Source organism: Microchirus variegatus (assembly GCF_963457635.1).
Source record: "Microchirus variegatus genome assembly, chromosome: 20".
Lineage (NCBI taxonomy): Eukaryota > Metazoa > Chordata > Actinopteri > Pleuronectiformes > Soleidae > Microchirus > Microchirus variegatus.
Genome location: NC_139821.1, coordinates 19,593,303 through 19,737,481, shown reverse-complemented (window position 1 = coordinate 19,737,481; position 144,179 = coordinate 19,593,303). Strand labels below are relative to the sequence as shown.

Below are 144,179 nucleotides of genomic sequence, written 5' to 3'. Positions count from 1 at the left end.
TAACCAGTCAACCATTATATATAATTAGTGTTTCAGTTCTATAATTTCTGATTTATTGTGTATCCATAGGACCACACGTTTTGTGTAGTGGTTAGCACTCTTGCCTTTGCAGCAAGAAGACCCTAGTTAGAGTCCCATTTGGAACAAGGGCCTTTCTGCATGGAGTTCCCATGTTCTCTGCAGTATCCTCATAGGCTATAAGAAACGGGCCGTATTTATTCTCGGTAACTGTCTTTATTATTAGCACCAGCAACAGGTCAATTGGCAGGCATTCAACAATAACTTCTACCCACAACATAGAGAACACTCTGAGTCGCCCCCATATAACCTATCGCCCCCACGCCCCCTTCTGGTGTGAAGTGTGGCGACACCTCCTCTGTCACTTCACAACATTCCTCCCCTCTTAAACTGAAAACTATTCATAGTTTACATTCACAACAATCTGGTGCACACAAAACCCCAACAAACAGTTGTCCAACCTTCAGTTTACAATGGCAACACCCTTAAGCTTTATAACATATAACATTTATATCCTTTGAACAAAATACATCACCGTCACTCTTTTCCCCCTTTTTTTTTTTTTAATATATACGTATGCTATCATAACACATCATGTTAACACTCAAACCCCAATAAATCTAAAACAGTCTCCCTTTTTTTCATGTATACTGGTGGTTTTCTGTTTCTTTGAGAACGGAACAAGTTCTTTGCTGGAGAATCAACAGGGTTGTCTTGCTTTAGCATCGGCAAGACACCGTCCTTGCATAGATTGTATCCTGTCCTATTGCTTTTGAGATAGGTGCTTCCTATTATATAGTGCTTTTCCAGTCTTGATGACCACTCAAAGCTGCTTTACACTACAGTTTCCATTCACCCATTCACACAAACTTTCATACATTTTTCTATCACTCATCTTTCATGGTCACTCACTGTAGGAGCAACATGGGGTTAAGTTAAGGTTAAGTAGGCTTGTAGACTAGCGGAGCCAGGAATCGAACCCACAACCTTTGCGTTGAAAGACGACTCGCTCTCCCACCCTCAGTCGGGTGATACAATAGCTAAACAGTGCCCTGCTTAACTTTGTCTCTACTGTATCACCACTACACCTTTTCATGAGGTCTTTGAAAGTTTGCACCGCTCGTTCAGCTAAGCTTAGAAGATGGGTGATACAGTGCTGAAGTCACATGTGTTATTCCATTACTTGTCATGAACTCTCTGGTTTGTTCACTGACAAAACACTCTGCATTGTCTGAGACAATCATCTCTGGGTTCCCATGTGTGCTAAAACAATTTCTAAGACAGTTTATTGTGGATGCTGAAGTGGGTGAAGTCACTGGGTAGTATTCTAACCATTTTGAATGATCATCCACAATCACTAAGAACAGTTTTCCCATGAAAGGACCCGCATAGTCTATGTGCAGTCTTCTCCATGGCTTTTCCGGCCACTACCACGGATGGAGTGGTGCAGAGGCTGGTGCCTTTCTGTGTTCCTGACATGTAGTGCATGCCTTTACCTTTTTCTCTATGTACATGTCCATGTTTGGCCACCACATGTAGCCTCTGGCCAGACCTTTCATGCGGCTCATGCCTGGGTGTGACTGATGCAATTGTTCCATCAAAAGAGCTTGTCCCTTCCCCGGGATCATGATGTGAGCTCCCCACAGCACACAGCAGTCCTGCACACCTAGCTCCTGTTGTCTCTGTTTGTAAGGAATAAAGGTACTGTCCAGATTTTCAGGCCATCCTCTGCGGACATACTCACGGACTCTCGAAAGTACAGGATCCTTAGATGTCCATTGCCGCAGCTGTTCGGATGTCGTCAGAGGCCTCTGTACTTGGTCCAGCATCAACACCTGTTCCTCTGGTCCTGTATCCTTGGGTTCCTCAGGTAGAGGGAGTCGACTGAAAGCATCAGCATTACTATGGTCTTTACCTGCCCTGTAAAATATGACAGACTCATAAGCTCTCAACAGCACAGCCCATCTCATTATTCTTTGAGATGCCATCTGTGGAACAGCCTTCATCTCATTTAACAAACTTATCAATGGTTTATGATCTGTACAAATTACAAATTTCTGCCATACAGATAGTTGTGAAAATACTGTGCTCCAAAAATAACAGCTAGTCCCTCTTATCCAGTTGTGAATAGTTCTTTTCAGCAGTAGTGAGTGTGTGTGAAGCAAAACCTATAGGCTTTGCATCAGCATCATCATCAACGAATGTCCGAAATGACTGTCCTGTGCAAGCTTACTTAGCTCTGCCACATAATCACAAACACTTTCATTGGATTTCCTGTTCCTGGAATTAAATTTCCACCTCTGCATTATCTCACTAGTCTTGGGTTGAAATTGGTCTTTCAACAACTTTACCAGGTCTTCGTAGGTGTGGTCTCCCGGTTTATTCGGGCTCAGCAGGTTCCTCATCAGGGCATAGGTCTGTGCTCCCACGCCGCTCAGTAACACAGCTCTCTTTCTTTCTGCCTCCTTTATGTAATTCCCTACGAAGAAATGGTCCAAAACCTCACAGTATTCCTCCATAGTAGTCTGTGAGTTGCTGTAAATGGCGCCACCACGGCCACCATAGCCGCCGCCATCGTCTTCACCAGTGTCTTTTTAGTTAGCTTTAGTAACAACTTTATTTAAAGCGGACTTACACCGGAAGTTCCAATTAACGCTGTTTTTTTGGTGTGTATCTGCCACATTACCTCATACAAACAGTTCAGCCACTGCTGAGAACGCTTTGATGTATTGTAATCTTGGGCTCAGCGAGATATCTGAAAAAAAAACCTTCTGGTTACGTAACCAGCATTTCTCCTGGACAGCGGATCCTCCTGCTCCGGGCACTAGTCCGGGCACATCCGGTTGCGTACATTGTACCGCAGAAGAAGAATAATGTCCGTTGTGGAGGTGTTTCACGAGCGACAGTGTCTTCTGACTCCAGGTCAAAGTCATAAAGGGGACTGTGTATGTGTTGGGCCATATCAATCCTGACACAGAATGTTATGTTACCTCCATTGGGACTGAGCAAACAAAAACCCTGTTGCCTTTTAAATTATTAAATCCAAAAATACACTAAAATGTCACATTATGACCATTTTTGTAGGGTGGAGAACCTTCAATGGTTATTCATAATGTTGTCCTATGTTTTAAAATGGAGGGGTTCTTTATTGACATGCCATAATGTCACTCCACACACCCATAAGAATGCTCCGACAGACATATACTATGATAACAGTGATAGCGGCTTGTATCAGGTTTGTATGTGATCACCAACAGTAATGGCAGAAATTGATTTGTACCTGTTTTAAGACACTTTTTATGCTGCACTTACAGTCAAGCACACCACAAACAACTTTACCGCGAGTATAATGCAATATGTTTTTAGCCTTGTAGCGAAACCAACTTCAGGAGACCAAAGACAACTAATGTGATTAACTGAGAATGGTTCACTGCAGTAAGTCTTTGGGCCTATGTTCGTAAGTGGACAAGGTTCCACTGGACCTGATTAAAGAAAGGTACAAGCTATTTTAATTTGTGGGCACTCCTTTTATAGGTATCATGGATCTCATTGCGAGGGCATGGCTAAATAAAGATGAAAAATAATTTAAAAATGTACCTACTTGTTACTCAAGTAGGTAGTCAGTTAAAATTACATTAATTACCAACATTGGAAGAATAAACAGTGAGAGAAAAATAAAATAGAATATTCCTACTATGTTTTTAATCAGAATATTTGTTGTTTGTAAATTACAAAATACAGAGGATATGTAAAGAAACAGCAGTGCTAACAGTTTTATTTTGTGGTGCCTCGACCCATGATGGCTTTCTTTGTGTTTTTTTCTGGTCTCAACAGCATCATGTAACATTTAGGACCAAACAGCGCCAACAAGAGGCCAAAGCTGGAGGCCAGAATGGCAAATACCTCCACTGCATCTGCATATTTACCTGGTGAGTTAATGTAAGCAGGGACAAAGGCCACCCACACTGCACAGAAGATCAACATGCTGAAAGTGATGAGTTTGGCCTCATTGAAACTGTCTGGAAGATTTCTTGCTAGAAAAGCTAACAAGAAACTTAGGACAGCCAGTAAACCAATATAACCAAGTAAAACTGCAAAACCAACTGTGGACCCGACTGCACACTCATAAACTATTTTGTCACTGTGATACTGGGTGTTTTTATGAGGCGCTGGTGAAGCAGAGACAAGCCAGGCAGTGCAGATTGCTGCTTGAACAGAAGTCAGAACCAGAACTGTCCCTCTCTGCTGCACAGCACCAAACCACTTCAGACTGGACTCACCCCCTGGTTTGGAGGCCCTGAAAACAGCCAGAACCACCATGGTTTTCACCAGGATACATGAGACACAAAGCACAAAGCTGATGCCAAATGCTGCATGTCTTAGTTGGCAAGTCCATAATCTTGGTCGTCCAATGAACAGCAATGAACACAAGAAACACAGTTTGAGTGACAACAGGAGAAGAAAACTGAGTTCTGAATTGTTGGCACGAACTATAGGTGTGCTGTGATGATGGATGAAGATGCCCAGAACAACAACACAGATAAATGTGCCCAACAGTGAGGTGGTTGTCAAGCAGATACCCAGAGGCTCATGGTAGGAGAGGAACTCTGTTTTCTTAGGAACACAGTGGTCAAGCTGGGGGCTGGACCAGAAATCTTCTGGACAAATGGTGCACTCCATGGAGTCTGAGAAAAGAAAGTGATGAGAAACATTTGTATACAACATCTCTGAACTGTTTTTAAAGGTTTACACTCACCAGTAATATTGCTAATCTTTCCCTCAGAACAAGGGACACAGTCAAAACAACACACAGGTTCCCCCTTCTTTCTGGCCATGCGGGTACCTGGAGGACAGCTCTCACTGCACACTGACCGAGGAGGCTGTGTGGAGAAAAATCAGTCAGTTATTGCATCTTATGATGGCCCCTCTATACTTTTCCTTGTTCCGTGTCCGCACTGTGCAACGACCAGCAGTGCTCCCAGCAGACCCAGTCAACATTGTAATACTCTAATATTCAATTACTTCATCCACTATCACAATTATATGCTCCACTGTGCACTTGTTGTTGTTGTTCCTTGTTTGCTGTTATATAGCAATATATATATATATATACTGTATGTAGAATTTGTTGACTTTCTTTTGTGCGACTATCCCTTTGCTGCTGTGATACTGGGAATTTCCCCATTGTGGGACAATAAAGATGTATCGTATTGTATGGTATCATGACAAGAACACAAAATATGAGTCCAACCTGACATTCCATGCAATAGCATGGGCAAAGAGATAATAATGGAAACAAACAAAGACGTTACCTGTTTGGATTCAAAGTTCCAGAATATTTTCTCTTCATCCAGTGTCAGTTCTTCTCCTTTGAAAGCTGACCTCTTAACGTCACCCACTCTCTGAATTTTAGTTCTTCCATCAGGGAGCCACACCCAGTTCATGATGTCGTATATTGGTATGGTATCACCATTTTCATCAAATGTTACTTGATCACCAAATGTTGTTGTGAAGTTTACTTTTTCCAAGTAATACACAAGCTTTGGATAATAGAACCACACATAAAAACCAAACAAAAACGGCAATTACAGCTCATCAGTTGTTTTCCAGCTGACCAACAGATTCACACTTTTCTCATATAACATGTGCATGTTGACTTAAAAAAGATGTCAAATCCTGGATGAACAGGAACTTTCTAAATCTAAATGATGACAACACGGAAATCATTACTTTTGGACACACTGTCCTACTGGTCTTGTTTGCCCCCTTTTTGTAAATTTGACAAACAAGTGAAGTCTGTAATCAGGAAAAGCTTTTACCAACTGAGAGTTTTAGCCAAGGTCAAAGGCAACCTCCCCCATAGAGATCTGGAGAGGGAAATACACATTTTTACCACCTCGTAGCTGGATTAATGCAACTCCCTTTACTTTGGCATCAATAAATCAATGATATCTCATCTGCAACTCGTACAGAATGCTGCAGCACACCAATATTGGCCTCAGTCCACTGGCTACCAGTTCGTTGTAGGGTTGATTTTACAATTCTCTTAATTGTTTTAAAATCATTAAATGACCTGGCACTTCACTATCTGGCTGAACTGCGACACCTAAAACACCAAAATCAAAGCCGAAGTCCACAGGTGACAGAGACTTTGCAGTGGCAGATTAGAGGTGCCAAGACTATTGAGCATTTTAAATCATCTTAAATAACCTACTTTTACTCCAAAACTTTGTTTTTTTTTGTTATTGTTTGTTTTTGCTTTTATGTGTTTACTATTCTTTATAGTGTTTGAAATGTTTGTTTTTAGACCTTTTATATTAACCGTTTTTTATTTTGGTATTTTACGTTATTCTGTACAGCACTTTGGTCAATCTAGGTTGTTTTTAAATGTGTTTGTAGCAGTTCTATAAATAAACTTTGAGTTGAGTTGAGTTAAAAGGATTTTAATTATGAGTCAAGGTGAAAATGACTTGTATTGTGTATGTTATTCAACTTGAACAAAATACATTTACACTTCATTCAACTCTTAAATAAATACAAAAGGTGAAAGTGAAATTAAGAGTTTGTGAACTGATATCTCACCTGCCATGGCTCCAGTTTTTGGAAATGGGCACAGGTGTTGTTGCCGAAAGGTCCTCTCCCTGGCTCACACTGCAGCATGTCATCAAGAGCATATGCCAGAGCGTACACAGCCATATGCACATTATACTCTGGTCTGAGGTTTGAAACAGCAAATAACTCAGTCACCACATTCTTTATAACTTCCTGTCCAGTGCATAATTCTCCTCCAGCTTCCACCCAACCTGCTGGAGGTGGTGCAAATCTACAGTGAAATGTGTGTTCCCAAAACTGATTCACCTGGAAGATAATTATTTTGTATATTAAAGCCAGTATATTATATTCACGAATAACTAGTCGGTGGTAAATTCTCACCATGCTTTTTCCATCTGTGTTGTTTTGATTTAGGTCAGGACGTATTTGTAACAGGAAGTCTTTGAGTCCTGGTATTTCTCCTTGACGGATGGAGATGCCCAGTGTTCCACCCAGGTATGGCATGAAGTGGGGAGTCTGGAGCACATCAGCTAATGTCCAGGCTTCACTGGCAATCCACTGCAGGCCTGTTACATTCTGCCTCATCACCTGTACATTGCATTATAACAAGTTTATAAATGCACACGTTCCACAGTTGATGTCAAATCTCTGATGTATTCCATGCAATTTGAATTTGTCCTAGTAAAAACACCTTCAACTATTTATAGCTGAAACATTAGTTATGATATTTGATTTTTAAATGTTTTCAGTACATATCTCTTTCAGGACTGACCTCTTTCATGAGATTAATTGTGCGACTCTTATTTGCAAACACAATCACCACTCGAGCTGTAGATTTCCTCATCACATCCACTATTCTCCTTAGTTCAGCAGGGTCATCACTCCAGGGCAAAATCTCTGTGTAAGCCAGACAACCTCCACCAGCTGGACCCAGATCAGAGTGAAAGGATCGGGCAGCGTGGACTCCATAATCATCATCACTGATGATCAGACCTGCCCAAGTCCAACCAAAGCCTTTTAGAATCTGAATCATAGCATTCACCTATGTGGACACAGAGCCGAGGGATTAGTGCACAGGCTGGAATTATCTTTCACTAGAAATCCTGCTCAACAGGTTAACCAAAGACTCATGTTTAATCACTGTCTTTAAGTGTTGAATGTCTGACACCACATTTTTTTTTTCACCTGAAAAGCATCACTCGGGACCGTCCTAAAGAAAGACGGAAACTTTTGTCGATCACTCAGGCAGGAACATGTGGCAAAATAACTCACCTGCAAAAATTATATTGCATTTACTAAAAATATAATTGTCTCAAAAAGCTTTCCAATGTTGAATATTTGATCAAATTATATTTGTTTGACATTAAATTCAAATATGTTTGAACAATGATTGATTTGAGAGGCAGATAAACTTACCAGAGGCACTCTGTACAAACCTAACAATGATGATATGGCAATAGAACGGGTGGAGGAAGAATCACCCACAATCCCTAGGACTGAAGGTGTTCCTACACAGTTCTCCTCTAATGTAACTTGCTCTTCTTGACCACTGACTAAGGACAGTGATGCAGGGAATGCAATTCCTAGTTGGATGCAGTTATCATACAGACTGTATCCCAGAGTCACATTAGGCAGCAGGTTGGCATTTCTGTTGATCTCATCAATAGCAAAGGCCATGGTCTGAGCCTGTATGAATCCTAGAAGATTAAAACTAACACAAACTGCTATTAAAAATACTTTACACAGTAACTCTGCAAAGTTATACGTTTGACAATTACAGACGCTGTCAGACTCACCCATAGCAGGTGGGCAGCTCTGGCTCTGAGGTAAAAGTCCGGTCAGTATCAGTAGAAAATAGGTTGATTGCAAAAAGTCCACCGAGAATCACATCTCCTGTTTTGTGCATTCCATTAAGAATAAACTGTCCCTGTAACTGACAAGGGGATGAATAAAGAGTGGAGGACATAGCAGAGAAAAGGCAGCAGTACAACATTAGCGAGAGCAAGTTGTTATCTAAAAATCCCCTCATGACTTTCCTCTCCTTCAACCTGTTACTGAGTTCAGTCACATCACTACATCATCAATTTTATTGACTGATAACAATTTAATTTATTCTTACACATCACCGATCAGGGCAGAATAACAAGCTGTAGGGGCGGGCGTTCGGTAACGTCATGCATCATTTACATATAGTTACAGTATGTTGTCATTATCTTCATAGTGCAAGTGTTTGTATTTCAGTTTTTAAATGTTTTACATCAGTGTGTTTGTTGTTGTCCAGTATTTTTAGTCACATTTTGTAAATGAATAAATGACGCAAAATTTTATTGAGCTTCTATGTTTCTGTTTGCAATAAACTAATATATTAGCTCTTATCTTCAACTATACAAATAAACTCCCAAAGTATTTAATAAAGCTCCAGTAGGGAGCCTGGACCAAGTGGGACCACATAGGCGGAGCCAGACTCACCTGTGTGCCGGAGGAATGGGTGGAACGCCCACTGCGAGCCTATTGAGGTGTGCTGCAGGGGTTTTGCAGGCAAGTCCTTACACCAGGTCCTGGGTATCCTTGGGATTTGTGGACTGCACAGGCAAAGAGGCATCAAAAACATCCTGGAAGCATCTGAGAAGTCTTCATGTTGGCTCTGGTTAAAGAGGGGTTAGGGTGTCTGATGAAGATCCGAAACACCCTATGACCCCGGGAGCATCACTGATGTGTCCAGGTTGCACCATGAGGTGTATTATAGTACTAATCCAGTATGCCAAGGCCATTGACTTCGGGGAAGCTGGATGACAAACGAAAAATGTGGTGACAACTGGAGAGACGGTCGACAGCCCGGAAAGACAGCAACTGGGGCAGGGAGGGGTAGCATCCCGAGCTGCAGCTCTCACAAGGGAGCACCCAAACAGCACTACGAAGAACCCTAATGAGACATACCCCCAGGGATGCCCGAGAGGGGAGGAGAATGAGTGCCCCGAACTGACGGATTTCCTGGAAATGACCCCTGCAAATGGACAATTGACTATGAGTGCAGTCTGCAAAAACCTGACGGGTGTAAAGATACATCAGACCAAGATCGGCTGCCTAAGGAAACCTGTGGCGCAACGCACAGTGCCAGCACCCTGTACGGCACCTGATGAGACGGAGGATGATCCAGGCCGGGACTCTCCCCACAGTGCCCAGAACCTCCAAGCACCACAGGCGCAACCTCGTTAGGGCATCGTCGGATATTGTGGCCCGTTGCCAACAAGGAGTTAATGAAGATGTTGATACAGCCCTGGACGTAACAGCCAAGGGTTATGTGGACCCAATTACATGTAATTCTTCCATGTCGTGATGGACCAGGCTAGTTTTAAGATGGACTTATCCTCTTTAATGAGGATCAGTGGTAGTGGGTCATCTTTCAAATTAAAAAATCCCTGGCTCCAATATTGTATTTGCTTTTCTGGCAAACAACTTAGGATAGGATTTCCACTTTAATACATATTTTCTTACATATTTTGCTGTTGTTCTTTGAGCAGTAACATAGACCTGACGCATGCAAAGCACTCACATGTGTAGTTACTGTAGTCCTGCAATGATATATGCCTGTCCGATCATCCCTATAGGAGTGTGGAGTGACTGTTTGGCAGGTTGATACTTACAATGAACCATAAAACACTGGACAAGATGATAAATACCCCTTAAATGTTCTCCACCGCACATAAAGACAATGTTACCAACCACCAGAGGGGTGGTAAGGTTTTTCACCTTAATAATGTTGGACCTATGTTGAACAATTAAGTCATTCTGCAGTCGACCTTTCAAGGTTCAAGGAATCTAAATTGTTCCAGAGGGGCACTATGTTGTATAACAAAAGTAACCATATACATTTAAAACATATCAGTACCATAAATACAATCCCAAATAAAAAATATATTTGGAAGTGACAAATTCACTGTGAAAGGCTTGGAGTAACCATATAAACAGGGCTTGCTTTAGTTATTTTCGTTTATGTAAATTCTAATTATCTTTCTCTCTCTACATGAGGGTGGTGGGGGAGCTGGTGCCAATCTCAGCTGACAGAGGGCAAAAGGCTGAGTACACCCTGGACAGGTCGCCAGTCCATCACAGGCCAAAATTTCTCAAACAAACAAAGAAATGTTCCTATGGACGAGTTTGAAACATATAATGCAGATTTAATTTAATTGAATGGTCTCGCATACTTCAGGAAAGGATCCAGCCTGCAGCCTGATGTGGAGGCTGTAGTGTATTAGCAGTGTATGTTGGGTTTGATGTAAATTCAGTGATGGACAAACTGAAATGCAAGTTTGATTTGAATAATTTTGTAAGGATACACAATAATTCTGAAATGACACACCTGAAGTACAAATTATATATATTTATTTAAAAAAAAGTTAATCACTAATATTCACTTACTTGAGCGAAAATTAGAAAGGTCCTACTATATTTGTGAAGGGATGAAAACAATTTGCTTTACTTTTGTTTCTTGTAGCAAATTTTTAATAGATGGAAATACTAGGTCAGTTGTGCTGTACATGTGAGTCACATAATGTTAATGGAATACAATTACATTTCATAATTTGTCAGATGCTTTGATTTGAATTGTCTGCCTGGTTATATTGGAAGAACTCAGAGTGCGCCAATTCAATATAATTTGTGCAGCACCAATTCACAACATACATTATTTCAAGGCACTTTACATGGTAGGGCCAAGACCTTACAATTATTACAGAGCGACCCAACAGGAACACAATTAGCCTGCACTTGGCAGTGTAAAGAAAAAACTCCCTTTTTGTCAAGGCTGCAATGCACTGAAACACAGTGGACCCAACAGCACAAGGCAGAGGCAGAGATCTCAGTTCGAACAAGAGTGTTTTATTTGAACGAATCAAAGTCCTACACTTGGTCAGGCAATAAGTCCAAAACAGGGTCAGATAAGAGTGAGCCAGGCTCCGGAGAACAATATGGAGCAGACGTAACAAGCCAAAGGGAAACTTTGGAGGAGGGCATATTTAAAGGAACAAGAACCAGGTGCAGACAAACAGGTAATCAACATGACCAGACAAGACAGATGAAGTGGAGAAAGAAAAACCCTTTACCAAAATAAAACCAGGAGTACACATGAACTAATCTAACTGACCCAGACGAAACACTTAACTCGGGACATGACTTGGCAAGAAAGCCAAGTGGAACAAAGACAATGCTCACATTGGAAAACATGCTACTTTAGATAGGAAGGAGATGAAGTCCACACATGACTGCAGCCTATTGGCTCTTCGCTCAAGTGTCCTATGAAAAGAAGACTAGCGCTACTGTTGTGCTCTTCTCGCAGCTCATAAGCTTTGTTTCGCCGCTAATATGGTAACTTAAGAACAACGCTTTTCATGTTGGACACTGTTTCTAGTTCCCCTATGTACTTCATTATTTCCATTGCATTGAAACTGCTCCTCCACAACATGGCATAATCCTGCAGTAACTATGAGTTGTCAGATTTTATGGGGGATAGTAGATAACTTTTTCAAGGTAAGCACAGGAGATTTTGTATTTAATTTCAAAAATGTTCTTTTCGCAAGTCCTTTTGATAGCTTGTCATTGAGGACATTGTCATTATTATTGTATGGATTGGTTCATTGTTGATTGTTGTTGGCTCCTTTTTTTTTGTAATTTAGAGATCAATTAGGGGCCAATGTGTAGGATCCACATTTACCTTTAAAGTCATGCATTTATTTGTCATAATGTGTACAGCCTCCATTGGAGAGAGCTGCTAACCTATAAATGGGGCATTGGCACAACCTGTGATAATTAATCAAATGGTTGGAAATTATTGTGTATCCCTACAGAAATTTGAATGATGCGTTTGTTTGGTGATGCCCAAAGCCGAATTAAAATCGAATTCAGCATTCACTGCGAATACACTACAGCCTGTGCATCAGGCTGCAGGTGATCCACTGGATAATTTCAGGGAATGTATATGAGACCATGTAGGCAGCATCGACAGAGTCTGTTGACTGATCTGTCCTGTCTGATTCACTGAGGAAAGAGTTAGTCAGCAGAGCGCCATATCAATTAAAATCACACTCCAGAAAGAGCATGGGAAACGTATATTTGTTGTCCTGAGAAATCTGACCAGATTAACAACTGAGTTACATCTGCAGGATGAGTTTTCAACTAGTACATAAAGCATGCAAATTGCATTGTATTTTTGAGAAATAAATGAAATTTACATGGAAAAATAAAAATCTAATTATAATGTCTTTGGAAACCACTTCGCTGATGCTTTTGCGGTGTGGTGGGTGGAGCACTAAATCTAAATCTTACCTAGGGCACGAAAATAACTGGAGCCAGCACTGTATATAGTTATACCAATGAAGGGAAAAAAAAGCCACCACTGGCTTTAAAATGACTCACTATAAATGTACTTGTATTTCAGTTTTCATTTATTGTTGTTCTTGGTTTTTAAATGTATGTGGTTACTGCTGTTGTACAATATAAGATAAGATAAACTTTATTTATCCCACAAAGGGGAAATTCACTTGTTACAGAAAGCAAAAAACAGTTAAAACTGACGTGGGCAGACAGTAAAAAAGACAAAACCACAAAAACAAGCAAGTGATTAAAAAAGGTAAAACAGAACAAATCGGGGTAACTTAACTTCCCCTAACCTTGAAATGTTTCTGGGGAAAGTGGAAATGCAGCTAGTGGACAAGTAGACAAATAGGCAGAGAGACAGCAGTGTTCACAGTTTTACTTTGTGGTGCTTCGACCCATGATGGCTTTCTTTGTGTTTCTCTCTGGTCTCAACAGGATTATATAACATTTTGGTCCAAACAGTGCCACCAATAGGCCAAAACTGGAGGCCAGAATGGCAAATACCTCCACTGCATCTGCATATTTGCCTGGTGAGCTGATGTAAGCAGGGACAAAGGCCACCCACACTGCACAGAAGATCAACATGCTGAAAGTGATATGTTTGGCCTCATTGAAACTGTCTGGAAGATTTTTTGCAAGAAAAGCTAATAAACAACTGAGGACAGCCAGTAAACCAATATAACCAAGTAAAACTGCAAAACCAACTGTGGACCCAACTGCACATTCATAAACTATCTTGTCACTGTGATACTGTGTGTTTTTATGAGGCACTGGTGAAGCAGAGACAAGCCAGGCAGTGCAGATTACTGCTTGAACAGAAGTCAGAACCAGAACTGTCCCTCTCTGCTGCACAGCACCAAACCACTTCAGACTGGACTCACCTCCTGGTTTGGAGGCCCTGAACACAGCCAGAACCACCATAGTTTTCACCAGGATACATGAGACACAAAGCACAAAGCTGATGCCAAATGCTGCATGTCTTAGTTGGCAAGTCCATAATCTGGGTCGTCCAATGAACAGCAATGAACACAAGAAACACAATTTGATTGACACCAAGAGAAGAAAACTGAGTTCTGAATTGTTGGCACGAACTATAGGTGTGCTGTGATGATGGATGAAGATGCCCAGAACAACAACACAGATAAATGTGCCCAACAGTGACGTGGTTGTCAAGCAGATACCCAGAGGCTCATGGTATGAGAGGAACTCTGTTTTCTTAGGAACACAATGGTCACGCTGGGGGCTGGACCAGAAATCTTCTGGACAACTGGTGCACTCCATGGAGTCTGAGAAAAGAGGGAAAGTGATGAGATACATGTTTATACAACATCTCTGAACTGTGGTGTTTAAAACTTTACACTCACCAGTTGTGTTGCTGATCTTTCCCTCAGAACAAGGGACACAGTCAAAACAACACTCAGGTTCTCCTGTCTTTGTGGCCATGCGGGTACCTGGAGGACAGCTCTCACTGCACACTGACCGAGGAGGCTGCGCAGAGAAAAATCAGTATATTTTTTATATCTTTTAAGGGACACTTCATACTGTTCTGTGTCCACAGAGAGTTGCTATGGATTTTTCATCTGTGCATCCATGGCAAAGGTTCCATTTATAAAATAAAATGAGTATCTGTGCCATCTCATGTTGAAACTGATGTGGAGTTGATCTGACATCACCTCACAAAAGCAGTGGTTTCTCACCAGGAGGTCAGCCCCATTCATATTGTAATCTTAAATATTCCCCAGGCAATCGACTAGACTAGTCCCAACTAAACTAGTCCCATCAACTAGACTTGAAAGACTGTTCAATGGACCTTGAAAATGCTAGTATTGATGACCACTAAAAGCTGCTTTACACTAAAGTTTTGCCATTCACACCAATTCACTCACACATTCATACAGGGCTTCTATGTGCATTTTCTATCACTCATCTTTCATACCCATTCACATGCTGCAAGCATAGCCGTCAGGAACGATGTGGGGTTAAGTGACTTGTCCAAGAACACATCAGCATGTAGACGAGCCTAGCTGGGAATCAAACCCCCTTGATTTGAAAGACAACTTTCTCTACCACTAAGTGTAAATGTAAGTGCATGTAGGGTTTGTCAGTACCATCACACACGGGTGGATGACATCATTCATGTCAGATGAACCATAGCAAACCTCTATGGTCTCAGAGGAAAAGTAAGACTCTTGACCAATGATTGGGGGGAAAAGACAGTAGAAAATTAGAAATAACCTGTTTGGATTCAAAGTTCCAGAAGATTTTGTCTTCCTCCAGTGTGAGTTCTTCACCTTTGAAGGCTGACCTCTTAACGTCACCCACGTAGTGAACTTTAGTTCTTCCATCAGCGAGCCACACCCAATTTATGATGTCATATATTGGTAAGGCATCACCATTCTCATCAAATGACACCTGATCACCAAATGTTGTGGTGAAGTTGACTTTTTCCAAGTAATGTACAAGCTTTGGATAATAGAATCAGACACAAGAGGGAAAACATTTATAAAAAAGTGAATGTTTGTAAATTATAAAGCATTATTGGTAATAAGTGTGTGAATACAGCAAATCTACAGTGGAAATATGAGGTATTCATCTGGTAATTTATATTGCATTGTTTATATTAATCTCCTTTGAAGTCACATGACTATTATATACTTACACGTTGACTTATAATACCCTGTCTGCTTGCTGTATAGGGAAAGTGAGATGCTTCAATATGTTAATGTATTAAGTAATGTATTAAGTTCTTCCACTTACACTTTACACAAGGGTTATTAAGAGTTGAGTGTAAACTATATATCTCACCTGCCATGGCTCCAGTCGTTGCAAATGAGCACAGGTGTTGTTGCTGAAAGGTCCTCTCCCTGGCTCACACTGCAGCATGTCATCAAGAGCATACGCCAGAGCGTACACAGCCTTATACACATTATATTCTGGCCTGAGGTTTGAAACATCAAATAAATCAGACTCCACATTCTCTATAACTTCCTGTCCAGTGCATAATTCTCCTCCAGCTTCCACCCAACTTGCTGGAGGTGGTGCAAATCTACACTGAAATGTGTGTTCCCAAAACTGATTCACCTGCAATTAAGTAAATTTTCGAATTAATGCCAATATATCATTCTTACAAATAGCAAGTCAGATGGAAACTCTCACCACACTTTTTCCATCAGTGCTGCGTTGATGCAGGCCAGGACGTATTTGTAACAGGAAGTCCCTGAGTCCTGGTATTTCTCCTCGACGGATGGCGATGCCCAGTGTTCCACCCAGGTACGGCATGAGGTGGGGAGTCTGGAGCACATCAACTGATGACCAGGCTTCACTGGCCATCCACTGCAGGCCCATCACATTTTGCCTCACCACCTGTACATTGCATTATCACAAGTATATTAAGTGATGTTTTCATACTGTGAATTAAAAAGTAAAATGTAGTTCTCACAGTTGACGTCATTCACAAACGTGTGTTGTATTACAGGGAAAATTTAATTTGTCCTGGTAAACATTCTTAGTAGAAAACCTTCTTAGAAACAGCTCTAACTATTTAAAAGTAATATATTACTAATACAATCTGTTTTTCAATGGCTAAAAGGTTTTTGCAACAGATCTTTCTCAGGACTGACCTCTTTGATGAGGTTAATCATTTGAGGCTTATGTGCAAACACTATCACCACTCGAGCTGTAGATTTCCTCATCACATCCACTATTCTCCTTAGTTCAGCAGGGTCGTCACCCCAGGGCAAAATCTCTGTGTAAGCCAGACAACCTCCACCAGCTGGACCCAGATCAGAGTGAAAGGATCGGGCAGCGTGGACTCCATAATCATCATCACTGATGAGCAGACCTGCCCAAGTCCAACCAAAGTGTTTTAGAATCTGAACCATAGCGTTCACCTTTGGACACAGAGCAGATGGATTAGTGCACAGACTTGAAATGACTAGTGAAACACTTTTTTGGAGATAGATTTTCACCTGAAACGCATCATTTGGGATCGTCCTGAAGAAAGATGGGAACTTTTGTCGGTCACTCAGGCAGGAACATGTGGCAAAATAACTCACCTGCAAAATGAAAAAAAAGAGTATGTCTTTAAAATAAATATATAAAATATGAAATAAAACATAAAATAAAATAAAGTATAATAATAAATATAGTGTGATTTGTATCAAAATTTCAAGGTTGATTACTCAATTGTCAGAACTTTGTTCAATGCAGTTTGAAATAATTATTTAATTTCAATTTCAATTAAAATCTCAAAAATTAACCACAATAATGACTGAGTTGAAAAACTTGGTAACCAAAACTTACCAGAGGCACTTTGTACAAACCTAAGACTGTAGAAATGGCTATTGAATTTGAAGAGGTCGAACCACCCACAATCCCTAGGACTGGAGGAGTTCCTATACAGTTCTCCTCTAATTTAACTTGCTCTTCTTGACCACTCACTAAGGTCAGTGCTGCACAAAATCCAATTCCTAGTTGGATACAGTTATCATACAGACTGTATCCCAGAGTGACATTAGAAAGCAGGTTGGAGTTTCTGTTGATCTCATCTATTGCAAAGGCCATGGTCTGAGCCTGTCTGAATCCTATAATGTCAACACTAACACAATATATATGAGTAAGTAACTCTGAAAAGCTACATATGTTTCACAACTACAGATACTGTCAAACTCACCCATAGCAGGTCGGCAGCTGTGGCTGTGAGGTAAAAGTTAGGTCAGGATCAGCAGAAAAGAAGTTGATCGGAAAAATCCCACCAAGAATCACATCTCCAGTTTTGTGCATCCCATTTAGATTAAACTTGTCCAGTAACTGACAAGAGGAGGAATAAAGAGAGGAGGACACAGCCGAGGAAAAGCAGGAAAACATGAGCAACACATTGTTTTCAAAACCCCTCATGACTTTAATCTTGTTTGTCCATTTACTGAGTTCTTTTCCATCACATCAGCCATTTTATTGACTTATCACCTATCAGGGCCAAATACATGGCAGAAGGGGCAGGTCCTCAGCAACGTCATGTGTTATTTACATATAATTCCAAATCTATAACAAAATACATTCTATTTTTGGTCATGAATAGCATACATTATGCAATAAACATTTAAACAGTACTGGGATCTTGGAAAAACATTTATTATTGAAAAATATCTACAATATAAAATCAAATTCAGCATCTTTCAGGTCACTGGAACATGAACAACAATCAAATAAGTCAACAATAAACATATGGTGGCCTCAAGAACAGCTTTCAAATTAGAAAAGGTAGTTAGCTCTACTTCCACGCAAATACTCTTGTCTGAAGGAACTTCACCTGTTTCCTGACTCCCCGCCTGGCATTTTATAGACTGCGCTCTGTAGGAATTCCCACACATGCTTACACTGATTTGGATATTCAATGTCAAAGATACCTTGAAGCAGACATCAATGGCCTTAAACCTGTAAGACCCACTGTTGTAAAATTACAACGTTACTTTAAGCCATCCCAAAGAACAATCTTTAATCTTGTTTTAATCTGTTATATTTTATCTGTTTTTTTTACCACATTGACATTGGGTCTTATTGTTCAGTCTCACAATGCTAGTGGATGTTACATTTGTTTATAAGTCCCGATTTATGGCGGTTTCCTCCGAACAAAATCTCTTTGTTTCATTGGACTGGATTAATCAGATTCACGTAACTAAAATGTCTTTTACATTTTTTTGGTTATCACAATGTCTAGAGCACATGCATCTATTCCACAATAACTGAATATGTATCACATTTCATTTATAGCTTGTTATGTATTTGTTGCAATTTTACAACACTGTGTCTTGGTGGTAGTCAAAATAGCAGGCTTGTTGCAGGGGGCACAAACAGGTTGTATTCCCTCCACAACACCACTGCCTGAAACAGTATTTTCTTTATACATGAACAGTACACATTATATACATTATAACCTTGTGTTGTGTTCTGGTCAAATTTGACTGATTTAAAAGTTTTATCTCTAAATCAAATGTAGTAAATTTGATCAGGCTGACCTAAAATCCATGTCTTTGTCCACAAAGAGGATATGAACAGACAATTCAGTTCTGGGAAAGGTGAAAATGTTCCTGAATGTGGGGTGTTGATGTAAGTGGGGGTATTCATGTTATTCTTTTAGTATGATAAGTAGCGAGCATAGAATGCATAGATGCTCAGAATAGACCATCCAAGAGATGTGCACACCTGTCATTGGATGTAAGCAAGGACCAAGTTGCACATGACCCAGCCCCAAGTCTCTGACCACAACAACCTTCGCTACAGGCTGTGACAAACCCAGTGATCCAGATGGATCCTGGCACTTATAGACTTTTTACTTCCTATTCTTTGTAATTGTGTACTCCCTGCACGTCTGTCCGTCCAGGGAGTGGATCCCTCACCCGTGGTTCTCCCTAAGGTTTCTACCCTTTTTTCCCTGTTACAAGGGTTTTTTCCCTGGTATTTTTTCCTTACACTGGTTGAAGGTCTAAGGACAGAGGATGTTACCAACCCTGTGAAGTCCCGTGAGACAAACTATGTTTTGTAAACTGTGGGCTATACAAATAAAGACTGATTGAGATTGATTGAAGTAGTCAGTTAAAATTACATTAATTACCAACATTGGAAAAATAAACAGTGAGAGAGAAATAAAATAAAATAATGCTAGTATGTTTTTAATCGTAATATATATTGTTTGTAAATTACAAAATACAGAGGATATATAAAGAAACAGCAGTGCTGACAGTTTTACTTTGTGGTGCCTCGACCCATGATGGCTTTCTTTGTGTTTTTTTCTGGTCTCAACAGCATCATGTAACATTTAGGTCCAAACAGCGCCAACAAGAGGCCAAAGCTGGAGGCCAGAATGGCAAATACCTCCACTGCATCTGCATATTTCCCTGGAGAGTTGATATAAGCAGGGACAAAGGCCACCCACACTGCACAGAAGATCAACATGCTGAAAGTGATGAGTTTGGCCTCATTGAAACTGTCTGGAAGATTCCTTGCTAGAAAAGCTAACAAGAAACTGAGGACAGCCAGTAAACCAATATAACCAAGTAAAACTGCAAAACCAACTGTGGACCCAACTGCACACTCATAAACTATCTTGTCACTGTGATACTGGGTGTTTTTATGAGGTGCTGGTGAAGCAGAGACAAGCCAGACAGTGCAGATTGCTGCTTGAACAGAAGTCAGAACCAGAACTGTCCCTCTCTGCTGCACAGCACCAAACCACTTCAGACTGGACTCCCCTCCTGGTTTGGAGGCCCTGAACACAGCCAGAACCACCATAGTTTTCACCAGGATACATGAGACACAAAGCACAAAGCTGATGCCAAATGCTGCATGTCTTAGTTGGCAAGTCCATAATCTGGGTCGTCCAATGAAGAGCAACGAACACAAGAAACACAGTTTGAGTGACACCAGGAGAAGAAAACTGAGTTCTGAATTGTTGGCACGAACTATAGGTGTTCTGTGATGATGGATGAAGATGCCCAGAACAACAACACAGATAAATGTGCCCAACAGTGAGGTGGTTGTCAAGCAGATACCCAGAGGCTCATGGTAGGAGAGGAACTCTGTTTTCTTAGGAACACAGTGGTCAAGCTGGGGGCTGGACCAGAAATCTTCTGGACAAATGGTGCACTCCATGGAGTCTGAGAAAAGAAAGTGATGAGAAACATTTGTATACAACATCTCTGAACTGTTTTTAAAGGTTTACACTCACCAGTAATATTGCTAATCTTTCCCTCAGAACAAGGGACACAGTCAAAACAACACACAGGTTCCCCCTTCTTTCTGGCCATGCGGGTACCTGGAGGACAGCTCTCACTGCACACTGACCGAGGAGGCTGTGTGGAGAAAAATCAGTCAGTTATTGCATCTTATGATGGCCCCTCCATACTTTTCCTTGTTCCGTGTCCGCACTGTGCAACGACCAGCAGTGCTCCCAGCAGACCCAGTCAACATTGTAATACTCTAATATTCAATTACTTCATCCACTATCACAATTATATGCTCCACTGTGCACTTGTTGTTGTTGTTCCTTGTTTGCTGTTATATAGCAATATATATATATATATACTGTATGTAGAATTTGTTGACTTTCTTTTGTGCGACTATCCCTTTGCTGCTGTGATACTGGGAATTTCCCCATTGTGGGACAATAAAGATGTATCGTATTGTATGGTATCATGACAAGAACACAAAATATGAGTCCAACCTGACATTCCATGCAATAGCATGGGCAAAGAGATAATAATGGAAACAAACAAAGACGTTACCTGTTTGGATTCAAAGTTCCAGAATATTTTCTCTTCATCCAGTGTCAGTTCTTCTCCTTTGAAAGCTGACCTCTTAACGTCACCCACTCTCTGAATTTTAGTTCTTCCATCAGGGAGCCACACCCAGTTCATGATGTCGTATATTGGTATGGTATCACCATTTTCATCAAATGATACTTGATCACCAAATGATGTTGTGAAGTTGACTTTTTCCAAGTAATACACAAGCTTTGGATAATAGAACCACACATAAAAACCAAACAAAAACGGCAATTACAGCTCATCAGTTGTTTGCCAACTGACCAACAGATTCACACTTTTCTCATATAACATGTGCATGTTGACTTAAAAAAGATGTCAAATCCTGGATGAACAGGAACTTTCTAAATCTAAATGATGACAACACGGAAATCATTACTTTTGGACACACTCTAATTCTGGTCTTCTTTGCGTCTCTTTTTGTAAATTTGACAAACAAGTGAAGTCTGTAATCAGGAAAAGCTTTTACCAACTGAGAGTTTTAGCCAAGGTCAAAGGCAACCTCCCCCATAGAGATCTGGAGAGGGAAATACACATTTTTACCACCTCGTAGCTGGATTAATGCAACTCCCTTTACTTTGGCATCAATAAATCAATGATATCTCATCTGCAACTCGTACAGAATGCTGCAGCACACCAATATTGGCCTCAGTCCACTGGCTACCAGTTCATTGTAGGGTTGATTTTACAATTCTCTTAATTGTTTTAAAATCATTAAATGACGTGGCACTTCACCATCTGGCTGAACTGCGACACCTAAAACACCAAAATCAAAGCCGAAGTCCACAGGTGACAGAGACTTTGCAGTGGCAGATTAGAGGTGCCCAGACTGTTGAGCATTTTAAATCATCTTTAATAACCTACTTTTACTCCATAACTTTGTTTTTTTTGTTATTGTTTGTTTTTGCTTTTATGTGTTTACTATTCTTTATAGTGTTTTAAGACCTTTTTTAGACCTTTTATATTAACCGTTTTTTATTTTGGTATTTTACGTTATTCTGTACAGCACTTTGGTCAATCTAGGTTGTTTTTAAATGTGTTTGTAGCAGTTCTATAAATAAACTTTGAGTTGAGTTGAGTTAAAAGGATTTTAATTATGAGTCAAGGTGAAAATGACTTGTATTGTGTATGTTATTCAACTTGAACAAAATACATTTACACTTCATTCAACTCTTAAATAAATACAAAAGGTGAAAGTGAAATTAAGAGTTTGTGAACTGATATCTCACCTGCCATGGCTCCAGTTTTTGGAAATGGGCACAGGTGTTGTTGCCGAAAGGTCCTCTCCCTGGCTCACACTGCAGCATGTCATCAAGAGCATATGCCAGAGCGTACACAGCCATATGCACATTATACTCTGGTCTGAGGTTTGAAACAGCAAATAACTCAGTCACCACATTCTTTATAACTTCCTGTCCAGTGCATAATTCTCCTCCAGCTTCCACCCAACCTGCTGGAGGTGGTGCAAATCTACAGTGAAATGTGTGTTCCCAAAACTGATTCACCTGGAAGATAATTATTTTGTATATTAAAGCCAGTATATTATATTCACGAATAACTAGTCGGTGGTAAATTCTCACCATGCTTTTTCCATCTGTGTTGTTTTGATTTAGGTCAGGACGTATTTGTAACAGGAAGTCTTTGAGTCCTGGTATTTCTCCTTGACGGATGGAGATGCCCAGTGTTCCACCCAGGTATGGCATGAAGTGGGGAGTCTGGAGCACATCAGCTAATGTCCAGGCTTCACTGGCAATCCACTGCAGGCCTGTTACATTCTGCCTCATCACCTGTACATTGCATTATAACAAGTTTATAAATGCACACGTTCCACAGTTGATGTCAAATCTCTGATGTATTCCATGCAATTTGAATTTGTCCTAGTAAAAACACCTTCAACTATTTATAGCTGAAACATTAGTTATGATATTTGATTTTTACATGTTTTCAGTACATATCTCTTTCAGGACTGACCTCTTTCATGAGATTAATTGTGCGACTCTTATTTGCAAACACAATCACCACTCGAGCTGTAGATTTCCTCATCACATCCACTATTCTCCTTAGTTCAGCAGGGTCATCACTCCAGGGCAAAATCTCTGTGTAAGCTAGACAACCTCCACCAGCTGGACCCAGATCAGAGTGAAAGGATCGGGCAGCATGGACTCCATAATCATCATCACTGATGATCAGACCTGCCCAAGTCCAACCAAAGCCTTTTAGAATCTGAATCATAGCATTCACCTATGTAGACACAGAGCAGAGGGATTAGTGCACAGGCTGGAATTATCTTTCACTAGAAATCCTGCTCAACAGGTTAACCAAAGACTCATGTTTCATCACTGTCTTTAAGTGTTGAATGTCTGACACCACATTTTTTTTTTTTCACCTGAAAAGCATCACTCGGGACCGTCCTAAAGAAAGACGGAAACTTTTGTCGATCACTCAGGCAGGAACATGTGGCAAAATAACTCACCTGCAAAAATGATATTGCATTTACTAAAAATATAATTGTCTCAAAAAGCTTTCCAATGTTGAATATTTGATTAAATTATTTTTGTTTGACATTAAATTCAAATATGTTTGAACAATGATTGATTTGAGAGGCAGATAAACTTACCAGAGGCACTCTGTACAAACCTAACAATGATGATATGGCAATAGAACGGGTGGAGGAAGAATCACCCACAATCCCTAGGACTGAAGGAGTTCCTACACAGTTCTTCTCTAATGTAACTTGCTCTTCTTGACCACTGACTAAGGACAGTGATGCAGGGAATGCAATTCCTAGTTGGATGCAGTTATCATACAGACTGTATCCCAGAGTCACATTAGGCAGCAGGTTGGCATTTCTGTTGATCTCATCAATAGCAAAGGCCATGGTCTGAGCATCTATGAATCCTAGAAGATTAAAACTAACACAAACTGCTATTAAAAATACTTTACACAGTAACTCTGCAAAGTTATACGTTTCACAATTACAGACGCTGTCAGACTCACCCATAGCAGGTAGGCAGCTCTGGCTCTGAGGTAAAAGTCCGGTCAGTATCAGTAGAAAATAGGTTGATTGCAAAAAGTCCACCGAGAATCACATCTCCTGTTTTGTGCATTCCATTAGGAATAAACTGTCCCTGTAACTGACAAGAGGATGAATAAAGAGTGGAGGACATAGCAGAGAAAAGGCAGCAGTACAACATTAGCGAGAGCAAGTTGTTATCTAAAAATCCCCTCATGACTTTCCTCTCCTTCAACCTGTTACTGAGTTCAGTCACATCACTACATCATCAATTTTATTGACTGATAACAATTTGTTTTATTCTTACACATCACCGATCAGGGCAGAATAACAAGCTGTAGGGGCGGGCGTTCGGTAACGTCATGCATAATTTACATATAGTTACAGTATGTTGTCATTATCTTCATGGTGCAAGTGTTTGTATTTCAGTTTTTAAATGTTTTACATCAGTGTGTTTGTTGTTGTCCAGTATTTTTAGTCACATTTTGTAAATGAATAAATTACGCAAAATTTTATTGAGCTTCTATGTTTCTGTTTGCAATAAACTAATATATTAGCTCTTATCTTCAACTATACAAATAAACTCCCAAAGTATTTAATAAAGCTCCAGTCGGGAGCCTGGACCAAGTGGAATGGGTGGAAGGCCCACTGCGAGCCTATTGAGGTGTGCTGCAGGAGTTTTGCAGGCAAGTCCTTACACCAGGTCCTGGGTATCACATGTGTAGTTACTGTAGTCCTGCAATGATATATGCCTGTCCGATCATCCCTATAGGAGTGTGGAGTGACTGTTTGGCAGGTTGATACTTACAATGAACCATAAAACACTGGACAAGATGATAAATACCCCTTAAATGTTCTCCACCGCACATAAAGACAATGTTACCAACCACCAGAGGGGTGGTAAGGTTTTTCACCTTAATAATGTTGGACCTATGTTGAACAATTAAGTCATTCTGCAGTCGACCTTTCAAGGTTCAAGGAATCTAAATTGTTCCAGAGGGGCACTATGTTGTATAACAAAAGTAACCATATACATTTAAAACATATCAGTACCATAAATACAATCCCAAATAAAAAATATATTTGGAAGTGACAAATTCACTGTGAAAGGCTTGGAGTAACCATATAAACAGGGCTTGCTTTAGTTATTTTCGTTTATGTAAATTCTAATTATCTTTCTCTCTCTACATGAGGGTGGTGGGGGAGCTGGTGCCAATCTCAGCTGACAGAGGGCAAAAGGCTGAGTACACCCTGGACAGGTCGCCAGTCCATCACAGGCCAAAATTTCTCAAACAAACAAAGAAATGTTCCTATGGACGAGTTTGAAACATATAATGCAGATTTAATTTAATTGAATGGTCTCGCATACTTCAGGAAAGGATCCAGCCTGCAGCCTGATGTGGAGGCTGTAGTGTATTAGCAGTGTATGTTGGGTTTGATGTAAATTCAGTGATGGACAAACTGAAATGCAAGTTTGATTTGAATAATTTTGTAAGGATACACAATAATTCTGAAATGACACACCTGAAGTACAAATTATATATATTTATTTAAAAAAAAGTTAATCACTAATATTCACTTACTTGAGCGAAAATTAGAAAGGTCCTACTATATTTGTGAAGGGATGAAAACAATTTGCTTTACTTTTGTTTCTTGTAGCAAATTTTTAATAGATGGAAATACTAGGTCAGTTGTGCTGTACATGTGAGTCACATAATGTTAATGGAATACAATTACATTTCATAATTTGTCAGATGCTTTGATTTGAATTGTCTGCCTGGTTATATTGGAAGAACTCAGAGTGCGCCAATTCAATATAATTTGTGCAGCACCAATTCACAACATACATTATTTCAAGGCACTTTACATGGTAGGGCCAAGACCTTACAATTATTACAGAGCGACCCAACAGGAACACAATTAGCCTGCACTTGGCAGTGTAAAGAAAAAACTCCCTTTTTGTCAAGGCTGCAATGCACTGAAACACAGTGGACCCAACAGCACAAGGCAGAGGCAGAGATCTCAGTTCGAACAAGAGTGTTTTATTTGAACGAATCAAAGTCCTACACTTGGTCAGGCAATAAGTCCAAAACAGGGTCAGATAAGAGTGAGCCAGGCTCCGGAGAACAATATGGAGCAGACGTAACAAGCCAAAGGGAAACTTTGGAGGAGGGCATATTTAAAGGAACAAGAACCAGGTGCAGACAAACAGGTAATCAACATGACCAGACAAGACAGATGAAGTGGAGAAAGAAAAACCCTTTACCAAAATAAAACCAGGAGTACACATGAACTAATCTAACTGACCCAGACGAAACACTTAACTCGGGACATGACTTGGCAAGAAAGCCAAGTGGAACAAAGACAATGCTCACATTGGAAAACATGCTACTTTAGATAGGAAGGAGATGAAGTCCACACATGACTGCAGCCTATTGGCTCTTCGCTCAAGTGTCCTATGAAAAGGAGACTAGCGCTACTGTTGTGCTCTTCTCGCAGCTCATAAGCTTTGTTTCGCCGCTAATATGGTAACTTAAGAACAACGCTTTTCATGTTGGACACTGTTTCTAGTTCCCCTATGTACTTCATTATTTCCATTGCATTGAAACTGCTCCTCCACAACATGGCATAATCCTGCAGTAACTATGAGTTGTCAGATTTTATGGGGGATAGTAGATAACTTTTTCAAGGTAAGCACAGGAGATTTTGTATTTAATTTCAAAAATGTTCTTTTCGCAAGTCCTTTTGATAGCTTGTCATTGAGGACATTGTCATTATTATTGTATGGATTGGTTCATTGTTGATTGTTGTTGGCTCCTTTTTTTTTGTAATTTAGAGATCAATTAGGGGCCAATGTGTAGGATCCACATTTACCTTTAAAGTCATGCATTTATTTGTCATAATGTGTACAGCCTCCATTGGAGAGAGCTGCTAACCTATAAATGGGGCATTGGCACAACCTGTGATAATTAATCAAATGGTTGGAAATTATTGTGTATCCCTACAGAAATTTGAATGATGCGTTTGTTTGGTGATGCCTAAAGCCGAATTAAAATCGAATTCAGCATTCACTGCGAATACACTACAGCCTGTGCATCAGGCTGCAGGTGATCCACTGGATAATTTCAGGGAATGTATATGAGACCATGTAGGCAGCATCGACAGAGTCTGTTGACTGATCTGTCCTGTCTGATTCACTGAGGAAAGAGTTAGTCAGCAGAGCGCCATATCAATTAAAATCACACTCCAGAAAGAGCATGGGAAACGTATATTTGTTGTCCTGAGAAATCTGACCAGATTAACAACTGAGTTACATCTGCAGGATGAGTTTTCAACTAGTACATAAAGCATGCAAATTGCATTGTATTTTTGAGAAATAAATGAAATTTACATGGAAAAATAAAAATCTAATTATAATGTCTTTGGAAACCACTTCGCTGATGCTTTTGCGGTGTGGTGGGTGGAGCACCAAATCTAAATCTTACCTAGGGCACGAAAATAACTGGAGCCAGCACTGTATATAGTTATACCAATGAAGGGAAAAAAAAGCCACCACTGGCTTTAAAATGACTCACTATAAATGTACTTGTATTTCAGTTTTCATTTATTGTTGTTCTTGGTTTTTAAATGTATGTGGTTACTGCTGTTGTACAATATAAGATAAGATAAACTTTATTTATCCCACAAAGGGGAAATTCACTTGTTACAGAAAGCAAAAAACAGTTAAAACTGACGTGGGCAGACAGTAAAAAAGACAAAACCACAAAAACAAGCAAGTGATTAAAAAAGGTAAAACAGAACAAATCGGGGTAACTTAACTTCCCCTAACCTTGAAATGTTTCTGGGGAAAGTGGAAATGCAGCTAGTGGACAAGTAGACAAATAGGCAGAGAGACAGCAGTGTTCACAGTTTTACTTTGTGGTGCTTCGACCCATGATGGCTTTCTTTGTGTTTCTCTCTGGTCTCAACAGGATTATATAACATTTTGGTCCAAACAGTGCCACCAATAGGCCAAAACTGGAGGCCAGAATGGCAAATACCTCCACTGCATCTGCATATTTGCCTGGTGAGCTGATGTAAGCAGGGACAAAGGCCACCCACACTGCACAGAAGATCAACATGCTGAAAGTGATATGTTTGGCCTCATTGAAACTGTCTGGAAGATTTTTTGCAAGAAAAGCTAATAAACAACTGAGGACAGCCAGTAAACCAATATAACCAAGTAAAACTGCAAAACCAACTGTGGACCCAACTGCACATTCATAAACTATCTTGTCACTGTGATACTGTGTGTTTTTATGAGGCACTGGTGAAGCAGAGACAAGCCAGGCAGTGCAGATTACTGCTTGAACAGAAGTCAGAACCAGAACTGTCCCTCTCTGCTGCACAGCACCAAACCACTTCAGACTGGACTCACCTCCTGGTTTGGAGGCCCTGAACACAGCCAGAACCACCATAGTTTTCACCAGGATACATGAGACACAAAGCACAAAGCTGATGCCAAATGCTGCATGTCTTAGTTGGCAAGTCCATAATCTGGGTCGTCCAATGAACAGCAATGAACACAAGAAACACAATTTGATTGACACCAAGAGAAGAAAACTGAGTTCTGAATTGTTGGCACGAACTATAGGTGTGCTGTGATGATGGATGAAGATGCCCAGAACAACAACACAGATAAATGTGCCCAACAGTGACGTGGTTGTCAAGCAGATTCCCAGAGGCTCATGGTATGAGAGGAACTCTGTTTTCTTAGGAACACAATGGTCACGCTGGGGGCTGGACCAGAAATCTTCTGGACAACTGGTGCACTCCATGGAGTCTGAGAAAAGAGGGAAAGTGATGAGATACATGTTTATACAACATCTCTGAACTGTGGTGTTTATAACTTTACACTCACCAGTTGTGTTGCTGATCTTTCCCTCAGAACAAGGGACACAGTCAAAACAACACTCAGGTTCTCCTGTCTTTGTGGCCATGCGGGTACCTGGAGGACAGCTCTCACTGCACACTGACCGAGGAGGCTGCGCAGAGAAAAATCAGTATATTTTTTATATCTTTTAAGGGACACTTCATACTGTTCTGTGTCCACAGAGAGTTGCTATGGATTTTTCATCTGTGCATCCATGGCAAAGGTTCCATTTATAAAATAAAATGAGTATCTGTGCCATCTCATGTTGAAACTCATGTGGAGTTGATCTGACATCGCCTCACAAAAGCAGTGGTTTCTCACCAGGAGGTCAGCCCCATTCATATTGTAATCTTAAATATTCCCCAGGCAATCGACAAGACTAGTCCCAACTAAACTAGTCCCATCAACTAGACTTGAGAGACTGTTCAATGGACCTTGAAAATGCTAGTATTGATGACCACTAAAAGCTGCTTTACACTAAAGTTTTGCCATTCACACCAATTCACTCACACATTCATACAGGGCTTCTATGTGCATTTTCTATCACTCATCTTTCATACCCATTCACATGCTGCAAGCATAGCCGTCAGGAACGATGTGGGGTTAAGTGACTTGTCCAAGGACACATCAGCATGTAGACGAGCCTAGCTGGGAATCAAACCCCCTTGATTTGAAAGACAACTTTCTCTACCACTAAGTGTAAATGTAAGTGCATGTAGGGTTTGTCAGTACCATCACACACGGGTGGATGACATCATTCATGTCAGATGAACCATAGCAAACCTCTATGGTCTCAGAGGAAAAGTAAGACTCTTGACCAATGATTGGGGGAAAAGACAGTAGAAAATTAGAAATAACCTGTTTGGATTCAAAGTTCCAGAAGATTTTGTCTTCCTCCAGTGTGAGTTCTTCACCTTTGAAGGCTGACCTCTTAACGTCACCCACGTAGTGAACTTTAGTTCTTCCATCAGCGAGCCACACCCAATTTATGATGTCATATATTGGTAAGGCATCACCATTCTCATCAAATGACACCTGATCACCAAATGTTGTGGTGAAGTTGACTTTTTCCAAGTAATGTACAAGCTTTGGATAATAGAATCAGACACAAGAGGGAAAACATTTATAAAAAAGTGAATGTTTGTAAATTATAAAGCATTATTGGTAATAACTACTGGTAATAAGTGTGTGAATACAGCAAATCTACAGTGGAAATATGAGGTATTCATCTGGTAATTTATATTGCATTGTTTATATTAATCTCCTTTGAAGTCACATGACTATTATATACTTACACGTTGACTTATAATACCCTGTCTGCTTGCTGTATAGGGAAAGTGAGATGCTTCAATATGTTAATGTATTAAGTAATGTATTAAGTTCTTCCACTTACACTTTACACAAGGGTTATTAAGAGTTGAGTGTAAACTATATATCTCACCTGCCATGGCTCCAGTCGTTGCAAATGAGCACAGGTGTTGTTGCTGAAAGGTCCTCTCCCTGGCTCACACTGCAGCATGTCATCAAGAGCATACGCCAGAGCGTACACAGCCTTATACACATTATATTCTGGCCTGAGGTTTGAAACATCAAATAAATCAGACTCCACATTCTCTATAACTTCTTGTCCAGTGCATAATTCTCCTCCAGCTTCCACCCAACTTGCTGGAGGTGGTGCAAATCTACACTGAAATGTGTGTTCCCAAAACTGATTCACCTGCAATTAAGTAAATTTTCGAATTAATGCCAATATATCATTCTTACAAATAGCAAGTCAGATGGAAACTCTCACCACACGTTTTCCATCAGTGCTGCGTTGATGCAGGCCAGGACGTATTTGTAACAGGAAGTCCCTGAGTCCTGGTATTTCTCCTCGACGGATGGCGATGCCCAGTGTTCCACCCAGGTACGGCATGAGGTGGGGAGTCTGGAGCACATCAACTGATGACCAGGCTTCACTGGCCATCCACTGCAGGCCCATCACATTTTGCCTCACCACCTGTACATTGCATTATCACAAGTATATTAAGTGATGTTTTCATACTGTGAATTAAAAAGTAAAATGTAGTTCTCACAGTTGACGTCATTCACAAACGTGTGTTGTATTACAGGGAAAATTTAATTTGTCCTGGTAAACATTCTTAGTAGAAAACCTTCTTAGAAACAGCTCTAACTATTTAAAAGTAATATATTACTAATACAATCTGTTTTTCAATGGCTAAAAGGTTTTTGCAACAGATCTTTCTCAGGACTGACCTCTTTGATGAGGTTAATCATTTGAGGCTTATGTGCAAACACTATCACCACTCGAGATGTAGATGTCCTCATCACATCCACTATTCTCCTTAGTTCAGCAGGGTCGTCACCCCAGGGCAAAATCTCTGTGTAAGCCAGACAACCTCCACCAGCTGCACCCAGATCAGAGTGAAAGGATCGGGCAGCGTGGACTCCATAATCATCATCACTGATGAGCAGACCTGCCCAAGTCCAACCAAAGTGTTTTAGAATCTGAACCATAGCGTTCACCTTTGGACACAGAGCAGATGGATTAGTGCACAGACTTGAAATGACTAGTGAAACACTTTTTTGGAGATAGATTTTCACCTGAAACGCATCATTTGGGATCGTCCTGAAGAAAGATGGGAACTTTTGTCGGTCACTCAGGCAGGAACATGTGGCAAAATAACTCACCTGCAAAATGAAAAAAAAGAGCATGTCTTTAAAATAAATATATAAAATATGAAATAAAACATAAAATAAAATAAAGTATAATAATATATATAGTGTGATTTGTATCAAAATGTCAAGGTTGATTACTCAATTGTCAGAACTTTGTTCAATGCAGTTTGAAATAATTATTTAATTTCAATTTCAATTAAAATCTCAAAAATTAACCACAATAATGACTGAGTTGAAAAACTTGGTAACCAAAACTTACCAGAGGCACTTTGTACAAACCTAAGACTGTAGAAATGGCTATTGAATTTGAAGAGGTCGAACCACCCACAATCCCTAGGACTGGAGGAGTTCCTATACAGTTCTCCTCTAATTTAACTTGCTCTTCTTGACCACTCACTAAGGTCAGTGCTGCACAAAATCCAATTCCTAGTTGGATACAGTTATCATACAGACTGTATCCCAGAGTGACATTAGAAAGCAGGTTGGAGTTTCTGTTGATCTCATCTATTGCAAAGGCCATGGTCTGAGCCTGTCTGAATCCTATAATGTCAACACTAACACAATATATATGAGTAAGTAACTCTGAAAAGCTACATATGTTTCACAACTACAGATACTGTCAAACTCACCCATAGCAGGTCGGCAGCTGTGGCTGTGAGGTAAAAGTTAGGTCAGGATCAGCAGAAAAGAAGTTGATCGGAAAAATCCCACCAAGAATCACATCTCCAGTTTTGTGCATCCCATTTAGATTAAACTTGTCCAGTAACTGACAAGAGGAGGAATAAAGAGAGGAGGACACAGCCGAGGAAAAGCAGGAAAACATGAGCAACACATTGTTTTCAAAACCCCTCATGACTTTAATCTTGTTTGTCCATTTACTGAGTTCTTTTCCATCACATCAGCCATTTTATTGACTTATGACAATGTTCATTCTCGCACATCACCTATCAGGGCCAAATACATGGCAGAAGGGGCAGGTCCTCAGCAACGTCATGTGTTATTTACATATAATTCCAAATCTATAACAAAATACATTCTATTTTTGGTCATGAATAGCATACATTATGCAATAAACATTTAAACAGTACTGGAATCTTGGAAAAACATTTATTATTGAAAAATATCTACAATATAAAATCAAATTCAGCATCTTTCAGGTCACTGGAACACGAACAACATTCAAATAAGTCAACAATAAACATATGGTGGCCTCAAGAACAGCTTTTAAATTAGAAAAGGTAGTTAGCTCTACTTGCACGCAAATACTCTTGTCTGAAGGAACTTCACCTGTTTCCTGACTCCCCGTCTGGCATTTTATTGACTGCGCTCTGTAGGAATTCCCACACATGCTTACACTGATTTGGATATTCAATGTCAAAGATACCTTGAAGCAGACATCAATGGCCTTAAACCTGTAAGACCCACTGTTGTAAAATTACAACGTTACTTTAAGCCATCCCAAAGAACAATCTTTAATCTTGTTTTAATCTGTTATATTTTATCAGTTTTTTTACCACATTGACATTGGGTCTTATTGTTCAGTCTCACAATGCTAGTGGATGTTACATTTGTTTATAAGTCCCGCTTTATGGCGGTTTCCTCCGAACAAAATCTCTTTGTTTCATTGGACTGGATTAATCAGATTCACATAACTAAAATGTCTTTTACATTTTTTTGGTTATCACAATGTCTAGAGCACATGCATCTATTCCACAATAACTAAATATGTATCACATTTCATTTATAGCTTGTTATGTATTTGTTGCAATTTTACAACACTGTGTCTTGGTGGTAGTCAAAATAGCAGGCTTGTTGCAGGGGGCACAAACAGGTTGTATTCCCTCCACAACACCACTGCCTGAAACAGTATTTTCTTTATACATGAACAGTACACATTATATACATTATAACCTTGTGTTGTGTTCTGGTCAAATTTGACTGATTTAAAAGTTTTATCTCTAAATCAAATGTAGTAAATTTGATCAGGCTGACCTAAAATCCATGTCTTTGTCCACAAAGAGGATATGAACAGACAATTCAGTTCTGGGAAAGGTGAAAATGTTCCTGAATGTGGGGTGTTGATGTAAGTGGGGGTATTCATGTTATTCTTTTAGTATGATAAGTAGCGAGCATAGAATGCATAAATGCTCAGAATAGACCATCCAAGAGATGTGCACACCTGTCATTGGATGTAAGCAAGGACCAAGTTGCACATGACCCAGCCCCAAGTCTCTGACCACAACAACCTTCGCTACAGGCTGTGACAAACCCAGTGATCCAGATGGATCCTGGCACTTAAAGACTTTTTACTTCCTATTCTTTGTAATTGTGTACTCCCTGCACGTCTGTCCGTCCAGGGAGTGGATCCCTCACCCGTGGTTCTCCCTAAGGTTTCTACCCTTTTTTCCCTGTTACAAGGGTTTTTTCCCTGGTATTTTTTCCTTACCCTGGTTGAAGGTCTAAGGACAGAGGATGTTACCAACCCTGTGAAGTCCCGTGAGACAAACTATGTTTTGTAAACTGTGGGCTATACAAATAAAGATTGATTGAGATTGATTGAAGTCGTCAGTTAAAATTACATTAATTACCAACATTGGAAAAATAAACAGTGAGAGAGAAATAAAATAAAATAATGCTAGTATGTTTTTAATCGTAATATATATTGTTTGTAAATTACAAAATACAGAGGATATATAAAGAAACAGCAGTGCTGACAGTTTTACTTTGTGGTGCCTCGACCCATGATGGCTTTCTTTGTGTTTTTTTCTGGTCTCAACAGCATCATGTAACATTTAGGTCCAAACAGCGCCAACAAGAGGCCAAAGCTGGAGGCCAGAATGGCAAATACCTCCACTGCATCTGCATATTTCCCTGGAGAGTTGATATAAGCAGGGACAAAGGCCACCCACACCGCACAGAAGATCAGCATGCTGAAAGTGATGAGTTTGGCCTCATTGAAACTGTCTGGAAGATTCCTTGCTAGAAAAGCTAACAAGAAACTGAGGACAGCCAGTAAACCAATATAACCAAGTAAAACTGCAAAACCAACTGTGGACCCGACTGCACACTCATAAACTATCTTGTCACTGTGATACTGGGTGTTTTTATGAGGTGCTGGTGAAGCAGAGACAAGCCAGACAGTGCAGATTGCTGCTTGAACAGAAGTCAGAACCAGAACTGTCCCTCTCTGCTGCACAGCACCAAACCACTTCAGACTGGACTCCCCTCCTGGTTTGGAGGCCCTGAACACAGCCAGAACCACCATAGTTTTCACCAGGATACATGAGACACAAAGCACAAAGCTGATGCCAAATGCTGCATGTCTTAGTTGGCAAGTCCATAATCTGGGTCGTCCAATGAAGAGCAACGAACACAAGAAACACAGTTTGAGTGACACCAGGAGAAGAAAACTGAGTTCTGAATTGTTGGCACGAACTATAGGTGTTCTGTGATGATGGATGAAGACGCCCAGAACAACAACACAGATAAATGTGCCCAACAGTGAGGTGGTTGTCAAGCAGATACCCAGAGGCTCATGATAGGAGAGGAACTCGGTTTTTTTAGGAACACAGTGGTCATGCTGTGGGCTGGACCAGAAATCTTCTGGACAACTGGTGCACTCCATGGAGTCTGAGAAAAGAAAGTGATGAGAATCATGTTTATACAACATCTCTGTACTGTGTTTAAGCTTTACACTCACCAGTCATGTTGCTGATCTTTCCCTCAGAACAAGGGACACAATCAAAACAACACTCAGGCTCCCCCTTCTTTCTGGCCATGCGGGTACCTGGAGGACAGCTTTCACTGCACACTGACCGAGGAGGCTGTGTGGAGATAAGTCAGTCAGTTATTGTTTCTTATGATGGCCCCTTCATACTTGTCCATGTTCTGCGTCCGCAGACAAAGTTCCTATGGATTTTCTGTTACATGTCTCTTCAGCTCTGTAGATGGTGATACTTGCACATAACTACATGAAGCGACTGGACCTTGTTTGGATCATAGTGGGAGAAGCCTGTCTGGAAACAGCTTGTGAACCAATGAGTGCGAATGTGGTGGTGACCATGCAGAGCTTGACCCTCCACTGGAGAAAGATAAAACACACTGGTACTGACCGTCATTTGGTCAGTATATATACTGTATAATCCCTGTATACCTGATCAGTTGAGAGTGGTGCTGAAGTCAAGTGCTGAATATGATGGAATGTCTTTGCTACTCAGTGAACTCTAAATTAAGACTCTTTTAGGGGTCACTCCCCGTTACAGAAAGGACTCTTTAGCATTTGCAGCTGGCATGCAGAAAACATTCTGTTACCTACCTCAGATTTATATGGTATGAAGATAATAACCTCAGCAAGGATGTTAGAGACTATACAATGAATGTTCATATCTTTTGCAACAGCACAACTTATGTGGCAATTTATAGCCTGCGGTGAGACACTGCTGATAGGAAAAGAGCTTGGGTCTGATGGTTAGCATTTTGTGCTTTGACATTTTAAGTCAATAATGGACTTGCATTCATGAGATGCCATTTGTAAAGTGGCTCAGGCTGAAAATAACATATAAACATTAAATTTAAATCTAAATATCAATATAAATATAATTGTTCACGCTAAATCCACTGGGTGAAAGTAAATGTTAAAGTTCACATAGAGTGATCCTGTTGCACATATATGTTAGTTATGGAGGTTTACTTACATACATTAACTTGTTTTTATGGTCAAAAACCTCCTAGTTGCTGTAAACGAGCCGATAGAAATCCTCTTTTCTGGCGCTATTCCTCAGCCGCGATATTTCAGACATAAATCTCACACCCAGTGCCAGTCTCTCGTCAGGATATCACCCCCGGTCCAACGACCAGACCGAACACTCTAATCAGAGTATGGAGGTCGCTCTGCGCTACGTCGCTACCAACCACCCATCTGACTGGAGCTCTTTTCTTCCGTGGATCGAGTATGCACATATCTCCCTCGATCTGCTTCCATCAGTGTCTCCCCATTTATGGCCTACCTGGGTTACCAACCCCCCTATTCGACTTCCAGGAAAAGGAGGTGGCGGTTCCATCTGTCGAAGCCAACCTTCAGCGTTACCAGGCGGTTTGGCAGCAGGTTCGGGCTTCACTGCTAAAGGCCTCCCAGCAGTCTCAGAAACAGGCAAATCGACACCGCATCCCTCCTCCCGAATACCAGCCTGGCCAAAAAGTTTGGCTATCCACGTAGGATCTCCCTTTACAAGTTGAATCCTGCAAGTTGGCACCCAGGTACATCGGCCCATTCCCCATTGACAGGATCATCAATCCCACCTCCGTCTGCTTGAAACTGCCACGATCCCTCAACGTCCACCCAACTTTCCATGTCTCCCTCCTGAAACCTGTGGTGGAGCCGATCTTCCTTTACAGAAGATTGTCACACACCCACCAGGACTGTGCAGTGCTTCTCCAACAACAAACCCTGGATCCAGGACTTTGTGGACTGGTGCCAGTGGAACCACCTCCAACTCAGCGCGGGGAAAACCAAGGAGCTGGTGGTGGATTTCCGCAGGTGCAGTCACCCCCAACCGACACCAGTAAACCTCCAGGGGCTGGACACTGAGACTCTTATAATTACCTGGGTGTTCACCTGAACAACAAATTGGACTGGTCTCACAACACGACCACACTATACAAGAAAGGCCAGAGCAGACTTCATCTGCTAAGGAGACTCAGCAGTGCAAGGAGCACTCCTTTTTTTGACTCTGTGGTGGCATCAGCCATCTTCTCTGGAGTGGTCTGCTGGAGCAGCAGCATCTCCACTGCTGACAGAAACAGACTGGACAAGCTGATTAGGAAGGCCAGCTCTGAGGGCTGCCCCCTGGACTGTGCGGGTGGTGGGAGAGAGGAGGATGACAGCAAAGCTAACATCGCTGTTGGAGAATGACTCCCACCCCCTGCAGATCACTGGCACAGCACTGAGCAGCTCCTTCAGTGACAGGCTCCTTCACCCAAAGTGTGTGAAGGTCCTTCCTTCCTGCTGCTGTAAGACTTTATAACAACCAGCAGTGCTCCCAGCAGACCCAGTCACCACTGTACTGTATACTATAATATTCAATTATCTCATCCACTGTCACAATTCTATGCTCCACCGTGCACCTGTTCTTGCTGTTCCTTGTTTGCTGTGCAAACATATACATATCATTAGCCTAATAGCATAGTTGCTATATATATTTGAACGTTTTCGGAAAACAAGAAAAAACAAGCATATTGGTAAAGTTAGGCAGATATCACAATTACCAAAGAAATGACTTAGGCAATTATGCTATTAGGCTCACGATATGTATAATTTGTTGACTTTCTTTTGTGTGACTATCCCTTTGCTGCTGTGATACTGGGAATTTCCCCACTGTGGGACAATAAATGTTTATCCTATCGTATCGTATCATGACAAGAACACAAAATATGTTGAGTCCAGCCTATCATTCCATGCAATAGCATGAGTGGGGGAAAGAGATAATAATGGAAACAAAAGAAGAAGTTACCTGTTTGGATTCAAAGTTCCAAAATATTTTGTCTTCATCTAGTGTCATTTCTTCTCCTTTGAAGGCTGACCTCTTAACGTCACCCACTCTCTGAACTTTAGTTCTTCCATCAGGGAGCCACACCCAGTTCATGATGTCGTATATTGGTAAGGTATCACCATTTTCATCAAATGATACTTGATCACCAAATGTTGTTGTGAAGTTGACTTTTTCCAAGTAATACACAAGCTTTGGATAATAGAACCAGACATAGAACAAAAACAAGAACAAAAACTGCAATTGATTTTACAATTCTCTTAATTGTTTTTAAATCATTAAATGGCCTGGCACTTCTATATCTGGCTGAACTGCGACACCTAAAACACCAAACACAAAGCCAAAGACCACAGATGATAGAGACTTTGCAGTGGCAGCTCCTCGGCTCTGGAATTCCCTGCCCTGGCAAATTAGAGGTGCACGGACTGTTGAGCATTTTAAATCATCTTTATAAATCTACATTTACTCCATCGCATTTAACACAGGCTGAGTTGCACTCCCATTGTTTTTGGTTCGTTCGTTTTTGTTTCTTATGTGTTTTTACTACGTCCTATAGCATTTAAAATGTTTTATGTTTTTAGACTTTCCATTTTTACTGTTTTTATTTTGGTATTTGACGTTATTCTGTGTCTACCTTGGTTGTTTTTAACTGTGTCCTATAAATAAACTTCGAATTAAGTTGAGTGAAAAGGAATTTAATTCTGAGTCGAGGTCAAAATGTGTCTGTTATTTAACCTGAACAAAAGAAATGAACACTTCATTCAACTCCTAAATAAATACAAAGGTGAAAGTGAAATTAAGAGGTTCTGAACTGATATCACCTGCCATGGCTCCAGTCTTTGTAAATGAGCACAGGTGTTGTTGCTGAAAGGTCCTCTCCCTGGCTCACACTGCAGCATGTCATCAAGAGCATATGCCAGAGCGTACACAGCCATATACACATTATATTCTGGTCTGAGGTTTGAAACATCCAATAACTCAGTCTCCACATTCTCTATGACTTCCTGTCCAGTGCATAATTCTCCTCCAGCTTCCATCCAACCTGCTGGAGGTGGTGAAAATCTACACTGAAATGTGTGTTCCCAAAACTGATTCACCTGGAAGATAATTATTTTGCATATTAAAGCCAGTATATAATACTCACAAATAACCAGTCAGTGGGAAATTCTCACCATGCTGTTTCCATCTGTGTTGTTTTGATTTAGGTCAGGACGTATTTGTAACAGGAAGTCTCTGAGTCCTGGTATTTCTCCTCGACGGATGGAGATGCCCAGTGTTCCACCCAGGTACGGCATGAAGTGGGGAGTCTGGAGCACATCAGCTAATGTCCAGGCTTCACTGGCAATCCACTGCAGGCCTGTTACATTCTGCCTGATCACCTGTGCATTGCATTATAACAAGTTTATAAATTCACACTTTCCACAGTTGATGAATCTTTGTTGTATTGCGGGCAAATTTGAAACATGTCTTGGTAAAAAACAAAACTCAACTATTTATAGCTGAAACATTAGTTAAGGTTTTCACAACATATCTCTTTCAGGACTGACCTCTTTCATGAAATTAATCGTGCGACTCTTATTTGCAAACACAATCACCACTCGAGCTGTAGATTTCCTCATCACATCCACTATTCTCCTTAGTTCAGCAGGGTCATCACCCCAGGGCAAAATCTCTGTGTAAGCCAGACAACCTCCACCAGCTGGACCCAGATCAGAGTGAAAGGATCGGGCAGCATGGACTCCATAATCATCATCACTTATGATCAGACCTGCCCAAGTCCAACCAAAGCCTTTTAGAATCTGGATCATAGCATTCACCTATGTGGACACAGAGCAGAGGGATTAGTGCACAGGCTGGAATCATCTTTCACTAGAAATCCTGCTAAACAGGTTCATCAAAGACTCATGTTTAATCACTGTCTTTCAGTGTTAAATATCTGACACCACACAGCTCTGTAAATGAGACACGAGTGAGACATATTCACCTGAAAAGCATCACTCGGGATCGTCCTAAAGAAAGATGGAAACTTTTGTCGATCACTCAGGCAGGAACATGTGGAAAAATAACTCACCTGCAAAAATAATATTGGATTTTCTAAAAACAGTCATCGTCTCAAAAAGCTTTCCCACGTTGAATATAAAATGTTTACATCTCATTTTATATTTGTTTTGACATTCGACTTGAGAGGCAGATAAACTTACCAGAGGCATTCTGTACAAACCTAACAATGATGATATGGCAATAGAACGTGTGGAGGAAGAATCACCCACAATCCCTAGGACTGGAGGAGTTCCGACACAGTTCTCCTCTAATGTAACTTGCTCTTCTTGACCACTGACTAAGGACAGTGATGCAGGGAATGCAACTCCTAGTTGGATGCAGTTATCATACAGACTGTATCCCAGAGTCACATTAGGCAGCAGGTTGGAGTTTCTGTTGATTTCATCAATAGCAAAGGCCATGGTCTGAGCCTGTCTAAATCCTGTGATATCAAAACTAACAGAAACATAAGTGTTTATTTTTTGAAAAAAGAAAAATACTTTTATAAATGTTTTATAAAAAAAAAAGATTACATAAATATGTCATACTGATTTGCTAAATAACAACAGCTTCTAATGTTCTGTTTCCCTGTCAGAGTTACCTATAGCAGGTAGGCAGCTGTGGCTTTGAAGTAAAAGTCAGGTCAGGATCAGTAGAAAATAAGTTGATTGCAAAAAGTCCACCGAGAATGACATCTCCAGTTTTGTGCATTCCATTTAGAATAAACTGTCCCTGTAACTGACAAGAGGATGAATGAAGAGAGGAGGACACAGCAGAGAAAAGGCAGCTGTACAACATTAGTGAGCGCAACTTGTTATCTAAAAATCCCCTCATGACTTTCTTCTGCTTCAACCTGTTACTGAGTTCAATCACATCACTACATCATCAAGTTTATTGACGACAATTTAGTTTATTCTTGCACATCACCAATCAGGGCAGAATAACAAGCTATAGGGGCGGATGTTCGGTAACGTCATGCATCATTTACATATAGTTATGTCATTATCTTCATGGTGCGAGTGTTTGTATTTCAGCTTTTAAATGACAATGTTTTACATCAGTGTGTTTGTTGTTGTCCAGTATTTTCAGTCACATTTTGTAAATGAATAAATGACGCCAAATAATGCATGTTATTGAGCTTCTATGTTTCTGTTTGCAATAAATTAATGTTAGATCTTCAACTCCAAAAATTATTTAATAAAGCTCCAACATCTATGTTGTAATGATATTTATAAATATTTTTTTATTGTTTTTACACACAGTTACTAAATACATGTAGGTCTTCTGTCACAAAGTGGCATCTATGGTCTTTTGTTTTTTTTTTGTTTTTTATGTCACTTCCTGTTTTATTTTGGTGATGGGTTTCCTCTGTCTCACTGTTTCTGTATTCACTGCGTCTCTATTGATTCGTTATGTGAAAGAAATTTCTAGAGTGATCGGTGTTGAGTAAATCATGTCATTACTGCATGCTTTGAGGAGAGACTCTGTCCTGTTCTCTGCCTTTCCTCCAGATAGCAGAAGTTTCAACTAGGAAACACACTTTGTTTATGAACCCCAGATTATATCATGCGTACCCTCATGTTGACCCCTGGTTTACAATCCCCCCACCATTTATTTACAGCTTGACTGTTAATGACGGTTAATTGTTATATTAAACAATATTCAGAAACCAAGGCATTTCACACGTTACACTTAAATTACAGATCCCACAGTTTTCCCTTGCACCTGGTGTTCATCACCACTGGCCCTTTTGTCAGTGCTCATGTTTACTGAGAGAAGTCATATCCACACTCCGAGTTCATTAATCTCATTTTTCTCTCGCTTATGAGATTCACGCAGCAAGGCTGTCGTTTTGTTTTCTGTTTTTCGCAGCCAGACTGTCGTTTTGTTTTCTATTTTTAGCGGAGTCTTTGAGCCCAGCTCCCTCCCTCCCAGAGTTATTGTTATCGATTTTTGGTTGCTATTTTGAATTTGCCGATCGAAGCAAATTAACTTTTGAAACCTGCTCAGCTCTCGTGCATTTCAGTCTTAGACCGAGAATCAAGTCCCAACAGAACGCACTGACCAAAAATGGACTCAGCCAAGACTAGATCGGTAGAGGCGGCCATCAGGAATACAGCAGGAACGCCAACTGAGTGGCTGAGTGGGCGACGAGCGATTGGGACCGGGGATCGAGTCTTTCTTTGCCGCTCTCCATCAAGTGTTTGACCTCATGGCTCATCCCGGGAAGCGGTCCGCAGGCTCGAGAACCTACACCAAGTGAACGACTCAGTGTGGGCGAGTATTCCATCTGCTTCTGGTCAGCACGCTTTCTGTCGGGGCTGTCGGGGTTCTTCAAGGACCAGCTTATGTAGCTTGCGTTTTTTAGGAACCCGCAAAGAAAAACGGCTTCCTCCAGCCATGTATTGACTACAGTCCCCTTAATGACATCACGGTGAAGAATCATTATGCCTATCATCATAAATGCCTATCACTTGCGAGGGGGATGAATGAAAAACCAGTTTCAACACTCCATCGGTTCACTTTGATTACCTGGTAATGCCGTTTGGCTCAGCTAATGCTCCTGCTGTCTTTCAAGGCATGGTATGTTACGGGATATCCTGAACAGTTTTGTGTTTGTGTATCTAGACGACATTTTGATTTTTTCAAAAGATCTAGAATCTCACATCCACCATGTCATGTTATGAACGTTTTTTTTCAGACATCTCGCTGAGCCTGAGATTACAATAAAACTCAGCGTTCTCAGCAATGGCTGAACTGTTTGTTTCGATACTTCAGGGCTTCGTAAACAAGGTAATGACGCAGATACACACTAAAAAACAGCGTTAATTGGAACTTCCAACTAGGTCCGCTTTAATACTTCCAGTCTAGGTCCGCTTTAACACGGGACATGACAATTTTAACAAGCAACAAGCAGCAATTATATGGCTGGAAGAATGACAGGAGCAAGAAAGCTAAGTGGAACAAAGACAGAGCTCACAACGAGAATACATGCTTCTTGAGATATGTGGCCTCTGAATGAGATGCTCATAAGCTTTGTTTCGCCATTTCTTGCTGAGCTAATATGGTAACTTAAAAACAATGCTTTTCATGTTGGACACTTTCCATTGCATTGAAACAGCTCCACAACATGGCATAATCCTGCAGTGACTATGAGTTGTCAAATTTTATTTGGGGCCAAGAGAGAACTTTTTCAAGGTAAGCGCAGGAGATTTTGAATTTTGTTTCACAAATGTTCTTTTAGTAAGTCCTTTGGATAGCTTGTCATTGGGGACATTGTCCTGGTAGTTGGCCAAACTCCTCCTCAGGCCATTACGGAGAGTGTTGCAAATGAAGGATGAAGAGATGAAGGTGGATAGAAGAGGTCTGGTCTGGTCAGGTCAGTGAGGCTCCAGACCAAGAGGTCAGTCATCGTAATTACCTAACTAAGTTATGCTGCATCCTGGAGATGAAAGAGTGACCGACCCTTCTCCAATAAAATACATCAATAAGGGATATAAAAGTATACTTTGTTTATATATTGAATTATTATTGTATGTGTTTGTTCATTATTGATTGTTTTTGGCTCCTTTTGTAATTTATTTATGTTGTTTAGTTTTTATTTATTGTTTTTGTTGGGTTTTGAATGGATGGTGACTGCTGTTGGACAAGATAAGATGAGATTGGATAAGATAAGATAAACTTTATTTATCTCATAATGGGAAAACTTGTTACAGCAGCAAACAACAGTTAAGAGAGACGTGCAGATAGCAAAATTAGACAACACAAAAACAAGCAAGGGATTAAAGAAAGGTAAAACAGAAAAAAAAGGACTTAAGTCTATGTGCATTACGTAAAGTGGTCCTCCAGGAACCATTAAGTTACCCCGAAACTTAACATGTTCCTCGTTTTTGAGGAAAGTGCAATATGCAGCTAGTGGTACACTGTCTTAAGTTGGAAGAACTCAGCTATTGCATTGGCTGCCGATTGAGTTAATCGTCTAACATTGGTCCAACTTTACCAAGGTGAAAAACAAAATACTAAAGAATACAAGTCTATTTCAAACTGTGGACCCTCATTTTTCAGGTAGATATATACTGACTTCAATGAGAAGGCATGGCTTATTAAAAATGAAATAATGAAGTAAATAAATATGCAGAAACAGCAGTGTTCACAGTTTTACTTTGTGGTGCTTCGACCCATGATGGCTTTCTTTGTGTTTCTCTCTGGTCTCAACAGGATTATATAACATTTGGGTCCAAACAGTGCCACCAAGAGGCCAAAACTGGAGGCAAGAATGGCAAATACCTCCACTGCATCTGCATATTTGCCTGGTGAGCTGATGTAAGCAGGGACAAAAGCCACCCACACTGCACAGAAGATCAGCATACTGAAAGTGATATGTTTGGCCTCATTGAAACTGTCCGGAAGATTTTTTGCTAGAAAAGCTAACAAACAACTGAGGACAGCCAGTAAACCAATATAACCAAGTAAAACTGCAAAACCTACTGTGGACCCGACTGCACACTCATAAACTATCTTGTCACTGTGATACTGGGTGTTTTTATGAGGCATTGGTGAAGCAGAGACAAGCCAGGCAGTGCAGATTGCTGCTTGAACAGAAGTCAGAACCAGAACTGTCCCTCTCTGCTGCACAGCACCAAACCACTTCAGACTGGACTCTCCTCCTGGTTTGGAGGCCCTGAACACAGCCAGAACCACCATGGTTTTCACCAGGATACATGAGACACAAAGCACAAAGCTGATGCCAAATGCTGCATGTCTTAGTTGGCAAGTCCATAATCTGGGTCGTCCAATGAAGAGCAATGAACACAAGAAACACAGTTTGAGTGACACCAGGAGAAGAAAACTGAGCTCTGAATTGTTGGCACGAACTATAGGTGTGCTGTGATGATGGATGAAGATGCCCAGAACAACAACACAGATCAATGTGCCCAACAGTGAGGTAGTTGTCAGGCAGATACCCAGAGGCTCATGGTAGGAGAGGAACTCTGTTTTCTTAGGAACACAGTGGTCACGCTGGGGGCTGGACCAGAAATCTTCTGGACAACTGGTGCACTCCATGGAGTCTGAGAAAAGAAGAAGTGATGAGATATATGTTCATACAACATCTCTGAACTGTGGTGTTAAAACATTACACTCACCAGTCATATTGCTGATCTTTCCCTCAGAACAAGGGACACAGTCAAAACAACACTCAGGTTCTCCTTTCTTTGTGGCCCTGCGGGTACCTGGAGGACAGCTCTCACTGCACACTGACCGAGGAGGCTGTGTGGAGAAAAATCTGTATATTTTTTTAAATCCATCCATTGCTGATGTGGAGGCTGCTGACCTTAACTTTATGCATTCTTGATATTCCAAGACAAGCCTGCGAGGGCTTTCAAAATTGCTCAAAAATTATATTCCCTCTAAAAAAACACAGAATTTCGAATACATTCGCATAGCGTTTGCCTCCACTGCATCTGGGGGCTTTCAATCAGCCAGACTGATGACAGTTCAGGTGATGACAGCATTACGTCAATAATAGGTTAAACTAATACTACAAGACCTAACTACCTGTATATGCAGTTTATTTAAAGTTAAACATATTTCACAACATTTAACCTACACAAAAATAAGTAAATGATGACCAAGACCGCAGACCTCCCTCGCTCGCACTCACTCATTCACTCTCTCTTTCTCCCGGCCCGTGCCAACAAGGCTTCACACTGGTTAAAATGAACAAATAAATGCTGAGTGCTGATCAAAGGTTTTGTGCAAGCAATTTAAGGTCCTGTCTCTTGTCCCAAATAAGACAGGCTTCATTCAGTGATTGAAACAAATATATTAACATTAATAAAACGTTTACGGATGTGTTTTTCCATATTCCCCATACTCCCAGAGCACTCCCCACAGGAGTCCCAGGGGACACGATCAAACACCTTCTCCAGATCCACAAAGCACATGAAGACTGGTTGGGCGACCTTCCATGCACCCTCCAGGACCCAGCCGAGAGTATAGAGCTGATCCATCATTCCACGACCAGGACGAGAACCACACTGTTCCTCCTGGATCTGAGGTTCAACTATCCAACGGACTCTCCTGTCCAGGACCCCCTAAAAGAGGCCAGGAGGCTGAGGAGTGTTATACCCCTGTAGTTGGCACACACCCTCCGGTCCCCCTTCTTAAAAAGACAGACCACCACCCCGGTCTGTCAATCCAGAAGCACTGTCCCCAACTTACATGCGATGTTGCAGAGATGCATCAACCAAGACAGTCCTACAACATCCAGAGCCTCAAAGTGGTGGAAATCGTTCTCCATGGCCTCACCAAACTCCTCCCATGCCTGAGTTTTTTCCTTAGCGTCCGCCGAAGCCACGTTGCGCTTGGCTTGCCGGTACCCATCAGCTGCATCTGCAATCCCACAAGCCAATCTTCAGCTTGACAGCATCCCTTACCGCCGGTGTCCACCAACGGGTTCACCGCCTCAACAATGGAGGCGCGAAACATGGCCCATTCGGACTCAATGTCTCCTGCCTCCCTCGGGACGTGGTCGAAGTTCTGCCGGAGGTGGGAGTTGAAACCCTCTCTGACAGGGGACTCTGCCAGACATTCCCAACAGACCATCACAACATGTTTGGGTCTGCCATGTCTGACAGGCATCCTCCCCTGCCATTGGAGCCAACTCACCACCAGGTGATGATCAGTTGACTGGGTATTGTAGTGCCAAGTGCATATAGACACCCTTATGCTTGAGCATGGTGTTCGTTATGGACAATCCGTGATGAGCACAGAAGTCCAACAACAAAGCACCACTCGAGTTGGGCCGTTCCTCCCAATCACACCCCTACAGGTCTCATATTTTATATATATATATATATATATATATATATATATATATATATATATATATATATATATATAATGGCCACTTTATACTGTTCTCTGTCCGTAGAGAGTTGCTGTGGATTTCCCATCATTTCAAACACGTTCACATTAGTGTTGTGTCAGTCATGAGTGATTCGTTCAAAAGAACGAATTTGAGTGAACGAACTGACTGGGATCACTTCATGAACTGATTCGTTCCTTTCTTAGTTCAGTTGAGCTCAGCAGCGATCGTGGCGGCCGGGAGTGGAACTGCCGCGTTCTGTGAATTACTCGTGAAGTCGTTCGCCGACGCCGTCACTCACTCGTGAATCTTCGACAAACGACGCCAGCCAACGTGCGCCGAGTAGGGAGGGAGTGACTAGTAAGAAGAACTGTCTGCCTTGCTGCTGTGATTCGTTCGCTTGTACACTGACTCAGTCATGATTCGAACAAACTGAGACAGAGAGAACTGTCACGGAGGAGGACGTGAATCACGTTCAGCTCGTGCTGTCACTGACATGATTCGCGAACACAGAACTGTCATGGATTCAGTTCGTGAATCGTGATGCTGTGTGTCTATTATAGAAGACTTTTACAGAAACGGAAAACAGACAATTTAGCGTCCTTTTCTCCAAGCGATCTCCAAGCGATCCCATCACTAATTCACATGCTGCAAGCACAGCCGTCAGGAACAACATGGGGTTAAGTGACTTGCCCAAGGACACATCGGCAAGTAGACGAGAGGATTCAAACCCCTTCGACAACTTGCTCTACCACTGACCTACCTTCACTCCAAAGTGAGTAGTGAGTGTGGTGTAGCCAAAAAGTGTAGGAGTGTACATGTATGTCCATGAAGGTTTTGTCAGTGCCATCACACACATGGGTGGAGGACATCATTCATGTCAGATGGACCATAGCAAACCTCTGTGGTCTCAGAGGAAAGGTAAGACTCTTGACCAATGAGTGGGGAAAAAAGATAGTAGTCTTAAAAAGAAGAAGAAATAACCTGTTTTGATTCAAAGTTCCAGAAGAGTTTGTCTTCATCCAGTGTGAGTTCTTCACCTTTAAAGGCCAACCTCTTAACTTCACCCACATACTGAACATTAGTTCTTCCATCAGGCAGCCACACCCAATTTATGATGTCATATATTGGTAAGGCATCACCATTCTCATCAAATGACACCTGATCACCAAATGTTGTGGTGAAATTGACTTTTTCCAAGTAATACACAAGCTTTGGATAATAGAATCAGACACAGAGGGAAAACATGAACAAAGTACACAGAGTGTTTGTGCTATAAAAAAAATATTAACTAAAGATAAATGACTGACAACTTGAAAAATGCATCTGGCCTCAGGTGTTACTCGTGCTGAGAAATTAAAGTAATGTACTTCTATTTAAACCCACATTTAACTTCAATAGACAAAATGTTTGTGTGACAGTATATTTGTGAACACAGCAGTACAGAGAAATCATGATGAATTAAATTATTGCAGGATAAACCTTTTTTTATAATTTCCATCAAATAATCTCCTTTAAAGTCACATCACATGACAATTATATATGTTTGGGGAAAGTGAGATGATTCAACATGTTAATGTATTAAGTTCTTACACTTAATTCAAATCCTAAAAAAATACAAAAGATAAGTGACATTAAGAGTTTAGTGTAAACTGATATATCACCTGCCATGGCGCAAGCCTTTGAAAATGAGCACAGGTGTTGTTGCTGAAAGGTCCTCTCCCTGGCTCACACTGCAGCATGTCATCAAGAGCATACGCCAGAGCGTACACAGCCTTATACACATTATACTCTGGCCTGAGGTATGAAACATCAAATAGCTCAGACTCCACATTCTCTATAACTTCCTGTCCAGTGCATAATTCTCCTCCAGCTTCCACCCAACCTGCTGGAGGTGGTGCAAATCTACACTGAAATGTGTGTTCCCAAAACTGATTCACCTGCAATTAAGTTCATTTTCAAATTAATGCCAATATATCATTCTTACAAATAGCAAGTCAGATGGAAACTCTTACCACGCTGTTTCCATAGGTGCTGCTGTGATGTAGGTCAGGACGTATTTGTAACAGGAAGTCCCTGAGTCCTGGTATTTCTCCTCGACGGATGGCAATGCCCAGTGTTCCACCCAGGTACGGCATGAGGTGGGGAGTCTGGAGCACATCGACTGATGACCAGGCTTCACTGGCCATCCACTGCAGGCCTGTCACATTCTGCCTCACCACCTGCACATTGCGTTATCACAAGTATATAAAGTGACCTTTTCATTCCGTAAAGTAAAATGTAAAATGTAGTTTCTCCCCAGTTCATGTCATTCACAAACCTATGTTGTGTTACAGTGAAAATGTAACTTCTTAGAAGCAGCTTTAACTATTTAAATGTAATATATTACAGACGAAATCACTTTTTTCAATGGCTAAAATGTATTAGCAATATGTCTTTTTCAGGACTGACCTCATTCATGAGGTTAATCATGTGAGTCTTATGTGCAAACACTATCACCACTCGAGCTGTAGATTTCCTCATCACATCCACTATTCTCCTTAGTTCAGCAGGGTCGTCACCCCAGGGCAAAATCTCTGTGTAAGCCAGACAACCTCCACCAGCTGGACCCAGATCAGAGTGAAAGGATCGGGCAGCATGGACTCCATAATCATCATCACTGATGAGCAGACCTGCCCAAGTCCAACCAAAGTGTTTTAGAATCTGAATCATAGCATTAACCTATGTGGACACAGAACAGAGCGATTAGTGCACAGGCTGGAATCATCTTTACAAGAAATCCTGCCAAAAAGGTTAATCAAAGACTCATGTTTAATTATGGTCTTTAATTGTTGAATATCTGACACCACACAACTCTGTAAATGAGACACTTTATCTCCACTACTTTTGGAGATACATTTTCACCTGAAAAGCATCACTCGGTATTGTCCTGAAGAAAGATGGGAACTTTTGTCTGTCACTCAGGCAGGAACATGTAGCAAAATAACTGACCTACAAAATGAAAAACGAAAAAATAGAGCACATGTCCTTAAAGAAGTTTAACTTTTTGCATTTTTTTTTCTCAAAAAATTCAAAATTCATAACTCAACTGTCAAACCTTTGTTAAATGCAGTTTGACAATCTAAATTTTATCACAATAATAATTGAGTTAAACATTTGGTTACAAAAACTTACCAGAGGCACTCTGTACAAACCTAAGACTGTAGAAATGGCTATAGAATTTGAAGAAGTAGTATCACCCACAATACCTAGGACTGGAGGAGTTCCTAAACAGTTCTCCTCTAATGTAACTTGCTCTTCTTGACCACTGACTAAGGACAGTGCTGCACGAAATCCAATTCGTAGTTGGATGCAGTTATCATACAGACTGTATCCCAGAGTCACATTAGGCAGCAGATTGGAGTTTCTGTTGATCTCATCAATAGCAAAGGCCATGGACTGAGCCTGTCTCAATCCTATAATATCAAAACTAACACAATACATATGAGTGTTTATTATTGAAAATACATAAGTAACTCTGAATAGCTACATGTTTCACAACTACAAACATTGTCAGACTCACCCATTGCAGGTAGGCTGTTGTGGCTCTGAGGTAAAAGTCAGGTCAGGATCAGCAGAAAAGAAATTCATTTGAAAAATACCACCAAGAATCACATCTCCAGTTTTGTGCATCCCATTGAGATTAAACTGTTCCTGTAACTGACAAGAGGAGGAATAAAGAGAGGAGGACACAGCAGAGAAAAGGTAAGAGAACATGAGCAACAGCAAGTTATTGTCTACAAAACCCCTCATGACTTTAATCATGTTTGGCCCTTTACTGAGTTCTTTTCCATCATCAGCGATTTTATTGACTCGTGACAATGTTTACTTTCACAACGTCATGTATCAATTTACATACAGTTTAATTGTCATTTGTCTTCATGGAACAATGGTGCTTGTAATTCAAGTTTTGAATGACTCAATTATATTCATTATTGCACATCAGTGTGTGTGTTGTATTTCATAAATCAAAACGTGATCATTTCTGTTATAACTACACTATCTAAATTGGGACTAACTGTAATGACAGACAGTTATGTTATTGAGCTGCTGTGTTTTTACTTCCAAGTGACTAACATTTTTGCTCCTCTCTTCAACTATCCAAATAGACTCAAGAAAAATTAGTTGTTAATAGCTTTGGAAAAAAAGCATCTGCCAAATGATTTAATGTAAATGTAATCCATCAACACATGCAAGAGGTAAGTCTGTAAAGTAGATTATACTTGAAAGATATATCTGATCAATTCATAACAGCAGGGTATCCATTTTTTTTTTTAGTTTGTGGCAGTGGGGCATGGTGAGAGCGGTATGGAGAGAATTGTGTTCCTTTATTATTCAATCAAATAGAATAGATTTGAAACCAAAAAAGAGATTTGAGAGTAAAAAAACAGGAAGTGGCAATCCAAAACAAATATTTGAGATCGATACAGAACAGGTTGCAATTGAAAAAAAAATAATATGAGAACATATTTCTTCAAATTCAATCAAAAACAATGTTTGTAAGTAAGATTTCCTTATAAATCAGTCCTCTGATTAGCAGCAACATGGTTGTCTCCGCTAGTCACAGCCTAAGCAGAGTAGCCGCTGAACGCCGTGCCAGTTTCCACTGTGTCGTGGCCTGCCGCCGTGAGCCGTGAGCGGGGGTCTGGAGCTGGGAGCGGGAGCCAGTAGGAGTAGCGGCAATCTACTCCTCCCTGCTCCAGCTCCCGGCGGCATACCACAACACAGTGGAAACTGGCACCGCGTTCAGCGGTAGTTTAGTAATCCATGGTAGTACTACCGTGGATCTAAGGCTGCGTGTGGATCTAAGGCTATATAAGGCGATATTTTTGCGATGGTTCTGATGTGGAGAAAACGGGACTGAACAACTCTGTTGATGTGAGGGGTGAAGGTGAAGTCTGAGTCAAAAATGATACCTAAGTTTCTGGCAGTGGACTTAATGTTGCCAGATAAAGGACTTCTTCTCAGATCGTTGGGTCATGCCGGTCATCATTATGCCGCTGGATGATTTGGCCAAGTGGGAGCATATACAGTTAGGCCCATAAATGTTTGGACATCGCCACAGTTCTCTTTATTTTGGCTCAATACACCACTACAATTGATTTGAAATGAAACGAACAAGATGTGCTTTAACTGCACACTTTCAGCTTTAATTTGAGGGCATTTACATCCAGTTGAACGGTGTAGCGGTGTAGCGGTGTAACGGTGTAGGAATTACAACACTTTCTTTATGTGCCTCCCACTTTTTAGGGGACCAAAAGTAATTGGACAAACTAAACAATCATAAATCAAACTTTCATTGTTTAATACTTTGTTACAAATCCTTTGCAGTCAATTCCAGCCTGAAGTCTGGAAGGCATAGACATCAACAGACACTGGGTTTCATCCCTGGTGATGCTCTGTGAGGCCTCTACTGACACAGTCTTCAGTTCCTGCTTGTTCTTGGGGCATTTTCCCTTCAGTTTGGTCTTCAACAAGTGAAATGCATGCTCAATCAGATTCAGGTCAGGTGATTGACTGATAACATTCCATATTTGCCTTAAAAAACTCTTTGGTGGCTTTTGCAGTTTGCTTTGGGTCATTGTCCATCTGCACTGTGAAACTCCGTCCAATGAGTTCTGAAGCATTTGGCTGAATATGAGCAGATAATATTGCTGGAAACATTTCAGAATTCATCCTGCTGCTTTTGTCAGCAGTTACATCATCAATAAACACAAGGGAACCAGTTCCATTGGCAGTCATACATATCCACACCATGACACTACCATCACCATGCTTCACTGATGAGGTGGTATGTTGTGTATCATGAGCAGTTCCTTTCCTTCTCCACACTCTTCTCTTCCCATCACTGTGGTACAAGTTGACCTTGGTCTCATCTGTCCAGAGGATGTTCTTCCAGAATTATAACAGCTTTTTTAGGTGTTGTTTGGCAAATTCTAATCTCGTCTTCCTGTTTTTGAGGCTCACTAATGGTTTGCATATTGTGGTGAACCCTCTGTATTCACTCTGGTGAAGCCTTCTTTGATTGTTGACTTTGAAACACATACACCTACCTCCTGGAGAGTGTTTTTGATCTGGCCAACTGTTGTGAAGGGCGTTTTCTTCACCTCTCATTCACCCCTGGGGTGCTGCAACAGAGGAGCTTTTTAACCACCTTGGCAACCTCAGCCGCGGAGATAGGATAGCCCACCCATGAGTCCTCAGACTCTGCTTCCTCGTTGGAAGGTGTGTCAGTGGGATTGAGGAGGTCTTAGAAGTAATCCCGGGGGTCAAAAAACCCCATCCCCACTGTACACAGTGTTGATGGTGCATTGCTTCCCCCTCCTGAGTCGACGGATCGCTGACCAGAACCTCCTCGAACCTTCTCCATAGCCTCACCAATTCCTCCCATGCCTGAGTTTTTTGCCTTAGCAACCACTGAAGCTTGGCCCGTCGGTACCCATCAGCTGTCTCTGGAGTCCCACAAGCCAAAAAGGCCCAATAGGACTTCTTCTTCAGCTTGACGGCCTTACCACTGGAGTCCACCAACGGGTTCTGGGGTTGCTGCCATGACAGGCACCAACCACTTTACGGCCACAGCTCCGGTCAGCTGTCTCAATAATGGAAGCGCGAAAGATGGCCCATTCTGACTCAATGTCTCCCGCCTCCCTCAGGATGTAGTCGAAGTTCTGCCGGAGGTGGGAGTTGAAATTCTTTCTGAAAGGGGACTCCGCCAGACGTTCCCAACAGACCCTCACAACACGTTTAGGTCTTCCAGGCCTGACCGGCATCCTCCCCTGCAATTTGGACCAACTCATCACCAGGTGGTGATCAGCTCCTCCCCCCTCTTCAGCCGAGTGTCCAAGACATATGGCCGCAGGTCTGATGATACGTTTGCGCTCAGTGTCGATCATTGACTCACTGCCAAGGGTATCCTGGTGTCAAGTTCTCATATGGACACCCTTATGTTTGAACATGGTGTTCGTTATGGACAACCCGTGACTAGCACAGAAGTCATTACATTAATTACCAACATTGAAAAAAATAAGCAGCTAGAGAAAAATAAAGTAGAATAACCTTTTTTTTTTTTTTTTTTTTAAATCAACATATTTATTGTTTGTAAATTCCAAAATACAGAGGATATGTAAAGAAACAACAGTGCTGATAAGTTTACTTTGTAGTGCCTCGACCCATGATGGCTTTCTTTGTGTTTCTTTCTGGTCTCAACAGCATCATGTAACATTTGGGTCCAAACAGCGCCCCCAAGAGGCCAAAGCTGGAGGCCAAGATGGCAAATACCTCCACTGCATCTGCATATTTGCCTGGAGAGTTAATGTAAGCAGGGACAAAGGCCACCCACACTGCACAGAAGATCAACATGCTGAAAGTGATGAGTTTGGCTTCATTAAAACTGCCTGGAAGATTCCTTGCTAGAAAAGCTAACAAGAAACTGAGGACAGCCAGTAAACCAATATAACCAAGTAAAACTGCAAAACCTACTGTGGACCCGACCGCACACTCATAAACTATCTTGTCACTGTGATACTGTGTGTTTTTATGAGGCGCTGGTGAAGCAGAGACAAGCCAGGCAGTGCAGATTACTGCTTGAACAGAAGTCAAAACCAGAACTGTCCCTCTCTGCTGCACAGCACCAAACCACTTCAGACTGGACTCACCTCCTGGTTTGGTGGCTCTGAACACAGCCAGAACCACCATGGTTTTTACCAGAATACATGAGACACAAAGCACAAAGCTGATACCAAATGCTGCATGTCTTAGTTGACAAGTCCATAATCTTGGTCTTCCAATGAATAGCAATGAACACAAGAAACACAATTTGAGTGACACCAGGAGAAGAAAACTGAGTTCTGAATTGTTTGCACGAACTATAGGTGTGCTGTGATGATGGATGAAGATGCCCAGAACAACAACACAGATAAATGTGCCCAACAGTGAGGTGGTTGTCAAGCAGATACCCAGAGGCTCATGGTAGGAGAGGAACTCTGTTTTCTTAGGAACACAGTGGTCACGCTGGGGGCTGGACCAGAAATCTTCTGGACAACTGGTGCATTCCATGGAGTCTGAGAAAAGAGGAAAAGTGATGAGGTTCACTTTTATATAACATCTCTGAACTGTTTTTAAACCTTTACACTCACCAGTCATATTGCTGATCTTACCCTCAGAACAAGGGACACAATCAAAACAACACTCCGGTTCCCCCTTCTTTCTGGCCATGCGGGTACCTGGAGGACAGCTCTCACTGCACACTGATCGAGGAGGCTGTGTGGAGAGAAATCAGTCAGTTATTGTCCTATGAGGGCCCCTCCATATGTTCCCATGTTCGGTGTCCATAGACAGTTGCTATGCATGCGTTGCATGTCTGTAAAGCCCTGTGGATGGTGATACTTTAAAGGGATATTTCGGAACGTTGGACATAAGACCTATTTTCCAACTCAGCCGCTGTGATGGAGACCTTTTCAAGACATTTCATTCAGTTTTTCTAGTTGCCAAGTTCGCTGGTGATATTGCTAGTGCAAGTAAATGGTACACGCTAGCATGGCATTAGAAACACTCAAACCGACTCCAAAGTGCACTATCGATGTACATATTTGTGTTGATAGAATGTTTGAAATAAAACCAACCTTGCAATCTGAAGGATTTATGTCTCAGCAGCAGCAGCAGCACGTCATACTTCCGGCTGAGAAAGTAGTCCCTCAAAAATTCATGCGATGCGAGGTTAGTTTTGTGTCAAATATTATTCCATCAACACAGATATGTATTTGTGATTTGTGGGAGTGAATCAAACATTTAATCCTCCATCAGCCCGTTCTGGCAATTTTGAGCTTCACACAACATATTTGAAGCAGACTCACTGTCTAGCAATCATTGTGGAAGAGGTGGAAGGGAGAATACTGCCATTCTTCGGACAAAAATGGACAGAGGAGATGCTGCACACAAAAGCTAGAAATGTTGTTTCTCTCAAGGATGACTGTACAAAAGGCTCAGTGTACTGTATTTAACTTGTTGCTTGTTAGGCCACACCCTTTTTCAAAGTTTCACTTTCAGTTTTGAATGTCACCAAACACACTTTTGAAAGCAGTGTGTTTGGTGTGCGTCTGTGACGAGAACTCATTATTAAACCAGTTCCCTGCCTCCCGTGTCCTGACTAGACACCCCATATCGGTGACGAAAACGCCTAATCAGCTAGAGCTCCGCAACAATAACCAAGGTCATAGAAATGACGGGCCTGGGGGACTTGTTCATGCAGTCAAAAAAGTCACATGCATATGTCCATGAAGGCTTTGTAAGTACCATGGGTAACGTACATGGGTGGATGGCAGCAGTCAAGTTAGATGGACCATAGCAAAGCGGTGCAAACTTGGGGAAAATCTAGACCAGTGCATGGGGCAAATATATAATAATGGGAAAAACTAAGAAGTTACCTGTTTGGATTCAAAGTTCCAGTAGATTTTGTCTTCATTCACCAGTGTGAGTTCTTCACCTTTGAAGGCTGACCTCTTAACCTCACCCACTCTCTGAACTTTAGTTCTTCCATCAGGGAGCCACACCCAATTAATGATGTCATATATTGGTAAGGTATCACCATTTTCATCAAATGACACTTGATCACCAAATGTTGTGGTGAAGTTGACCTTTCCCAAGTAATACACAAGCTTTGAATAATAGAATCAGAAAAAAGGACAACAAAAAAGACAATTACAGTTTTTGTCATTGTTTTGCAATTGTTGTTTGCCTCAGCTGACCAACAGATTCACATTTTTCTCATATAACATGTATGTTGACTTAAAAATACATAAATAACTCAATACCAAATGGGAGCGAGACAAAAAAAATTGAGTAAAACTGGTAGATGGTAAAACAACCATAACACTGAAAATACGCTGTTCATCAGCTGATGAAAAGTTTAAGACCACAGCCTTTAAAAGCCTAAATCTTCACAAAAATGTGGATTCAGTGCCATTTTCGGTCAGGTATCCACACTGTCATGACCTCCTGGTGGCAAAAGCAAAAAAGCGTTCTCTCTTTGAACACGGTCGGATTGTTGCGCCGCTTCAGCAAGGCCTCTCGCAGTGTGCCATTGCTGCTTATATTTTAGTTTTTTTTTTTAGATGTGGTCTTTAACTTTTGATCAGCTGATGAACAGCCTATTTCAGTTTTATGGTTGTTTGCAATAAATTGATTCCTCAAAAAATATTTTGTCTCACTCCTATTTCTTCTTTTGGCATTTTGACACACTACTTAGAACCTTCTTAAGATCCAACCGTGCAAAATGTAAATTCTTACAATTTTTCAACTGGTCTTAAAAATGTATAAGGACAGAACACTGACATTAATAGTTGGCACTGAAAACAGAATTTGGCATTGTAATAACGATTTTTGGCAGTGAAAATAAAATGTGACATTGTAATAAAAGTTTTATTGACACTGAAAAAAAAGTATTGGCATTGAATAATGTAGTTTTCAATGTCACTCTTCAGATTTCTTCTTCACGTCCATGTCACACTGTTTTTACACTGGTTTTCAGTTTCAATGTTGTTTTTTTTTCAATGCTAACTTACTGTCAGGGTTTTGGCGTGGAGGGGGGAGTGTCTGAGAGGAGGGGCTAGGGATGTGTGAACGCGCCTCAAGGTTATAAAAGGGGGGTGAGTGGGAGTAGTATGCCGCAGGTGAATTGTCCAGAATCTTAAGTGTATAAAAAAGAAAGAGTCATGCTTATCCACCAAGAAAAAGTTATTCCCTAAATTTCCAGACGATTCTTCTAGTGAAGTTGTTTTTGAACTAGTCCATTCACGGCGTAATAAGCTATTGCTCAAAAGTAGTGCCACGGTTTGTCACGTGATCGTTCTACACCAATTAGGTGGCTGCATTTTGTCAACAGAACAGAAACATGGCGGCCGCTATGTTTACCGATATCAGACCAAATTGATTCTAAACAGTGCTGTATTCTTTTTTTTGTGACGTTTGTCATAAGTATTTAATACCTCACTACGTCCAATGTATTTGTGTTATATAGGCAGTGTGTGAGAGGTTTTACTATCTGTGGCTAGCGTAATGTCAGTGTTAACAAGCACTATGCCGTTGTCAGTTGGCTGATGCTAGTGCTATTTCGAGTTTAACTTGAGCGTCTCTCAATATGCCATCGAGCTGAATTCATCTTAAACCACCTCCCTGAGGCCTGAGCAGACGTGAGGGCCACTGAACAGACCACCTGAGATGCTTTCTGTTATTTAACTTGAACAAAATAAAATGTTTACACTTACACTTGATTAAACTCTTAAAATAAAACAAAGGATCAAATTGATTTAATAGTTGAGTGAAAACTGATATCTCACCTGCCATGGCTCCAGTCTATGTAAATGAGCACAGGTGTTGTTGCTGAAAGGTCCTCTCCCTGACTCACACTGCAGCATGTCATCAAGAGCATATGCCAGAGCGTACACAGCCTTATACACATTATACTCTGCTCTGAGGTCTGAAACATCCAAGAACTCAGTCTCCACTTTCTCTATAACTTCATGTCCAGTGCATAATTCTCCTCCAGCTTCCACCCAACCTGCTGGAGGTGGTGGAAATCTACACTGTAATGTGTGTTCCCAAAACTGATTCACCTGGAAGATAATTATTTAGCGTATTAAAGCCAGTATATAGTACTCACAAATAACCAGTCAGTTGGAAATTCTCACCATGCTGTTTCCATCTGTGTTGTTGTGATGTAGATCAGGATGTATTTGTAACAGGAAGTCCCTGAGCCCTGGTATTTCTCCTCGACGGATGGAGATGCCCAGTGTTCCACCCAGGTACGGCATGAAGTGGGGAGTCTGGAGCACAACAGATAATGTCCAGGCTTCACTGGCAATCCACTGCAGGCCTGTCACATTCTGCCTCAGCACCTGTACATTGAATAAGTAATGGTCCTGGTAAACAAACCTACCCTAAAACAAAGCTCCTAACAACAGCTTTAACAACTTACAGTTGAAACATTAGTAATGGAATCTGTTTTTCAGAGGTTATTTCATCTCTTTCATGACTGACCTCTTTCATGAGATTAATTGTGCGACTCCTATGTGCAAACACAATCACCACTCGAGCTGTAGATTTCCTCATCACATCCACTATTCTCCTTAGTTCAGCAGGGTCGTCACCCCAGGGCAAAATCTCTGTGTAAGCCAGACAACCTCCACCAGCTGGACCCAGATCAGAGCGAAAGGATCGGGCAGCATGGACTCCATAATCATCATCACTGATGATCAGTCCTGCCCAAGTCCAACCGAAGTGTTTTAGAATCTGAATCATAGCATTCACCTAGGTGGACACAGAGCAGAGGAATTAGAGCACAGGCTGGAATCATCTTTCACTACAAATCCTGCTAAACAGGTTCATCGGAGACATGGGTTTAATCACTGTCTTTAAGTGTTGTATATCTGACACCAAACAATTCTGCAAGTGAGTGAGACATTTTTTCAGTAGGGTTGGGGGAGGTGGATTTTCACCTGAAAAGCATCACTCGGGATTGTCCTAAAGAAAGACGGAAACCTTTGTCTGTCACTCAGGCAGGAACATGTGGCAAAATAACTCACCTGCAAAAAATAACATCTCATATACTAATCAGTCCTTATCTGCTGACTCAAAACATTTTCAATGTTGAATATATATTGTTTACATCTTAATTTATATTTGTTTTGACATGAAATATAAATCATTTTAAACAACAATTGACTTGAGAAGCAGATAAACTTACCAGAGGCACTCTGTACAAACCTAACAATGATGATATTGCAATGGAGCGTGTGGAGGAAGAATCACCCACTATCCCTTGGACTGAAGGAGTTCCTACACAGTTCTCCTCTAATGTAAATTGCTCTTCTTGACCACTGACTAAGGACAATGATGCATGAAATGCAATTCCTAGTTGAATGCAGCTATCATACAGACTGTATCCCAGAGTGACATTAGGCAGCAGGTTGGAGTTTCTGTTGATCTCATCAATAGCAAAGGCCATGGTCTGAGAATGTCTGAATCCTGTGACATCAAAACTAAAAGAAAAATAAGTGTTTATTATAAAAACCTTATGAAGTGCAAAGTTACAATTAACAACTACGTATACTGAAAATAACATCATCAACACCCTCGATCAAACGTCAGTGCTTAAAGAATGTCAGATATAATGTCATCAGTTCACATTACTAAAAAGATAAGTATGTCATACTGATTAGCTTAACAGCAACGGTAATTTAATTTGAGTGATTCCCTGTCAGAGTTACCCATAACAAGTAGGCATCTGTGGCTCTGAGGTAAAAGTCAGGTCAGGATCAGCAGAAAATAAGTTGATTGCAAAAAGTCCACCTAGAATCACATCTCCGGTTTTGTGCATTCCATTTAGATTAAACTGTCCCTGTAACTGACAAGAGGAGGAATCAAGAGAGGAAGACACAGTAGAGAACAAGCAGCAGTACAACATTAGCAGGAGCAAGCTGTTGTCTAAAAATACCCTCATGACTTTCCTCTGCTTCGACCCCTAAACTGAGTTCAGTCCCATCACTGCATCATCAATTTTATTGACTTATAACAATGTTTATTCTTTCATATCACCTATCAGGGCAGAATAACAAGCTTTAGGGGCAGGTCCTCAGTCACGTCATGTGTGATTTACATACAGTTGTTTTTGTAATTTATCTTTATGGTACAATTGTTTCAGTGACAGAGTTTTACTTATTTATCATCAGTGTGTTTGTTGTCAAGTATTTTTGGTCACAATGAAAATAATGAATCAAACATTTTGACTTTTGTTATAATTCTCCAAAATGTTCTCATGACCCTGGGTGACTGCTTATTCAATTTAATTAAATTCAATTTTATTGTGTAGCACCAAATCCCGACATACATTATCTTCAGGCACCAAGGGTCGCATTAACCTAATATTTTCCGTCATTGACCGCTGACGGCCATCTGTCATTTTGACAGACTGCAATTCACACCCCTGACCACTTGGTGGCGAAGAGCATATTACAGTAATTGGCTCTTGTAGAAGAAGAAAAGTAGAAAAGAAGAAAAATGTCATGGCAGTTGAGTGTCAGAAGTTTCTATAAAAAGCCCAATAACAATGATGATAAAAGAGGTGAAAAAATAGGGATAGATGCCAGATGAAGATGAAGGACAAACTCAGCCCTTGGCCTCGGCGGAGCAAGGAAGGGAGTACAGAGTTCAGTGGGAGCGGGAGTTCTCCTGGCTGAGGACAGAGGATGGAAAAATCCGGGTGGTGCTGACATCACGTTAAAGAGCTATGGACAGGAGGCTTTGGAGCGCGGGTCACAGACGTGCTCATATTTCACTATTCATTGTTCATATGTAGCTACTGGGGCCACACAGTCAGATGTTTTTGTTACTGCGGAGTCCCTATGTGCCAAGTTTCTACAGGAGAATGGCGTGCATGAAACCAGATGAGCGTCACACTTTGGTGCAGTGAAGGTTCTATGACACTGGATTCAGGATATTTTTAGCTTTTTTGAGGATGGAGGATCATGTTTATTGTGTTGCTCAAGAAAGAGCACCAGCAGCTGAATCTAAATCTGCAGAGAAAAGAAAACATGATGCAGAAAAATGTGTTTTGACAGAGGTTTGCAAGCTGACGCTGTTTTCTGCTGAACACGTAATTTCACATACTTATCTAAATGTTATTTGTAGTTTTATATCTGTAACTAGAACACAGGCCAGTGTTTGTATTTTATCTGTTAAAACACTTCTTCATGTCACAGGACCAACACTGTCGAGCACTGTTGCTTCATTTAAATGGGACAGACTGGCAAGGTAATGCAAGCCTGACGTTAGTGATAGAACACTAACACAGTGTGGACAAATAACAATACGTTTCACTATCATACATGTCCATGACCTATACAATTACAATTTATAAATGTGTCTTTAAACGGGAACCTCATGTGAAGATGGTGACGGAATTCTGATCGGTGGAAGGAAGGGTGAGCAGAGGAGCATTTCTTCATTGCAATCTCATTGCAATAGCTTATTCTCTACCTGTCACTAGCAATTACACACTAATCCTTTAAGCAAAGCTACACACCAATCATACACTGTGGAGCCACATGTAGCAGGACTATATGTATGGACTTCAATGATTTGGCATGGCGAAATAAATGTGAAATAACAATAATAATAATAATAATAATTATAAAAGTTACTTATCTTACTTGTAGAAGTAGTTTTGTAAAATTAAATTAACTTCAAACACTGAAAAACATTAACTTTTATTACGTTTTATTATTTTTTCATCACAATTGAAATATAGAGGATAGACAGCAGTGTTCACTGTTTTTACTTTGTGGTGCGACCCATCACGGCTTTCTTTGTGTTTTTCTCTGGTCGCAACATGATTATATAACATTTGGGTCCAAACAGTGCCACCAAGAGGCCAAAACTGGAAGCCAAGATGGCAAATACCTCCACTGCATCTGCATATTTGCCTGGTGAGCTAATGTAAGCAGGGACAAAGGCCACCCACACTGCACAGAAGATCAGCATGCTGAAAGTGATGAGTTTGGCCTCATTGAAACTGTCTGGAAGATTCCTTGCTAGAAAAGCAAACAAAAAACTGAGGACAGCCAATAAACCAATATAACCAAGTAAAACTGCAAAACCAACTGTGGACCCAACTGCACACTCATAAACTATCTTGTCACTGTGATACTGGGTGTTTTTATAAGGCACTGGTGAAGCAGAGACAAGCCAGACAGTGCAGATTGCTGCTTGAACAGAAGTCAGAATCAGAACTGTCCCTCTCTGCTGCACAGCACCAAACCACTTCAGATTGGACTCACTTCCTGGTTTGGAGGCCCTGAACACAGCCAGAACCACCATGGTTTTCACCAGGATACATGAGACACAAAGCACAAAGCTGATGCCAAATGCTGCATGTCTGAGTTGGCAAGTCCATAATCTGGGTCGTCCAATGAAGAGCAATGAGCAGAGGAAACACAATTTGATTGACACCAAGAGAAGAAAACTGAGTTCGGAATTGTTGGCACGAACTATAGGTGTGCTGTGATGATGGATGAAGATGCACAGAACAACAACACAGATAAATGTGCCCAACAGGGAGGTGGTTGTCAAGCAGATACCCAGAGGTTCATGGTAGGAGAGGAACTCTGTTTTCTTAGGAACACAATGGTCACGCTGGGAGCTGGACCAGAAATCTTCTGGACAACTGGTGCACTCCATGGAGTCTGAGAAAAGAAAGTGATTGGAAAATATTTATACAACATCTTTGAACTGTCATGTTTAAAACGTTACACTCACTAGTCATATTGCTGATCTTTCCCTCAGAACAAGGGACACAGTCAAAACAACACTCAGGTTCCCCCTTCTTTCTGGCCATGCGGGTACCTGGAGGACAGCTCTCACTGCACACTGACCGAGGAGGCTGTGTGGAGAAAAAAATCAGGATCTGTTATTCTGTCCTATGTGGGTCTCTCCATATTCTTCCATGTTCTGTGTCCACAGAGTGTTGCTATGGATTTTTGCACATCTATGGCAAAGGTTGCATTCACAAAAACTGAGGATCTGTATCAGTCTAGTGTTTTAACTAATGTGTATTGTTATGACCCTGGTTCACATATTTGGGTTTGTTTGACATTATGGTTTGCAGCTCTCTCTTCGTTTGAGTGTGTAATCAGTCTCTCAGTTGGACGTCAGCAACCAGGTTAGAGCACCTGTCCCGCTTTGCCTTGTACACAGCAATTTTACCCTCTGTCCCACCTCACACAAATTGAGCATGTCCCGCTTTTTCATTCGACCCTGCCTAATTGAAAATAAAAACACTGATAATAGGGCTGGATGATTAATCGAATTTTAATCATGATTTCGATTTTGGCTTCTCACGATCATAAAAGCATTATAATCAAAGAAAAACTATTACGACGCTGCACGGCGTAGTGTGTATGTAAATTCCTGTGCTCGAAAAACCTGAATGCACCTGTGTTACTGCAGCTGCAGCAAGCGTGTAACATGTGGATCAATAATATGAGGGTATCACCAAATGTTCTTACACAACATCAGGCAAGAGTCCATGGTAATTGTGTTCTTTGATGTCCCTTCTTCAACCATAACTAGAGGGTCCCACCAAATAGACTGGAGAGTGTTGTGTTACATGAAGCTAGTACATAGTACACAGTAAGTGTACATGTATGTCCATAAAGGGTTTTTCAGTATCATCATGCACATGGGTGGATGACCTCATTCATGCCAGACGGACCATAGCAAACATCTATGGATATATAACTCTCAACCAATGGGTGGGGCAAAGCAAAAGTAGTCTAAAACAATTAAGAAATAACCTGTTTGGATTCAAAGTTCCAGAAGATTTTGTCTTCATCCAGTGTGAGTTCTTCACCTTTGAACGCTGACCTCTTAACATCACCCACTCTCTGAACTTTAGTTCTTCCATCAGGGAGCCACACCCAGTTCATGATGTCATATACAGGTAAGGCATCACCATTTTCATCAAATGACACTTGATCACCAAATGTTGTGGTGAAGTTGACTTTTTCCAAGAAATATAGAAGCTTTGGATAATAGAATTAGAAACAAAAGGACAACAAGAACAACAACTACAATTACTGCCCAGCAGTTGTGTGTCTCAGCTGACCATATAACATGTGCACTGTAACATGACTTACAGGGAATTTATTTATGAATATTGTGCCAGAGTTGGCAGGATTTGCTAAAGATAACTGACTGATAACTTAAAAGATACCTCTGGCATTATCTGTTACCAGTGCTGAGGCATTAAAATAAAAGACTGCAGATGGAATTTACTTCTATTTACCAGTAATTATTTTCAGTTAATGAAAATGGCTTGTTAATGATAATGCATCATTGCAAGCAAAAGCTAATTGTGGAGTTTCACAGGGCTCAGTGTTGGGCCTATACATTTTACAATATGCCTAATTTAGGAAACATTATTAGAAAACACAATATACACTTTCATTGTTATGCAGATGACAAACAGCTATATTTGCCAACAAGGCTGGATGAAATAAATGAGGTTGTTAAACTCCAGGATGAGACATTATGTCCGACATGACCTATATTATCCTAACAGATCACTCAGTGCTGCACTGTGCAGCCAAGAATAGAACTCTTCCACTCTTCAGGATAGTATTGCCCTTGCCTGCACTCTTGTGGTTTTTTTAGGGACAAAGCGGAGCTCTGCGAGACAACAATTCCAGGAATGTATCATTGTGACCATTGTTGTACTTAGACTGAGGAGGACCACAAAAACATGAGTGAGTCAACTTTTTTCACACTTGCCTACTCATAGGGCCTCCAGAGTCCAAAATATAAGTATTCAAATTATTAAAAAGTTAATTTTGCATAATATGTCCGCTTTAAATTGATTATTTTTTTAACTTCTTAAAATTCATTCAAATCTTCAAGAAATAAAAAACGATGAAGTCAAATTAAAAGAGTGTAAACTGATATCTCACCTGCCATGGCTCCAGTCTCTGCAAATGAGCACAGGTGTTGTTGCTGAAAGGTCCTCTCCCTGGCTCACACTGCAGCATGTCATCAAGAGCATATGCCAGAGCGTACACAGCCTTATACACATTATACTCTGACCTGAGATTTGAAACATCCACCAATGCATTCTCCACATTCTCTATAAATTCCTGTCCAGTGCATAATTCTCCTCCAGCTTCCACCCAACCTGCTGGAGGTGGTGCAAATCTACACTGAAATGTGTGTTCCCAAAACTGATTCACCTGCAATGAAGTTAATTTTTTTTTACATTTTAATGCAAGGTAGTTATTTTCACAACTACCAAGTCAGATGGAAACTCTCACCATGCTGTTTTCATCTGTGTTGTTGTGATGTAGGTCAGGACGTATTTGTAACAGGAAGTCTCTGAGTCCTGGTATTTCTCCTCGACGGATGGAGATGCCCACTGTTCCACCGAGGTATGGCATGAGCTGAGGAGTCTGGAGCACATCAACTGATGTCCAGGCTTCACTAGCCATCCACTGCAGGCCTGTCACGTTCTGCCTCACCACCTGTATATTGTATGATAACAAGTTTATAAATTCATACCAGTAAAAGTAAAATATAGCTTCCACAGCTGATGTCACACAAACCTGTGTTTTACACACTGTTACAGGCACATTTTAATTTGTCCTGGTAAACAAAATTACTTTCAACACTCAGTAACTTTAACAAATTATAATTAAAATATTAGTAATGCTAGTTTTCCAAAGGCTAAAAAGTTTTTTAGAACATATCTCTTTTATCACCGACCTCTTTCATGAGGTTAATCATGAGATCCTTATGAGCAAACACGACAACCACTTGAGCTGTAGATTTCCTCATCACATCCACTATTCTCCTTAGTTCAGCAGGGTCATAAACACTGGGCAAAATCTCTGTGTAAGCCAGACAACCTCCACCAGCTGGACCCAGATCAGAGAGAAAGGATCGGGCAGCGTGAACTCCGTAATCATCTTCACTGATGAGCAGACCTGTCCAAGTCCAACCAAAGTGTTTTATAATCTGAATCATAGCATTCACCTATGTGGACACAGAGCAGGGGGATTAGAGCACAGACTGGAATCATCTTTTACTCGAAATCCAGCCAAACAGCTTAATCAAAGACTCATGTTTAATCATTATCTTTTAGTGTTGTATACATGTGTCCAGCCATGGCAAAAGGGTTCACGTCTACTTCGGGACATTTGGAGTTATTTACAGATTCCGAAAGTGTGATATCTAAGCTTTCCAACAATGTCAAACACATGTCCATCTGATCATTTTTGAGGAAGATGTGGTCATTTGAATGTAGGCACTCCTCAAACTGCTTTAGGGAGAAATTCAGCCTGAAAGATTTCGACCCTCTTGAGGAGCCAGGCCAATAGCTGCTCATTTGCATGACATTAACATGGTCACAACCCCCCACCCAGTCTAGCTGTCAGTGACATCTGATGTCTGTTAGCCCACAGGACAGTAACAGTGTAGCAGTTTGGAAAAAAAAAGGAATGAATGTAGTTCATGTCAATGTAAGGCAAGGCAAGGCAAGTTTATTTGTATAGCACATTTCAACAACAAGGTAATTCAAAGTGCTTTACATAAAGCATTAAAAAGCATAGAAAAGAGACATTTATAAAATCAGATATAACATCAAAATAACAACAAGCAGGTAAAATTTAAAGATTAAGATTAAAAAATAAAATAGATACAAATAAAATAAAAAGATAAAAAATAAAATCAAGAGTATATATAAGGAATAGAGGTTACAGTGCAGTATTGGAAATTACTGAAATGCAGCGGCAAACAGAAAAGTCTTCACTCTTGATTTAAAAGAGGTGAGCGTTTCAGCAGACCTACAGTTTTCTGGGAGTTTGTTCCAGATATATGGTGCATAGAACTAAAATAAAGAAATAAAATATATCTAAGTGTGTGAAGGAATATTTTCCAGACCATGGACTATATTATCATCTTCAAAACCAGTTCCTCCCCCACAATGTGGCTGTACCCACTCTGTCCATCACAGTTGATATGCAGGCTAAATGATGACATCACAAACGCACCCTCTTCTGCTTACTCTTCTGTGCTGTAACCTTTGGTGCTGGGCATGTGAAGTATTTTGCCTCATCAGAACAGAAAGGCCGGATTTTTTCAAAAAGATACGTCTGCCTGTCCATGGTCAGGTGGGGCCAGGACGGGAAGACTGTCAACAGGGGGCAGAACTCCTGGGTTGCGCAGTAGATGAAACTCGATAGGCTCTGCATCACTGTGAGTTTGAGCAAGCACCACACCTGGTCTGTTGGCATCAAAGCTGTGACAGAATAGAAGCACACAACAGGATATTTAAAACATGGCTCACTGTTCACATGGAACACTATTATGTCCATTCGTGATTTTTTTAATTCATAAAATGCAGAATTTTGAATATAAATACCTAAAGTGCTGATAACTCTCAATCTGTGGGAGCTTTCGAAAGTAGGGACTCAGATGTGTCTGCCAGTCAATGGTCTTTACTATCACTCTTCCATCTGCCGTTCCAACAAGCTGCGGAATATTGAGGCGACTTTCAGGAGAGCTGTGTTCCACTACCTGTTGACAGCAAGAACCACAATGAAAATAATGATTTTATTTTTCCCAAAAAAATCACATTTTACACATTACATATTGCAGATTATATAAGCATTTGGCTATTGTATAGAAATCAATTTATACACATACCAAGAGCCTTAGCCGACCTCATGTATTGACGCCACACTGAGGCCTTGGACACATGGGTTGGCCGCAACTTCACATGCCAATCCTTATGCCCAGGATTCTGAAAAAAAATAAAAAAAATACTTGTTTCAGATCATGGTTCATGTTAAAAGGCATTTAATCACTGAATCAGTATAGATTGATCAGTAGTATTGCTTGAATTATGTGTGAATGCCACACCTTTATGTGCATGTATTGCACGTGTAATTAACACGTTCATCACACATTGTGTTAATCATGTGTGATTCATGCATGCAAAGGTGTGGCATTCACACATCATTCAATGCAATGTTAGGTTTCGAACACGGGAGTTTCGTCTCAAAGCATTTGAATTATCAAACTGAACCTGCGGGTGTACAAAATCTCAAAGAGGGCCGTGACATGCTCCTCTTACGACTTATAATACGCTCATCTGACCGAACAAAAGTTTCGATGTGCGCATCATTCTCATTGTAATAATACAGTACCGAGCTAGCGAGCTAAGCAAGCATAGCTAATAACAATGTAGCTAAACGGCGTTATGAAACGCACAGTGGATTATTAAAAGACAGCGTCCCTATGTGCGTCTGTATGTGACTTTGAATGAACACTAACATAACATAGATAAACAACGTTAATAAAAACTCACCCCATAAGAACTTCAGTGCCTTCGATCATAAGAGGTCCGGGCTTGCTTCCTTTTCGTTGCAGTTTTACGTATGTTCGCCTCCAAAAGTCCAATAAGATAGGAGATAGAGCGGTGCTGGGGCCACGTCATCATCTCAGCTACAACTACCGTGTGTGTCCTGCTCTCTTTCAGCCGCGGAATAATCATCTGTTTGTTGTTTTTGTGACGATGAAGTCTGCTAACACGTTAGCATAAAGATCGCTAGCTTAAAATGCTAACAGTCCACACAGCCGTCTCTGTGCTTTCGCTGTCCCTGTCCGTGAATAAGCTGCTACTCAGCCACAGCTGACTTATTGTCCTGTTCTCTTTGTCGTCCTTCGTCAAACAAAGCTTTGATGATGACTGCTTTGATGATAATCACGCTTTAATTTCGCACTGCACACATACACACACACTGCACACATACACACACACTGCACACATACACACATACTGCACACATACGCTGGACATTCGACACACTCTCTCCCCCCCTCCCTCTCGCTCTCTCTCTCCGTATGACATTTTTTTGGACAACACACAACTCGCTAAATGAAATGCATGCAATGACTAGTGACAATATATTTTTTGGACAGATGTTCACCTGAAAAGCGTCACTTGGGATCGTCCTAAAGAAAGATGGAAACGTTTGTCGATCAGTTAGGCAGGAACATGTGGCAAAATAACTCACCTGCAAAAAAAGCAGACCATTTCTTCTGAGAAAGCTTATCTCTATTTTCAAGTATTTAAGGTTGATTACTCAACGGTCAGATATTCATTCAATGTAGTTTAAAATAATACAATTATATTTAAACTCAAAATGTAATCATAATAATGATCGAATTGAAATACTTAAAAACTTACCAGTGGCATTCTGTACAAACCTAAGACTGTAGAAATTGCGATAGAATTTGAAGAGGTGGTATCACCCACAATTCCTAGGACTGGAGGTGTTCCGACACAGTTCTCCTCTAATGTAACTTGCTCTTCTTGACCACTGACTAAGGTCAGTGCTGCACGAAATCCAATTCCCAGTTGAAAGCAGTTATCATATAGACTGTATCCCAGAGTCACATTAGGCAGCAGGTTGGAGTTTCTGTTGATCTCATCAATAGCAAAGGCCATGGTCTGAGAATGTCTGAATCCTGTGACATCAAAACTAACACAAACTACTATTAAAAAATACTTTATACAGTTACTCTGCAAAGTTATACATTTCACAACTACATATACTGACAGACTCACCCATAACAGGTAGGCAGCTGTGACTCTGAGGTAAAAGTCAGGTCAGGATCAGTAGAGAAGAAGTTGATTGCAAAAACTCCACCGAGAATCACATCTCCAGTTTTGTACATCCCATTTGGGTTAAACTGTTCCTGGAACTGACAAGAAGAGGAGTAAAGAGAGGAGGACACAGCAGAGAATAAGCAGCAGTACAACATTAGTGAGAGCAGCTTGTTCTCTAAAAATACCCTCATGACTTTGCTCTGGTTCATATCTTTACCGAGTTCAGTCCTATCACTACATCATCTATTTTATTGACTTATAACAATGTTCATTATTGCACATCACCTATCAGGGCAGAATAACAAGCTGTAGGGGCAGGTCCTCAACACATCATTTACCTGTGTCATTGTCCTGGAAAAATAACATTTTCTCTTTCCCACACATACGCACACACATACTCTTCATACTCTTGACATTTTTTTACGACACGTAGACAGCTCTCACGTAGAACAGGCAGACCAAGGTCAAGCTCAAGCAGCTACTCGCACACAGCCTAGTCACAACAGTATATCTATGCAGGCCTTTCTTAATCTTCCTCAGAGCCATCTTAGACTTGCCTCGGAGCAGTTGTCTTCTGTTGTCTCTCTCTTTGCAAAGAATAAACCGATGCTTCAGCCAGTCTGCTTTTCAATCCAACTTTATTTTCACATCAGACATCTCTACAACAGAAATCGCCACAACAGTCCTTTACATATAGTTCTGTTGTAATTTTTATCTATTACTTGTTGAGTGTTGCTTCTTGTATTACGTCAGTGTGTTTGCTGTTGTCCAGTTTTTTTAGTAACACAAATAGTTTTGTTTTAAGACCCACAATACTGTGATTTGAAGCATTGGGTGGCTTCTTCGAATTTTAAACTTGCATATTCTGTTAAAAAACTAATATATATATATATATATACATACAGTATATGTGTATACATATATATATAAATAATGAATAATGAATCGAAATTGTATCTGTTACTAAACTGTGGCTTTGTGAACAGGTTGAAGACAGTACATCATTTTATAAAAAATAAACTTATAATATATATATATATATATACATTGACTCTTGATCAAAATTTTAAGACCAGTTGAAAAATTGCAAGAATTTACATTTTGCACTGTTGGATCTTAAGAAGGTTCTTAGTATTTTTTACAATTTTTCAACTGGTCTTAAAATTTTGATCAGGAGTCTATATATATATATATGTGTGTGTGTATATACTCTATGTGCTGATGTGTCCCTCAGCAGACACTTGGTCCTGATGGCTGTGCCAAAACTCCACCAGTGTGTATATATATATCTATGTATATGTATATATACATAGATATATATATACATATATATAGATACATATATATATGTATATATGTTGGGACCTAAGCATGTGGCTGTAATCCATTGTTCTTTGACTAAGGCCTGTATACAGACAAAATGCCTGATTTGAGTTTAACCACCCTGCAACCCTCTCATTTTGTAACCTTCCTTAAGTTTATGACTGGAGGACTCTCCATGAGGGGGCAGGATCCTTTAAGTCTCATTGACCATCTCTGTTTTATGGTCTCTCGACTGGTCAACCATATAAAACCAAGAGACACACTTTGTTCTCTTGCTTGCTGCTCTTGTTGCGGCTCTCCTGTGCTGCACGAACGATGCCCTTTTTGAAGAAGCCGCCAGCTTCCATTCCTCCTACCATGGGGATCGCACCTCGGCCGACTCATCCCTCCATACCGGACGCCCGAACTGCTTCCACTCAGAGACAAAGAAGATCAACAGATGTCTGCTTTGAGCCAACTAACAGCCCGTCCACACCCCACGGCTCCAACAAACTGGAACGGACCCACGGACGGACCACACAACTTGATATCAACTTGACTCCTCAGAATCTTCGAGGCTTAAATTCTCCCTAAACCTGTTTGAGGAGTACCTACATTCAAATGGCCACATCTTCTTCAAATGTTTTCACTGTAGCAGGCCCACTTTATGCAGTGAAGTTTCCGCCTCCACTGACATGTGCCAGAGGTGCAACTTAATGTGAGATGGAGAGAGCACAGAGAGAAGTTGGATTCTGGTTATTTTTTAGCTTTTTTAAATATGGTCAATGTTAAATTAAATGACACAGCTACACACCAATCAACACTGGAGCCACATTTAGCAGGTCTATAAATATGGATTTCAATGACGTGGCGTGGCTAAATAAATGTTAAATAATAATTTAAGAAAAAGGTTACTTTTCTTATTAAAAGAAGTTATGTAAAATTACATTAACTCCAAACACTGGATAAATAATCAACAATTGTATTACCTATATTATCATCTTGTAATAACCACTCAATTCTGAATTATAGAGGATAGACAGAGAGCAGTGTTCAGAGTTTTAATTTGTGGTGCCACGACCCATCACAGCTTTCTTTGTGTTTCTCTCTGGTCTCAACATGATTATATAACATTTGGGTCCAAACAGCGCCACCAAGAGGCCAAAGCTGGAGGCCAAGATGGCAAATACCTCCACTGCATCTGCATATTTGCCTGGTGAGTTAATGTAAGCAGGGACAAATGCCACCCAAACTGCACAGAAGATCAACATACTGAAAGTGATGAGTTTGGCCTCATTAAAACTGTCTGGAAGATTCCTTGCCAGAAAAGCTAACAAACAACTGAGAACAGCCAATAAACCAATATAACCAAGTAAAACTGCAAAACCAACTGTGGACCCAACTACACACTCATAAACGATCTTGTCATTGTGATACTGGGTGTTTTTATGAGGCGCTGGTGAAGCAGAGACAAGCCAGACAGTGCAGATTGCTGCTTGAACAAAAGTCAGAACCAGAACTGTCCCTCTCTGCTGCACAGCACCAAACCACTTCAGACTGGACTCCCCTCCTGGTTTGGAGGCCCTGAACACAGCCAGAACCACCATGGTTTTCACCAGGATACATGAGACACAAAGCACAAAGCTGATGCCAAATGCTGCATGTCTTAGTTGGCAAGTCCATAATTTGGGTCGTCCAATGAAAAGCAATGAACACAAGAAACACAATTTGAGTGACACCAAGAGAAGAAAACTGAGTTCTGAATTGTTGGCACGGACTATAGGTGTGTCGCGAAGATGAATGAAGATGCCCAGAACAACAACACAGATAAATGTGCCCAACAGTGAGGTGGTTGTCAAGCAGATACCCAGAGGCTCATGGTAGGAGAGGAACTCTGTTTTCTTAGGAACACAGTGGTCACGCTGGGGGCTGGACCAGAAATCTTCTGGACAAATCGTGCAATCCATGGAGTCTGAGAAAAGAAATTGATGAGAAAAATGTTCATACAACATATCTGATATGTGATGTTCAAAACTTTACACTCACTCACCAGTCATATTGCTGATCTTTCCCTCAGAACAAGGGACACAGTCAAAACAACATTCAGCTTCCCCCTTCTTTCTGGCCATGCGGGTACCTGGAGGACAGCTCTCACTGCACACTGACCAAGGAGGCTGTGTGGAGAAAAATCGGGATCTGTTATATTATCCTATGTAGTTCTCTCCATACTCTTCAATGTTCTGTGTACACAGATTTTGCTATGGATTTCCATTTGCAAGTTCAAGACAAAGGTTCCCTTCACAAAAAATTGAGGATCTGTGTCAGTCTTGTGTTTCAACTAATGTGTAGTTGTTATGACCCTGGGTCACATGTTTGGGTTTGTTTGGCATTGTGGTTTGCAGCTCTCTCTTCCATTGTGTGTGTGCAATTTGTCTCAGTTGGATGTCATCAACCAGGCGGTACACTGTGAGTGCCTCATATGAGGAAGACTTGGCTCAGCATGAGTTGATGAAGTGATGGGGGCCTGGACTATAAAAACCCTCCTGAACCTGCTATAGGATGGGTGTTAATCTCGCACCAGGCCTAGAATAAAGTGTTAGAACACTCTTGGTTTCCTGCTCACCCTCTTCAAACAAATCCTGAATCTGTGCAATCAAAATTGACATTGAAAGTAGTAGTAGATTGTTATAGCTTAGTTTAATGTCGTAAGTTAAGTTCGGTATGTTATTTTGTAATTTATGTTTTCTTTACTGGGGGTAAGATTAGGTTCGTTTGAGAAATTCTGTTTGTAATTATGGGATTGCTATACGCTGGAGTCAATAAAACAAAAACTTGAGAGTCCAAAAGCAGTTGGGAGTCACACACATGTATGTGATCTCTGGTTTCCCTTGGGATGTAACACTAATTGAACTCACATTACCTCAAAGCAGTGGTTTCTTACCAGGAAATCAGCCTCATTTGTATGTTCTTTGTACAGATGAGGGCATCACCAAATGATCTTACACAACTTCAGGCAAGAGTCCATGGTAATTGTGTTCTTTGATGTCCTTTCTTCAACCATAACAAGAGGGTCCCATCAAATAGACTGGAGAGTGTTGTGTTACATGAAGCCAAAAAATGCAGGAGTGTATGTATGTCTATGAAGGGTTTGTCAGTACCATCATGCACATGGGTGGATGACATCATTCATGCCAGACGGACCATAGCAAACATCTGTGGATGTATAACTCTCAACCAATGAGTGGGGCAAAGTGAAGATTAAGATAATAACCTGTTTGGATTCAAAGTTCCAGAAGATTTTGTCTTCATCCAGTGTGAGTTCTTCACCTTTGAAGGCTGACCTCTTAACCTCACCCACTGTCTGAACTTTAGTTCTTCCATCAGGGAGCCATACCCAGTTCATGACGTCATATACAGGTAAGGCATCACCGTTCTCATCAAATGACACTTGATCACCAAACGTTGTGGTGAAGTTGACTTTTTCCAAATAATACACAAGCTTGGATAATGTAATCAGACACAAAAAGAAAACAAGAACAAAAACTACAATTACTGCTCAGCAGTTGTGTGTCTCAGCTGACAAACAGATACACAAAGATATACAAAGTTTCTCATATAACATGTGCATGTTGGCTTACATGGAATTTATTATTTTGTTTATTTATGAGTGTTTGTGCCAAATGATTTGCTAAAGATAATTGACTGACAACTTGAACAATGCCTCAATCCTTAGCTGTTATCACTGCTGACGAATGAAAATAAAAGACTGCAGATAAAATGTACTTCTATTTAGCCTATTCATCAACTTGCATAACTTTTATTTGATGTATTTAACTTGTAGAAAGAAGAAAAAATATGTGTTTCAACCCTTTAGATCTCCCAGAGATTACATTATTAGTATCATCATCCAAAACCATCAATCGGATTAACTGGATATGTGCCCTCAGCTTTTAAAGTAGCATTTATTAAACCCATACTCAAAAAAGCAACCCTTGACCCAGATGTGTTGGCTGATTACTGACCTCTATCAAATCTTCCTTCCATTTCTAAAATCTTAGAAAAGGCAGTTGCTGATCAATTATGTGAATATTTGTGCATTAAAGTGATAGTTCGGAATTTTGGACATACAGTAAGACCTATTTTCCAACTCAGCCTGTGTGATGGAGACGTCTGGAGACGTTTTCAAGAAATTTCATTCAGTTCTTCTAGTTGCCGAGTTCGCTGATGCTATGGCTGGCGCAAGTCAATGATACCAGTTAGCATGGCATTAAAAACACTCATGCCGACTCCACAGTGCACCCGAGGCAAACCGATTGTAACGGCAGATTATCGATGTACATATCTGTGTTGTTGAATGTTTGAAATAAAACCAACCTTGCAATTTGAAGGATTTATGTCTCAGCAGCAGCAGCAGCGCATCAAACTTCCGACAGCGGCGGACTGATTCCGCTGCCGGAAGTACAGTGCTGAGAAAGTAGTCCCTCAAAAATTCATGCGATGCGACGTTAGTTTTGTTTCAAATATTATTCTATCAACACAGATATGTACATCGATAGTCTGCCGTTACAATTGATTTGCCTCGGGTGCACTGTGGAGTCGGTATGAGTGTTTCTAATGCCATGCTAACTTGTATCATTGACTTGCGCTAGCCATAGCACCAGCAAACTCTGCAACTAGAAGAACTGAATGAAATTTCTTGAAAACGTCTCCAGACGTCTCCATCACACCGGCTGATTTGGAAAAAAGGTCTTATGTTCAAAATTCCGAACTATCCCTTTTATGGCCTGTTTGAAGATTTCCAGTTGGGTTTTAGATAACATCATGGCACAGAAACAGCATGAGTTAAAGCTGTCTCTCTAGTAGTCTCTACTTGTCCTGTTAGATCTTAGTGCTGTATTCGACACCGTTGATCATGATATTCTATGGCAGACTGGAGCAGACAGGAGCAGGTACTGCCCTGTGCTAGTTTAAATCCTACTTATCTGATAAATTTCAGTTTGTTGATGATAATGCCTCATTGCAAGCAAAGTTAATTGTGACATCCCACAGGGCTCACTGTTGGGCCTTTACTTTTTACCTTGTATATGTCTCCTTTGGGGAACATTATTAGAAAGCACATCATACGCTTTCATTGTTGTGCAGATGACCCACAGTTATATTTATCAGTGAGGCTGGATGATATAAATCAGGTTTTTAAACTCCAGGAATGTCTCAGAGACATTAAGTGCTGGATGACCTGAACGTATAGTCCTAACAGATCACTTTGTCCTAGCAGGCTTACTTGTGGGTCCCAGGGTCCTTTCCTGTGAACCAGGTCCCAATGACAGTTCTGGAGGTGGACACTTTCTCTGTAATATTTAGAGCTGGCTCAGGGAAACCCGATCCATCTTTTAGTTATGCTGCTATAGACCTAGACTACTGAGGGAATTCCTGTGTTGCACTCACACTCACACTCACACTCACTCTTTGACATGCAGGGTATGAATGTGAATTCATTATATGTCATTAAACTTGTTCTTTCTCTCCTTAGTTTCTGTATTACCTTCCTGGCCGCTCTCTCTCTTTCTCTCCCCCACCTCTCCTCCTTCCCTCATTTTTTTCTTTCATTCCAATCGGTCGAGGCTGATGCTGCACATCTTTGAGTATTGTTCTGTCAGATATTTCTTCCTGTTAAAATGTAGGTATTTTTCTCTCCACTGATGCCTAGTGTTTGCTCATTTTGTGAGCGTTTGGGCTTCTCTGCTCTGCATGACGTTGTCTATGTACAGTGCATAAATATTATCTTTATGCACTGTACATAGACAAAAAGAATTGAAATGTGTCCTCGGATAAAAAAGATGCTTATCGATGCTCCATTAGATGGACAGACTTGTGTGATTTGGTTTACAAAAAAATTAAATTAAATTATATTGAATTTGTGAACACAATCCAGAGAAATAATCATAAAACCAATTCTTGCAGGAACTATTTTTGTATTATTTCCATTGAAGAATTTGCCTTTAAGTCACATCACATGACTATTATATACTTCCACTTCTACTTGGTGTATAGGGAAAGTGAGATTCTAATTATTTCATTTATTAACTTCTTAGAATTCATTCAATTCTTAAAGAAATGCAAAAGTAAGTAGATCAAGTAATTAAGTAAAAAAGTTGAGTGTAGATTGATATCTCACCTGCCATGGCTCCAGTCTTTGTAAATGAGCACAGGTGTTGTTGCTGAAAGGTCCTCTCCCTGCCTCACACTGCAGCATGTCATCAAGAGCATATGCCAGAGCGTACACAGCCTTATACACATTATACTCTGACCTGAAGTTTGAAACATCCACCAATTCATTCTCCACATTGTCTATAACTTCCTGTCCAGTGCATAATTCTCCTCCAGCTTCCACCCAACCTGCTGGAGGTGGTGCAAATCTACACTGAAATGTGTGTTCCCAAAACTGATTCACCTGCAATGAAGTTCTTTGTAAATTTAAGCCACTATATTATTCTTACAAATACCATGTCAGATGGAAACTCTCACCATGGTGTTTTCATCTGTGTTGTGATGTAGGTCAAGACGTATTTGTAACAGGAAGTCTCTGAGTCCTGGTATTTCTCCTCCACGGATGGCGATGCCCAGTGTTCCACCAAGGTACGGCATGAGGTGAGGAGTATGGAGCACATCAACTGTTGTCCAGCCTTCACTGGCAATCCACTGCAGGCCTGTCACATTCTGCCTCACCACCTGTAAATTACAGTATGACAAGTATATAAATACATACTTTTAAGTCAAATGTAGTTTCCACAGTTGATGTCAGAGACAAATGTGTTTCCCACAGTATTGCAGGGAAATTGAACTTGTCCTGGTAAACTATCTTGCTCTAAAACTGTCCTAGCAGTTTCAACATACATGTGTAACATCATCAATGAAAACTATTATTTACAGGCTAAAATGTTTTTTCCAACAATAAGGTGTCAGGACTAACCTCTTTCATGAGGTTGATCACCTGACTCTCATGTGCAAACACAATAACCACTCGAGCTGTAGATTTCCTCATCACATCCACTATCCTCCTTAGTTCAACATGGTCGTCACCCCAGGGCAAAATCTCTGTGTAAGCCAGGCAACCTCCACCAGCTGGACCCAGATCAGAGTGAAAGGATCGGGCAGCATGGACTCCATAATCATCATCACTGATGAGCAGACCTGCCCAAGTCCAACCAAAGTGTTTTAGAATCTGAATCATAGCATTCACCTATGTGGACACAGAGCAGAGTGATTAATGCACAGGCTGGCATCATATTTCACTATAAATCCTGTTACAGGTTCATAAAAGACTCATGTTTAATCACTGTCTTTAAGTGTTATATCTGACAACACACAACTCCGTAAATGAAAAGATGCAATGACAAGTGATAAATGTGTTTTGGGCAGATTTTTACCTGAAAAGCATCACTTGGGATTGTCCTAAAGAAAGATGGAAACTTTTGTTGGTCACTCAGGCAGGAACAAGTGGCAAAATAACTCACCTGCAAGAAAAGCAGACCATTTCTTCTGAGAAAGCTTATTATCTCTATTTTCAAATATTAACGGTTAATTACTCAACGGTCAGATATTCATTCAATATCGTTGAAAATAATACAATTTTATTTCAGTTCAAAATTTAATCACAATAATGATAGAATTCAAATACTTACCAGAGGCATTCTGTACAAACCCAAGACTGTAGAAATGGCTATAGAATTTGAAGAGGTAGCATCACCCACAATCCCTAGGACTGGAGGGGGTCCTACACAGTTCTTCTCTAATGCAAATTGCTCTTCTTGACCACTGACTAAGGTCAGTGCTGCACGAAATCCAATTCCTAGTTGAAAGCAGTTATCATACAGACTGTATCCCAGAGTCAAATTAGGCAGCAGGTTGGAGTTTCTGTTGATCTCATCAATAGCAAAGGCCATGGTCTGAGCCTGTCTAAATCCGAGAACATTAAAACTAACACAAACTACTATTAAAAACACTTCATTCAGTAACTCTGCAAAGTTATACATTTCACAACTACAGATCTTGTCAGACTCACCCATAACAGGTAGGCAGCTGTGACTCTGAGGTAAAAGTCAGGTCAGGATCGGTAGAAAAGAAGTTGATTGCAAAAAGTCCACCGATAATCACATCTCCAGTTTGGTGCAACCCATTTAGATTAAACTGTTCCTGTAACTGACAAGAGGAGGAGGACACAGCAGAGAATAAGCAGCAGTACAACATTAGTGAGAGCAACTTGTTGTCTAAAAATACCCTCATGACTTTGCTCTGGTTCATCCCTTGACTGAGTTCTGTCCTATCACTAACCTTTTTATTGACTTATGACAATTTTTATTCTTGCACATCGCCTATCAGGGCAGGATAGCAAGCTCTAGGGGCAGGTCCTCAACAACGTCATTTACAGAGTTCTGTTGTAATTTTTATCTTTTACTTGTTGAGTTTTACTTCCTGTTTAACATCAATGTGTTTGCTGTCCAGTTTTATTTTAGTGACACAAATGTGCCCAGCCATGGAAAAACCAGAAAGAAGTAGGCTGAGGGGCATTTTCAGTAATTTACAGATTACGAAAGTGTGATTTCTAAGCTTTCCATCAATGTCACACATGGAATTCTGGATGTGGAATTCTGGATGTGCCGAATCTAGGCACTCCTCAAACTGGTTTAGGGAGAATTTTATGAAGGTATATTTGGTGCAAAATTCACAAGCACATGTAACTTGTAACATGTAAGATTTCACATGCGCAAACTAAAGTCACAAATGTGTAACCGTAAAGTTGAAGTTGTACATTTTTTTTATACCTTGTTAACACAAATCCTTATTACAGGTACACAAATCCTTGTTACAGGTACACAACTACAAGTCAATTGATACAAGTGCTCGAATCTGCTTCTACGAGTTTCAGATACTGTTTCTCCTCGCTAGGTGGTATAAGTGGTGGATTTGTAACTTGTGCACGCCGAGCGAATCGATCGATAAGAAAACAAGGCTTAGAGTGGGCGGGCCTTAGGAAGCTCTCTGCTGAGTTTTGAGTGACAGCTCTGAGTCGCAGATTCACGACATTAAAAGTGTCAAATATACGAGAAAATAAAGTCGCAGATTTATGAGATTAAAAGACAGACAGGGGAGGTGTGAGAGAAATGGGGGGGAAGAGAGAGAGGGAGAGAGAGACACTAGATACAAGTTAGTTGCATAACACACTAAGGCAATAATGATAACATTATAACAGTAACAACACTGATATGCATTTGTATAAGTACAGTACCATTAGAATTTGTTAACAACCATATATAGAAAAGGTGATCTTGTTTATAACGGCTGTATCAGTTTATATTGGTTCTATCATGAACCAGAGTGTCTATCTGTATGTCTGTGTATTCGCGCATCCATGTATATGTATGTGCGGAGGTTGTCACTTGGCGTGGTCGGGAATCCGTGGTGGAAACCGTGTCGCCGCCCCCAGACCCCCGGGAAAAGACCAGCAGTAACCCAGGCACGTGGGGCGTCCAACGGCCCCCCGGGCCATGAGAGACCCACAGTTGCCCGACCCAGGGCCAGCTAGAAGTTTACCCCGCACAAGACCAGGGCAAGGAGCCGCAGAGCCGGAGCCCCCCCGCCCAGAGCCCGCCCCGAGGGGGCAGGAGGCGACAACACCACGGGCACAAACCAGCCCACCCACCCTGCCACACGCCGAGGCAGGTCCTGAGGCCCCAGGCTCCCGCACCAGGGGCCCACCCAGGCCCCCAGGGCAGCCCATCCCACCATCAGAGACAGTGGAGCCTCCCCCAGACCGCCCCCCAGTAGGGCAGGCCGGAGCCCGCCACAGCTATCCCCGACGGCTACCCCGGAAAGCCAACCACACGACTTCTCCCCCAGAGAGAAACAGGCAGAGGCTCATGTAGGGATCCCAGCCAGGGGCCCCCAAGAAACAGGAGACGGCAGAGTCCCGGATCCGCCCCGGGAAAGCCCCCCCGCACAGGGATGGGTCAGAGGCCGTGCCCACCCAGCACAGGGACCCACCGTCCACCCAGAGGCCAAGACGCCCAAAGCAGGCCCCCGCCGAGCGACCGGCTCGCTGCCCACCATCACCCCTCCCAGGAGTCATGGCAAGCCAGGGCCAGGTCCCCTGGGGCTCCCCCCGACAGCCGACCCAACCACCCCCCGCAGCCACCAGCGCCCCAGGGCTCCACAGCCGCCCCCCAGCCCAGCCGGGAGGCGGGCGGGACACAGATACCCGGGAGGTCCCCCCACACCCATCCTCCATCCCCCCCAACCAGGACGTGGCGTGTTGTGTATGTATGTGTGCTGTGGGACTTCTCAATAGGCCTCTTCAGTCTCCTCACAACTGATCCAGTGGCATCAAAACAACCCACTGCACTTGCTTTCTTTGCCAGTGTCTTGTAGATGAGGATTTGTGTTGGACTCCAATAATGGCAAAATAATTTATCCAGGCCAATATCTTTGATGTTGCCATTGTGAGGTACACTATATTTTAAAAGCTGCAATGATACAATTGGATCTTTGTCACCCAATTCTCGATTTTCTTTTTTCCTGCTTTGCTTTTCGCAGACTGTCCAAAGACGGCAGATGGCTTGGCTCTTGGTCTCCAAAATCCATCAGCTTGTTTGCTTGGGATGCCCTCCACACCTTTGGCTCCATTCTACCCTCACACAACTCTGCGCTGACTTGCTTGCGGAGGTGGCCAGACAAGTGGCGCTTGCTACCTTTATGGTGTGATTCGCGAACATTTTTTAGGGAGCACTGAAATACCATGGAAGAGTTGATCGTTTTTTTTCCACAAGTCATCTCCAATTGGCCTTGACAGTCTTTGCAGTAACCTTTGATTTCTATATATTTAGTTTTGACTGTTGGAAACACTATAGCCCTTTTAAATACAAAAGTACACATACTCTTCCTCTGTCTCCAAAGTTCCTCATTCAAAATGTGTGTACAGGTGCGAGGCTTCAGGATTGTGTACGTCCTTTTTTTGGCCAGGGAATGCATACTTTTGTACTGTACTTTTGTAAAAAGCACAAACGTAAATGTTTGCGGCACAAACCAGTACAAACGAAGCACAAATGATTAAAAGTATTTTGAAAAGGTTTTATTGGGGGTGGGGGGCCAACTTCACGGAGGTCTTTAACCTTCTCTCTCTCACGCCCGCCCACCTGTGCTCTCGGCGCATACTGATTTTGATGAACAACAAACAAATGCTGAGTGCTGATCAATAGTTTTGTGCAAGCAATTTAAGGTCCCGACTCTTGTCCCAAATATGACAGGCTTCATTCAGTGATTGAAACAAATATATTAACATTAATTACACGTTTTCATGCTGTGTGCGCCCATCGCAAAGCTGTTTTGAGTATCTTATATTGAAGGCAGTTTTAAGCGTTACCATATCGACCAGAGAGCGTTAGGGGGCCGGTCAGTGAAAATATTTCCTGACAATAAACCGGTCCGTGGAGCAAAAAAGGTTGGGGACCGCTGCTCTAGATGTCAAAGGTGTCAAAGTAAAAGTACACACCAATCATACACTGTGGAGCCACATTTAGCAGGTCTATATGTACAGATTTCAATGACTTGGCATGGCAAAATAAATGGTGAAGGTTAGTTAAGGAAGGAAGTAGTTCTGTAAAATGACATTAACTCCAAAAACTGGAAAAATTACCAACAATTTTATTAGCTACACTGTCATTTTATAATTACCACTCAATTCTGAATGTTAGAGGATAGACAGAGAGCTGTGTTCACAGTTTTACTTTGTGGTGTCTCGACACATCACTGCTTTCTTTGTGTTTCTCTCTGGTCTCAACAGGATTATATAACATTTGGGTCCGAACAGTGCCAACAAGAGGCCAAAGCTGGAGGCCAGGATGGCAAAAACCTCCACTGCATCTGCATATTTGCCTGGTGAGCTGATGTAAGCAGGGACAAAGGCCACCCACACTGCACAGAAGATCAGCATGCTGAAAGTTATGAGTTTGGCCTCATTGAAACTGTCTGGAAGATTCCTTGCTAGAAAAGCTAACAAACAACTGAGGACAGCCAGTAAACCAATATAACCAAGTAAAACTGCAAAACCAACTGTGGACCCAACTACGCATTCATAAACTATTTTGTCACTGTGATACTGGGTGTTTTCATGAGGCACTGGTGAAGCAGAGACAAGCCAGACAGTGCAGATTGCTGCTTGAACAGAAGTCAGAACCAGAACTGTCCCTCTCTGCTGCACAGCACCAAACCACTTCAGACTGGAGTCACCTCCTGGTTTGGAGGCCCTGAACACAGCCAGAACCACCATGGTTTTGACCAGGATACATGAAACACAAAGCACAAAGCTGATGCCAAATACTGCATGTCTTAGTTGGCAAGTCCATGATCTGGGTCGTCCAATGAAAAGCAAAGCACACAAGAAGCACAATTTGAGAGACACCAAGAGAAGAAAACTGAGTTCTGAATTGTTGGCACGAACTATAGGTGTGCTGTGATGATGGATGAAGATGCCCACAGCAACAACACAGATAAATGTGCCCAACAGTGAAGTGGTTGTCAAGAAGATACCCAGAGGCTCATGGTAGGAGAGGAACTCTGTTTTCTTAGGAACACAGTGGTCACGCTGGGGGCTGGACCAGAAATCTTCTGGACAACTGGTGCACTCCATGGAGTCTGAGAGAAGAGAGAAAGTGATCACAAACATGTTTATACCACATATCTGAACTGTGACATTTAAAACTTAAAACTCACCAGTTGTATTGCTGATCTTTCCCTCCGAACAAGGGACACAGTCAAAACAACACTCAGGTTCCCCCTTCTTTCTCACCATGCGGGTACCAGGAAGACAGCTCTCACTGCACACTGATCGAGGTGGCTGTGTGGAGAAAAATCAGGATCTGTTATTGTATCCTATGTGGGATTCTCCATACTCCTCCATGTTCTGTGTCCACAGTGTTGCTATGGATTTCCGTTTGTGCATCAATGGCAAAGGTTCTATTCACAACAAATGCGGATCTGCGTCAGTCTTGTGGTCAAACTAAAGTGCAGTTGTTATGACATGTTGGTTTGTTTGGCATTATGGTTTGCAGCTCTCGCTTCCTTTGAGTGTGTGTCTGTGAGTGGGGAGCGACTCCTTTCTGACACCGTTTCTACCGTTTCTACATGCTACTCAGTGAAAGGGACTGACTTTGATTTTCAGTTCTCGTCAGCCAATCACAGGCAGGGTAGGGCGGCCTTCATTGAATAGAAGCATGGACAACAGCTTTCAGTCTTTTGACAGTGGCATGAATACAAAGTATTGAGAAGAGAAGAGAGAGAGTTAAGGGGCGAAAGTATGAGTCGGTGTACCATGGCTTGAAACGGCATAAGGTTGACTCCGAAAACTGGGCTTTTAATTCGGAATGGACAGAGGCGTTTGTGTCCATCCTTCCCTTAGGCAGCATGATACCGCTGTCTCATCTGCTCTGAGACGGTGGCAGTGGTTAAAAGAGGGAATGTGAAACGCCACTACGAAACCAAGCATAAAAATACATTTGATAAAAGTTACCCACAAAATTCGGCAGTTACCCGCTTTACAGCAGCAGAACGTCAGCAGCGCGGCATCAATCTCCACCGGCACATTGCGGCAGCGCAGCGGGGCCTTGGGAGTCGGCGGTATTCACAGAAGATCGAGTTCTTGCGAGTTCGAAAGATCCCGCGATAGACTGTGTGTATAAAGGAAACAACAACAACACAGCTACTTTCATTTTCCGACGTGGAAGAACTGTTGATCTGGTGTCATAAATGATTTTATGATTCTCCACTTCAACAATCAGTCTCGTTGTACTCTCTGAGACCCTCTGATCAATTGACTTTTGACCTGGTAGCACTGGTGACGACGTGATATTGATGTGTTGCGATAGGCTATATGACCTGCATATTGTGTTTTCTTTTGAAAGGGGGGCGGCAGTTTTTTACTTTGATTCTTTGTCGGACTTGCTGTCTGGTGCGATCTGCTCTGTTGAGCTTGATGCGGCTCAGCAACGGCAACGGCAAAAATAGAATTGCTACCTATCGATATCGCTGCTGAGCCGCTTCTGGGACGCTGCTGAGATGTGCCGCAGCGTGCCCGGTGGAAATGCTCACATCGATTAGAATGGAAGCGATCAGCACCCACGGGCCCAGTGGAAATCCAGGGTTAGGCTCCAAAAAAAAAGTGATCTTGAAGCCAAATATGATCAGACAAAGAGGATTTTAACACATTCATTTACTGGCCAACAACCCGCTAACGAGACACAAAAGCCTGTTCAGTTGTGCACACATTTAAAAAAAAAGTCTTATATACTTTTTTATTTTTATGTGCAGCCAAATCTTCTTTTTACCTTGTTAATATTAGTATTGTTGTTATGAAAGTAATTATCATAGTTCTTTATAAGTTGAATGTCCAATTAACTTTACTTTTGTAATTAATTTTTTTCTTATTTATTTTATCTATTATTATTGTACATAGTCCTCCAGAGTTGCACAGAAAAATAAATATTTTTTAAATGGCATTGAAATACAGTTTTCTTCATTTGATGGAATGCTTGACTTCACACAGTGCAGATATTGATACAATGACAATGCTACTTCAATATATAATATCTCTGACCAATCAGTGGGCAGCAGTCTGCGGCTCAGCTCGCTTGGAACCTCACCAGAGGAAGTACCAAAAGAGTACCAGGGACTATTGCTAATGGAAAAGCAAACAAAAAAAATAAAAGTAAAGTCGTACCATGCCGTTATGCTGGAATTGTGTAATGGAAAGGTGCAATTACCCTCTCAGTTGGATGTCAGCAACCAGGTGGCACACTGTGAGTGGCTCATTTGAGGAAGACTATAGCTTAGTTTAATCTTTTAAGTGAAGATAAGTTAGGTAAGTTATTTTGTAATTTCTGTTTTCTTCATTCAAGGTAAGAGTATGTTCATTTAAGACATTTTGTTTGTAATGTTGGCATTTGGAATGTGTTGCGTAACATGAAGTTTAAGCATTTGGTGAGTACAGTTCATAGTCAAACAATCTGGGAGTGTAAATTATGTCCAAGAAGGGTTCGTCAGTACCATCATGCACATGGGTGGATGACATCATTCATGCCAGATGGACCATAGCAAACATCTGTGGACTTCAAGAAAAAGTATGACTCTCAACCAATGTGTGGGCAAAAGACATCGTAGTTTAAAATAGATAAAAAATAACCTGTTTGGATTCAAAGTTCCAGAAGATGTTGTCTTCATCCAGTGTGAGTTCTTCACCTTTGAAGGCTGACCTCTTAACCTCACCCACTGTCTGGACTTTAGTTCTTCCATCAGGGAGCCACATCCAGTTCATGATATCATAAATTGGTAAGGCATCACCATTTTTATCAAATGACACTTGATCACCAAATGCTGTGGTGAAGTTGACTTTTTCCAAGTAATACACAAGCTTTGGATAATAGAATCAGAAACAAAGGGAAAACAGGGCAATCAGTGATGGCAAACGACACCTCGTTACTTCACACACAAAGACTAAAATTACTATCCAGCAGTTGTTTGCATGAGCTGACCAACAGATTCAGACATTTCTCATATAACATGTGCATGTTGACTTAAAATATTTTATTAGAATTGAATTTAATGTGTTAACACCGTAGATAAATAAACATGAAAATAATTATTGCAGGACAAACCTTTTTTAATAATTTCCATGAAATATTTTCTTTTTAACTCACATCACATGACTATTATATACTTCCACTTTGACCTGGTATTACAATCCACTATCTGCTTGCTGTTTAGGGAAAGTGAGATGCTTTAATTCATTCATTTATGAACTTCATACAATTCATTCAAATCTTAAAGAAATGCAAAAGATGAAGTAAAATTAGAAGTTGAGTGTAAACTGTTATCTCACCTGCCATGGCTCCAGTCCTTGCAAATGAGCACAGGTGTTGTTGCTGAAAGGTCCTCTGCCTGGCTCACACTGAAGCATGTCGTCAAGAGCATATGCCAGAGCATACACAGCCTTATACACATTATATTCTGGCCTGAGGTTTGAAACATCCAATAACTCATTCTCCACATTCTCTATAACTTCCTGTCCAGTGCATAATTCTCCTCCAGCTTCCACCCAACCTGCTGGAGGTGGTGCAAATCTACACTGAAATTTGTGTTCCCAAAAGTGATTCACCTGAAATGAAGTTCATTTTGATATTAATGCAAGGAAATTATTTTCACAACTACCAAGTCAGATGGAAATTCTCACCATACTGTCATCTGTGTTGTTGTGATGTAGGACAGGACGTATTTTTAACAGGAAGTCCCTGAGTCCTGGTATTTCTCCTCGTCGGATGGCGATGCCCAGTGTTCCACCAAGGTATGGAATGAGGTGATGAGTCTGGAGCACATCAACTGATGACCAGGCTTCACTGGCCATCCATTGCAGATCTGTCACATTCTGCCTCACCACCTGTGTAAAGAAACATTTCCACAGTTGATGTAACACAAACTTGTTTTTTACACACTATTGCAGGCAATGTTTTATTTGTCTTGGAAACAAAATTTGGAAACAACTCAATAACTTTAACAAAATTTCCTGGGTTTGAGCCCTGTTTGGAACAACTTAGGAACAAGGGCCTTTCTGCAAGGAGTTTGCATGTTCTCCCCGTGTGTGCATGGGTTTTCTCCCGGTTCTCCGGCTTCCTCCCACAGTCCAAAACGACGATATGGGGATTAGGTGAATTGGGCACTCTAGATTAACCGTAGGTGTGAGAGTGTGAGTGAATGGTTGTTTGTCTCTATATGTGGCCCTGTGATGGACTGGGGAACTGTCCAGGGTGTACCCCGCCTATCGCCCAATGTCAGCTGGGATAGGCACAGCACCCCCGCAACCCTCTGGTGGAGAATAAAGTGGTAGATAATGGATGGATGGATATTAATGAAAGATTGCAAAGGCTCAAAAGTTTTTGCAAAACTTCTCTTTAATGACTGACCTCTTTCATGAGGTTAATCATGTGACCCTTATGTGCAAACACAATCACCACTCGAGCTGTAGATTTCCTCATCACATCCACTATCCTTCTTAGTTCAGCAGGGTCATAAACACTGGGCAAAATCTCTGTGTAAGCCAGACAACCTCCACCAGCTGGACCCAGATCAGAGTGAAAGGATCGGGCAGCATGGACTCCATAATCATCATCACTGATGAGCAGACCTGCCCAAGTCCAACCAAAGTGTTTTAGAATCTGAATCATAGCATTCACCTATGTGGACACCGAGCAGAGGGATTAGTGCACAGGCTGAAATCATCTTTCACTAGAAATCCTGTTTCAGGTTCATCAAAGACTCATGTTTGACGACTGTCTTTTAGTGTTGCATATCTGACACCACACAACCCTGAAAATAAAACACATGCAGTTGAACATATTTTCACCTGAATAGCATCACTTGGGATCGTCCTAAAGAAAGATGGAAACTTTTGTCGGTCAGTTAGGCAGGAACATGTGGCAAAATAACTCACCTGCAAAGAAGCAGACCACTTAAGGTTGATTACTCAACTGTCAGATATTCATTCAATGTAGTTTAAACTAATACAAATCTATAACTATAACTCAACTCAAAATAGAATCATAACAATGATAGACTTAACAACTTACCAGAGGCATTCTGTACAAACCTAAGATTGTAGAAATGGCTATTGAATTTGAAGAGGTAGGATCACCCACAATCCCTACAACTGGAGGAGTTCCTACACAGTTCTCCTCTAGTGTAAATTGTTCCTCTTGACCACTGACTAAGGACAGTGCTGCACGAAATCCAATTCCTAGTTGAAAGCAGTTATCATACAGACTGTATCCCAGAGTCACATTAGGCAGCAGGTTGGAGTTTCTGTTGATTTCATCAATAGCAAAGGCCATGGTTTGAGCCTGTATGAATCCTAAAACATTAAAACTAACACAAACTACTATTAAAAATACTTTATACAGTAACTCTGCATAGTTTTACATTTCACAAATACAGATACTGACAGACTCACCCATAGCAGTTAGGCAGCTGTGACTCTGAGGTAAAATTCAGGTCAGGATCAGTAGAGAAGAAGTTGATTGCAAAAAGTCCACCGAGAATCACATCTCCAGTTTTGTGCATTCCATTTCGGTTAAACTGTTCCTGTAACTGACAAGAGGAGGAATAAAGAGAGGTGGACACAGCAGAGAATAAGCAGCAGTACAACATTAGTGAGAGCAACTTGTTCTCTAAAGATACCCTCATTCCTATACTGAGTTCACTCCTATCACTACATCATATTGACTTATGACAATATTTATTCTTGTACATCACCTTTCAGGGCAGAATAACAAGCTGTAGGGGCAGGTCCTCAACAACGTCAGTTGCACGTGTCATTTGCATAATAGTCCTGTTTTCATGTTCATCTTTGTTTGTTGAGTTTTACTTCGGTTACATCAGTGTGTTTGTTGTTGTCTAGTTCTCACACAAATATGTTTCATAATTTAATGAATTATAATAATGAATAAAAATTAAAACATTAATCAACATGAAATTCAACATACACTGCTAATACACTACAGCCTCCACATCAGACTGCAGGTCATTAATGGGATTTTTTTTCCTCAAGTATGTGAGACCATGGAGACATCAGCTACAGAGCCTGTTTACTGTTCTGTCCTGTTCGATGCACTGAGGATGGTTAGTCAGCAGCATAAGGCTATATCAGGTAAAATCACACTACACATTTCCAAAAACAGAATGGGAAACATAATTGTTGTCCATAAAATATGACCCAATCAAGTTAAATCTGCAAGACATGCTTTAAACTTCCATCCATCTATGGGAAAAAGTCTTGCACAGTGAGAGTTTGTCACTTCCATCTGACCACAGCTACATTGCAGAACAAAAAAAACCCACTGTCTTTTAAATGACTCAATATAAATATTTGAATTTGGGATTGTATGTATGCTATTGACAGGTTTGATTGTTTGTGGTTATTGCTGTTGTACAACAAAGTGTCCCACAGCAATCATTAAGGTACCCTGAACCTTGAAAGGTTCCTAGTTTCTGGGAAAAGTAAAAATGCAGCTACTAGTACACATTGGTCATTTGGTGATCAAGGTGAAAAAAAAAAAAATCACTCTGGTGGTTGGTAACAGTGTTTGTGTGAGGTGGAGAACCTTAAAGGATATTATTATAGTGTCCAATGTTTTAAGTTAGCACCACCAACTTATGGAGACCACAGACAATTACTCTGATTTATGGAGGCAGTTTCACTGAAGCAGGCCCAGTCTTTGGGCCTGTGTCTATAACTTTCATAACTTATTATAATATTTACTTTGCATTTATTTGGGATCCTTAATAATAATAATAATAATAATAATAATGCATTATATTTAAGGCGCCTTTCAAGACACTCAAGGTCGCCGTACAACAACAAAATAAAAATAACAAAAGGTAAGAGCAACGGGTAGAGAGTTAAAGAGTCAGAGGGAGTAGGCCTGTTTAAAAAGGTGGGTTTTCAGGTGGGATTTGAAGATGGCAAATGAAACAATGTTCCTGATGCGGGAGGGAGTTCCAGAGGCGGGGGGCAGATCGGCTGAACGCTCTGGCCCCCATGGTGGTCAGACGGGCTGGAGGCACAATGAGGCTGATAGATGAGCCAGATCTTAGTGTCCGGGAAGGGGTGTTGGTCTGAAGGAGGTCAGAGAGGTATGGGGGAGAGAGGTTATGGATGGCCTTGAAGGTGAGAAGCAGAATTTCGAAATCGATGAGATCCTTCAAACTCACCTCTAAGTTGTAATTGTTGTGGTGCAGCAATATTTTATATAAAACGTGAGTTAATCTCCGACATTTACCAGGGAAATGTCTGACATTTCAATATTTAACCAAGAAGTCCTGCGCCACTCCGTATTGCGAACTCAGTTGAATTATCAAACACTTTTTGCGGCAAACATGAAAACAAAAAATAATTTGTGTCTTTAATAGGTTTTATTCTACACACAACTTAATAGGTTGTAAACCGACAAAGCATACAGCTTCTGATGATCAGTTACAGATGAAAAACAGGAAAATATACATGCTCCATACCTGCTGGAAAGTTCTACACAACTAGCAAAACAACCGGAGTACATTAGCTTCTAATATACAGAAGTTTGACTTAAACCTGAGTTTAATTACACTGTTGCTCTCAAACATTGTTTTTTAACATTGTTATGCATAGTAATAATCACTTCATTCATGTTAGCTTGTTACCTGATGCCAAAAATTGATGTAACATTAACTGAAATGGAGTGAGCACGGCAAATTATTGCTTCTTTTATCATTTGTTCGTTCCAGTCGCTCCTCCTGATGTCTTGCAACCAAAGACGTCTTCGGAAGTCTTGAAAGGGATGCAACTCGGTATCCGGTAAAACTTCAGGCTATTGTCTTGTTTGTTAAAACGATTAGTGCAACCGCCAGTACAACAAGACATGTTGTGTTGCTCACAATAGCGCTTTCTGTAACCGACATGCACAGTAGAGAGAAGGTGAGGCACGCATGACGTAGGCTGCCAAGGGGTCTATACAAATTAGGACTGTTTATTGTGTTTAGTGTTAGCATTTTAGCCAAAGCAGTTGTTGGGTGTTGAGTTGAGCGTGGTTTATGGCCCTGTATGCTCGGAGAGCAAGAGAGACATGGCAGAGTCGGTTCAGCAGGCACAGCACAAGTTGAGTTGTAATAAATGTTGCCCTTGTTACTAAAATAAGTAATGATGTAAAAGTACATTAACTCCCAATACTGCAATAATCTGTGTTAAGAAAAAAATAAACTACATTATTTTAAGTATTTCTTTATTGCCTGTATTCTGGTCTAGTAATTTCAAAACAATTCTAAAATACAGAGCATTAGAGAGCGAGACAGGAGTGTTAACCATATTACTTTGTGGTCCCACGACCCATCACGGCTTTCTTTGTGTTTCTATCTGGTCTCACAAGGATAATATAACATTTGGGTCCAAACAGTGCCACCAAGAGGCCAAAACTGGAGGCCAGGATGGCAAATACCTCCACAGCATCTGCATATTTGCCTGGTGAGCTGATGTAAGCAGGGACAAAGGCCACCCACACTGCACAGAAGATCAACATGCTGAAAGTTATGAGTTTGGCCTCATTGAAACTGTCTGGAAGATTCCTTGCTAGAAAAGCTAACAAACAACTGAGGACAGCCAGTAAACCAATATAACCAAGTAAAACTGCAAAACCAACTGTGGACCCAACTGCACACTCATAAACTATCTTGTCACTGTGATACTGGGTGTTTTTATGAGGCACTGGTGAAGCAGCAATGAGCCAGACAGTGCAGATTGCTGCTTGAAACAAAGTCAGAACCAGAACTGTCCCTCTCTGCTGCACAGCACCGAACCACTTCAGACTGGACTCCCCTCCTGGTTTGGAGGCCCTGAACACAGCCAGAACCACCATGGTTTTCACCAGGATACATGAGACACAAAGCACAAAGCTGATGCCAAATGCTGCATGTCTGAGTTGGCAAGTCCATAATCTGGGTCGTCCAATGAAGAGCAACGAGCAGAGGAAACAGAACTTAAGTGACACCAAGAGAAGAAAACTGAGTTCTGAATTGTTGGCACGAACTATAGGTGTGCCGCGATGATGAATGAAGATGCCCAGAACAACAACACAGATAAATGTGCCCAACAGTGAGGTGGTTGTCAAGCAGATACCCAGAGGCTCATTATAGGAGAGAAACTCTATTGTCTTAGGAACACAGTGGTCACTCTGAGGGCTGGACCAGAAATCTTCCTGACAACTGGTGCACTCCATGGAGTCTGAGAAAAAGGGGAAAGTGATGAGATACATTTGTATAAAACACATCTGAACTTTGCTGTTTAAATCATCACCCTCACCAGTTGTGTTGCTGATCTTTCCATCAGAACAAGGGACACAGTCAAAACAACACTCAGGTTCCCCCTTCTTTCTGGCCATGCGGGTACCTGGAGGACAGCTCTCACTGCACACTGACCGTGGAGGCTGTAGGATTTATCAAGTGTTATAAAACCATTATTCTACCAATGTTTAATGCTGATAGGTATCAGTAGCAATACATATAGGAAGTCACCTGTTTGGATTCAAAGTTCCAGAAGATTTTGTCTTCATCCAGTGTGAGTTCTTCTCCTTTGGAGGCTGATTTCTTAACCTCACCCACTCTATGAACTTTAGTTCTTCCATCAGGGAGCCACACCCAGTTCACAATGTCATATACAGGTAAGGCATCACCATTCTCATCAAATGACACTTGATCACCAAATGATGTGGTAAAGTTGACCTTGTCCAGGTAATACACAAGCTTTGGATAATAGAATCACACACAAAAGAAAAAGAATAACAAAAACTACAATAACTTTTCTACTAGCCTCTTACTTCTATATTTCTATAATTCTATTTAGCCTCCTAATGAACTTGTTTTTAACTTTTATTTCATGTATTTAAGGCTAATGTGTGTGACAGTATATTTGTGAACACAGCAGTGCAGAGAAATAAACATAAATCGAATTATTGCAGGATAAACTAAAACAATAATAAAAATCTATCAAATTTGATTTATCTGATATTACAATCCACTATCTGTTTTCTGTTTAGGGAAAGTGAGATGCTTTTATTTATTAATCTATGAAGTTCTTACACTTTAATCAAATCATCAAAAATACAAAGGGTTAAGTGATATCTCACCTCCCATGCATCCAGTCTTTGTAAATGAGCACAGGTGTTGTTGCTGAAAGGTCCTCTCCCTGGCTCACACTGCAGCATGTCATCAAGAGCATACGCCAGAGCATACACAGCCTTATACACATTATATTCTGACCTGAGGTCTGAAACGTCTACCAATTCATTCTCCACATTCTGCATATCTTCCTGTCCAGTGCATAATTCTCCTCCAGCTTCCACCCAACCTGCTGGAGGTGGTGCAAATCTACACTGAAATGTGCGTTCCCAAAACTGATTCACCTGCAGTTAAGTTCATTTTTAAATTAATGCCAGTATGTTATTCTCAGAAATTCAAAGTAAGAGAGAAACTCTCACCATGCTGTTTCCAATTGTGTTGTTGTGATGTAGGTCAGGATGTATTTGTAACAGGAAGTCCCTGAGTCCTGGTATTTCTCCTAGACGGATGGAGATGCCCAGTGTTCCACCCAGGTATGGCATGAAGTGAGGAGTCTGGAGCACATCAAGTGATGACCAGGCTTCACTGGCCATCCACTGCAGGCCTGTCACATTCTGCCTCACCAACTGTATATTGCATTATAATGTATATAAGTATAACAAATAATTCCACAAAAGTAAAATGTAGATTTAACAGTTGTCATAGACAAACCTTGTATTCTATTTCATCCTTACTGACTGCCAGAGGCGGTGCTTTAGCACTGAATGGCTCCATCTCGCGCATGCGCAGGTCGAGTGTTGATACCAACAAAGTCACCCTTGACCCCTGATGATGCCGGCTAGGCTTCATCCTCTGTGATATCAGAGGATCTGTTCCTTTTCGTCTTCTTGCTTTGCAGGTAGACGCACTTCAGTGAATTCTAGCTGAATTAAAAGCGTTTATTGCCGCTTCGTCGCTGGTAGCCGCCCTCCAAGGGCTGCAACGAGCGGAGACGGGAGGTTTGTCGCAATACGCCATGGACACCCCGAAATAGAAGTTTGGATGGAGTATACCAGGCGCCTCCTTTTGAGAGTATATCTTTCTTTGTTAAATAAGGTCGAAGGCGTTATACTTGAAGTCTATTTATCTTGAAGTCTTCTGTCCTGTTCTCCTGGCTCAACGCACTCCACCAACGATCAGAGGTCCTCTCGTTCAAATCTTCCTCTTCTTCTGTGGCGGTTCTTCTTCTTCTCCTAATAATGTGGATTACAACTCTTTGTGGTACATAGGGCCAACTAGTGTACAGGAGGGAATTAGCAGTCAATAGGAGTCACTGATTTCAAAATGCAACTGGCTCCTTTCGACAAGACGTGTGGTACCGTGATATGTCAATCATCGGGGGGGGGGGGGACCTATCAGATTTCAGGGGGGTCCCCCCGCCTCCCCTCTAGCTCCGCCACTGGTTAAATCCTAATTTTAAAGAAAGTTTTACGGCGTGTTCTACTTAGGGGTGTTAAATTATCGTGTTAATCGCGAGTAATTTATTACAGTCATATATAACGCGTTATGTTTTTTAATCGCGTTAATCTCTTCGTTACGGATGCCCCCGGTACCAGCATTACAAACGTCATAAAACCATGTCTAACTTTAACAAACACAGACATGCTGCATACCCACAGGAAGGTCAGAAACTCAGCTAAAAGCTCATATAAACTATTCTTATGTTCACGAAACACAGTTAAAACACCAATGGATCAAACAGCAGGAGCAGAAAACAACGTTACAGTTTAGCACTGGACAGCACTAGTCCTAATGAGTTGCTGTTTAAAATCACATTTGTGTTCAGATAAAAGTTTGTTTTGCTAGAAGCCACGAGTATAAATTTAACAACATTTACATTAAGTGAGTGAGTACCAGAGGGAGAGCATGTTCATCATTTTTGTAAAAAATTATGTCATTATTGAAAAATGTTGTAAATATATTAAATACATTTTGTAAATTGTTAATAAACTGCAAATTATACACACAAATCTGATCTCCTGTGTGCTTAGTATGTACATTTTAACATTAAGAGACTCTGATTGCAATTCATTGTTCGAGAAACAAATTAATTGTCATAGTCTGTGGACCCCCTGAAATAGCCTTGGCCCCCCCTTTGCCACCCCAAAGATAACAGTCTAGCTCCACCACTGCTGCCAGAGCGTTCTGTCACTCAGAATCCTCGTGGTTCAGCGAGAAGATTCTGCAGGAACAGATCCTCTGATGTCACCAGAGGATATGACCCCTGATGATGCCGGCAGCCAGGGTCAAGGGTGACTTTGTTGGTATAAACACTTGACCTGTGCATGTGCGAGATGGAGACATTAAGTGCTAAAGCACCGCCTCTGGTGGTCATCCAGGATTCCTAGAACCGCAGTTACATACGTAACTTTTGTTTTACACTATACCATGCAAGTTTGAATTATTCCTGGTAAACAAACAGTGGCCCAAGTCTTGCTAAGGCAATATAGCCAAGCCACATCTCAGCAACAACAACAGCTATGTCCATCCTGGAGAGACCCTCATAGGACAAACCCCCCAAACCCAAACCCTCACAGAACAAACCCCCACAAATCTTCTGGCCATGACTCTGTCTCCCCTTTCACCTTGTAAGCACTGTGCTGATCAACTGTCCCTCGAGCATCTTGTGCTGTCCCACCTTAAAGCCATCACAGACCACCCTCTGCTGGACCCCCTGCAGTTTGCCTACAGAGCCAACAGGTTGAGATGATGCTGTTAACCTGCATTCCACTTCATCCAAGAGCACCAGGAATCAGCAGGATCATATGCCAGGATTCTGTTTGTGTATTTCAGGTCTGCTTTCAATACAGTTCTGCTACAGGACAAGCTCTCCCAGCTGACTGTGCCCAACTATATAAATTCATACCAGTAAAGTAAAATGTATTTTCCACAGTTGATGTCATACACAAACATGTGTTTTACACATTATATTATAGATATTAGTATAAATAACAAAATATGTTTTTCAAAGGCTAAAAAGGTTTTGCAACAGATCTCTTTAAGGACTGACCTCTTTCATGAGATTCATCATGTGACTCTTATTTGCAAACACAATCACCACTCGAGCTGTAGATTTCCTCATCACATCCACTATTCTCCTTAGTTCAGCAGGGTCATCAGCCCAGGGTAAAATCTCTGTGTAAGCCAGACAACCTCCACCAGCTGGACCCAGATCAGAGTGAAAGGATCGGGCAGCGTGGACTCCATAATCATCATCACTGATGAGCAGACCTGCCCAAGTCCAACCAAAGTGTTTTAGAATCTGAATCATAGCATTCACCTATGTGGACACAGAGCACAGGGATTGGTGCACAGGCTGGAATCACGCATGAGACTTGTAAGGAGAATGCAAAGGAAGAAGCCAGAGCCTAAACAAATTATAACCAAACATGATAACTTATATGAAATGTGGATCTGTGCAAAATCTGTGCAAATACAGCTCATAAAGTTGACATTAAAGCTTTTTTTTACTCTTTGTTAAGAATTTGTTAAGTCTCCTCTGTAATAGATTCACATTCATATTTAACAAAGAAAGATGTGTGCTTTGAAAACATAATGAATCTACCTACAGGCTGGGACTGTTTGACTTACTGAATGTTAAGTTGGAAATGTTCACAGTATTTTTTAGATGCAGCACTATAATTGATCTTTATTTTTATTATAATACTTACTTATCATATATTTTACCACCTTCACATTCACATATAAGTTGTGTTTGTTGTAGGTGGCAGCAATAGTTTATATATCTTTCATAATAATTCTTACCATATTCTTATTAGAAAAACAGCAACATGACATTCACTCAAGTAATTTTGGGCAAATAGCCACTGTTATGTTTTGAGTTGAGTCTGTTTAGTCTTTTTAAACTTGCTTTCTGATCTGAAAATGTACCGAACCTTGGGATTTGCCTACTGTTTCACCCCTACTGTTGAAGAGAATAACATAATAAGTGATGGAGATGGATTTTCACCTGAAAAGCATCACTTGGGATCGTTCTAAAGAAAGATGGAAACTTTTGTCGGTCACTCAGGCAGGAACATGTCGCAAAATAACTCACCTGCAAAAAAAGCACACGTTGATTACTCAACTTTCAGATTTTCATTTTATTTAGTTTAGAATAATACAATGATATTTAAAATACATTCAGAATTTAATCAGTGTTATGACTGAGTTGGATGTTTTGAAAACTTACCAGAGGCACTCTGTACAATCCTAAGATTGTAGAAATGGCTATAGAATTTGAAGAGGTCGTATCACCCACAATCCCGAGGACTGGAGGAGTTCCTACACAGTTCTCCTCTAATGTAACTTGCTCTTCTTGACCACTGACTAAGGACAGTGCTGCACAAAATCCAATTCCTAGTTGGACACAGTTATCATACAGACTGTATCCCAGAGTCACATTAGGCAGCAGGTTAGAGTTTCTATTGATCTCATCAATAGCAAAGGCCATGGTCTGAGCCTGTCTGAATCCTATGATATTAAAACTACCACAAAGATGTAAGTGTTTACAACTAAAAATAAATATGTTATACAGTTACACATTTTTAACAACTGCAGATACTGTCAGACTCACCCATAGCAGGTAGGCAACTGTGACTCGGAAGTAAAAGTGAGGTCAGGATCAGTTGAAAAGAAGTTGATGACAAAAAGTCCACCAAGAATCACATCTCCACTTTTGTGCATTCCATTGAGATTAAACTGTTCCTGTAACTGACAATTGGAGGAATAAAGAGAGGAGGACACAGCAGAGGGAAAGCACAAGAAAAATATTAGCAAGAGCAAGTCGTACAAAAATACCCTCATGACTTTGCTCTGGTTAATCCCTTTACTGAGTTCAGTCCCATCACTACATCATCTATTTTATTGACTTATGACCATGTTTATCCTTGTACAGCACCAGGGCAGAACAAGCTGTAGGGGCAGGTCCTCAGCAACGTAACATTTCTTGGCTTGTTGTTGTCCAGTATTTTTAGTCACACAGATGTTTTGGAAATTAATTAATTAATTAATATCCATCCATTTTCTCTCGCTTTATCCTCCACACAACGGTTGCTGGGGGTGCTGTGCCAATTTCAGCTGACATGGGACGATATGCGGGGTACACCCTGGACAGTTCCCGAGTCCATCGCAGGGCCACATAGAGAAACAAACAACCATCCACTCTCACACTCACACCTATGGTCAATTTACCTTAGCATCATATTGCATGTATTTCAGTCCAGTGACTGTGTCAGAAGGATTATGTGCTCCAGTTGTGGAGGAAGTACTGAACACATTTTTTAACTTACTGATTCTAGTGATTTGATTCAGTTATACTGAAAAAAGTTTCATACAGATATGCAGTGATGACTCTGCCCATATTGAGGAGATACTTTTTTTGTAGTGGTGACCCATGGTTGTATAATATGAACTGGATGGAGCACCGCCCCTTCGCTTCCGTTCATTCCTATGAAGCTGCTCACCCAGCGCATATGCCAAAAAAGTTTTTGACTTCCGCGTTTATTTCCGGGTTATTGGGCCCATAGAGCATGCGCAGTAGTGTCCCCACCATAATTCCTCTCGGCTATGTGAACGAGCCGTCCGCGTTATCGACTTGCTCGGCGCGTACATGAACAGCGAATGGCATGATGGGAGTATGCTAATGACGTGCGCTAGCGGATTTCCGCCGTCACGTTAACTTCGGCTTTTAACCATGGATTTGTAAATAAATGCAAAACCAACGATAGCGAAGTTAATATAGTAAGCTGAAAAATACAATGACGGAGTCAAAGATTAAAACGATCAATAAATTGGTTTATTTGGGTTAGGACCGTGACTATTACTTTATGTGTTACAAGAATCATGTTGTTTTTGTCTGATTTCCCTTATATAACTTCATGAACCGATAGTGATGATAAGACAAACAGCCTCCCCGGGAATCAGTGGTGAAGTGACCGCAGATCTCAGTGCATCACACGGTCAGAGCTCCGGAGTCCACACCGTCATCAGTGTCACGATGTCCGGGACTGAACACACTGATAAACTGCAGCATGTCAGTCTCCTCTCCTCAATGAATCCACACAACAGCTCGTTAATACATCGATAATACGTTTTCTAAAACCTGCTTTGTCATAATATTTTTAAAATGTAAACGAAACCCCCTCATTGTCTTCATTTATTCACATTTCTCATAAAGTTTTCATATCGTACGGTTCACTGACAGTAGCGCTGTTCGCGAGACGCCACATGACCGCGCTTGGCTGTGCTCATACACAGCTGTGACGTCACTCTGAGAAATAAGATTTGTCTTAGGAATGTTTTTCAAACATGAAACTCCATGAATTAAAAATATATAATATAAAGATTTATAAAAGCCCGTGTCCATGTCTCCAGGTGTCCTGTGGACACTTTTACACGCGTCTCTTTTACTATTGTGGTCAGTGGGAAAATTGCTTTTTGGGCTCCATGGGATTTTTTGTAGCAGTACCTACAGTGGCCACCATGCAAAAATTGTCTTCAAGGCAGAAGGGGCGGAGCTCTATCCAGTTCATATTATACATCCATGTGGTGACCTTAACCGTGCCGTGTCATGCTGTGCCGGGACCATAGTGGAAAAGGGCCATATGGTCGTCCTTACCACTAAGGATGTAGTATGTTTTGGACCACAAGTAGGTTCTTGGGGACGCTGTTTCCTGCATAACAGGAAGGAGATGGTCTTTTCTGAGCGAGAAGAAGTGTATTGTGCATGCTATTGTGTATACTGTATGTTAAAGTGGTTTATGTGTTTCACAGCTCTGCCATGCCCAGTGTCTCCTGTCAGGCACAGTGGAACTGATCCCCTCAGCAGAACATATGGATGAGGAATGAGCTTGATGCCTGTTTCCCTGATGTGCCATGGAAGTATATCTACTGCCCTGCAAAAGGGTTTTCCATGTACAAGAGACAGGGCTTGGTCAGGGAGATGACCGGGGGGGAGTTCCAACAGTCTTACTTTTATGAGTCAGAAAATATCAGATGGGCTGCAGAGAAGAGGGAGTTGATAAATGAAAGGGTCAAAAATGTCATTTCACGGGCCAGCGTTGGCTCAGTTGGTAGAGCACCTGCCCCATGTGCTGAGGCTGTAGTCCTTGCTGCAGGTGACCCTGGTTCAGATCCCGCACCAAGCGGTCTTTCCTGCATGTCATTCCCCATCTCTCTGCATCCTGTTTCCTGTCTCTCTCCACTATACTATCATTAAAGGCAAAAAGGCCCAAAAAATATATATTAAAAAATGTAATTTCACACTGCATGTAGTTCAGACAATAATGTATAGTATATTGTAGTTACTTGTAGTGAAGTATTGTTTTTGGTGGCTGTGTGTCTGGCTGTCTGTCTGTGTTCCGCACTTGCCACTACGACCAACAGAGGGCGCCATATGCTAGTTGCATGAATGGGGTGAAGTCTGCCATCTCTGATTGCCTTGTTACTTCATATTTCTACTTTATCTTTTTTGGCAAGGTATGTTTTTATATGGATAACTCTCTTTTGTTTTCAAATAAAGTATATTGCCAACATTACCATGGCTGTATTTCCTTATTTTATTTTATATTTTATAATAATAATAATAATAATAATAAATAAACAAACTGAAATAAGTGCTCCTCCAAAATGCACATACACAAATAACATAATTACCTGTTAATCGTCATGGTGTCCTTCAGCTGTGGTGCTGGTGATCAGCAATATGTTGGTTCCTGTGGTATCTGTCTCTTTTCTGTTCAGTGCTGCATATTTTCTTTTTAGTTGTAGCTCCAGAGGTTACTTTTTGTTACCGTGTAAAATGACATTCACTCTCAACATTGGTAGAATAAGCAGTTAGAGAAATAAATACATTTAAGTATATAATAATTTTATTGCCTGTATTGTGATCTTATAATTACCACTCATTTCTAAAATACAGTGGGTCAGACAGAGAGACAGCAGTGTTCACAGTTTTACTTTGTGGTGCCACGACCCATGATGGCTTTCTTTGTGTTTCTTTCTGGTCTCAACAGGATTATGTAACATTTAGGTCCAAACAGCGCCATCAAGAGGCCAAAACTGGAGGCGAGGATGGCAAATACCTCCACTGCATCTGCATATTTGCCTGGTGAGCTGATGTAAGCCGGGACAAAGGCCACCCACACTGCACAGAAGATCAACATGCTGAAAGTGATATGCTTGGCCTCATTAAAACTGTCTGGAAGATTTTTTGCGAGAAAAGCTAACAGACAACTGAGGACAGCCAGTAAACCAATATAACCAAGTAAAACTGCAAAACCAATTGTAGACCCAACTACACACTCATAAACTATCTTGTCACTGTGATACTGGGTGTTTTTATGAGGCACTGGTGAAGCAGAGACAAGCCAAGCAGTGCAGATTGCTGCTTGAACAGAAGTCAGAACCAGAACTGTCCCTCTCTGCTGCACAGCACCAAACCACTTCAGACTGGACTCACCTCCTGGTTTTGAGGCCCTGAACACAGCCAGAACCACCATGGTTTTCACCAGGATACATGAGACACAAAGGACAAAGCTGATGCCAAATGCTGCATGTCTTAGTTGACAAATCCATAATCTGGGTCGTCCAATGAAGAGCAATGAACACAAGAAACACAATTTGAGCGACACCAAGAGAAGAAAACTGAGTTCTGAATTGTTGGCACGAACTATAGGTGTGCCGCGATGATGAATGAAGATGCCCAGGACAACAACACAGATAAATGTGCCCAACAGTGAGGTGGTTGTCAAGCAGATACCCAGAGGTTCATGGTAGGAGAGGAACTCTGTTTTCTTAGGAACACAGTGGTCACGCTGGGGGCTGGACCAGAAATCTTCTGGACAACTGGTGCACTCCATGGAGTCTGAGAACATAGGGAAAGTTACATGTTCATGCAACATCTCTGAACTGTCCTGTTTAAAACTACACTCACCAGTCATATTGCTGATCTCTCCCTCAGAACAAGGGACACAGTCAAAACAACACTCAGGTTCCCCCTTCTTTGTGGCCATGCGGGTACCTGGAGGACAACTCTCACTACACACTGATCGAGGAGGCTGTGTGGAGAGAAATCTATGTTATTTGTTATTATTTTGGATGAGGGCCCCTCCATACTTTTCCATGTTCCATGTAGGCAGAGAGTTGCTATACGGAGTCCATGGTTAAAACAAGCAAGCAGAGAATTTATCTAGTGAGGAAGCTGAACTCTTATGAAATGTATAATTTAATAATGGTCAGTGTGGTGTTTGATGTCCCTTCTTCAACCAAAAGAAGAGGGTTCCAACAACTAAACTGGAAAATGTGTTACATGAAGCTTAAACATTTGGTGAGTAACATCCCAAGTCAAAAAATGTAGGTGTGCACATGTTTGTCTGTCCATGGACAAAAAATACCATCAAGTATGGGTGGATGATAACATTCACATTCGATGGACAATAGCAACCCTCTGTGGACTCAGAGGAAAAGTATGAATCTTGCCCAATCAGTGAGGCAAAGCAGCGGTTGTCTATGCAATTAAGTTGTAACCTGTTTAGATTCAAAGTTCCAGAAGATTTTGTCTTCATCCAGCGTGAGTTCTTCACCTTTGATGGCTGACCTCTTCACCTCACCCACAATCTGAACTTTAGTTATTCTGTCAGGGAGCCACACCCAGTTCATGATGTCATATATTGGTAAGGTATCACCATTCTCATCAAATGACACTTGATCACCAAATGTTGTGGAGAAGTTGACTTTTTCCAAGTAATGCACAAGCTTTTGACATGAGAATCGGATATGTAATGAACACACACAAAACACAATACAATTACTGTCCACTGGTTGCTTGACTAACTTGTTGGAGCTCACCAACAGATTCCAAATGATTCCAAACAATTATTTATCAACATATTACATACTATATACTAAATGCAACTAGTGTCAAATTTCAAAGGATTAAGTGAAATTAAAAGTTGAGCGTAAGCTGACCTCACCTGCCATGGCTCCAGTCGTTGCAAATGAGCACAGGTGTTGTTGCTGAAAGGTCCTCTCCCTGGCTCACACTGCAGCATGTCATCAAGAGCATACGCCAGAGCATACACAGCCTTATACACATTATACTCTGGCCTGAGGTCTGAAACACCAAAGAATTCATTCTCCACATTCTTTATAACTTCCTGTCCAGTGCATAATTCTCCTCCAGCTTCCACCCAACCTGCTGGAGGTGGTGCAAATCTACACTGAAATGTGTGTTCCCAAAACTGATTCACCTGCATGGGTGAGAAAATCCTGTTTCATTGTTGGGTTTTACAATAAACAGTAACGTTTCAGTGTTGAGCCCTGTTCAAATGTTTAAAAAGAATTATAATACTTGTTCCTTATGAGTCCATATCCTACCTGTGTACGGTTTTGTATGTTTAACCAGCAATACCCACAATGGCAGTGGGTGGTATGTGGAAATTATCTATCTATGAAAAATGCTATGCTACATGATGTGCTACATTTGTTTCAGCATGATTTGACAATAAGCATAACCAGGTAGTGAGATGTGCTTTTGCAAAACATGCCAGCAGGCTAAGCTGTAATATCCATTCATGTTCTGTATGTGCTTGTTGTTGAAGTGGAGTGATACATTACTTATTGTCCACTGACTCATGAGCGTTTTATAATTAGCAATGAATGTTACTGTACTATTTAAAATTATTAATTTGTGTTCACAATGTTATTATGGGGAAGATAACTTTATTTAAGGAAGGGCATGTCCTCCTCCACAATTTAAGCCCTGGTTTACATGCAATGAAGTTCATTTTCAAATTAATAATTCACCTGCAGTTAAGTTAATTTTATTAATTCCAGAATATTATTCTCACAAATAACAATACAGAGTCTAAACTTGCCATGTTATTCTCATCTGTGTTGTTGTGATGTAGGTCTGGATGTATTTGTAACAGGAAGTCCCTGAGTCCTGGTATTTCTCCTCGACGGATGGCAATGCCTAGTGCTCCACCCAGGTATGGCATGAAGTGGGGAGTCTGGAGCACATCAACTGATGTCCAGGCTTCACTGGCAATCCACTGCAGGCCTGTCACGTTCTGCCTGACCACCTGTATATTGAATTATCACAAGTCTATAAAATCATACCACATCATCAAACTCATTACACAAATCAAAAACTTTGCCTCATCTCTGGATCTGTCACCCATTCACTTAAACTGGCTGCTGTCACCCCTATCCTCAAAACATGGCCTCAACCCTGACATGATGTCCAACTTTTGGCCCATCTCCAAACTCCATTCATTTGCCAAAAATCCTGAAACATGTTGCTGCCAAAATCAAAGGCCACCTCTCCACTAATGATCTATTTAAAAAAAAAAAAAAAAAATCAGAAATCAAAAAATCTGATTTCTGCTTACAGGACAGCACATAAACATCACTCCTCAAAACATACTTATCCTCCTTGACCTCACTGACACATTCAACCACTTCATCCTACTCCTTTGGAATCCTCCCTCAACATCACAGGCTCTGGCCTCTCTGGTCTCTTGTTGAGTTCATATCTCTCCAACAGAGATCAGTTCGTCCGCATCAACATTCGTTACATCCTCCTCATCTGCAACATAATGTGAAGCCATGGCCTCCGTTTGCATTGCTATACTACTAGATCTTCTTTGCTAAATTAAATTGCTGTAAAGCCACGTTGGGTTCATTAAAAGTGCTACAAATAAATATTATTATTATTGTTGTTGTTGTTATTGTACCAGTAAAGCTTTAACCGAGTTTCCACATTTAATGTCACTCTCAAACCTGTGTTTTCACAGAATACAGGCAAATTTGCCAGCAACTTTAACACATAACAAGTGAAACATCATGAATGAAATTACTTTTTGAAAGGCTAAACATTATTATTTTTATATTAAATATATGTTCTCAGGACTGACCTCTCTCATGAGGTTAATCATGCGACTCTTATTTGCAAACACAATCACCACTCGAGCTGTTGATTTCCTCATCACATCCACTATTCTCCTTAGTTCAGCAGGGTCGTCACCCCAGGGCAAAATCTCTGTGTAAGCCAGGCAACCTCCACCAGCTGGACCCAGATCAGAGTGAAAGGATCGGGCAGCGTGGACTCCATAATCATCACCACTGATGATCAGACCTGCCCAAGTCCAACCAAAGTGTTTTAGAATCTGAATCATAGCATTCACCTATGTGGACACAGAGCAGAGGGATTAGTGCACAGGCTGGAATCTTATTTGCTAGAAATCATGCTAAGCAGGTTCATCAAATACTCATGTTTAATCACTGCCTTTAAGTGTTGTATATCTGACACCACACAACTCCATAAATGAGACACTGGTGACACACTTTTGGGGGGGAGGGAGCAGGGGTTGACATTTACCTGAAAAGCATCACTCGGGATCGTCCTAAAGAAAGATGGGAACTTTTGTCTATCACTCAGGCATGAACATTTGGCAAAATAACTCACCTGAAAGAAAAACACAAAACAAAAAAAGACACACCACATATCCTAAAATACAGTTTGTTTATTTTAAGGTTGATTACTCATCTGTCAGAACTTCAAATATTTAAATAGTTCATTCAATCAAATTCAAATTGAATTCAAATTTTTAACAGAAAAATTACTGAATTGAAGGACTTACCAGAGGCACTCTGTACAAACCTAAGACTGAAGAAATGGCTATAGAATTTGAAGAGGTAGCATCACCCACAATCCCTAGGACTGGAGGAGTTCCCACACAGCTCTTCTCTAATGTAACTTGCTCTTCTTGACCACTGACTAAGGACAGTGCTGCACGAAATCCAATTCCTATTTGTAGGCAGTTATCATACAGACTGTATCCCAGAGTCACATTAGGCAGCAGGTTGGAGTTTCTGTTGATCTCATCAATAGCAAAGGCCATGGTCTGAGCCTGTCTGAATCCTATATCATGAAAACTACCACAAAGATGTAAGTGTTTACTATTGCAAATATTGTATACAGTAACTGCAAAGTTATACATTTCACAAATACAGATACTGTCAGACTCACCCATAGCAGGTCGGCAGCTGTGACTCAGAGCTAAAAGTGAGGTCAGGATCAGCAGAAAAGAAGTTGATTGCAAAAAGTCCACCGAGAATCACATCTCCAGTTTTGTGCATCCCATTTAGATTAAACTGTCCCTGTAACTGACACGAGGTGGAGGACACAGCAGAAGAAATGCAGGAGAACATTAGCAAGAGCAACTTGTTGTCTAAAAATATACTCATGACTTTCCTCTGCTTTACCCCTTTTCTGAGTTCAGTCCTTTCACTACATCACTCATTTTATTGACTCATGATAATGTTTATTCTTGCACATCACCTATCAGAGCCAAATAACTAGCAGAAGGGGCAGGTCCTCAGCAACGTCATGTGTCAATTACATATCCATCTTTTGTCATTTATCTTCACAGTGGAACTGTTTGTATATCAAGTTTTAAATGACACAATTTCATTTATCAGATCATTGTTTGTAAACGAACACACTGAAGACTGTCAATGGATGAATAGATATGATGACTCAAAACAATTTTAAACTGCAGCTGGGTGAACAGGCTGAAGTGGGAGAGTAAATTATCAAATAAATATTCCCTGCGCAGCAACTTTTATAAGATAGGTTCTGTGGTGTTTGAAACATTACACTCGCCAGTTGTATTGCTGATCTTCCCTCAGAACAAGGTATAGAGTCAAAACACTCAGATTCTCCCTTCTTTCACTGCACTGCACAGGAGGCTGTTATTTAAAGGCCACTGTGTTCCGTGTCTGCAGATGGTCACTATTCGTATCCATTTGCCTGACCATGGCTGCAATGCCATTCACAATTGTAGGTGGTTTGTTCATGGTTAATGTTGCATAAGTGGACATATTTTAGTCATGCTAACAGAATACAATTGTGTAACTGAAAAAAAAATAGGATTTTACGGTAAGAGTCGCCTCCAAGGTTTGCCATCACACTGCCAAGAAAATTGTAACCATTATTATTCACAAACTTAAAGTAACTTCCATATATCAGAGTCAAAGAAAAGGTATACAGCAAAATATTCTGTAATATAAACACATTAACAAAAAACAAGGGAAATTACAGGCTAATGAGCACATCATTAGGCTACAGTGCTGTAAATAAAGCTGTTAATAAACACTTAATTGGTCGCTGTCCTCATCCTCCCTCTCCTGGCCACCGTCCTAGCCCTCAGACCGCATGTCTGTCTGGCCACAGGCTCTCATCCACATTACAGCGTATATTCTCCCTTGCGATGCAACGAGGGAAGAAATGGCGTGCATGTCACAACCATCCCCTACACTTATCTCCTGTTATGTCTTCACAGGCAGCGTCCATTGCCTGGAGCAGGCAGTTGCCCTTGTTCATTTGCTTGGCCAGGTGCCTCCATGTTCAGAAATGGTACTGGTCCTGGTCACCTTTATATATATATATGTGTTTGGCAACATTCACAATCATAGACAGCACCTGCCAGGTAACTAAAATGGAGCACAGCGTTTGTTCAGGCAGGTCACGGAGTCTCACTAGCTTCCATAAATGGCCCAGCTGACTGTCACACTAACACTAACAGCTCAACTGATTGGTCAGATTTGTTTTCATTGGTGGAGATTATTCAGAGTGATTATTTAAACTGCCTTTGCCAAACTACTACCAGCGGCTTTTTCTTTTTGGCCACCCACCTCCACCACTTCACCCCCTCATACTTCTGACTTATCAATGCCTCGTCATTGATGTTTGTTCTGTTCTGTACCCCATGGGGTTTTATTGCTGCTCTCCCTGACTTGGGGCTTTCCACATCCGAACGTGGAAGGGCAGGGGGCTCCCAGAACAGAGCATACGGCAAAAAAATTTATTTTATGCAATAGTAAATAAAACTATTTTCTGACAAAGTGGTCCTGACTGAACATGCTGTTTGATTGGTCATCTGAGATGAGTGAAACTAATCCTTTTTTAGTCAAGTTCTAGTTTCACCTGATTGTCAATTACTGTACTCAATTTAAAAAATGTTCCAAGAGATTAATATATGGTATTCATGGTATTATGTTCTTGACAAATGTTGACAATTGAACAGACTATTGTGCAAGTGATGAATTACACAATGGAATGATGCTGACATGTTTTGCAGAGAACAACTATTAGACTGAGAATCGACAATCAGTTTAGATCAACAAGATCTATTCACTTGGAAATTGTGCTAAATGTAGGCTGTACTTAATTCATTTGCTAAGATGTAATGAGATATTGAGACAATTGCAATTTGATGAGATGAATGAGATATGCAATTCTGTTGTGGACAATTGCCAAGTGGTTTGGAGATTTGTTCATGTTGTTTTGAGAATGTAATTTCTGTTTCAAGAAAAGAGCCAAAACCAATGGAGAAAAGCTGTAATATGCACGTAGCTGAGGTAGCTGCTGCTGCAGTGAGTGTGTTTGTGTTCAACGTTGAATGAAGATGGACAAGGAAAAACCGCAGAAGAAGTAAACTTTGGCTGTACTTCTTAACAAAGACAGAGAAACACATCTCACTTCTGTTATGTGAGTGGAGTCTTTAGCATTTAAGCTAGAGATCTTTATTCTAACGTGTTAGCATAAACGTTAGCAGACTTCATCGTCGCAAAAACAATAAACAGATGGATTACATTGGTCAACAGCAAATTTATTGTTTAAGTTTTAGGATAATGTTGATGAGCTGAATCCAAAAATCCAATTGGTTTTGCTCAATCGGGTCAACTTTCTGAACAAAGCTACATATTTGTTTTTCAACATTGTGAATGACAAAGCTTTGTGTATGAAGTATTGACTGTGATGCTAATGATTTAGCAACTAGCTGAGAGTTAGCATATCATCAGCCCATTCAGTAACAGATCGATCCATCCACACCACCACAGAGCCACTTAAATGTATTTCATTTGATTTTATATTGGAAATATGTATCTATCTTTGGTTCTTCTCTCTTAAGTATATATAGTATATTATTTATGAAACAACAAAAACAGATGGAAATATGACTATAAGAATGTAAGGACAAGAAATGATAACAGAATAAGCCATCCCTCTTCCTATACATTTTTCAAGTTAGGCCTATTTTATTTCAAATGTTAAGAGGTTATTTTATCCATTTTTGTATGTATTGTATATATATTGTTCTGTGTAGCAGCTCACAAAATAGTATCTGTGCTCCAGAGAAGTAGCTCATACAGAGTGGTGTGGTTTCACTGACAGCTTGACCAGGAGGGGGTTGTGCTATGTAAATGTGATGATTCTGTCTCTTGGCTCCCAGAAGGTGTAACTAAAATTCTCCCTAAAGCAGTTTGTGGAGTGCCTACATTCAAATGACCATATATTCTTCAAAGATTTACATGTGTTAGACAGTGTTGGAAAGCTTAGAAATCACACTTTCAGATTCTGTGATTAACTCAAAATGTCCCTCAGCCTACTTGTTCCCGGTTTTGCCATGGCTGGCCACATATGGGTTCGAGGTGGGATTACATCAGGGATCAGCTCTGAGCCTCTCAACCCCTTCTTGTTTAAAGGTCCCCTATTGTGCAAAATCAACTTTTTCATCTTTTAGTACTTATATTTGGGACTCAGTGGGCCATACCAGTCCCCAAAATGTGAAAAAACAAGACTCAGTCATGTTTTAGTGGTTCCACTTTGTGTTAGTATAGGCGATAAAACACGCGATGTTTACACCTCCCGACCAAGTGACGACAGTGCGGACATTTCACCGTGAATGTTGGCACCCCACCAGGCAGAGTACTTCACAGCTCCACCGTAGCTCCACCTTGTCCCTGTGAAATACGAGAGTGCAGGCGAGGTAGGAAGAGTGGCTGCACAGCGGAGCACAGTGTTTTACACAAACTTCTAGCCTCAGAGGACTTGTGTGTCCAGTGGATATATTTTATTTATGAAAACAATGTTCACAAGCTTCACAAGCCCTTTGTTGTTGATCGTGTGTGTAAATTCCTATGCTGGAGGGACACCTTGAACGCACCAGTTACGTGCCTGCGGTTAGCGAGTGGCGTGTGTGGATCGGTGATATGAGGAGCACGCGTTTGAAAGCACTGCAGAAAGATGTAGATGTTGTCCTACATTTCTTCTCAACCAAAGGCTGCCTTTCTGTCGTTGTTTCCACGTTCTCTCCTCGTGTTGTTGATCCACACACGTCACTTTCAGCCGCAGTAACACTGGTGCGTTCAGGGTCTTTTTCTAGTATGGGAATTTACATACACGTCGCGCCGCGCGGCGCATTAATCGTTTTTCTTCGATTTTAATGTTTTTATGATCGCAAGAAGCCAAAATCGTGGTACAATTTCCTTGTGTTTAAATGGTGTCCACAGACAGACAATTTTGTGGGAAAACCAGTTACAAATTGGAATACCTGCAAAATTCAGAGAGATGGTGATGAAAGCCTCTGATGATGATGTAGCGGGAGACATGGGGGTTCAAAAAACATACAATCAGATCTTGTGTTATTTTTTTTGGCCTTGGTGAAAAAGGGATGCATCTGCTTTCATCAAGACGCGCCACACTTGCCAGTTGACGGGTAAGCCTAATCAGGCTATAACTCCGGTACCACTGTATCCTGTACCAGCATTAGATCAGCTGTTTGAGTATTTAATCATGGACTGTGTAGGTCCGCTGCCTCTTTCCAAATCTGGTAGCAAATATTTGTTGACGGTTATGTGCCAGGCCACTAGGTATCCAGCAGCTTACCCATTGCGTTCCATCACAACAAAGTCAGTAGTGAAGGCATTGTCACAGTTTATTTCTGTGTTTGGCATTCCCAAAATAAAACAAACTGACCAAGGTTCCAATTTTCATTCTAAAATGTTTTCATAGGTTTTGCAGCAGCTTCAGATTAAACATAACCAGGCATCAGCTTATCATCCTCAAAGTCACGGTATCTCGGAGCGTTTTTGGGCATTGAGTGCATGGTCCCGTGGCAGTTTTACAGACTCGTTGCCAACAGGCAGAGCCACCATGAAACTCGGTTGACTATGTGAATGGTTTTAGACACAGATTATATATGGCGGGAAAAATGGCAAAAGAAGATGAAATTACTGTTTGACCTAAAAGCAAACCAGCGGCAGTTCAGTTCTGGTGATCAGGTCATGTTTCTGCTGCCAGTGGTGGGTTTGCCATTTCAGGTGGAGTTTGCTGGTCCTACCACAGTTAAAAAGAGTTTCTGAACAGGACTATTTGATTTCAATGCCAACTGGAAAATCTCAGTTGTGCCATGCCAATTTGTTAAAGCCTTATGATGCCCGTAGGTCATCATCTCCTGCAACAGTTTTATCTACTGGCAACAGGAAGAAAGACTTTTATGGCAAATATAATTTAAGTTAGGGTGAAAGGGCCCAACTACTGCTACTGCTAATGGAGAAATGCTCCATTAAATAAGTGGTTATATAAAAATAAAAGAGGAAATAGTGTTTTTATTTATTTTTTTGTTTATCTTTATTGCCTGCATTGTGGAAAATATGATTAAATTCTAAAACACAGAGTGGAGCAGCCAGAGAGACAGCAGTTTTAACTTTGATACGTTGTGGTGCCTCGACCCATGATAGCGTTCTTTGTGTTTCTCTCTGGTCTCAACAGGATTATGTAACATTTGGGTCCAAACAGCGCCATCAAGAGGCCAAAACTGGAGGCCAGGATGGCAAATACCTCCACTGCATCTGAATATTTGCCTGGAGAATTAATGTAAGCGGGGACAAAGGCCACCCACACTGCACAGAAGATCAACATGCTGAAAGTGATAAGTTTAGCTTCATTGAAACTGTCTGGAAGATTCCTTGCTAGAAAAGCTAACACACAACTGAGGACAGCCAGTAAACCAATATAACCAAGTAAAACTGCAAAACCAACTGTGGACCCAACTACACATTCATAAACTATCTTGTCACTGTGATACTGGGTGTTTTTATGAGGCATTGGTGAAGCAGAGACAAGCCAGGCAGTGCAGATTGCTGCTTGAATAGAAGTTAAAAACAGAACTGTCCCTCTCTGCTGCACAGCACCAAACCACTTCAGAGTGGACTCACCTCCTGGTTTGGAGGCCCTGAACACTGCCAGAACCACCATGGTTTTCACCAGGATACATGAGACACAAAGCACAAAGCTGATGCCAAATGCTGCATGTCTTAGTTGGCAAGTCCATAATTTGGGTCGTCCAATGAAGAGCAATGAACACAAGAAACACAATTTGAGTGACACCAAGAGAAGAAAACTGAGTTCTGAATTGTTGGCACGAACTATAGGTGTGCTGTGATGATGAATGAAGATGCCCAGAACAACAACACAGATAAATGTGCCCAACAGTGAGGTGGTTGTCAAGCAGATACCCAGAGGCTCATGGTAGGAGAGGAATTCTGTTTTCTTAGGAACACAGTGGTCACGCTGGGGGCTGGACCAGAAATCTTCTGGACAACTGGTGCACTCCATGGAGTCTGAGAAAAGAGGGGAATGTGATGACATACATGTTTCTACAACATCTCTGAGCTGTGGTGTTAAAACTTTACACTCACCAGTCGTATTGCTGATCTTTCCCTCAGAACAAGGGACACAGTCAAAACAACACTCAGGTTCCCCCTTCTTTCTGGCCATGCGGGTACCTGGAGGACAGCTCTCACTGCACACTGACCGAGGAGGCTGAATGGAGAAATATTAATGTCTGTTATTCTATCCTTCTAAGGCCCCTTCATACCTTCTATCCTCCATGTCAGCAGGGTCATACTCAATATATTGTACGCATGCATGCAAACGTGATCTCACATCTCATTTCAGTAGCTGTGATTTTTTTTTTTTTTTTCAGAGGCTCAGTCTTATTTGTATGTCCTTGTATTCTTTGACTGATGGGTTGTACATGTGTGGGTACCAACAATCCTCCTTGAATAATCTCAAGGAACAATGCATAATATTGTCCATTTCTTTTTCTCTTCTTCAAACAAAACTATAAGGTCCTACCAACTATGAAAAGTGATACATGTCATGTGTTATATGAAGCAAAAAGTCAGCAAAAACATCCATGGACATGGGAAGAGGATGGCATCCATGTCCATGGACAATAGCATACCTCTACTGATTGCTGAAACAATATGAAGCATGAATTCACCTGTTTGGATTCAAAGTTCCAGAAGATTTTCTCTTCATCCAGTGTGAGTTCTTCGCCTTTGAAGGCTGACCTCTTAACGTCACCCACTCTCTGAACTTTAGTTCTTCCATCAGGGAGCCACACCCAGTTCATGATGTCATATATTGGTAAGGTATCACCATTTTCATCAAATGACACTTGATCACCAAATGATGTGGTGAAGTTGAGTTTTTCCAAGTAATACACAAGCTTTGGATAATAGTATTAGTATTAATAACATGTGCATGTTGACTTAAAATGAATTGCCAAAATGTAAAATATTCCAGAAAGATATCATGTTTACAAGAATAGGAAAAACAGATAAAAAATAAACAGACAAGAAGACAGTGCTTAAGGCCTCAGCTATCGCCAATGATGAGGCATGAAAATAAATTAGGACAGTAGTATTAATGTAAAATAGCAATACTTTGTAGCAATACCTACAAAGATAAAAAAGACATTACATCTTTATAGTTTAGAACAAAGCACACTGCATGTGTCATGTGTGTCACTGCTGTGCTGCATCTTGCTTGTGTCTAGCTGCGTTCCACTCACACCATGTCCCGCTCATCTCCCCCACCGCCAGTGTGATTATGATTTAATATTCTGATTTATTTAAAATACCTGATTTATAAAAAATATGTTTTTCAACAACTACAGTGAGGTTTGTTGCGTGTGTGCTGTGCGAACACCCTTATTGTTAACCAAATGAAAATGCAGCTGCAACACACAGTTGTAAAGAGGCATGCTTTGACTTAGCTATAACTATACTTAATTCAGTTATGAAATATATACAAAGGATTAAGTGAAATTAAGCTATGGAGTGTAAACTGTTATCTCACCTGCCATGGGTCCAGTCTTTGTAAATGACCACAGGTGTTGTTGCTGAAAGGTCCTCTCCCTGGCTCACACTGCAGCATGTCATCAAGAGCATGCACCAGAGCGTACACAGCCTTATACACATTATACTCTGGTCTGAGGTTTGAAACATCCAAGAACTCATTCGCCGCATTCTCTAGAACTTCCTGTCCAGTGCATAATTCTCCTCCAGCTTCCACCCAACCTGCTGGTGGTGGTGCAAATCTACACTGAAATGTGTGTTCCCAAAACTGATTCACCTGAAAAAATATTTAAGGTTTGATATTTGTGATTTGTTATTCATATAATTGTTGCAAATATCTGATCTGATTGCAAGTTCAACTCTCACTACACTCTGTCCATGTATGTTGTTGTGATGTAGGTCAGGACGTATTTGTAACAGGAAGTCCCTGAATCCAGGTATTTCTCCTCGACGGATGGAGATGCCCAGTGTTCCACCCAGGTAGGGCATGAGGTGAGGAGTCTGGAGCATATCAACTGATGTCCAGCCTTCACTGGCCATCCACTGCATGCCTGTCACCTTCTGCCTCACCACCTGTTCATTGCAATATAACAAGTATATAAATACATGCTTTTATACCAGTAAAGTCAATGCACTTAGAAGTAAGTAGTATCCACATCAAATGTGTGTTTTCCACAGTACAACAGGGTAATTGAACATTTCTCGGTAAAGTATAGTGCTTTTAAACCCTCCTTGCAGCAGTTTTAACAAATTACAAAATTAAGATAACACATTATAACTAGGGCTGTCAAAAATTAACTTGTTAACGCAGGATGATTAATTTGTGGAATTAATGCGTTAATTCTTTCTTTTTTTTACGCATTAACGCACTTTCTCACTTTCATTGTGCCATGGGTAGACGTGCATTTTATGAACAGGCAAGGCAATTCTTTAAATTTATTTACAATATTTTATTTTTTCTATTTATTTATATTGTCTTATAATGTGGGTTCTTTACAATGTAACGTTTATTTTTTTTACTAAGTTTGTATAGGTCTTTTTTTACAAGTTATTTAGGGTGTTAGGGTATTATTTATCTCTCCATTCCTACAACAATATACATTTTTCTGGCTTTACGAACGTCACAGCTACCCTGTGATTAATCAGATTAAAAATGTTAATCTTTTGACAGCCCTAATTATAATAAGTAAACACTATTAGCATTAGATAAGCATTAATAAATATTGAATTCATCATTTATAATGCATGAATACTCACTAGTATGTCGTTTATAAACTCAGTTAGAAATGTTTTACTCATCCCATCAGCTGAGGAACAGTGTCCAAATAGCTGCTCTACTCAAGCAGCCAATCAGCATCCACCTCCAACAAACAGTTGCTCAGTACATGCCAACACTTCAGCACGAGTAAAACATTTATAACTGTGTTTATAAACTACATACTAATAAGCATTAATGCATTATAAATGATGAATTAAATATATATTATTTCCTTAAGTAATTCGAATAGTGTGTTCTTATTATAAAGTGTTACCCAAATTACATGTGTAACCTCATAAATGAAACCCATTGTTTACAAGCTAAAATGTTTTTCCAACAATACTCTGTCAGGACTGACCTCTTTCATGAGGTTAATCATGTGACTTTCATGCGCAAACACAATCACTACTCGAGCTGTAGATTTCCTCATCACATCCACTATTCTCCTAAGTTCAGCAGGATCGTCACCCCAGGGCAAAATCTCTGTGTAAGCCACACAACCTCCACCAACTGGACCCAGATCAGAGTGAAAGGATCGGGCAGCATGGACTCCATAATCATCACCACTGATGATCAGACCTGCCCAAGTCCAACCAAAGTGTTTTAGAATCTGAATCATAGCATTCACCTATGTGGACACAGAACAGAGGGATTAGTGCACAGGCTGGAATCATCTTTACGAGAAATCCTGCTAAACAGGCGCATAAAAAAAACCTCATGTTTAAAAAAACTCACTGTCTTTAAGTGTTGTATATATGACGCCACACAACTCTGTAAATAATGTTACATGAGATGCACAACTTTTTTACAGATATATTTTCACCTGAAAAGCATCACTAGGGATAGTCCTAAAGAAAGATGGGAACTTTTGTCGATCACTCAGGCAGGAACATGTGGCAAAATAACTCACCTGCAAAAAAAACAGATTATATGTTGATGAAAACAACTTTCCCTGTATTGAATTCCTAAAACTTTGTTTTTTCTCTTTTGTATCTGCATTAAAAGCAAATTAAATATATGTTAAACAACAAGTGAGTTGAAAGATGTAAAAACTTACTAGAGGCACTCTGTATAAACCTATGACTGTGGATATGGCAATAGTACGAGTAGAGGAAGAATCTCCCACAATCCCTAGGACTGGAGGAGTTCCTACACAGTTGTCCTCTAATGTAACTTGCTCTTCTTGACCACTGACTAATGTCAATGCTGTACCAATTCCTATTTGGAGGCAGTTATCGTTCAGACTGTATCCCAGAGTCACATTCGGCAGCAGGTGTGAGTTTCTGTTGATCTCATCAATCGCAAAAGCCATGGTCTGAGCCTGTTTGAATCCTGTTACATCAAAACTGACATAAAAATATGACATGTTTACGACTTAAAATATATTTCACAGATACAGCAAATAATAACAGGATCAGCACACAAAATGTGACTTTACTGCATTCAAATGATTGGATAAATATTGCACATTAGTAAGAAAATCTTTAAAAAATATATCATGCTAAATTGTTTAATTTTTAACACCTTCTTCATCGTTTCCCTCTCAGACTCACCCATAGCAGATAGGCTGATGTGGCTCTGAGGTAAAAGACAGGTCAGGATAGGCAGCAAAGAAGTGGATTTGAAAAATTCCACCTAGGATGACATCTCCAGTTTTGTGCATTCCATTTAAAGGAAACTGACCCTGTGACTGACAAGAGGAGGAATAAAAAGAAGACACAGTGGAGGAAAAGCAGTAGGACAACACTAGAAAGAGATAGCTGGTATCTAAAAATACCCTCATGACTTCCACCTGGTTCATCCTTTTTCTGAGTTCAGTTCCATCACCACATCACCAATTTTATTGACTTATAAAAACTATTGTTTAGCCTTGTACACCGCCTACCAGGGCAGACAGAAACTTTTGGGGCAGGGCCTAAAATTCTACTTGTAAATGTAACCATGGGAACTTGCTGGAGGTGATACGAGGAAGTTTATCTTTACTCACAAGCGTACAAATCATTGCTCAAAAAAAGAGAAGGACATACAAAATATGCACAAGTATTCATGCGTGGAACGCTAGACTGACACGGACTCTTGTTTAAGTATGAAGAAATCCACAGTATGTGGATTTTGAAATGCAAAGCAGCTCTCCGTGGAAAAGCCCCAATTATGAGTCAGTCCTTTTTTCACCACACAATTTTATTCATCAAAATCGTTGCACTGTCACTAATTGGTGTGCGTGAAGAAATTACTACTTCTAATTCAAGTTTTGCAAGTCATTGCGAATTGCACCTAATCAGCTTGTGTTCACTAAACGTGAAATATTCAAAAACAAGGTCTGCAGAAATCTACACTTTTCTCCTCAACATATTACACACCCTGATGTAAGTTCTAGAAAGAAGACAGAGGTCTGTGATTAATTTAGTCATTACAGCCAATCAGAGATCAAGATGATGTGGTGTGGCTGAAACATGAACAGTAATACAACACAGTTCAATTAAAACTGGTTTTGTGCATCACATGTTACTTCTAACATGTGTTTTTACAAGCAAACAAAGTAGTTGGTGGCTCTTTCTGGTGAAATGTTGTCTTGTGTGACTCCTTATCCCTGGCATGCACCAGTGAGTTGCTGACTCTTAAAAGATATGCAGTGTGAACTCAGTTAGCTCAGTAAAATGTCAGTTTGGTGTGGTAAGAGCACTGTTGTGCATGAGAGGTGTCTTGCTGGTGACATGTATACAGTTTTCTGTTGTAAGGGGAGAATTGCTAAAGCATGAGGTACCAGTAGTGTTAATGGCTGATCCATCACTAAGGAATCATAGGCCTATACAGCAACAGGCCTCATCACCATGCTTTTGTAGTAGAACAGATGTTATAAAAGACATTCTTACATTCCATAGTTTTTGGTTTTGGACTGTCTGGGAGACCTTAAACCCATGAACTGGTCAGTTTTTCACAGGTTTGCACAACCCTCATCTGCTATTTTTGTCGAAATTATTTTGTCCTGAGTTGCCATTAGGTTACAGTGCACGAGTTCTTGCAAAGGAGCAGTAATATTTTTTGATTCCTGGGGAAGTAGGTATGATCCCCATGATTTATTAACTTTCATTATGTACCCTATTTTTCCTTTACTTTTCAACTGGTCGAGACAAATACTGCACATCTTTGAGACTGGTTATGTCAGAGATTTCATCCCATTAAAAGGGAGTTGTTTTTTATCTCTCAACTGATTCCTGCTGTTAGTTCAGTGTGTACACTGTTGGGTATTTCTTCTCTCTCTAAAATATTTAAATGTTTCTGCATTACTATGTAAAGAGTCTTAAGATAATTATGTTGTAATTTGGTGCTGTACAAATAAAACAAATATTTGATGTTAAGTATTGAAGAAGAGGTCCAGGAAAAGACATATTTTCAACGCCATCAACATTTCGTTCTTGTCATCAGCATCAGTCAAGTACTCATAATACAGTATTTCTGCTCACAACATCTATGTGAAGAACAAAATAATATCTTGCTGTTTAATATATACCACCCACTTAGCTAAAGTAACATAATAATGAATAATATACCCTTTATCTATCAGTGATGATAATGCTATGGCTGCGTGTGGTTCACAATTTTAAATCCAGTTTCATTGAGTTTCTGTGTATTGTGGTACATTGTTTAGCCTCAACAAGCCTTTAAATTGAGAAAGTGACCAATACTCTGTTGGCAGTGTGAAACCGTTTTTTTTAGTTCAAGTATATCAGGATATTAGGGTTACTGTTACTGTTGGGTACAGACCTAAAATGACAAGCACTAATAAATATATATCAAATAAAAATAAATAGTCAAGTAGTTATAACTCCTAAACTGGAATAAGTGCTTTGAGGATAAATTATAGAATATTTCATGTATTTTTGATAAGCCCATCTTTATTGCTTGTGTGATCTGTTAATTACAACTCACTTCAAAAATACAGAGGGTCAGACGGATAGACGAGATGTTCATGGTGTTACTTGTGGTGCCTCAATCCATGATGGCCTTCTTTGTGTTTCTGGTCTCAACAGGATGATATAACGTTTGGGTCCAGTGCAACCAAGAGGCCAATAGCAAATACCTCCACTGCATCTGCATATTTGCCTGGTGAGCTGATGTAAGCAGGGACAAAGGCCACGCACACTGCACAGAAGATCAACATGCTGAACGTGATGAGTTTGGCCTCATTGGCCTCATCTACCTCATTTAGGTAGAGTTAAGTGAACTTTGAATTATTAATGAAATGAAGACTGAAAAAAGTACATGAATAATGATTTAGTATTCTATCTGATGTTATGTATGTCCTGCTGAATGCACCCGTTGATGAGGAATGAATCTTCTTCTAATGCAAGTGTTAGAAATAATGTTGTTAAAGCACCATGTTTATTCATTACTTTAAGTCTAATAACTTCCAACTCCGTTCATATGGTGAATGCAAAAGAAAAAAAAATATGATTATTATTTCTTTTTAATCTATACATCTTTATTGTCTATATTGGCAATGTTACTTTGTCCCTCTACTCATAATGGCTTTCTTTGTGTTTCTCTCCGGTCTGAACAGGATTATGTAACATTTGGGTCCAAACAGCGCCACCAAGAGGCCAAAACTAGAGGCCAGGATGGCAAATACCTCCACTGCATCTGCATATTTGCCTGGTGAACTGATGTAAGCAGGGATAAAGGCCACCCACACTGCACAGAAGATCAACATGCTGAAAGTGATGAGTTTGGCCTCATTGAAACTGTCTGGAAGATTCCTTGCCAGAAAAGCTAACAAACAACTGAGGACAGCCAGTAAACCAATATAACCAAGTAAAACTGCAAAACCAAATGTGGACCCAACTACACACTCATAAACTATTTTGTCACTGTGATAGTGGGTGTTTTTATGAGGCATTGGTGAAGCAGATACAAGCCAGGCAGTGCAGATTGCTGCTTGAACAGAAGTCAGAACCAGAACTGTCCCTCTCTGCTGCACAGCACCAAACCACTTCAGACTGGACTCACCTCCTGGTTTGGAGGCCCTGAACACAGCCAGAACCACCATGGTTTTCACTAGGATACATGAGACACAAAGCACAAAGCTGATGCCAAATGCTGCATGTCTTAGTTGGCAAGTCCATAATTTGGGTCGTCCAATGAAGAGCAACGAACACAAGAAGCACAATTTGAGTGACACCAGGAGAAGAAAACTGAGTTCTGAATTGTTGGCACGAACTATAGGTGTTCTGTGATGATGGACGAAGATGCCGAGAACAACAACACAGATAAATGTGCCCAACAGTGAGATGGTTGTCAAGCAGATACCCAGAGGCTCATGGTAGGAGAGGAACTCTGTTTTCTTAGGAACACAGTGGTCACGCTGGGGGCTGGACGAAAAATCTTCTGGACAAATGGTGCACTCCATGGAGTCTGAGAAAAGAGGGAAAGTGATGAGTTTATACAACATATCTGAACGGTGGTGTTTTAAGGTTACACTCACTCGTCGTATTGCTGATCTTTCCCTCAGAACAAGGGACACAGTCAAAACAACATTCAGGTTCCCCCTTCCTTCTGGCCATGCGGGTACCTGGAGGACAGCTCTCACTGCACACTGACCGAGGAGGCTGTGTGGAGAAAAAATATCTGTAATTCTATCCTATGAGGGCCTCTCCATACTGTTTGCATGTACCTGCCCACAGTACCATTAATTAGCAGTTGTGACGTGACAACCTAGTGTTCAACACTTATGTACTTGATCTAATTTCAATCATCTAATTAATTAATTACATCATTACATTATTACATGAATTACATAATTACATTAAATAATTACATTAAATAATTACATTAAATAATTAATTACATCTTATTTCAGTAGCAGCAATTTCTTGCTAGAAGCATGCCCCATTTGTATATCCTTGTATTGTTTGGATGATGGGTTGTATGGCTGTTGGTCCCAACAAACCCCTTTGCGTTACTTCAAACAAGCAATTCATGGTTAATATCTTCTTTAGCCTGGCTAGCACCAGACCAATCTCATTTAGGTCAACTACGGAGTCCCTCAGGGTTCTGTGCTTGGACCTATTCTTTTTACCCTGTACATGCTGCCATTAGGCAACATTATCAGGAAACACAACATAGATTTTCATTGTTAAGCAGACGACACCCAGCTCTATGTATCTGTACGACCGGACGACCCAAACCCATCTATTAAACTCCAGGATTGTCTCATAGACATACAGACGTGGATGACTCGTAACTTTCTGATGCTTAACACAGAAAAAACTGAGGTCATGGTCCTCGGGCCAAAAGATATAAGAGCAGCACTTGGAGCTCTAAACCTAGGCAGTAACACTCCAGTCCCTTGCACTACAGTAAGGAACCTAGTAGTCCTGTTTGACCAGGATTTATCACTGGATGAACACATAAAGCATATATGTAGAACAGCCTTCTTCCACCTTCGCAACATCAAGACAATTAGAAATATTATATCAAGACAAGACTCTGAGAAACTTATCCACGCCTTTATAAACTCTAGCCTGGATTACTGTAACTCCTTACTGTCTGGATGTCCGAGTAAGTCCCTGAGAAGCCTTCAACTGGTCCAGAATGCAGCAGCACGGATACTGACTCGAACCAGACGACGTGATCATATAACTCCTGTCCTGGCTTCTCTTCACTGGCTCCCAGTGAAAAGTAGAATAGATTTTAAAATACTTCTACTTACATACAAGGCCCTGAATAATCAGGCACCTTCTTACATTGGTGACTTAATCACTTTATATCAACCAAATAGACCGCTGCGCTCTTTGAACTCAGGTCTACTGGTTATTCCTAAAATAACTAGAAGTAGAATCGGTGGTAGAACATTTAGCTACCAGGCTCCTCTCCTGTGGAACCAACTTCCGCTTTCAGTCAGACAGTCTGACTCGGTCTCTTCCTTTAAGGTGAGACTGAAAACCAACCTTTTTAACATAGCCTATAGTCGAAGCTAGATCAGGTATGTCCTGATTAGAATAGTCTATCTTATGCTGCCATAGGCTTAGACTGCTGGGGGAATTTCCCATCATGCACTTAGAATGAGCACACAGACTTTGCACGAGCCGCACTTTCTCTACCCCGTCCTCGATTTTTCATCCCTCACAACTTACCCGATGTACCCCCATGAGATGTAGCACATAAATCTACATATAGCACATCTCTAACTGATTTTAATCTCTTACAGTTCTGCTGACACCAGTGAACGACATGAGGTCAGGACAGGAAAGAAGACTCCGTCATCCCCAAGTCTCTGACCACAACAGTCTTCACTACAGGCTGTGATAAACCCAGTGATCCAGATGATCCTGGCATTTAAAGACTTTTTTCACTTTTTATTCTTGTCATTGTGTATTGTATGTTTTGGGGAACATCTACTGCACGTCTGTCCGTCCAGGGAGTGGATCCCTCACCTGTGGTTCTCCCTAAGGTTTCTACCCTTTTTCCCTTTTACAAGGGTTTTTTTTTTCCCTGGTAGTTTTTCCTTACCCTGGTCGAAGGTCTAAGGACAGAGGATGTTACCAACCCTGTGAAGTCCCGTGAGACAAACTATGTTTTGTAAACTGTGGGCTATATAAATAAAGATTGATTGATTGATTGATTGATTTGAGATTGAGTCATGGTGCTGGAAAACATGCAGTCACCTGCTTAATTCCAAGAGGTGTGACCAACAAAAATGCCTCTGTATACAATCCGACAGCCCTACAACCAATCAGACGAATTATGTACTGGATGACGTATGCAGTGACAGAAAATGTTTCAGTCAACTAGGTTGTTTTCTGTGATCGATGGCTGTATACTAATGACGTATGAAAATATGAAGTTAGCCCAGATTGGGGCAGAGTAGTAGGAAGTAACCTGTTTGGATTCAAAGTTCCAGAATATTTTGTCTTCATCCAGTGTGAGTTCTTCACCTTTGAAGGCTGACCTCTTAACCTCTCCCACTCTCTGAACATTAGTTCTTCCATCAGGGAGCCACACCCAGTTCATGATGTCATATATTGGTAAGGCATCACCATTCTCATCAAATGACACTTGATCACCAAATGATGTGGTGAAGCTGACCTTGTCCAGGTAATGGACAAGCTTTGGATATTGGAATTATACATAGTAGGAAAACCAGAAAGAACACTACAATTACTGCCCAGTGGTTGTTTGCATCATTTGACCAACAGTACAATACAATATGCCCATATTGACTTAAAACAAATGTAAGTTTGCATCAAAGTGAGTTTTTGTGCTAAAATTTAAACGATTCCCAAAAGATACCATACCAGAATAGGATAAACATATGGACTGACTGCCAACTTGAAAACAATGTCTCTGGCCACAGCCGTCGCCAGTGGTGAAGCATGAATATAAAACAGGACAGATGGAAATTACTTATGTGGTCTAAGTTAACTAAAAGTGGTACGTTTGTGCAGGCATGGTACAGTAATCATCGTTATACTGCTTTCATATATCTTGCTACTTTTGTGTTAGTATGTATTGCACCATGAGGGAGAGTGTTCATGCAATTGGGATTTCATAAGAATGTAGTGCCTGTCTTAATGCTGTGAGTGTCAAAGTAAAGTCACTTCCTATTTAAAACTAATTTCCTCTAGTTTGTCACATTATTATTATTTTCAATAAAACATTTCCTTTTCAGAATGTGCTCATATGGCCTTCCAAATCCACAGTTCTGTTCATACATAGATGAGGTATGTGTCACTCTAGTGATCCACACATCACATTTCATTCCAGCACAAACTGAAAGTGGAGATGTGGTCATGTTTAAATGTGATCATATACACTTAAGACTCTATATACACTTAATTAAGTTCAAAAAAACAAAGAATTGCGTAGGTGAAGTGAAGATTTGAGTGTAAACTGATGTCTCACCTGCCATGGCTCCAGTCTTTGTAAATGAGCACAGGTGTTGTTGCTGAAAGGTCCTCTCCCTGGCTCACACTGCAGCATGTCATCAAGAGCATACGCCAGAGCGTACACAGCCTTATACACATTATACTCTGACCTGAGGTCTGAAACATCCACCAATTCATTCTCCACATTGTCTATAACTTCCTGTCCAGTGCATAATTCTCCTCCAGCTTCCACCCAACCTATTGGAGGTGGTGCAAATCTACACTGAAATGTGTGTTCCCAAAATTGATTCACCTGGAAGATGATATATTTCTTAATTAATGACTGGAAATTATTAGAACAAAAAGCAAATCAGAGGAAAACTCTCACCATGCTGTTTCCATCTGTGTTGCTGTGATGTAGTTCAGGACGTATTTGTAACAGGAAGTCCCTGAGTCCTGGTATTTCTCCTCGACGGACAGAGATGCCCAATGTTCCACCCAGATACGGCATGAGGTGAGGAGTCTGGAGCACAGCAGCTGATGTCCAGGCTTCACTGGCAATCCACTGCAGGCCTGTTATATTCTGCCTCACCACCTGTACATTGCATTATAACAACTGCACAAATTCATATTTTTTCACCAGTAAATTTGAATGTAGATTTGACAGTTGATGTCATAAACAAACAACTATTGCAGGCCCTAAAAACTGCAGGCTCTAAAAGCATCCTTGCAGCAGCTTTAACAAATTACTGGTGTAACATAATTAATTAAATGTATTTTTAAAGGCTTAGAGGTTTTTGCAACATCATTAGGACTAACCTCTTCCATTAGTTGGATCATGTGGTTTTGAAGTGCAAACACAATCACCACTCGAGCTGTAGATTTCCTCACCGCATCCACTATTCTCCTTAGTTCAACAGGGTCGGCACCCTGAGGCAAAGTCTCTGTGTAAGCCAGACAACCTCCACCAGCTGGACCCAGATCAGAGTGAAAGGATCGGGCAGCGTGGACTCCATAATCATCATCACTGATCAGCAGACCTGTCCAAGTCCATCCAAAGTGTTTTAGAATCTGAATCATAGCATTCACCTGTGTGGACACAGAGCAGAGGGATTAGTTCACAGACTAGAATCATCTTTCACTAGAAATCCTGTTTAACAGGTTTATCAAAGACTCATGTTTAATCACTGTCTTTAAGAGTTGTATATCTGGCACCACACAACTCTGTAAATGAGACACATAACATGACCTGTGGTACACAAGATATTGTAGATTTCTCATTGAAATAAATTCAGAAGTGTTCTTATAGATGATTTATTGAATGCATTTCGATTTTGCAGATTGGTTCTCACCTGAAAAGCATCACTCGGAATCGTCCTGAAGAAAGATGGGAACTTTTGTCGATCACTCAGGCAGGAACATGTGGCAAAATAACTCACCTGCAAAAAATCAGATCTTATATGTATACTAAAAACACTAATAGTCTGCTTACACTTATACTTTTCTTGTTTGAATACTAAATGTTTTTAACTTAAATTAAATGTGCATTAAATTCACCAACAAATATTTTCTTCACAATGTTTGACTTGAGAGGCAGACACACTTACCAGAGACACTCTGTACAAACCTAACACTGTGGATATGGCAATAGAACGTGTGGAGGAAGAATCACCCACAATCCCTATGACTGGAGGAGTTCCGACACAGTTCTCCTCTAATGTAATTTGCTCTTCTTGACCACTGACTAAGGACAGTGCTGCACGAAATCCAATTCCTAGTTGGATGCAGTTATCATACAGACTGTATCCCAGAGTGACATTAGGCAGCAGGTTGGGGTTTCTGTTGATCTCATCAATAGCAAAGGCCATGGTCTGAGCCTGTCTCAATCCTATAATATCAAAACTAACATCATAACATAGTGTTTACTATTTATCATATATTATACAACACCTATGCAAAGCTACATATGTTGTATAACCACAGATATTATCAGAAATTAATTATGTAAACCATCAGCACCCAAACTTAAACTGTAATACTTCACAGGTCAGATATAATGTAATTATTTCATTGTATTAAGAAGATAATTACAAAAAATAACACTAATCATTATAATTTCTGGCAGGCTGTTTATTTCCCACTCAGACTCACCCATAGCAGGTCGGCTGCTCTGGCTCTGAGGTAAAAGACAGGTTAGGATCAACAGAGAAGAAATGGATTTGGAAAATCCCACCTAGAATCACATCTCCAGTTTTGTGCATCCCATTTAGATCAAACTGTCCCTGTAACTGACAAGAGGAATAAGGAGAGGAGGACACAGCAGAGGGAAAGCAGAAAAACATTAGCAAGAGAAGGCTGGTCTCTAGAAATACCCCCATGACTTTGCTCTGACTTTGCTCATCCCTTCACCACATCACCCATTTTATTGACTTGCAGTTGTTGTATCCAGCTCATCACCCAACAGGCACAATAAAGTCTGTGCTATACTTCCGCCCACATGCAGCATTGTGTGTGCAGACCCTGGTATACTTGCGCATCAGGGTCCTGCAGTATCCCATTTCACCATATGGTGGCAGTGCAAGTCTAGACAGATACATTCCTACCAAAGAAAAAGAAGAGGATAAATGCAGGGGTCCAAATAAGCGGAGAGCTTCATTATGCAACCATGGCAACGATAACAGTGATACATGATGAAGATGGCAATAGCGAAGAAAAGCTGCTTTATCTATTTATCTATTGGAAAAAGAGAAACACATGAGGATTAAAAGAAGATGGTGCATGCGACTACTCAACTTTGGCAGAGCCACGGAGGGAGAATTCCACACTTTGGTGCGAGCGATGCGAACCATTGATGAAATTTTTTTTTTTTTTTAAATTGCAAATATGCTGTTGAAAGTACAGTTATTGGTTCATCAAGCTACATGTGCGAACTGTCAATCAATAAATATATGTATATTTAGAAACTGGTCAGAATAAGCCAGTGAAGAACACAATATAACGCAGTCATGCCTTTATTGTGCTAAGTACAAGTCGTTATGAGCTCTGTGAGAATGCACCACAATTAAATAGTGTGAAGGTGGAAGCTACCTTTGAGTGCTCATCATTGTCGGCGTTCTCAATATTTGCATTTTCATGATTATTTAAAAATTATCTGAATCGAGCCATACATTTTGTAATAAGCACAGACCATTATGGTCTAGCCAGCATAAATGTCTGTATTAAGACTTCCGGTGACGCCATGTTCTGAGACGCACGCACGGAGTGTGGGCTCCCCTGTAAATCGGTGGTGTTTTGCTGTTTGTAGAATTATAAGACATTTTAATTGAAAGGGGGCTGAACCCAAATTACTGTAGACTAACATGAACACGGGTAGAGACAAACGGAACGCAGGGAGACCGCAAAAACCGCAAGAAGAAGCGAAAGGAAAAAAAAGGACGCCATCTTCCCCTAGCGAGGCGAGTGGAAAGGCGGGCGAAATGAACATGGAGCACATTCTCTGGGAGTTAAGAGAGTTGAAGAATTAAAATAAGGAGTCGTTTGCCGACACTAAGGCCTCGTTATCCAGACTGGAAGTGTCGGTCGCGGATTTGAATCAGAGGATGGAGAAATTAGAACAGAGAACCATGAGGTGGAGACGAGAGTCGGCGTGACAGAGGACACCGGCCAGCGTCATGAGAGGATGCTGCGGCACTTGTTGAAACGCGAGACGGCTCTGACGAATAATATTCGTTTTGTGTATTTGATGTATTGTCCTGTGTAGCAGTGTAGCTCACAACAATAGTATCTGTGCTCATACAGAGCAGTGTGTGGTTTCACTGACAGCTTAGACCAGGAGGGGGTTGTGCTATGTAAATGTGATGATTCTGTCTCTTGGCTCTCAGAAGGTGTAAATCTTTGAGGCTGAAATCCTCCCTAAAGCAGTTTGAGGAGTGCCTACATTGAAATGGCCATATCTTCTTCAAAAAATATCAGATTTACATGTGTTTGACATTGTTGGAAAGCTTAGAAATCACACTTTCGGAATCCTGTAAATAACTCCAAATGTCCCGAAGTAGATTTGTGAACGCTTTTGCAATGGTTGGACACATATGTATATCCTTACATCAACATCCAAATGTATGCTGACGACACAGTAATTTATGTACATGGTAGCAGCATGACACAGGTTGCTGATAAACTCACAAACTCCATGGCTCATGTAACATCATGGTTAAAGCAATGCTGTTTGCAGCTGAATGTGTCTAAAACAGTATGTACGTTTTTTACCAAGAAGTCCTAGTGTTGAGCCAGATATCTTTTTATCAGGGGAGAGGCTACAGGTTGTATCTGAATAGAAATACCTTGGTGTTTTGGTTGACTCTAAACAATCTTTCAAGGCTCAGGTGAAAAAGGTCTTTAACCGGGTCAAATTCAATCTCTCAAACTTCAGGTTCATTCGAGATTACTTGTATATAATGTATATGCATTCCATGTTTTTTTCTCATATCATTTACTGATTAACTATCTGGTCGCAGGCTTCGAGCGCTTCTTTAAAACCAATAGAATCTTTGTATAAACGAACAGTTAAAATCCTTGACAAGAAACCAGTACATGTTCATCATTGCCCAATATTAAGAGAATATAACATGTTGAGTTGGGACAATTTGATTAAATATGTAAATACTTGTCTTATGTACAAGATTACACATGGTTCCAACTCTCCTCCGCTCAGACAGGTGCAGCAAGAGGAGACTTATATGTAATCTTCCACTTAGGAAAAGTTAGAGCTGCACTTAGCAACTATTAGAGACCTGAATACCTACAGTTTATTCAGAGCTCATTTAAAGAGATGGTTAATTGGTGCTCAGCTCTGTCAGCACTAGCACTCGATTACACCTTCCTGTCCGTCTGTGCTAAACCTGTAGCCATCTTGCTGTTGTCTGTCTGCCTTCATGTGTTGGCATGCATGTCTTGTGGTCTTGCTTTTATTGTGTTTTCTGATTGCTGTTATGTTATTTTTGTCAAGTTGTTAACTGCTGTGCGTGTTTTGCATATTGCCTTGGCTTATTTTTAATATTCTGTTCTGTTTTTTGGGTGACTTTAATATCTGTCTAGGGACTACAGATGAAAAATAGCCTCTTGGCTAATTTTGGCACATTTACAGCAATGTTATTAATGTGCACTGTCCATGTTTTCAAATAAACTTATTATTAATATTGGAGTTTATTGAGGACTTTGGTTGTGGTGCCATAGAGAAGACTGTTGCAGTAGTCGAGCCTGGATGTAATGAAGCATGGATGAGTGTCTCAGCTGTGGTAGTTGACAGGTTGGGGTGGGCAATGTTTCGGAGGTGGAAAAAAGGTGTTTTTGGTAATATGGTTGACATGGGGGAGGAAGGAGAGAGTGGGGTCCAGGACAACTCCAAGCTTACGGACTTTGGTGGAGGGGTTGATGGTGGAGCCATCAATGATGAGGGAGAAGTTCTGCGTGGAGTGGGTGAGGGATTCAGGACCAATGATGAGGACTTCAGATTTATTGGAGTTGAGTTTGAGAAAGTCATTTTGCATCCAGGTTTAAATGTCAGTCAGAGAGGGTGGAGGCAGTGATGGTTTTGGAGGGGAGGTACAGTTGTGTGCCGTTGGCCTAACAGTGGCACCGGAGGTTATGGTGACAGAGGAAGTGGAAGCATGTACAGTATGAAGAGGAGTGGACCAAGTACAGAACCCTGGGGGACACCATGGATGAGAGGAGCAGTGGTTCATTGACAGTTGTTGATGGTGATAAGTTGATGTTTGTCTGAGAAATAGAAACTGAGCCAGGAGAGGGCGGTGCAAGTGATACCGAGGATAGATTGAAGACGGGAGATGAGAATGGAGTGGTTGATCGTGTAAAAGGCAGCACTGAGGTCGAGGAGGATGAGGATATTGAGGGAGCCAGTGTCAGAGGATAGCAGAAGGTCATTTGTCACTTTGAGGAGGGCAGTTTCTGTACTATGTTTGGAGCGGAAACCTGATTGAAAGAGATTGAACAGGTTATTGGAGTCTAGGCAAGTGATGAGTTCCACACGTTCCAGAATTTTAGACAGGGGAAAGGGAAAGGGAAAAGGTAGATTGGTGATGGGGCGGTAGTTGTTAAGAGAATCGGGATCAGGCCAGGTTTCTTTAGTACGGGGATGACTGATGCAATCTTTAGAGAAGAGGGGACATGGCCGGAGGAGAGAGAGGAGATAACAGAGGTTGTGATGAGGGTGGAGAGAGTGGGGAGACAGGCCTTTAGTGTGGTGGGGAGCGGGTCCAGTTTGCAGGTTGATGATTTTGTGATTGAAACTATGGAGGAAAGGTCTGAGGAGGTGATGGTAGCAAATGTGGAGAAATATTGACCAGTGGTTAGGGGGGGTTCAGGTTCGGGAGGTGGAGCGGGGTAGATGGTCAACTGGCTGTGGATTGTGCTGATTTTGTCATCGAAGAAGGAGAGGAAGTTATTGCATTTTTCAACTGAGAAGGAGTGTGAGATGGTGTCACTTGGCTTGAGGAGTGTGTTAATGGTGGTGAAGAGGGTCCTTGGATTGCTGCTGCCAAACTGGATGATTCTAGAGTAGTTGGAGGTGCCGGCGAGTTCAGGGTGTCTTTGTATAGCTGAAGATGTTGTTTGTACATTTCCTGGTGGACAGTAAGACTAATTTTCTTGTCAAGCCGTTCCAGTTGGTGTCGTTTGGATTTGAGATGGTGGAGTTCGTCTGAATACCATGGGGCAGAGTGGGTGAATGAGACCAGTTTAGACTGAACAGGTGCAAGCAGGTCAAGACAGGATGAGAGTGATGAGTTATAGCAGTTGACCAGGTTGTCAGTGGAGAAGATGGGTTGATGGACTAGAGGTTACAGAAAATGATGGTGCGTTTTTGCTTCTCGTGGGGAATGGGGAGTGTGAGTTTGAAAAGTAATAGCAAGATGGTTGAGATGTGAAGGTTGTTACTTGCCAGGTGACTGATGGTGATGCCAGTGGAACAAACCAGATCCAGGGTGTGGCCTTTGTTATGGGTTGAAAAATCGATGTGTTGGGTGATTTCAAGAAGTTTGGTTGCTGGTTTGCAGTCAGACGAGTCAACATGAATGTTGAAGTCACCCAGGATGAGAACAGAGCTGGGTAAGGAATGCAGTGAGATCATAGGGAAAGGCAGGGTCGGGCTTTGGGGGATGGTAAATGACCAGGGGCTTGGGACCAGATAGTTTAAAAGAAAGGGATTCAAATGTTGAAGGGGTTGGGATGGATGTTGCACTTGTTTTGATGTCATGACAATGAATGATGGCAATTGCACCTCCAGTTTGACCGTCCAGACAAGGTTTGTCAATATAGGAGTAACCATTGGGCGTGGCTTGATTAGGTGAAAACTAGTCCATGGGTTTTTGCCAAGTTCCTGTGACACAGAGGAAATCCAGTGCTGAGTCAGAAATAAATTCACTGAGGAGAAGTTTTTTTGTTAAGGGAATGTGTGTTTCAGTTGAGATGGGTTGCTGTTGGTGATGGGTTGAGGAGCTCTGGGTAGAAGAGTGAGAGACAGTGCGCACGTTGTGATTGTTATGATGATGATATCGTGCTGTTGGAGGGTGTCGATTGGTCCACAGAGTCGGAGTCCTTTAATGCTTCTTTAATGGTGAAGAGTGTAGTTGCAGGAGTTCGGAGATGGAATACCGGTGTTTTAGCACCATGCTGTTGTTGGTCCTGCTGACACTGCTAGTTTTGACATCGAATAAAAAAATTAAAAGAAAGGAAAAGGTTAGAAAAAGGCACACTGAAAGTATTTTTTCTATACATCTTTATTGCCTCTATTGTGATCTAGGACAACAACTCAATACTAAATACAGAGGGCAGACAGAGAGACAGCAGTGTTACCAATGTTACATTGTAGTGCCTCGGCCCATGATGGCTTTCTTTGTGTTTCTCTCTGGTCTCAACAGGATTATATAACATTTGGGTCCAAACAGTGCCACCAAGAGGCCAAAACTGGAGGCCAGGATGGCAAATACCTCCACTGCATCTGCATATTTGCCTGGTGAGCTGATGTAAGAAGGGACAAATGCCACCCACACTGCACAGAAGATCAACATGCTGAAAGTGATGAGTTTGGCCTCATTGAAACTGTCTGGAAGATTCCTTGCCAGAAAAGCTAACAAACAACTGAGGACAGCCAGTAAACCAATGTAACCAAGTAAAACTGCAAAACCAACTGTGGACCCAACTGCACACTCATAAACTATCTTGTCACTGTGATACTGAGTGTTTTTATGAGGCACTGGTGAAGCAGAGACAAGCCAGGCAGTGCAGATTGCTGCTTGAATAGAGGTCAGAACCAGAACTGTCCCTCTCTGCTGCACAGCACCAAACCACTTCAGACTGGACTCTCCTCCTGGTTTGGAGGCCCTGAACACAGCCAGAACCACCATGGTTTTCACCAGAATACACGAGACACAAAGCACAAAGCTGATGCCAAATGCTGCATGTCTTAGTTGGCAAGTCCATAATCTGGGTCGTCCAATGAAGAGCAACGAGCAGAGGAAACAGAATTTGAGCGACACCAAGAGAAGAAAACTGAGTTCTGAATTGTTGGCACGAACTATAGGTGTGCTGTGATGATGGATGAAGATGCACAGAACAACAACACATATAAATGTGCCCAACAGTGAGATAGTTGTCAAGCAGATACCCAGAGGCTCATGGTAGGAGAGGAACTCTGTTTTCTTAGGAACACAGTGGTCAAGTTGGGGGCTGGACCAGAAATCTTCTGGACAACTGGTGCACTCCATGGAGTCTGAGAAAAGAGGAAAAGTCATGAGATACAAGTTCATACAATATCTCTGAACTGTGGTGTTAAAACACTCACCAGTCATATTGCTGATCTTTCCCTCAGAACAAGGGACACAGTCAAAACAACACTCAGGTTCCCCCTTCTTTCTGACCATGCGGGTACCCGGAGGACAGCTCTCACTGCACACTGACCGAGGAGGCTGTGTGGAGAAATATTAATATCTGCTATTCTATCCTATGAGGGCCTCTCCATACCTTTCCATATTAGTTGTCCACAGAGTGTCGCTAAATCATATGTTTGCATGTACCTGCATACAGTACCATTAATTATAAAATCAGAGGTTGTGTACAGTTGTGACACTTATGTAGTTGAGCTCACATCTAATTCTAATTTGAGACAGACCTACAACCAATCAGATTAATGATCAGGATGATGTATGCAGAGTGAAATAAATTGTGTCAATAAACTAGCTTGTAGATTTCTGTGAAACAACTTTCGCTCGAGGGAGCCATGTAGAGCAAGTATGTCAAAAGACAGCTGTTCTTTAATCGTAGTTGCTTTTCTTTTGTCAGTATGGTAAGCATGCAATTAACATGTTGAAATAAAAAAAGCATGTTGGTAATTGCATCCTTTTTTCTGAGATTCTATAAACCTAAACAGCTTCCTTGCCATATGTGTCTGCAGAGGGAAACCAGGCAGAACATTATTGGTTGTGGCTTAATGCCATTAAGGACCTCAATATCTCAGTCAGGGAGAACCTGGGTCTTCAAACAAAGCGGCTTGGTGCTGCACCCCTAAAACTTGGGCTAAGAAATTTAGTTATTATTCAAAAAATTTTGTTTGTCTTTGACAAGGTTAAATAACATACAAAACATACTCTGTAGTTTTTGGTTTAAAATGTATATATATATATTTTTTTTTTTATGAATATGAACACCCCCCACCTAACAAATGGTGGACATACACCAATTAATTTAAAGAAAAAAGAGAAATTGAGCAGGTAAGAGACTAGTGACAGTCCATAATGACCTAAAGTAGCAGGTAATATAAACCAGCTATATGTATGTTGCATAAAATTACTTTAATTTATTATTATTTTTTATTTCAAACCCGCAATGGAGAATACAGCTTATCTTGTGAAAGGAATTTGTGTTATAAACAAATATTGTGTTTGTAATAGAATAAGCATAATAATGATGAAGATATTTAAAATGGCACACCTCTGTGTGCCTTTTGATTAGGGCTGAACCATAAATCGATTTTTTTTACTGGTTAGTTGAACCAATGTTAAAATGTGATGACTTTTTGGCATTTTTGCATGCGTCATCGCAACATCCTGTTTCAGTCGTGTTGTTTGCGTCCCACTCCCACCAACACCCTCTACAAACTTGCTGGTATTGCCCCCCCAGAAATCAGGAGGCATACACCAACTAAAACTAAAAAAAGAGCAAACAAGTCTTGGACTCAAGACACCCACTACATCCTCACGTGCCAGTTCCTTGACTGCCAGCCCATGTGCCAGCACAGAATGATAGAATGGACCAATGGAGGGAATTCGATAGGAGACTACCCCAAGCAACATAGAACAAGCCGAAAAACATCTCTCCTCACTGTGAAAGGCTTTGGAGAAAGATCATGCCGAACGAGCCCCACTCCTGGGCAACAGCACTGGTACTTGCCTATGTTGGGTGCATTACGTCCACAAAAGCCAGGTCACATTAGCATTGGTTTTGTCTCTCAACAATGCGCTTCTAAGTGGACCAGAATTGAGCACTTTGTTAGTCTTTCTGAGGATCCTGAAATCACCTGTTGCCATCACAGAAATTTCCTCCGGTTTCTTTGGTACAAGGAATGCGACATTATAGAGATATAGAGGAAGGTGCATGTGTTTGGAAACAGCCCTTTGCCAGGCTGCTCGTCTCATGGCAGCAGGCAAAGGGCTGTGTGGTTCTGATGCCACACAGTTTGTTGAGAGACACTTTTATGTAGATGATGGTCTCATCTCAGTTGCCACAGTAGTAGTAGACTTCACACAAACCAGAGAGCTGTGAGTGGAATCCAGAATCCTTTGGCTACACAAGATAGCTTCAAACAGTAGTCAAGTGATGGAAGCCTTCCTTGCAGGGGAACATGCAAAAGATCTGAAAGATCTGGACCTTGGAGCTGATCCTCTCCCCCTTCAAAGGAGCCTAGGACTCTTGTGGAACCTACTGTCAGGTGTCCTGTGGAAAGAAGCCATTCACACGCAGAGAAGTGTTCTCAAGAGTCAACAGCCTGTATGACCCCTTAGGCTTTGTAGCACCTAAAGTAATGCAAGGGAAAGCCCTTGTCAGAGAACTCTCATCTGAACAGAGGGAATGGGATTACTCTATTCACACAGAAAATGAAGCACAGTGGAACTCATGGAGAGAATCTCTCAAAGACCTGCATATTCAAAGGTGCCCACGTGGGCAATGACAGTGTGACCTGGAGAGGCATGATTGGGAGGAAGCTGGACAGACTTGGCAGACCCAAGCGCGTTGTGAGGGTCTGCTGGGAACGCCTGGCAGAATCACATGTCAGGGAGGTCTTCAACTCCCACCTCCGAGATATTGAGTCAGAGTGGACAATGTTCTCCACTTCCATTGTGGATGTGGCTGTTCGAAGTTACGGCCGCAAGGTCTCCAGTGCCTGTCACGGCGGAAATCCCCAAACCCGGTGGTGGACACCGGAAGTAAGGGATGCTGTCAAGCTGAAGAAGGAGTCCTATCGAGCCTGGTTGGTTCGAGGGACTCCTGAGGCAGCTGATGGGTACCGACAGGCCAAGCCGATGGAAGCTCAAGCAGTCGCAGAAGCAAAAACTCAGGTCTGGGAAAAGTTCGGGGAGGCCATGGAGGAGGACTACCGGTCGGCCTCGAAGAAATTCTGGCAAACCATCCGGCGCCTCAGGAGGCGGAAGCAGTACTTCGCCATCACTGTTTACAGTGGAGGTGGGGAGCTGTTGACCTCGACTGGGGACATTGTCGGGCGGTGGAAGGAATACTTCGAGGATCTCCTCAATCCCACTGACACGTCTTCCCTAGAGGAAGCAGAGGCTGGGGACTCAGAGATTGACTCATGCATTCCCAAGCCGAAGTCACTGAGGTAGTTAGGAAGCTGCCCAGTGGCAAGGCACTGGGAGTGGATGAGATCCGACCTGAGTACCTAAAGTCTCTGGATGCTGTAGGGCTGTCCTGGTTGACACGTCTCTGCAGCATTGCGTGGCAGTTGGGGACAGTGCCTCTGGACTGGCAGACTGGGGTGGTGGTCCCTCTTTTTAAAAAGGAACTCCTCAGCCTCCTCGGCCGTGCGGTCCCTGTACGACCGGCAGTAAGTCAGACTTGTTCCCAGTGCATGTTGGACTCCAGCAGGGCTGCCCTTTGTCACCGGTTCTTTTCATTATTTTTATGGACAGAATTTCTAGGCGCAGCCAGGGGTCGGAGGGGGTCCGGTTCAGGAGCAGCTGGATTTCATCTCTGCTCTTTGCAGATGATGTGGTCTTAATGGCTCCTTCGAACCAGGAACTCCAGAATGCGCTGGGACGTTTTGCAACCGAGTGCAAAGCAGCTGGGATGAGAATCAGCACCTCTAAGTCTGAGGCCATGGTTCTCGACCGGAAAAAGGTGGCTTGTCCCCTCCGGGTCAGTTGAGAGATCCTGCCTCAGGTGGAGGAGTTTAAGTATCTTGGGGTCTTGTTCACGAGTGAGGGAAGGATGGAGCGTGAGATTGGCAGGCGGATCGGGGCAGCGGCTGCAGTAATGCGGTATTGGTCTGTTGTGGTGTAGAAGAGGCTGAGCCGAATGGTCACCTATGTCACCTATGGTCATGAACTTTGGGTTATGACCGAAAGAACAAGATCCCGGATACAGCAGATGAAATGAGTTCTCCGCAGGGTGGCATAGCGCTCCCTTAGAGATAGGGTGAGGAGCTCTGTCTCCCGGGAGGAGCTCTGAGTAGAGCCGCTGCTCCTCCACATCGAAAGGAGCCAGCTGAGGTGGCTTGGGCATCTGTATCGGATGCCCCCCGGATGCCTCGCTCGGGAGGTGTTCTGGGCATGTCCCACCGGTAGGAGACCCAGAGGAAGACCCAGGACACGTTGGAGTGACACCTGGGAACGCCTTGGGGTCCCCCAGGAAGAGCTGGAGGAAGTGTCCTGCGAGAGGGAGGTCTGGGCATCCCTTCTCAGACTGCTGCCTCCATGACCCCGGCCCCGGATAAGCGGTAGAAGATGGATGGATAATCGGGAGATACAAGCGGAGAGTGTGCTAAAGTCTCACCCTCGAGTGCGGAACGGAATTGGCTATGCGCAATGCGCGATTCATCTGTAGCGTGGACACAGAGTACTCAGGTTGTCTGTCTCTACTCTGAATATAGGCTGGGACTGCGGAGGTTTCCGTGCTTTGGGAGGTGATCCCGGCAACACACGCTGCTTGTTGAACACGGTAACTGCAGAGTGATACGTGCTTTCACGGCAGTCTCCAAACACCACAAAAAGTCTGCAGATTCGTTGGTAGAGTTGAAACGATTAATCGATTAATCGATTACTAAATTGATCGCCAACTATTTTGATAAACGATTAATCGGTTTGAAGCTTTTTCCATGATTAAAACAAGATTTCTGATTGTTTCAGCTTCTTAAATGTGAATATTTTCTTAGTCTTTGCTCCACATAACAAAGAAATCATTAAAACTGAATCATTTTGATTTGTGGGCAAAACAAGACATTCCAGAACATCGTCATTTCCAGGTTTGACAAACACTGATCAATGTTTTTTTTTTACATTTTCTGTCATTTTCTGGACAGACCGATTCATCGATTAATCGAGAAAATAATCGACAGATTAATCGATTACGAAAATAATCGTTAGTTGCAGCTCTACATGTTGGTAACACTGCTCTGTCAGAGATGTGCGCGACTCGCAAGCTGTGACAGTGATCGGCGAGGCACGTGACAGATGACGGAGGCGAAGCACGCGACAGAAGACAGACAGGTTGCTCGGCGAATTATTTTATTCGGTCCAAATGTTTTAATTTGTCTTACTTTTATCATAATAATATGAGAATTAAATGATGATGAGTTTCAAAACCTTTAGCGTGCCATATGCTTATAAGAAGCAATTTAAGATTACAAAAGAAAAGTGTAAAGTGTAAAAATGCAAGAAAGGTAAGTATAGCTTAAACAAGTGTATTCAAATGCAATTAGCAGAATGTGTACAAATATTCTGTTAGTTTATAGAAATAGCAACAAAGTGAGAATCAGAGAGAGTGCTATTATTGCTGTTCTTACTTTTAATCTTTTAATCACTGGGAATTGAGGGTAAAAAAAAAGATTTCTCCGGTGACATGGGATACAGTGTCATTACTAGTTCATGTTGCTTTTTCCCACTATGCTTCAGCCATGGAAATTATTTGTCTGTGAGTAGCTGCCTGTATTTTGTTAAACGTTCTAAGAAAACGTGTCACTACTAAGAGTGCAGTAACAGCTAAGCTAGTTTTATTGATTCACCTGCAGGTTGTAGCTGCACATAGAATGCTTCTTTGCACTGACAATATTGTATGTTTTGTATGCTAATTTGCTCATTTGTGTTATCTTTGTAATTTTGCAGTATTACAAATCAACCCAAAAGTCATGTGTACGACAGTTACCCCAGTAAAAGCAAGACAAGTCAAGCCTTGTGCATTTATTGGAGGACTTCAATATTAGCTGGCTGTCTAGCACTGCATTTCACGTGCTACAAGGGCAGTACATGATGAATGAGCATTTTGTGCCTATGATAGACAGTGATTGTAGTGACCCTCTGCAGATTTACCAGGATAAAATGTGAATTTAGCCCAGAGTGGTGTAAAACAAGTAGGAAGTAACCTGTTTGGACTCAATGTTCCAGAAGATTTTGTCTTCATCCAGGGTGAGTTCTTCACCTTTAAAGGGAGACCTCGTAACCTCTCCCACTCTCTGAACATTAGTTCTTCCATTAGGGAGCCACACCCAGTTCATAATGTCATATATTGGTATGGCATCACCATTCTCATCAAATGACACTTGATCACCAAACGATGTGGTGAAGTTGACCTTGTCCAGGTAATAGACAAGCTTTGGATATTGGAATTATACATAGAAGGAAAACCAGAAAGAAAACTACAATTACTGCCCAGTGGTTGTTTGCTTCAGTTGACCAACAGTTTTCTCATACAATATGCCCACATTGACTTAAAATTAATGTAAGTTTGAGTAAAAGTGAGTTTTTGTGCCAAAATTGAAAAGACTCCCCAAAGATAGCATACAATAATAGGATAGACATATGGACTGACTTCTAAATTGAAAACAATCTCTCTGGTCACACCTGTGGCCAGTGTTGAAGCATGAAAATAAAACAAAGAGGACAGTGGGAAGTGACTTCTATTTCACTTAATTCAGTTCAAAGAAACAAAGAATGTAAACTTATATCTCACCTGCCATGGCTCCAGTCTTTGTAAATGAGCACAGGTGTTGTTGCTGAAAGGTCCTCTCCCTGGATCACACTGCAGCATGTCATCAAGAGCATATGCCAGAGCGTACACAGCCTTATACACATTATACTCTGACCTGAGGTCTGAAACATCCACCAATTCATTCTCCACATTCTCTATAATTTCCTGTCCAGTGCATAATTCTCCTCCAGCTTCCACCCAACCTGCTGGTGGTGGTGCAAATCTACACTGAAATGCGTGTTCCCAAAACTGATTCACCTAAAAGACAATATATTTCCTTATTAATGCCACAATATTAATGTCAATGATACCAAATCAGAGGGAAAATCTCACCACACTATTCTCATCTATGTTGTTGTGATGTAGGTCAGGACGTGTTTGTGACAGGAAGTCCCTGAGTCCTGGTATTTCTCCTCGACGGATGGAGATGCCCAGTGTTCCACCCAGGTACGGCATGAGGTGAGGAGTCTGGAGCACAGCAGCTGATGTCCAGGCTTCACTGGCAATCCACTGCAAGCCTGTCACGTTCTGTCTCACCACCTGTGCATTGCATTATGACAACTATATAAATTCATACTTTCACACCAGTACCAGTTGATGTAATAAACAAACATGTTTAACACACTATTACAGAGTTTGTAACTCTAAAACCCTCCTTGTAGCAACTTGAGTTGAGTTGAGTAACTCATCCATTTTCTACCGCTTTACCCTCCACATGACATGGACAGTTTGCCAGTCCATCGCAGGGCCACGGACATGAGCTCAACCCCAGGTCTTCTTGCTGCAAAGGAAAGAGTGCTAACCACTCTAATGTAGTTTGAAGGTTGGATGAAATGTTTTTGCACCGTAATTCTTTTAGGACTGACCTCTTCCATTAGTTGAATCATGTGGTTTTGATGTGCAAACACAATCACCACTCGAGCTGTAGATTTCCTCATCACATCCACTATTCTCCTTAGTTCAGCAGGGTCATCACCCCAGGACAAAATCTCTGTGTAAGCCAGACAACCTCCACCAGCTGGACCCAGATCAGAGTGAAACGATCGGGCAGCATGGACTCCATAATCATCATCACTGATGAGCAGACCTGCCCAAGTCCAACCAAAGTGTTTTAGAATGTGAATCATAGCATTCACCTATGTGGACACAGAGCAGAGAGATTAGTGCACAGGCTTGAATCATCTTTCACTTGAAATCCCGGAAGCATGTTCATCAGACTCATTTTTAATCACTGTCTTTAAGTGTTGTATATCTGGCACCACACAACTCTGTTAATGAGAAACATAACATGACTTGTGATACACATAAGATATTGTACATTTCTCACTGAAATAAATTTATAAGTGTTCTTATAGATTATTTATCGAATGCATTTTGCTTTTGCAGATTGAATCTCACCTGAAAAGCATCACTCGGAATTGTCCTAAAGAAAGATGGGAACTTTTGTCGGTCACTTAGGCAGGAACATGTGGCAAAATAACTCACCTGCAATAAATCAGATCTTGTATCCTAAAAACACTCATAGCCTGCTGATTCATATAACTTTCTAATTTGAATACTAAATGTTTTTTTTTTGTTTTTTTCTTTTAACTTTAACTATAATTAAAATGTGCATTTAAATTCAACAAAACACTTGACTTGAGAGGCAGATACACTTACCAGAGGCACTCTGTACAAATCTAAGACTGTAGATATGGCAATAGAACGTCTAGAGGAAGAATCACCCACAATCCCTAGGACTGGAGGAGTTCCTACACAGTTCTCCTCTAATGTAACTTGCTCTTCTTGACCACTGGCTAAGGACAGTGCTGCACGAAATCCAATTCCTAGTTGGATGCAGTTATCATATAGACTGTATCCCAGAGTCACATTCGGCAGCAGATTGGAGTTTCTGTTGATCTCATCAATAGCAAAGGCCATGGTCTGAGCCTGTCTCAATCCTATAATATCAAAACTAACATCATAACATAATGGTTATGATTGCGTCTACATCATACAGCTTCTGTGCAAAGCTACACATGTTCCACAACTACAAATACTGAAATGAATGATGTAAGCCATCAGCAGCCACACTTATACTGTAATAATTCACACAGTTCAGATACTGTATCATGCAATTATTTCACTGTAACGAAGAATGAAAAAAAACAACAACAACAAAAACCAAACATAATAATTGGCTAAATATCCAGCAGCCTCTTTGTTTCCCCCCTCAGACTCACCCATAGCAGGTCGGCTGCTCTGGCTCTGAGGTAAAAGACAGGTCAGGATCAACAGAGAAGAAATGAATTTGGAAAAGTCCACCTAGAATCACATCTCCAGTTTTATGCATACCATTTAAATGAAACTGTCCCTGTAACTGACAAGAGGGGGAATAAAAAGAGGTGGACACAGCAGAGGAAATACAGAAGCACAATAGTAACAAGAGGAAGCTGCTGTCTAAAAATACCCTCATGACTTTGCCCTGGTTCATCACTGCATTACACATTTTATTCACAATCTTGCTCACTACTTATTAAGGCAACATAAGAAGCTGTTGGGGCAGGGCCTAAAATTGTATTTGCAAATGTGTGTGTGTGTGTGTGTGTGTGTGTGTGTGTGTTTGTTACCTCTTATGACCTTCTCTGTTTACCTTGGATTAAAAGGTCTGGAAAAAATTACCCCAGGTAATACTTATGCATTGTGAATAAAGGCTCCATTTTACTCACATTTTTTTCATGTTTATGTTTGCACAAAGACAAAATGTGTCTTGAAATTATGTCTAATAAGATGAAATAAATAACAATCAAAGGAGTTATCAACAACTGACCACTGACTGGTGAAAGTTCTATGCACATTTAGGTTCTTTGTGTGGAATGGTTTAAACAGTGTGTTTTTCCCTGGGCCCTCAGGTGGAATTGTGGAAAAGAGTGACCAGGACATAACAGTAACAGGAAGATACATCACCTGACCCGGAAGTATCTCCCCATTTGGTAACCATTTCTTTTAAAGTCCCCTAATTACCGGGTATTTACCTGGTACATTCATGGTAACACAAATATGTTACCAGGTAATTACCAATGGTAATAAGAAAGTAAATACAATGAAACTGTGGCCAAAATACTGGGCATTTACCTGGTAACTATATGGCAAATTATAGTATGTTATTGGGTAATTGCTGCTGGTAATAAGAAGGTAAGTACAATGAAACTATGGCCAAAATGTTGG

The 144,179-nt window shown here is 41.1% G+C and overlaps 13 protein-coding genes across 13 annotated transcripts; all 13 read right to left on the bottom strand.

Annotated features, from left to right (window-relative positions):
* Window positions 1–3,792: 3,792 nt before the first annotated feature.
* Window positions 3,793–10,170, bottom strand: LOC310941839 (extracellular calcium-sensing receptor-like; the record flags this gene model as incomplete). The annotated part of the gene is made up of 12 exons (XM_083907087.1): window positions 3,793–4,703; window positions 4,775–4,898; window positions 5,331–5,558; window positions 6,601–6,876; window positions 6,952–7,158; window positions 7,343–7,612; window positions 7,756–7,842; window positions 7,987–8,281; window positions 8,367–8,503; window positions 9,508–9,574; window positions 9,681–9,847; window positions 10,159–10,170. The coding sequence occupies 12 exons, from the start codon at window positions 10,168–10,170 to the stop codon at window positions 3,793–3,795; spliced, it is 2,781 nt and encodes a 926-aa protein (XP_083763213.1).
* Window positions 10,171–13,317: 3,147 nt separating this feature from the next.
* Window positions 13,318–17,505, bottom strand: LOC310941838 (extracellular calcium-sensing receptor-like; the record flags this gene model as incomplete). Its single annotated transcript, XM_083907086.1, has 8 exons — window positions 13,318–14,228; window positions 14,307–14,430; window positions 15,178–15,405; window positions 15,748–16,023; window positions 16,099–16,305; window positions 16,563–16,832; window positions 16,911–16,997; window positions 17,245–17,505. 8 exons carry the CDS (start codon window positions 17,503–17,505, stop codon window positions 13,318–13,320), a joined length of 2,364 nt encoding a protein of 787 aa, XP_083763212.1.
* A 2,178-nt stretch (window positions 17,506–19,683) lies between these two features.
* Window positions 19,684–21,560, bottom strand: LOC310941837 (extracellular calcium-sensing receptor-like; the record flags this gene model as incomplete). The annotated part of the gene is made up of 4 exons (XM_083907085.1): window positions 19,684–20,594; window positions 20,666–20,789; window positions 21,222–21,449; window positions 21,525–21,560. 4 exons carry the CDS (start codon window positions 21,558–21,560, stop codon window positions 19,684–19,686), a joined length of 1,299 nt encoding a protein of 432 aa, XP_083763211.1.
* A 6,624-nt stretch (window positions 21,561–28,184) lies between these two features.
* On the bottom strand, window positions 28,185–40,871 carry LOC310941835 (extracellular calcium-sensing receptor-like; the record flags this gene model as incomplete). The annotated part of the gene is made up of 8 exons (XM_083907083.1): window positions 28,185–29,095; window positions 29,174–29,297; window positions 30,044–30,271; window positions 30,627–30,902; window positions 30,978–31,184; window positions 31,442–31,711; window positions 31,790–31,876; window positions 40,611–40,871. 8 exons carry the CDS (start codon window positions 40,869–40,871, stop codon window positions 28,185–28,187), a joined length of 2,364 nt encoding a protein of 787 aa, XP_083763209.1.
* On the bottom strand, window positions 34,584–35,982 carry LOC310941485 (extracellular calcium-sensing receptor-like; the record flags this gene model as incomplete). The annotated part of the gene is made up of 3 exons (XM_083906672.1): window positions 34,584–35,494; window positions 35,565–35,688; window positions 35,977–35,982. 3 exons carry the CDS (start codon window positions 35,980–35,982, stop codon window positions 34,584–34,586), a joined length of 1,041 nt encoding a protein of 346 aa, XP_083762798.1.
* A 3,736-nt stretch (window positions 40,872–44,607) lies between the features above and the next one.
* LOC310941721 (extracellular calcium-sensing receptor-like) lies at window positions 44,608–50,752 on the bottom strand (the record flags this gene model as incomplete). Its single annotated transcript, XM_083906933.1, has 8 exons — window positions 44,608–45,518; window positions 45,594–45,717; window positions 48,302–48,529; window positions 48,982–49,257; window positions 49,333–49,539; window positions 49,769–50,038; window positions 50,222–50,308; window positions 50,492–50,752. The coding sequence occupies 8 exons, from the start codon at window positions 50,750–50,752 to the stop codon at window positions 44,608–44,610; spliced, it is 2,364 nt and encodes a 787-aa protein (XP_083763059.1).
* Window positions 50,753–54,505: 3,753 nt separating this feature from the next.
* Window positions 54,506–60,815, bottom strand: LOC310941834 (extracellular calcium-sensing receptor-like; the record flags this gene model as incomplete). Its single annotated transcript, XM_083907082.1, has 9 exons — window positions 54,506–55,416; window positions 55,492–55,615; window positions 56,779–57,009; window positions 58,690–58,965; window positions 59,041–59,247; window positions 59,390–59,659; window positions 59,848–59,934; window positions 60,096–60,390; window positions 60,619–60,815. 9 exons carry the CDS (start codon window positions 60,813–60,815, stop codon window positions 54,506–54,508), a joined length of 2,598 nt encoding a protein of 865 aa, XP_083763208.1.
* Window positions 60,816–72,931: 12,116 nt separating this feature from the next.
* Window positions 72,932–131,251, bottom strand: LOC310941833 (extracellular calcium-sensing receptor-like; the record flags this gene model as incomplete). Its single annotated transcript, XM_083907081.1, has 10 exons — window positions 72,932–73,842; window positions 73,921–74,044; window positions 75,142–75,369; window positions 78,046–78,321; window positions 78,396–78,599; window positions 78,841–79,110; window positions 79,298–79,384; window positions 79,553–79,847; window positions 127,857–127,993; window positions 131,069–131,251. The coding sequence occupies 10 exons, from the start codon at window positions 131,249–131,251 to the stop codon at window positions 72,932–72,934; spliced, it is 2,715 nt and encodes a 904-aa protein (XP_083763207.1).
* On the bottom strand, window positions 83,647–89,545 carry LOC310941484 (extracellular calcium-sensing receptor-like; the record flags this gene model as incomplete). Its single annotated transcript, XM_083906671.1, has 5 exons — window positions 83,647–84,557; window positions 84,636–84,759; window positions 87,100–87,327; window positions 88,147–88,350; window positions 89,537–89,545. The coding sequence occupies 5 exons, from the start codon at window positions 89,543–89,545 to the stop codon at window positions 83,647–83,649; spliced, it is 1,476 nt and encodes a 491-aa protein (XP_083762797.1).
* Window positions 92,804–99,039, bottom strand: LOC310941483 (extracellular calcium-sensing receptor-like; the record flags this gene model as incomplete). The annotated part of the gene is made up of 8 exons (XM_083906670.1): window positions 92,804–93,714; window positions 93,793–93,916; window positions 94,005–94,232; window positions 94,616–94,891; window positions 94,967–95,173; window positions 97,597–97,866; window positions 98,557–98,643; window positions 98,779–99,039. 8 exons carry the CDS (start codon window positions 99,037–99,039, stop codon window positions 92,804–92,806), a joined length of 2,364 nt encoding a protein of 787 aa, XP_083762796.1.
* Window positions 102,542–107,801, bottom strand: LOC310941482 (extracellular calcium-sensing receptor-like; the record flags this gene model as incomplete). Its single annotated transcript, XM_083906669.1, has 9 exons — window positions 102,542–103,452; window positions 103,522–103,645; window positions 104,115–104,342; window positions 104,561–104,836; window positions 105,464–105,670; window positions 106,505–106,774; window positions 106,969–107,055; window positions 107,231–107,525; window positions 107,620–107,801. 9 exons carry the CDS (start codon window positions 107,799–107,801, stop codon window positions 102,542–102,544), a joined length of 2,580 nt encoding a protein of 859 aa, XP_083762795.1.
* On the bottom strand, window positions 121,346–127,573 carry LOC310941722 (extracellular calcium-sensing receptor-like; the record flags this gene model as incomplete). Its single annotated transcript, XM_083906934.1, has 8 exons — window positions 121,346–122,253; window positions 122,324–122,447; window positions 124,720–124,947; window positions 125,743–126,018; window positions 126,094–126,300; window positions 126,525–126,794; window positions 127,058–127,144; window positions 127,313–127,573. The coding sequence occupies 8 exons, from the start codon at window positions 127,571–127,573 to the stop codon at window positions 121,346–121,348; spliced, it is 2,361 nt and encodes a 786-aa protein (XP_083763060.1).
* A 191-nt stretch (window positions 131,252–131,442) lies between the features above and the next one.
* On the bottom strand, window positions 131,443–143,445 carry LOC310941832 (vomeronasal type-2 receptor 1-like; the record flags this gene model as incomplete). The annotated part of the gene is made up of 11 exons (XM_083907080.1): window positions 131,443–131,693; window positions 132,657–132,823; window positions 133,584–134,490; window positions 134,563–134,686; window positions 140,368–140,595; window positions 140,955–141,230; window positions 141,306–141,512; window positions 141,839–142,108; window positions 142,371–142,457; window positions 142,632–142,926; window positions 143,195–143,445. The coding sequence occupies 11 exons, from the start codon at window positions 143,443–143,445 to the stop codon at window positions 131,443–131,445; spliced, it is 3,063 nt and encodes a 1,020-aa protein (XP_083763206.1).
* Between the last annotated feature and the right edge of the window lie 734 nt (window positions 143,446–144,179).